Consider the following 123,450-nt stretch of genomic DNA (forward strand, 5'->3'; position numbering starts at 1 on the left):
ATCAAAATAAAAAGCTTCTGCACAGCAAAAGAAACCATCAACACAACAAGAAAGCCCACTGCATGGGAGAATATATTTGGTAATATTATATCCGATAAGGGTTTAATCTCCAACATTTATAGGGAACTCATATAACTTAACAAAAGGAAGACAAACAATCCAATCAAAAAATGGGCAAAGGACCTTTTCAAAAGAGGACATACAGAAGGCCAAGAGACATATGAAACATGCTCCAAGTCACTAATCATCCAAGAGATGCAAATCAAAATGACAATGAGGTACCATCATATACCTCTCAGAACGGCTATCATCAACAAATCAACAATTGACAAGTGCTGGCAAGGATGTAGATTAAAAGGAACCCTTGTGCACTGCTGGTGGGAATGCAGACTGGTACAGCCACTATGGAAAACAGTATGGAGTTTCCTAAAAAAAATAAAAATAGAATTCCCATTTGACCCAGTAATCCCACTTCTAGGCATATAACCCAAGAACTCAGAAACACCAATCAGAAAGGATATATGCACTCCTTTGTTCATAGCTGCACAATTTACCATAGCTAAGATTTGGAAACAGTCTAAGTGCCCATCAGCAGATTAGTAGATTAAAAACTGTAGTACATCTACACCATGGAATACTATGCTGCTGTAAAAAAGAAATAACTCTTACCATTCACAACAGCATGGATAGACCTGGAGAGATTTATGCTAAATGAAATAAGCCAGTTGGAGAAAGAGAACTATCACATGATCTCACTCCTTTGTGGAATATAAAGAGCAAAAATAGATTCAGAGACACAGAAGCACGGAACAGACTGTCAAACCTCAGACGGAAGACAGGGGAGGGTAGGAGGAATGATAAGAGATCAACCAAAGGACTTACATGCATGCATATAAGCAAAGCTAATGGACACAGACAGTAGAGGGATAAGAGCATGTGCTGGGGGGTGGGAGTGGGGGTAATGGGGGGAAAAGGATACTTATGTAATACTTTGAATAAAGAATTTTAATTTTAAAAAAAAATCACCCAATGATATTCTGAAGATCTGTGCATTGCACTGTATATAAATTTTACCTGAGTTAAAAAAATACAAAACTAGCTCTAATCGGTTTGGCACAGTAGATAGAGCGTCAGCCTGCAGACTGAGAGGTCCCAGGTTCAATTCCTGTCAAGGGCATGTACCTTGGTTGCGGGCACATCCCCAGTGGGAGGTGTGCAGGAGGCAACTGATTGGATGTTTCTCTCTTATAGATGTTTCTAACTCTCTTTCCCTCTCCCTTCCTCTCTGTAAAAAACATCAATAAAACATTTTTTTTTTAAATACAAAACTAAAAAAAGATATACTCTAGCGCCACCCCATTCCTACTGCATCAGAATCTCCAGTGGTAGAATCTGAAAGCGTTCCCACCTTCTTCTGACACACAGCCAGGTTGGGGAACCTTTGGCTCCTAAAAGAGCTTTAGCTGACTCTCTCTTAGTTTACCAGATTTAAGAAAATTCTAAGGCTGCTACTAGAATGAAAGATTATTGCTTATTGAACACTCATTCTGTTCTCAACTTCTTTCAATGACCCAGCAAAGCAGGTACTATTTTCTCCACTTGACATATTTTTTTTGAAAACTGAGAGTAGGACACTTGCCCTAGTCAGACAGTTGGGAAGTAGCAAACGTCCTTAGCACAAGTCTTCTATACTACAAATATCTCATTCTTTCCACCATGCATTTCTTTCTTTCTTTCATTTCTTCCTCCCTTCCTCCCTTCCTCCCTTCCTCCCTTCCTCCCTTCCTCCCTTCCTCCCTTCTTCCCTTCCTCCCTTCCTTCCTTCCTTCCTTCCTTGAAACAATCACAAACAAGGAAGGATTGCCTGTCTTCTGGAAGCCTGGCCCGGGGAGCCAAGCCCTCTGCTGGGCGTGTTGCCACACCACCTCCTGAGAAGGAGGAGGAGGAGTGATGGGTGAGGGAGATGAGGTCCGTGAGGCAGCATTTTCCTCTGCTTCGTAGAGGTGGGGAGGAAATGGGATCCCAGGCCTCTTTTGATTTTAATTATTCAGGTGGCTTGGGGAAAGGCAGGAAGTTTACGGTTACATAAGCATAACTAAAGGAAGCCTCTGTTGCTTACTTTGGGAACTTTCCAGAAGCTAACACCAATAGCAAATCATGTTAAAAATGGGTTAAAATCATTATCGGATTATGAATAATTCACAAGGCACCCCCTGTTACCCATTACATTTTGCTCTACATAATTGCTTCCTGGAAATCTGCTCCCAGTGCAGAGAATTGGGACTGTGCATGAAACGGAATATTTCTGCCCTTGACAAGGAAATTCAAACAAAACTGTGAATTAGTTTCAGTCCATTGCTGCCTGTCCCCTTTGAGTAGATAAGATTGGTCCTTTGCTCCAGAAAAATAACTGAGCAAGCAAAAAAGTGCCCAGTTCCTGGAAAAGGGAGGTCAGCCCAGTTCCTGTCCAAGCCAGGCAGTGTCCATTCTCCAAATGCTGTGGAGGGCTCAGGGCTGCAGGAGGGATGCCCGTGGGAGAATCAGAGTCAAAATGTACTCTGCATGGTACAATATAAAGATGGGAATGACCCGACAAGGAGAGTAATCTTTCTTAAAAAAAAAATTCAGATGTGATCTAACTGGTTTGGCTCAGTGGATAGAGCGTTGGCCTTCGGACTCAAGGGCCGCAGGTTTGATTCCCATCAAGGGCATGTACCTTGGTTGTGGGCACGTCCTCAGTAGGGGGTGTGCAGGAGGCAGCTGATCAATGTTTCTAATTCTCTACCCCTCTCCCTTCTTTTCTGTAAAAAATCAATAAAATATATTTTTTAAAAATTCAGATGTAATCCACATCCCAAAACTTCATCCCTCTTTATGTATATAAGTCACTTTCCCCCATTAATCTACTTCTGCTTGCCTTTAATGGGTATTTCACATAAACAGAATCATGCAATTCATTGCCTTTTGTGACTGGCACTTAGCATCATATTTTCAAAGTTCATCCATGTTGTAGCATGTATGAGAATTGCACTCCTTTCTTTTTTTCTTTTTCTTTTTTTTACTGATTATGGTTGCACTCCTTTCTATGGTTGAATAATATTCCATTGCATGGATACACCGTATTTTGCTGACTCATCCATCAGTTAATGGAAATAGGGTTGCTGCCCCTTTTTTGCTAGGATCAATAATACCGCTATTGCCAAAACCGGTTTGGCTCAGCGGTAGAGCGTTGGTCTGTGGACTGAAAGGTCCCAGGTTCGATTCCGGTCAGAAGCATGTACGTTGGTTGCGGGCACATCCCCAGTAGGGGGTGTGCAAGAGGCAGCTGGTCGATGTTTCTCTCTCATCGACGTTTCTAGCTCTCTCTCTCCCTTCCTCTCTGTAAAAAATCAATAAAATATATATATATTTAAAAATAATAATAATACCGCTATCAACATGTGTGTGTGGGTTCTGTGTGGACATATGTCTTCAGTTCTCTAAGGTACATACCTAGGAGTGGAATTGCCGGGTCAAAAGGCATCTGTTCAACTTTCTGAGGAAGTGTCACATTGCTGTCCACAGTGGCTGCACCATCTCACACTCCCACCAGCAACGCACCAAGGTTCTTTCCTTTCCTAGCAATATCTCCTTTCCCTAGCAATACCCTGGCTTTATCTCCTCAAAATGTATCTGTTCTCTGTACTATTCACAGCTAATCTGGTTTCCTGTGTCATCCCTCTGGATAACACATTCACAATTTAAGAAGAGCTTCCTGGAGTTACCCTAATGCATTATTCAGGACCCTTTCAAATTCAAACTGTCTGAAGAAAAAGAGGATTTACTTATGTAGCTGAGAAGATAGTGGGATGGTTTACAGATCTAAGGGGGAGATTATAGGAACCAAGGCTTCAAGGTGAATCTCTTGTCCTCTCACCACCCCCACCTTCCCGAATCTCCCTCTTGTTTCCTGTTTCTTGACTGCCCTCTCTCCACAACACTCTATCCATCTCTCATCTCTGTAGCCCCTGCTGGGCCTCATTTAACATCAGGTTCTTTCCAATATGGCTACCAGCAGCTCAGACTGACATGCTCCCAACTTTGTGGTTTAGGTCTAGGGTCAGGTCCCAGCATCAGGTACGTCATGTCCATCCCTGGATCAATCATGTGTCCAGGAAAATGAAGTTCAATGGTTGACCCACACTGGCTCCCACAGAAGAAGGTGATGGATGTACAAGGCCAGGGGGTGGGAGGGACATGCTAGGCAACGGAACATAATCTTATTCAAAGGGGAAGTTCTAGCCCAGCCAGTGTGACTCAGTGGCTGAGTATCAACCTATGAACCAGGTCATGGTTCAATTCCCGGTCAGGGCACATGTCTGGGCTGTGGGCTCGATCTCTAGTGGAGTATGTGCAGGAGGCCGCCAAGCAATGATTCTCTCTCACCATTGATGTTTCTACCTTTCTCCCTTCTTCTCTGAAATCAATAAAAATATATATTTTTTAAAAACACACAAAGGGGAAGCTCTAGGTTTGAGATTTCCATCATCAAGGCAGACACATAGAAGGATACAGTGGGGCAAGAGGGACCTGAAAAAGACCCCATAGCTTACTCCGTGTCTGGAGCCAGCCCTGCTCTGGACAGTTTCCTGGGGTAACAGAAGATACCAAGTACCTGCAAAACCAACAGGCACGTTACACACTGGAAGGCAACACACATCACTGCAGCATAGGTGGAGGCTGGGCAGACCCAGGGCCTGGCCTGAGGACTGCCTCCTCAGTCATTTTACTGTGTGCAGTTTTAATTTTTTTAAGTGAGTGGAACTGAATCTTTTTCAGAAAATGGAGAAACAACTTCAGTAATTGAAAGCATTTTCTATTTTACATTCAGTGGCTTCTAAAATTTGAGAAGGACTTTCAAAACTTCTCAAACAAGGTTAAACAAGCAGCTATTAATGAAATATGGTAGCAGCCATACTTGGGTAAAAACTGCTGTTCGAATTTTAACCCTGCTATTATAGGGAAGTTATCTCAGCTTCCAGGTGGAGACCTGGAGGCGAAGGCAATTTTCCTGTGCCTGGAACCATAAATACAGGATATTGATTCCCACTGACTCAGTAGCTTTAGGGGTAGAAACTGGAGATAACCTTTAGAGATTAACTGCTGAGTTCTGCTTCTGTATTATCAGCTATTGCAAGATCAGGCCACATTCCAATGTTCCCAGCCTTTAGAATTTAGAACAAAGGAAAATTCCTATGGTTTGAACCTTTAAAAGGACTGCCTACACCTGGAACAGTGCAGTTGTGTGGACTCCACCTGTGTGTGATGCTCTTGCAGCCGTACTGGCCAGTTTTTCAATAAATCTTTGCCTGCTTTTTTAAATCAATAATCAGCCTCCAGTGGTCTTATTTTGAACCCAGGGTTCGACTCCACAACAATTAGAACCTACACGTTAAAAAGAAGAAAATGAGCTGAATCCTCAGATGTCAGAGCAGAAGGAGCACATGGGACCACCTGGTCCCCTCACTCATTTTACAGAAGGAGTCACTGAGGCCCAGAGGTTGCAGGGCTTGTCTGGTCATGGAGATAAGAGCAGGGCTGGACCAGGCAAGTGTGGTTCAGTGGTTGAGCATCAACCCAGGAACATAGAGGTCACTGGTTCTATTCCCCATCAAGGCACATTCCCAAGTTGTGGGCTTGATCCATGATGGAGGCCTGCAGGAGGCAGCTGATTAATGTTCTCTCCCAATGATGTTTTTATCTGTCTCTCGTCCTTTTCCTTCCTCTCTGAAATCAATTGAAAAAAAAAATTTTTTTAAAGAGGCAGGCTGGCACTAAATCCAGATCGCCCAGCCCATGCCCTTTCTTCTTGACCAGGCTTCCTGTCTGCACAAACTTGGATTTAAAAAATACAGATCCAGATGCATAGTAAGGGCACAGAAGGAGGTGCCATGCAGATGCAAACACTCCCGTTTTGACTCACTCCTCGGGCACTGCAGGCACTCTGTGCCTCGGGGAGGATTCTTGCTGAAATCAGCACTGTTTGGGCCATAACAAGCTGTGAGTCACACACTGCACAGGAAGCATCTTAATGAGGTTTCCGAGCGAGAGAATTCTTAAGGGGGCGGAACAGAAAAAGGTGCAGACATTTTTGGAACTGAAATAAAGAGCTGAAATCAACAGATTCGATCTGAGTATTGACAATGTGTAATGTTCCATGGGCAGTACAAAGACATTTCAGACACAATCTTCTTCTCGTCCATTTACAATCCAGTTACCCAGGGGAGGACACATACTCCTGGAATGTGCTTAAGAGCCCATTTTTATGTTATATTTTTTGCATTCATTTGGAAGAGCATTTGACACGAGTTTAGTTCTCATCTGTCTTATAAATTGTAACTATTTATCTCTAGCCTTCAGCCTTTTAAAAAATAAATATTTTTGTATTGATTTCAGTGATAAAGGGAGAGGGAGAGGTAGAAACATCAATGAGAGAGAATCGTTGATTGGCTTCTTCCTGCATGCCCCCGCACTGGGGATTGAGTCTACAACCTGGGCATGCATCCTTGACTGGAATCGAACCTGGCACCCTTTAGTCCATAGGCTGACACTCTATCTACTGAGCCAAGCTGACAAAATATTAAACTGTGGATTCAAGGACCAGATCTATGACATTCCGAAAGCTCAACAGCAACAGCCAGGGGCGATGCTCGCCAGAGACTTCACCGTCTGCCACGCACGGAGGGATGGGCCAGAGGAGTGAGACGCGAGTATGAGAAAGTTCGGCTCTGGCTCTAGCAGAGTGTTGACCACTGATGCTGGCCAGAGGCATTGATGTGCAGCAGGTTTCTTTAGTCATCAACCATGACCTTCCCACCAACAGCGAAAACTATATCCACAGAATCGGTCAGCATGGACGTGTTGGCTGCAAGGTTTTGGCTGTAAAACGGTGACAGAAGAAGACAAGAGGACTCTTTGAGACATCGAGACCTTCTATAACACCTCCATTGAGGAGATGCTCCTCAGTGTTGCTTACCTCATCTGAGAGGGGCTGGCCTGCCTCCCCACTCCAGCCAGGGCTCAGTCGCTGGGGGACTGAGGAGGAGCAGGAGGGAGTAGGGAAGGGAGCCAAAGGGATGGACATCTTGTCATTTTATTTCTTTTGTCGTTTCTTTTGATTAAATGTCACTTTTTGGGGCAAAGAAGGAACAGTGAACATTTTAGATACCCTTTTCGTTGGAGTAGGCTCTTGCCCCTGGCGCCACCTCTTCTCTTAAAATCACGAATCTACTTCCCTGACTTAGTAAACTCCCAAACGCCACAGGCTCTCCCTGCTCCAGCCAACGTCCTCCGAAAATTATCCCAGAGGCCATAATGACAATCAACCTCACTTACCAGACCAGATCTGGAGGGAGGATCCCTGAGTTAGGTGGCACAGGAGATGGTACCCAAGTGTGGGAGCAGCAGGGAGAAAAATAGTAGGTATTTTTACATTGCTTTGTATAGGATTTATTAATTCAGGAAACAAACTCAAAAGTCTGAATAAAATTACGTGGAAACTGAAAAGAAAAAAAAAAAGATGAACAGCTGGCCCCATATCTATTCTACTTCAATTCAATCTGAATTTTCTTCTAATACCTTTGTACACTCAAATATTAAACCTTATGGAATTTATGTTGGTGTACGATGTGAAGTAGGGATCTAAGTTTCTGTTGTTATTTTTTTCCAAATGGTTAATCAGTTATCACAATAACTTAATGACTAATAGTCTTCTTCATTCTCTATAATGTTTTATAGAGGTGCAGAGTGGGAAAACGTAAGCTGGGTTGTTGTTTTAAAATATGTGTAAAATCCATGACACTTCCCTTTAAAAGGTGGGATCTAATTCCTCTCCCCTTGAGTGTTGACTGGACTTATTAAGTGAATACCCAAGAGTAAGGAGACTGATTAAATGATGGCATATCCATAAAATGGAACATTATTTAGCTTTGAAAAAAGTATGCTGTCAATGAGTACTCACAGATATGGAAAGATGGTCATGCTAAATTATTTAGAAAAAATTGCCGAAACTGGTTTGGCTCAGCGGATAGACTGTCAGCCTGTGGACTGAAAGGTCCCAGGTTTTATTCCAGTGAAAGGGCATGTACTGTGGTTGCAGCCACATCTCCAGCGGGGGATGTTCAGGAGGCACATCGATGCTTCTCTCTCATCGATGTTTCTAACTTTACCCCTCTCTCTTCCTCTCTGTAAAAAATCAATTAAAAAAATTATATATATATATATATATATATATATATATATATATATATATATATATTTTTTTTTTTTTTTTTTTATTTTTATTTTTTTTTTTAAAGAAAGCCGAAACTGGCTTGGCTCAGTGGACAGAGCGTTGGCCTACGGACTGAAAGGTCCCGGGTTGGATACCGGTCAAGGGCATGTACTTGGTTGTGGGCACATCCCCAGTAGGGGGTGTGCAAGAGGCAGCTGATCGATGATTCTCTCTCTTCGATATTTCTAACTCTCTCTATCCCTCTCTTCCTCTCTGTAAAAAATCAATAAAATATATATTTTTTTAAAAGAAAGAAAAAATTTATTGTAGTATTATACCATTAGACACTGATAAATGGATGGATAGATATACACATATATCAAACACTAACAGTAGTTGACTTGAGGTTATGGGTATTTTTTTTGTCTTCATTTTGTCTATGTGTATGTTCTACACACCAGCTAGATGGGTGTCTGTTGCTTTGTAAAGAGAAAAAAATGGTAAGAATTATGGCTGGAATAAAAAAGACTACGATATGTGAGCATATGGAGCCACCGGGACCTCATCTACGGCAGAAAGGACGTAAATGGTTCCAACTGCTTCGGAAAACCTGGGGGGCAGTATTACCAAAGCAAAACATACTCTGCCCCATGGCCCAGGGTCTTGGCATATGCCCAGTTCCTTTCCTGAGTGTACACCAATAGGAACGAGTGTGTACATGTCCATACACCTGGTCCAAAGGTCGACGCTCAGCCACTGAGCAATGCCGGCTGGGCTCTCGAGGCACTTTTTATTTTTATTTATTTATTTTTTAAAAATATATTTTACTGATTTTTTTTACAGAGAGCAAGGGAGAGAGATAGAGAGTTAGAACATCGATGAGAGAGAAACATCGATCAGCTGATGAGGCACTTTTTTAACCAGACTTCCTTCCTCCCCTTGAAGCCTAGTAGCTTCCATCTTGTATAAAAAACCGCTGTGTGAAATTCTCCGCTATTGTTAGATAATCCTTTGTCCTTTAAACTGTTGTTGTAAACTCTGTCAGTTTAAGACAGTCTCTTATTCTACAAAATGACTTTGTTTTTAGTTCCAATAATAGAAAAAGATAAACTTAACTGTTGGACCTTGCAAGCTAGCCACCCAATGTAATAGGTTAATATGGACTAATACTGATAATAACTCCCACATCCTTATGCCATGTACTAACTCATTATGTATTCAAGGTTACAACTGTCTGCAAGAATAACTCACACAGAGCCCTTTGCAATATCTGCAAGCAAAGAAGCTTGAAAAGTATAAATATGGGAAACTTCCTGAATGTGAGGCTCAGAGATTTAGAAAAGACACCTCCCTCTGAGCAATAAACAACACCTAATTAATTGGCTCATTAAAGCGTCTTGTATCTCATTCGATGATTTACTATACAACACCCTGACAGTGACTCCAGCCCTGCCCCTCACTCCTTCCCATCATATTAGAATAAGACTACAGCTCTTCACCAGGAAATGCCAAATGCAGGTCCCTGGGCACTATCTCCAGAGATATGGCCTCAGAAGGCCTGGGGTGGGGGCCGGGAATCTTCGTTTTGACCCAGCTGCCCAGGATGACAGTGATGCAATGGCTGGAGCCCACACTCTGCGCCCTTCTGGCTGCCCTCAGAGACTCCCTTGGGCTCTCCCCAAATTCCTCCCCAACCTCCTCCCTAAATTCCTGAGATTATGAACAGAAAAGGGGGGGGGGGGGGGGAAGAGACTTATTTACCCCATGACAACATGATTTTTCCTTTCCCAAGTGCTAAGAGATGCTTCTATTTTTTTTAGGTGCTTGTCTTTGTGTGTTTGTTTGCCACACTAAGCATGTGGGAGAAGTCTGGCAGATGGTATTCGGGGAGAGATGGGGAACCTTTTAAAGTCACTGGGAAAATGAACATCCCTGAGCAATGAAGTTAAAAGAGAACTGGAAGCTAAAGTTACAGAGAGAATAGGATTTGGTTTACATACTTTTCAAGAACACTTCCTTTTATAACTGCAGTAATAATGACTCATGAGACTCATGAGCTAGGCCCTGTCTGAGTGCTTTCTTCCTTAATTCATTAAAATTATATTTACACATGAACAAGTACATAAATAAACAAGTACAAAAATATAATCAGAGGCCGCATCTAGAGATGGCAGATCAGTCAAGCGGTGCAGCCTTGTGGTTTAGCACAGGAGCTGTAGACAGCCTCAAGTTCAGGTCTGGCTCTGTCATTCATCAACTGTGTGACCTGAGCAAGAAACATCCCTGGCTGGGCCTCAGTTTTCTCGTTTGTCAAATAAGGAAGCATGTAGCTCATGGAGCTGTTCTGTGGATTAAATGAGATGATACATACAGAGTTCTTAGCACAGTCCTACATATAGTAAAACTGCTAACGAGTGTTTTCAATGGTTGTTATTTTTACTGTCAGAGGAGAGTGTGAGTCCTCTGTCCTGAGTGGGGTGAGTTAGTTCTATAGCCACTTCTGACTTCACACGTCCCTACAAAGATCCAAAGAAATCAGGGGTGCGTTTGGGTTGGGGGCAGGCTGCTGCCAGGCCAGCATAATCACTGAGGTGTCATCCAGAGCTGGGAGCAACCTGCCTCCGCATTCATGCTGGTTGACTCTGGCACAGAAAATATGTCCTAGAAACTGCAAAGATCTATCAAATAGGTATGAGGTAGCTTTAAGAATTAAGTGAGGTCATAGACAAACAGTACCTGGCTCATGGCCAGTATTCAATCATTATTAGGCATCATTATTATCTATAATTTTATATTTGCTGTATTGTCTCTAAAAATATGGCTTTATCTATAATAATAAAAGTGTAATATGCTAATTAGACTGGACAGCCAAACAACCTTCTGGACTTCTTCCAGGTGAAGCTATGGCAGCGGGGGATGAGGCAGAGGTGGTTAAGGGAGATCAGGCAGGCAGGTGAGTGGTTAGGGGTGATCAGGCAGGCAGGCCAGTGGTTAGGAGCCAGCATTCCCAGATTTCGAGAGGGATGTCCAACTGCCAGTTTAGGCCTGATCCCGAGTTGCAGTATTGGGCCTAAACCGGCAGTCAGACATCCCGAGAGAAGTCCCGGATTGTGAGAGGGTACAGGCCAGGCTGAGGGAATGAATTTCATGCACTGGGCCTCTAGTTAATAATAATTAGCATTAATTGAGCACCGCTCCAAGAGCCATCTCTAGGGTCTGGCTGCCCAATACTTTCACCTTTTCCTAATGACAGCAGTCTTCTTTCCTTTGAGGAACTTCAGCCCTCCATTTTACAACCTGGCAGTGCTGCCAATCACAGACTTCTAACCCAGCCCCTGAGAGTCCCCGTTAAAGCCTAATTAGCCAGAGGCTCCCCTGGCCAAGTTTGTAGTCTGGAGTCCGATCTTGACTTGATACAGCGAGGTGAGGCATTCCAGAGGACTCATGGAAGGAAAGCAGCTCTTTTGTAAATTTTGTGTTCCAGCTCAAGAATTCTGAGTGGGGCCCTAACCAGTTTGGCTTGGTGGACAGAGGGTCGGCCTGCAGACTGAAAGGTCCCAGGTTCAATTCCCATCAAGGGCATGTACCTTGGTTGTGGGCACATCCCCAGTAGGGAGTGTGCAGGAGGCAACTGATTGATGTTTCTTTCTCATCGATGTTTCTAACTCTCTACCCCTCTCCCTTCCTCTCTGTAAAAAAACAATAAAATATATATTTTTAAAAAATTCTGAGTGGGGGTCTCAGTGAAACAGCAATCACTTCTGGTCTGGCTGCTCTTTTGGAGTGGGGATTGAGAAAAACAGATTAACTACAGGTGGAGTGTCGCCATGAGGTGAGGTCAGCTGAGCATCTGGTTATCCCAGTGATAGATGAGAACAGCAAAGCAGGCCTTTGCTTCTGTCCTAGATCAGAAAGCAGTGGTCACACCGAAACCGGCTTGGCTCAGTGGTAGAGCATTGGTCTGCGGACTGAAAGGTCCCGGGTTCGATTCCGGTCAAGGGCATGTATCTTGGTTGCGGGCACATCCCCAGTAGGGGGTGTGCAAGAGGCAACTGGTCGATGTTTCTCTCTCATCGACGTTTCTAGCTCTCTATCTCTCTCCCTTCTCTCTGTAAAAAATCAATATTAAAATATTAATAATATAAATATAAAAAATCAATAATATAAATATATTAAAAAAAAAAAAAGGAAAGCAGTGGTCACCCAGCCAGGGGTCCTTGTGACACTTCACAGCTGCTGCCTTGCTTTGGGAGAGCATCAGTTACGTCCTTGTTCATATGTTTCCTGTGGCTTTGCAGCTGGTTTTAACTTCCCTCTACTCCAAGCTGGCTTTTTCCTTTTGCAGTCCACGCTAACTTCTGCTTTTAGTCCCAGACTGGGTTGGGCTCTTTCAGCCCCAATGGTGACTCTGTACCAAGATACCCTTCTTCAAGACACTTGACTGTTATTTGCCAAAACGTTGTCATAATAAAATTTCCAACCTCTGAGGACCTTGGCCTAAAGGCTCCCCTCCCACCACCCCACCCTAGAGCTGTGCAGAGCCCAGCCTGTAATTATAGGCAGCACCTACCACACGTGCCCTGAGCTGGGGCAAAGGTCAGAGCAGGGACATCAAAGGCACAGTCCCAGGGGAGCCAGAGCGGAAAGGCGAAAGGCAAGGTGCTGAGATGCCTCCTGGCCTCTTTGCCCCGCCTCCCAGAGGATCCATTGATGAGCCATTTTTTCCATTCTGAGAGCTATCCCAATCTTTTCCCAGTGGAGCAAGCCACTCAACTCCTGCTGCTTGCCACCCCAGAACTCTAAGTGCCATAGCTTTCTGTAGGCCTTGTAGTGACAGCTGGACAGGAGAGGAATATGACACAGGCCCGCCTGAATGTACTCACTACTTGTGATTAAAGGGAGTGATTGGTCTCATGAAAAAAAGATTCTTCCCTTTGCAGAATAATTTGCTCCTTGGTCCTTTCTCAGCTCCTCATTCTGTAAACTCCATGATGGCTCACCCTACCCCAGCGTTTGGTTCACAATAAGCCCTCAACAGACTCACTGAATGAATGAGTGAATGAATGAATGGTATGATCACCTCCATTTCTACAGATAAGAAAACGGAGCCTCAATAACCTCGCACATGCTATCAACAGAGTTTCAAAACCAGGTCAGCCTGTATGTTCTCTCTACTACACCACAGCATGTTTCTTTCATGTGCCTTAGGAAGGAGCTCTCCTTTTCTCAGATAGGAGAAAGCCAAAGTATCAAAGAAAGATGTTAAAATATCAAATTCCAATTTGGCGGATCCTCAAACGTTAAACACAGAATTACCATATGACCCAGCAATTCCACTCCTAAGTATATACCTATTCACATACCTATTCCCTTTGCAGAATAATTTGCTCCTTGGTCCTCATTTCCTTTCCCAGTTCCTCATCTGTAAACTCCATGATAGCTCACCCTCATGCGTACATGCCTATTCAGAGCAGCATTTTGGCAATAGCCAAAAGGGGAAACAGCCCAAATGTCCACCACTGAATGAACGATAAACATACTGTGGTATATGCATGCAACGGAATGTTATTCAGCCATAAAAAGCAAAATAGTATTGATATATGTTACAATGTGAATAAACCTCAAAAACACTATACTAAGTGAAAGCAGCCAGACACAGAGGAATGCTATTGCATGATTCCATTTATATGAAACATCCAGAATAGGTAAGTCCAGAAGCAGAACACAGATTTGGTTATCAGGGTGTTACAGAAAACTGGAGAAGAACCAAGCAATACTTAAGAGAGATGGCATTACATTTATTACATGAGGGTCCAGAGGAAAATGTCTCTCAAATTCTGGGCCTAACATGGAGGAATTTTCCCTATTTATATGTTTTTACCTTCTTTGTCTCCCAAATGGGGTGTTTCCGGCCCCCTTTGCAAGTTCTTAAAGAGCCCCTATGTGCTGGGGCCTTGAGACCTCAACCAAAGGTTTGGCCTGGTGCCAGCACTGATAATTTCGCCTGGGGAAGGCTTAATGGCCTCTCTGACATGGGAGTAGTCTTATTTTCCTTATTATTTAAGCAAGCAAGCATTTACAGAAGCCAAATAGCAGGGTTAAAATTTCAAACAGCGGTTTTAATATAAGATGGATGCTTCCAAGGGTTGGAGGGAAGAGGAAGTGGAGAAACTGCTTCCTGGGTAGGGAGTTTCCTTAGGCAGTGATGAAAGTTTTGAATTAAATAGACGGCGTTACATAGCATTGTGAGTGTACTAAAGGCCCCTGAATTTTAAGATGGTTATTTTTGTCATGAGAATTCCATCTCCATTTTAAATAACAAATTCCAGGAGCTATGTGGGCACTCAGAAACACCAAATGTCCTTGACACCTCGGCCAGGCCCAGGCACACAGGAGGTCTGTAGTGAATGCTTGATGCATTTCATTGGTTTTAAGGCTCTGCTAGAGCAGCTCTCTTTTGGAGAGAATATGATCAAACGCCTAGAAGCACAGACAGCTCGGGCCCAAACCCCAGATCAGCCACAGCCATGACCTTGGGTGAGTTCCAAACCTCTGTCTAAGTTTTCTCATCAGTAAAACTGGAATAACGTATCTATCTCAGAGCAATTGTTATGCATGCAAAGCACTTGAACAGCCCCTAGGACACAATACATAGCCAGTACTTGCTGCTATAATAATGGTGATTATCTGCTACAGTGGGTTCCACCGCTCTCAGTCCCTCTATTTTCAAAGGTTTTTGTCATATTATACTATCTCTCTGCAGTACATTTTGTGTTGCAGAGATCTGTTTTGCCGGGAAAGAAGCAATTATATTCAAAGTGGACTGACTTGCAAATGAGGAGACCTCCAGCAAAGAAATTGGAAGGACACTCTGGAGGACCCTTCTTGGTTTTTATTTCTCTTAGCGGCAGAGAGACCCCGGGAACCAAACCGGATCCGGAATAACTTAGAGAGGTTCCTGTTCCCTTCTGCTGCTTGTGCAACTTAGTGTATTTCTTGTGAGTTCTGTTTCTTTGGTATTTGCTCTGTGGGATGGCACTGCTCCCCTCACAGCCCCAGGCTGTTTCCTGTACCCTGAGATGTGGGAAACATTCCGCACAGCTGGCCGGCCGGCCTCAGAGGTCCACCCTGGTGCAGAAGGGTCACCAGGCTCAGAAATCATCCTGCCCCCCACTCCCGCCGCACACATACATATCAAGCTTGTACCCCTTTTCACTGCCCAGTTCACATGTTGGATTTTTATTTATTATTATTATTTGGTTAACCCTCACTTAAGGATATTTTTCCATTGATCTTTTAAAAAATATATATATTTTTTATTGATTTCAGAGAGGAAGTGGGAAAGAGAAATAGAGACATCAATGATGAGAGAGAGTCATTGATCTGCAGCCTCCTGCATGCCCCACACTAGGGAGTAAGCCCGAAACCCATGTGCCCTTGAGCCCTTGACCGGAATCGAGCCCTGGACCCTTCAGTCCACCGGCTGATGCTTATCCACTAAGCCACACCGGTGAGAGCTCCATTGATCTTTTTAGAGAGTAGGAGAGGGAAAGACAGAGAGAAGGCTTGCAATCAAGGAGCAGTGGGCAGCGGCAGCTCGTCCCGGGCTAACCCCCTGACCCTGTCTCCGAGGCCCCCTTCTCTCGGACTTCTTAGTGAGCCGAAGCAGCCCAGCCTCGGCTCATTTCCCTGCCTGGTCCCTCTAGTTGTTGTTTCTTCTATTCTAGGCCCTTCTTTGTTCACTGTCCCCAGCTTCAATAAATGTTCTCTAAACATCACCTGGACTTGCCATGTGAAATCTTTCCTGCATGAAGTCAAGAAGGCACACACTACCAGCCAGCCTAGGCAGACCCGCTCAGGGCAGGGTCCTCATTCCAGTAACAGTTCCACTGGGTGAATGAACTTGTGATTCTTCAAAGTAGTCAGTCAATTTTAGATCTAACACAAGGGGATGGGAGGATGGGTGTGGGTAATAGTTTAAATCCAGGCATGGAGTGGGAGGAGTGTGAAGGGGGCAGGAGGTCAGGGTGGTGGAGAGCATTTCAGGGTTAGAGAATGGGCTGTAAGGAGAGTAAGAGGAAATAAAGTTAATCATGGCTAGCCATGAATGCCAAGCTCTGCTAACATTTCACTGACCTCAGGTGGCTGTTGTGATACACACAACAGCCACCTGAGGTCAGTTTTCTTTAATTCCCTCTAAATTCCAAGTTCCACCAGATAAGAAAATGAGAGCTGGAGGAGTTGAGTCATTTGCTTGAGTCACTCACCGGGAAGTGGAGATTGGCTAGACCAGCATTCTCCAGGCCAGGTCTGTTTTGTCCCCGTGCTGACTGCACAGATTCCAGACTTCCCTACAGAAAGGAGCATGCCCTGTTAAGTTACATGGAGTCACCCTTTCTGGAAAGACTGACGGCAGCTGCTGCATTCCAGCCCATGTTACCTGATGTGCTTGAAGACTAGAGCTGGAACCTCACTGTGAACATCTGCAATCCTCATGCTGAGATGAGATTTCTGACTGAATTAAAAACGAGCTATTCCAAGGCCTGGCCGGGTAGTGCAGTTGGTTAGAGCATCAGCCCTATATGCAAAGGTTCAATCCCTGGTGAGGGCATATACTAGTACAAGAATGTATGCCAGGCGAAACCGGTTTGGCTCAGTGGTAGAGCGTTGGTCTACGGACTGAAAGGTCCCAAGTTTGATTCCGGTCAGGGGCATGTACGTTGGTTGCGGGCATATCCCCGGTAGGGAGTGTGCAAGAGGCAGCTGGTCAGTGTTTCTCTCTCATCGACGTTTCTAGCTCTCTCTCTCTCTTTCTCTCTGTAAAAAATCAATAAAAATATATATATATAAAAAAAAGAATGTGTAAGAATCAACCAATGAAAGCATAAATAAATAAAACAACAAATTAATGTTTCTCTCCCTCCCAGCCTTCCTTCCTCTCTCTCTCTAAACACACACACACCCTAACCAGTTTGGCTCAGTGGCTAGAGCTTCAGCCTGTGGACTGAAGGGTTCCAGGTTTGATTCTGGTCAAGGGCATGTACCTTGGTTGTGGGCATTCCCAGTAGGAGGCAGCTGATCAATGTTTCTAACTCTATCCTTCTCCCTTACTCTCTGTAAAAATTCAATAAAATATATTAAAAAATAAAGCACACACACACAACTATAGGAACAGTGACACCAAAGAACAATCCCTCCAACTGTAAGAGGCCCCACAGCCCTGTCTCTTCGTGTCTCACCAGGTTAACCGCCTCAGAGAAGCTAGTCTGCAGAGCAGCGGGGCCCAGGGGTTACACAGAGCAGTCACAGGAACTGGAGAATGTGGCCACCTAGCTGGTTGTGGGTGGCACGGGTATATTCCCATTTCTGTAAAATATAATGTAAGTATATTCAAGGAAAAATAGTTTGGACCGGTGGGGAGTCCAGGGACCCACCTTTTTCTCTACTATGCGTACCCCCAAATGTATTCAAAATGTATACAAAAATGTATAGCTCGATGGATGTTTTTTTTTTGTATTTAACCCACTGGAATTAATAATTACTCAAAGTGTGTATATATTTTGGGGAAACACCCTGTAGTTATATCTAGGTAAGCCACACACACACACACACACACACACACACACATACACACACACAAAAACCTACAAAAAAGCAAAAAAACCACACAAAAAACCTGAAGGCAGAGCCAGGCCCAACCTCAGGAAAGGCTAAGGAAGGAGGATTCCTCCCCTAACCTCTTTGGGCGGGCGTAGCCCGGGGCGTGAACAGCATTCCCGGGAGGGACACCTGGCCTCCAGGCCGCCCCGCGCCGCTCAGACGCCGCTCGGAGGCCGCCTCCCCGCGCCCAGGCCGCCCGGGAAGAGGGGGTGCGGGGCCCCGGGCCCGGAGTCCGCCCCGCGGAGCGCGCTGGGCTGCGGCGCCGCGTGACTGGCCACGTGACGCGCCGGGAGCTGCGGGCCGCGGGAGGGGTAAGTGGGGAGCGGGCTCCCGGACCTCCGCGGCCGGGCGGGGGCGGCCGGGCTCCCGCGGCTGTCCGGTCCTCCCGCACCCCGAGCCGGGACCCCGGCGACCGGCTCGCTCTCCCTCCTCGGCGGGGCCGGAGGGCAGTGGGATCGCCTTGGGGTGGGGGCGGGGGACACTCCTGAACCCCCCGAGGGCCGGAGCGGCCACTTCCGCCTGGGCCTTCCCCCTCTGGGCGCAGTGCGGGGGAGCAGATGCCTCCTGGAACGATCGCCTCCCCGTGTGCTTTGGCGGACGCTGGAGACCCACAGGCGGGCCGGCGGGTGGGACAGAACACCTCTCTCCAGCAGAGTCCATCCCCCCACCACCTGCCCTGCGACCCCAGAGGAGCCGTTGGGCCCCGCAGTTAATGAGGAGCCTGTGGGCGGAGAGTACCCAGGGGCGTGGGGGGATGGAGGGATGGGTCGAGCTGCAAGACGTTGAGTACTGTGGTTACATGCATTCTCTTATTGAGCATTCACCGTGGTGAAATTGGTACTTACGTTCCCATTTTCACATAAGAGAAAACAGGCTCAGAGAATTGGGGTCCTTAGGCCGAGGCCCTGGTAAAGGAAGTAATGAGATTAGAACTCAGCGGCGCCATCTGGTGGGTGACGGCGGCACTGGGCCCAGCTGTCAGTTCTGTGAACTGAAAGTGCCTTCCTCTTCCTGGCTCAGATACCAGGGGGACCAGGTGTTGCTGTGTGAGAGGAGCTTCTCCTCTAAACCAAACACCTGCATCCCTTTCTCCCCGCCCCCTTATAATTGAGTCCTTTCCTCGCCCGCCGTTGCAGAACAAGATGAAGCTCATCATCCTGGATCACTATTCTCAGGCCAGTGAGTGGGCCGCCAAATACATCAGGAACCGCATCATCCAGTTCAACCCAGGACCAGACAAGTACTTCACCTTGGGGCTCCCCACCGGTGCGTTATGTGATGGAGTGGGGGCCGTGGGTTGCTCAGTGGGAGGAGAGTAGGTATTAGGGGATTTTAGGGAGCCAGGACTCTGAGGGACCATTGCTGAGTGAACAACTCCCCTGCCTCCTGGACACACAAAATAGAGGACCCAGCTTCCTTTGTGGGTGGTTGGGTTGCTGCCAGCTCCCGAAGACTCCTGGAGCAGGAAGAACTTGATTTTTGGCTACATCCTACGTCAGCCCTGTCAGCCATGGGTTCCTTCGAAGGATTAAGTCCCAGTGCCTTAAGGCATACGTTTTATGTAATGAGTGAATTTCTTTTCTGGGCATCTGGAGTACTATCTAGTCCCACCATCCAGTCCGTTTCTTTGGGAAAAATCAGAATGTTGCCTTTATAGGGAGATATTTTGATCCCAGCTCCTCCAAGCAAATATCCTGATTCTTTCAGAAGCTGTCCTCTTGCCTTTTTTAATGTGTTTTATGATTCGTTCTTTAATAAGACTCAACCCGGGAGTTTGCTGCTCCTCAAAGAAGTCTTCTCTGAGCCCTCAGGCTGGCCTGTGCTTACCCCGGTCACAGCTGCAATTACTGCTTCTGGTCCCCAATCTGAGTAGCTCTCTCAGGGTGGCTGCTGTATCTCTCGCTTCTCTGCATCCCCTTCAGGAACCTCTGTGCCTCACACAGAGTAGTTGCTCAGAGAATGTCATGTTAGTAATTAAGTCTGATGTTCACTGAAGTACTAATCGCAGTCATTTCAGTCATCATCGTGCTGCACGCTGGGGATTTAGCAATGGACAAAACAGACACAGCTCTGCCCCTCTGGGGCTTACAGCCTAGTGGGGAAGTAAGCAGTAAACAAGCATGACATGCAGCATTTGGAGAAGACTTCAGATCTGACTTGTATGAAGCAGCCCTGATTCATTCCCAGGTGCCCACTAGGCTTCCAGGGGAGGAGGGGCTGAAGGGCGTTCACGGCTGTGCCCTCTCTTGCAGGGAGCACCCCACTTGGCTGCTACAAGAAGCTAATCGAGTACTATAAGAATGGAGACCTGTCCTTCAAGTATGTGAAGACCTTCAACATGGACGAGTATGTGGGTGAGTCTTTCCCTTCCGGTCCTTATCTGATTCCAGGAGAGTCCGAACTCCTCCCCCTCAGAGTGCCAGGAAACCACTGACATCTGGTGGTAGCCTCCATTACTGATACCTGTCTCTTCCAGGCCTTGGTTTACTCAGCTGTAAAATGGGGCCAATAAAACTGACCTCACCGGTTGTAAGCATTAAATGATATCACACATGTGGAAGCCTCTTATTTAGAACCAGCACTTAGTAAATATTCTAGTATTTTCTCCTTTGCCTCCTCCCCAACTCCATGCCCTTTCTTTTTAGAACAAATGATTGGAAATGGGACCCGGCTGGGGGGGTCCCCGTCTCTGTCTGGACTTTCTCTCCAGTGTTCATCCTCTAGCTCCGCTTGCTGCCAGGTTCACGGGAGGGGAGATGAGCCTGGTGTCTTTTCCACCACTGAATAGCTACACCACCGTGGTCTCTGTTACCTTCCATGTCTGACCATCCCCCCTATAATTTTGTAATGGTTTCACTTTAAATACTTCAAAATTGTAGCAAAATACACATAACATAAAATGAACCATCTTACCATTTTTGTGTGCTTTCAGTAGTGTTAAGCACAGTCTTATTATTGTACAACCAATCTCCACAACTCTTCATCTTGCAAAACTGAAACTATACCCATTAAACACCAGCTCCCCATTTCCCACTCCTGCAGCCCCTGGCAATCACCATTTTACTTCCTATGAATTTGTCTACGCTAGGTACCTCATAGAACGAATCACACAATATTTTGACTTTTTATGACTGGCTTATTTCATTTAACATCGTGTTGTTGAGGTTCTTCATGTTGTGGCTTATGTCAGAATTTCCTTCCTTTTTAAGGCTGTGAACATTCTTGATGTTTAACTTTAAGCATTAAATATTCACTTTAAGCATGCTTTTTCTTCTTGACTGAAAACAACCTTTTGGGAAGCCCTGACATAATTCTCTCTAACCACCTGGTATTCAAGTTGGGGTTCAGGCTGAGCCGGGTATAATAACGAGTTGAGCGGTGGGGTTTGGAGGCACAGGGTGAGGGGCGTGCATGCTTCCTTTCCTAGATAGGCCTATTTTTACCCCAAGGTACCTAAGCCACCTCCAGAAACCAAGACTAACTCTGGCCTCCCAACTAAGCGTTAATTCTCCTGTGAAAAGGAGATCAAAATGAGGAGATTCCTCAGGCCTCTGGGATGTAGCTGAGCTACTTTGGCCCAATCCTGTAGTCATAGGTGGTGGTGGGTACAGTTAGGGACATCAGTTCAGCTTATCCGGAGGGAGTGAGGGTCGGAAGGCTGGTGCCCAGGGTTCTGAGGCTGGCATTTCCTGGAGAGCATCTTCTGGGGGTCTGGGGATATCCTGGCCTCCTCCCGGGAGGAAGGCTCTGGCTCCACCTGGGCATGACTGAGTGTGGCCACGCCCCCACAGGTCTTCCTCGAGAGCACCCAGAGAGTTACCACTCCTTTATGTGGAACAACTTCTTCAAGCACATTGACATCCACCCGGCAAACACCCACATCCTGGATGGGAACGTGGCTGACCTGCAGGCCGAGTGTGACGCCTTCGAGGAGAAGATCCAGGCTGCAGGCGGGATTGAGCTGTTCGTTGGAGGTGAGCCGGACAGTGCGCAGGTGTCTAGGCCAGACCCAGGGTGGTTAGACGCATGCTGCCTCAGACAGCAGCTTCTCTGAGCTGGTGACAGCAGGAGCCACTCGTTACTCTGAGGACACAGGGAAGGCAGAGCGGCTGGTTCTGATGCTCAGCAGCTGTGACATTGGATAGCTCCTCTTTCTGCACTTTAGTGCCTTGTCTGTAGATTGAGGGTTCGAATTTGGGCTCTGAGATTTTGTTTCCCAATCTTAAAGTTTTATAGCTCAGTCATGGGACTTATCTAAACAGGTAAAATCACATGTAGTCCCAGAAGACTCCTCACTCAGCTCCTACACGCTGTAAATGGCCAAGTGAACTCCAGAGAAGTTTTGTGATTTGCCCAAGGTTAGCTGGCCAGAGTGGTGGAGACAAGGCAGGCACACCTAGGGTGTCCCCGTCTCAGATTTGTGCCTCTGTTCTTACCCTGGGCTGCCCTCTTACATTTCCATGTGTTGCCAGTTCTGGAGTCACCCACAGGAGTGTGAAGTTGGACTGCCTTTCACTGCTTTGGATTTAACTTTATTCAAGACTAGAGGCCCAGTGCACAACATTCGTGCACTTGGGGAAGAGGGGCCCTCAGCCCGGCCTGCACCCTCTCCCAGTCCAGGAGCCCTTGGGGGATGTCCAACTGACAGATTAGGGGAGTGGGCCCAAGCCAGCCGTGGGACATCCTTAGCACTGCCTTGGAGGCGGGAGAGGCTCCTGCCACCATAGCTTCACTCACCAGCCAGCCAGCCAGCCAGCCGTGAGCCCAGCTCAGGGCTTCTGGCTGGACAGTGCTCCCCCTGTGGGAGTGCACTGACCACCAGGAGGCAGCTCCTGCATTGAGTGTTTGCCCCTGGTGGTCAGTGCACGTCATAGTGACCGGTCATTCCGCTGTTTGGTTGATTTGCAATTAGCCTTTTATTATATAGGAAGGAGGATGGGGAGAAAGAAGCCAGGAGTGCTTATATTCTGAGATTGTATGAAGTTTCCAGGCCCTGTGTTTTATTCACTGTGACTACCCTGGTAGCAGGATCCCTGACTATTAGCAGGAGAGAGAGAAAGAGAGGATGAACTTCTAGGGAGGAGGAAGCTATTTGGAGTCACCTTTACCTAGCTTTGGAGAATGGTAGCAAGTTAATGGCTGGGTGTGCCCTAGAAAGAAAAGGGTGGGAGGTGGAGAGGGAAAGATCACATGCTTAGTGTACAGGCCCAGGAGAAGAAGAGACATGGTTTTCAAGTTTTGTAGACCCCAAAGGGGGAAGGAGAGGACTTGGAACTTGCAGTCTGAGGCCGTGGCACTGATAGGGCTGCCCTGACTCTCTCCTGGGCAGGCATCGGCCCTGACGGACACATTGCCTTCAATGAGCCGGGCTCCAGTCTGGTATCCAGGACCCGGGTGAAGACACTGGCCATGGACACCATCTTGGCCAATGCCAGGTTCTTTGATGGAGATCTCGCCAAGGTGCCCACCATGGCCCTGACAGTGGGTGTGGGCACTGTCATGGATGCCAGAGAGGTAAGGGTGCAAGGGGTCCACTGGGGATTGGACTGGTCTTTTTTGTTAAAGAAATTTAACTCTACAGGTACCACCTAAATATATTTGTATTAAAAATGAAGATATTATGAGGATAAAATCCCAACTGACCCTGTCGGTGTTCCTCCTTCCTCTTTGGGAAGGAACCATTATTCAGTGTGAGGACTGCCTAGGAGACCGCAGGCTCCCTGGCCTGGGCATATAACCCTTCCGAGCTGCTCAGGCAGGAGCCCAGCAGTGCTGGTGTCTGAGTGAGTCTGCACCTGCCCAGGTATCAAGATGGACCTCTGCTTCCCTGCAGATGGGGCCACTGTTTGAAGGGAGCTCCTATAGCTCCAGGGTGTTGGTAGTTTAGTGTAGCCCTGAGTGGGAAATATAAGTGTCCTAAACTGAATTTAGTACTTTTTTTCCTAGGAAGTTGGGTAACATTTGAATTTTTTGTGTGGCCCTGCTCTCACAGGCCTTTCTCTGTAGAAAAGGCACTGAGCTGTCCTGAGGCTCTTGTTCTTTCACTTTAAAAGGACACACTGCTTTAAGCAAACTTGTATGAAAATCCTTTTACTGAGCAAATTAGGAATTTGTTCCTTGCTGAAAAGATTATCTTAATGGCTAACTCCTGGAGACTGGGTTTACAAAAGTCCTGTGGATTCCAGCATTTATTGGGAATAACAATTTCTCTCCTATGCTTAGTGTGGTTATCATGTGGAGCCGCACAGGAAGCAAGAGTTGATTTCAGTTCTAGGACAGAATTTGGGAGCGCCTGTATTCTTGTTGACAATTGTGGAACTCTGCCTCTACCTCCTTAGAATTTTGGGAGCATTTTTTCTTCCTGGGTTGTATTTAGTGGGAAGCAGCTAGACATTTTAACTTTAAGCTTCTTTGCCTAGGTCTGTAAACACACATCTAAGTCTCAGGTGAACGCTTGTGAAAGTGCAATGGCGCCAGGTTTCTGTTGGGCACTTCACGTCGGCACCCAGGGTCACTCTGCTGTTCTTGGCCTTGTGGCTTGCAAACCGCCCTGTGTCAGTGAATGCTAATCTGAGAAAGAGCCTGGACTGGATATCAGGAAATTCTCTCTTCTAAAATTAGATCTGGAATTCTGAACAAAGAGCCATATTTTCTGTGCTCTCTTTTACCTCACCTTTTAAGGAATAGTAGCTCTGGCTGGTGTGGCTTAGTTGGTTGAGCATTATCCTCTGTACCAAAAGGTTGCTGGTTCTATTCCTGGTCAGGGTACATGCCCACGATTTGGGTTCAGTCCCGGGGGAGACAACTGATCAATGTTTCTCTCTCATATCCATATTTCTCTCTCCCCCTTCCTTTCTCTCTAAAATCAAAAACACATTTAAAAAGTAAAAAGAAAGGGAACAGTAAACCCTGTTCACAATTCCATGGTGCAAGTGAATTACAAAGGAAATCTATAGAGCTGAGTTCTTTATGATCACTGTCTACTACTTGCTTTCTTGGTATTTCAACTGTTGATTCTTGGCCTTTGTTTCATTTAAACAAAAAGCATTACCCAAGTCACATTAGTCGGTCTAATACTCAGAACTGAAAGTGACTAGATTAAGTGGCAGCCTTGTTGGGATGACTCTCAGCACTGCTTCCAAGGCTCCCTGAGGGATTGGGACTCACCTTTTTGTGATGTGAAAACTCACTCACCTAGGACCTCCTAGAACCAGTGTCACAACTGTTGGGGTAAGAGTGGGCCTTTGTAGGGCACATCTGTTCACAGGGCACTTGCAGCCACCATCAAAGGGGCCAGGAGGCACTATGGAGTGTCAAGAACATGCACTTAGGGTCAGAAATGACCTGGGGCAAGTCACTTAACCTTGGCCCATTTCCTTATAGGACAAGGAGTAACGATGCTCCCTGCTCAGGCAACTTGTGTGATAGCATAGGGAGAGCCTGGAGCTGCAAGGTTAAGACTTACGATGGTATATACAATAGAACGGTATTCCTTATAGCTGTTTGGGATGGCCACACTAGAGTTCAAGTGCCTGGACTTCCGGTTCCGCTGCTCCTCCTCTGTCATGGGCTTGTTCTCTGATCCCCAGGTGATGATCCTCATCACAGGTGCTCACAAGGCGTTTGCTCTGTACAAAGCCATTGAGGAGGGAGTGAACCACATGTGGACCGTGTCTGCCTTCCAGCAGCACCCCCGCACTGTGTTTGTGTGCGACGAGGATGCCACCCTGGAGCTGAAAGTGAAGACCGTGAAGTATTTCAAAGGTGAGGGAGGGGCAGGCTTGGGAGTAGGTGGCCAAGTTCAGGATATGCCAGGAGTGGGGAGTGGACCTAGCTCTCATGCTCTGGACATTTTAACCAACTCTGATTTTAATAAACATCAAAAGCTGTCTCAGAATACACAGTCATTTCTCTCTCACACCTGAGGGTCCATTTCTGGAGACTGGCTTGCTCAGAGGAGGAGGAGAGCATGAAAAGTTGTCCAGGCTGTGTGAAGATCTCTGCGGGACTGTGGAGCCTCAGCCTGTCTGTCTTCCCTGCTCTCACAGGCCTTTCCCTGTAGAAAAGGCACCGAGCTGTCCCGAGGCTCTTGTTCTTTCACTTTAAAAGGACACATTGCTTTAAGCAAACTTGTATGAAAATCCTTTTACTGAGCAAATTAGGAATTTGTTCCTTGCTGAAAAGATTATCTTAATGGCTAACTCCTGGAGACTGGGTTTACAAAAGTCCAGTGGATTCCAGCATTTATTGGGAATAACAATTTCTCTCCTATGCTTAGTGTGGTTATCATGTGGAGCCGCACAGGAAGCATGAGTTGATTTCAGTTCTAGGACAGAATTTGGGAGCGCCTGTATTCTTGTTGACAGTTGTGGAACTCTGCCTCTACCTCCATTAACTGCTTTGTTTTTTAATTTTTTTTTGTAGGTTTAATGCTTGTTCATAACAAGTTGGTGGACCCCTTGTACAGTATCAAAGAGAAAGAGACAGAGAAAAGCCAGTCTTCTAAGAAACCATACAGTGATTGATCTGTGCTAATCCTAGTGCCAAGTACCTCACTGGGACAGGCAGGAATTTCTGGAAATTCTCTTAAGGACAAAATTGTTTTTTTTATCCAGTACAATTACTCTGGATAAATGGGTGAACTTAACTGCACTTGGCTTTGCAGTGTGGAGCCTATTTTCAGAGGTTAGCTATGGGAGAAATGATTTGTCTGTAACTTATCAATCAGAAAAAAAATCACTCCATGTTTTGATGTCTGCTCTACACAGATTAGGGGGTTTCGGCTTTGTGTTCTGCCTGACCCTGTTCACATGTACAGCACACTCCTGTTGGGAATCTCTCTCACGTGCAGGTTCTCGGCTTACTGTATTGGACAAACCCTTTTTGGAGGCTTCAAGCCCCTCTTGAGCAGGCCTGCCCCTTATTTGAGAATCACTGCCCCAGGTGAAGGACAAACTCTGTGTCTAAGGTCAGCATAAGGAGGCAGTCCTCTGGCCAGTAACAAGTGCCATGGAAAGAAAACTGCCCCTTTCTTTCCTGTTTCTCTCTCTCTCAGTTGGCCTTTCCATGAACCCTGAGGACTCCTTGGGGGAGGACTTTGGAGGGAAGAGAAGGCTTTGCTGATGAGCTCGGAGCCTTGAGAGCTCAGCAACGTCAAACTCCTCTCCCTCAGGGTCCCTTCCGCACCTGAGGAAGGCGAGAGGCATGAACCCTTTCCCACCAGAGCCTGTGTTTTGTTCCAAGGCCTCCCTGTGGCACCCCTTTTACATACTCGTTAATAAGCAGGTCCATAGGCCTCCCTGTGGCACCCCTTTTACATACTCATTAATAAGCAGGTCCATAGGCCTCCCTGTGGCACCCCTTTTACATACTCAATAAGCAGGTCCATTGGGGCAACAGACGCTGGCACAGTTCCAATGTGTTTAGCCAAGGTGCTAGGGGCTGGGCAAGCAGCTCAGTGATGAGTTTAGTCACAATGGGAGTGACCTGCTCTCCTGCTTCCTGAGGAACTGAGTGCCAAGACTATACAAATGCTTCTAAGGTTGCCTTTCCCCACCTAAACTGCCCCTCACCTCTCGGGTTCATGTTGCGTGCTCTGATGTTTCTAGAACATCAGGAAATGGAACCCTTTTGTCCCTTTATCCTTTACCCCTGCTCACAAGGCGAATATTGCTCTGTCTTCCTTTTACCCTCTTAATCCTCCACCCCCTACCTTTGTGCCTGTTTCAAGCTGCTGCCGCCTCTGTTTCTCATGAAGATCTTTCAGAACCAGCTCAAGCCTCTAAGTGCTGTTTGGTTCCAGCATTTTAGCTTTTCATGTGTGATTGTGCTGTCATTCTATGTTAAGCTGACAGAGTCATTCTATGTTAAGCTGACAGATCAATAGGCTTTACAATGTGATATTTTCTATTAAATCCAATGTTTTCAAATTTGTCATTTATGGACTTCCATCCTCCCATCCCCCCAAAGGTTAGATGATCTGGGCTCATATATATTTTGGAAATAGCTGATGAACAAAGCTTTACACTCACTCTCACAGCCTCTCTGCAGGAAGTCACAATCAGCAACTGTACATCTTTTTCACTTACTGGCGGAAAAGAAAGTATGTCATCAAAGTGGGGTGAAAAGCCTGTGTGAAAAATGGTAGGAATGAAAAGTTGAGCAGTAAATGGTTCATATTCTAACTGTACTTAGGACCGAAACAAGGATATAGCTATTAATAAGGCAGATCTGTGACCAGGAGGGATATAAAAATAAAAGCTGCATGGTATGGAAAGTAGGTTTACTTTTTTGTTTTTAAAGTTAAAAATCAATATAATGGCATATCTGAGGTCAATATAATTGAAGTACAAGTATCAGTTATACTGGCATATAGTTTACGTGCTGGGTGGAATTAATTTTTAAGAAGGTGTTATAGAAAAAATATATTAGAATTAAGTGAAAAAGGATTTAGTGATGACAGCCAAACTGGTGATGTATGTGTGAACCAGGACCTTAAAAAGATCTGTCTTGCCAGATAGGCACGGCTCAGTGGTTGAGCAGTGACCTATGAACCAGGAGATCACAGTTCGATTCCCAGTCAGGGCACATGCCCAGATTACAGGTTAGAATCCCCATTGGGGAGTGTACAGGAGGCAGCAAATCAATGATTCCCTCATTATTGATGTTTCTCTCTCCCTTCCTCTCTGAAATCAAAAAAACAAAGGTCCTTTAAAAAAAAAAAAGGCAGTAGCCCCGCCAGGATGGCTCAGTGGTGAGCATGGACCTATGAACCAAGATTTGGGTCGGGGAACATGCCCAGGTTGCAGGCAGCTGATTGTTTCTCATATGTGTTTCTATCTTTCCATCTCTCTCCTTTACCCTCTGTAAAATGAGTAACAACATATTTAAATAAATAAAAAATGAGGCAGTATTGAGAGGTCAAAGCAACCTGTTAAATGGGCCTTCCAATGGCCAAGTGTGACAGTTTGATCAATGAATATTTAATATAGCTAAGAAGAAAAAGTCGAGCCAAACCGGTTTGGCTCAATGGATAGAGCGTCGGCTTGCAGATTGAAAGGTCCCAGGTTCGATTATAGTCAAGGGCATGTACCTTGGTTGAGGGCACATCCCCAGTAGGGGGTGTGCAAGAGGCAGCTGATCAATGATTCTTTCTCATCAATGTTTCTAACTATCCTTCTCTCTTCCTCTCTGTAAAAAATCAATAAAATATATTTAAGAAGAAAAAAAAAAAGTCGAGTATGAAACCCCAAGTCTGTTAGTCAAAAAGGAAAAAGATTAAATATATATGGAAAGCTATATTTCAGGAAGAGTGGATAGAATGTGTTTCAAATGGCAGCATGTTGACACAAATGTGTCACCTCTTCTGTTAAATTTGTTGATTTACAAGTAGAAATGGATATAAGAGCCTAGCCCACTATTCCCCTCCAGAATGGCTTCCCCCCTTACTTCCTCAGATCTCTGCTCAAATGTCATTTATCAGAGAGAACCTTCCTTGGCCCTCCAACATAAATAGCAATCCCAGTTCCCTCTCCCCTACTGCTCTATTTCTCAGAACCTCTGCCACCTGGCATGATTCTGTTTCCCACTAAGCAGTTTCATGAAAGCAGACTCTAAATACTGCTCTGTCCTGTCCCTATCAGTGCCCTGATTTCTAGAAAACACCCATTATTTGTTGTAAGCCTGACAGTTACCCCCAAGAGTAGTTATCATATACAATAACCAGGGGAAATAACAGCATATTATTTGATAATGGATTAGCAAACTGGTCTATTGAAGATACAAATTTGATGCCTTTTTCCTGGGAATCAAACCCTTACTATGACGAGATGCATCAGTTTCCAAGGAGAAGTGACAGAATCCTGAGCATCCTCTGTCTCAGAGAAATACGGGAATCCTTGGAATTGTGCAAGACTAGACTGGGTGCTGAAAGCTGAAAATCATAAAACTTTTGTTAAAAATGTCACCAAAGCCATTTTTCTGACTCAAAACCCTCAGCCTGGGATGCTAGCTGACATTTTTATTGAGCCCAAAGTTCAAGGAAGTGATTATTTGGATACTCTTTCCAGAGGGTCCCACAATGTCACAATTTCTCCATCCTCCTCAGGAGCTGCAGTTATAACATACTCACTGTTATAAGCTATTTTCTTTAGTGGCTGCAGACAAGTACTACTATCAAGAATGCTACCGTCCTGTATAACAAATGGATGTCAACTGGTTCAAATACAGTTTTAAGTGGCCTTACAGTATTTGGTAATACTTCTGTTCTTGCCTTGCTGCTATTATTAGACATAGGCCCGGTGCATGAAATTCATTCAGGGGGAGGGGGTCCCTTCAACCTGGCCTGCACCCTCTCACAGTCTGGGATCCCTCTCGCGGTCTGGGATCCCTTGCTCCTTACTGCCCGCCTGCTCCCTCCTCCTCACTGCTTGGCTAGCTACTCCTTAGCACTACCGCCACCGCCACTGTACTCACCAGTTGTGAGCCCAGCTTCTGGCTGAGCAGCACTCTCCCTGAGGGAGCACACTGACCATCAGGGGGCAGTTCCTGCATTGAGCGTCTGCCCCCTGATGGTCAGTGCACATAATAGCAAACCAGTTGTTCCTCTGTTCAATCAATTTGCATATTAGGGTTTTATTATCTAGGATGTCATTCTACTCATCAATGTGTATAGCAGACTATAATGAAACACAAAGAGGAAAATTAAAATATCAGACATAAAATGCTACTAGTCTTAACCATTTACTGAATTTTTATAACATGGCAACTGCTGCCACCTGCTGGTGATACTTATGGCAAAATTACTACTTAGTGGGATTTCCAAAATTCCTGCCAAAATTTTTAAATTTCCTTCCAAAGCAGGTAGCCACATGAATGGCTTTATGATTATCATATCTGATTAACTCTAATTCTTTTAACAATAACAAAAATGTAAGTATATTAATGTCTAATCTAAATAGAACCCTCTATAACTAAAAAATGACCTTGCTGCTAATGCTATAGGTCTGGGAATGTGGCCACCAAGTCTTTATCATTCTTCACAACAGGAAGGGATGTGTATTTAAAGTATATTTATTTTAAGTTAAAAACATTACTTAAAAAATAAGTGGGACAAGATGCATCTCAACTGACAAAGGCAGGCTCTTAAATTTGTTCAATCACAAGCTTAAAATGTCACAAAACCTCTATTTTGACTTAAAAAGTCATTTAGTAACTTATTTTCATTTATCAGTTCTACATCCAAACCTTTTACATAAAATCAAGAGATGTGGCTTCTTCAAACTAGTTTTGGGCAGGATGAACTGACAGTCTGCAAAGGGACCCTCTGCTCTCTTACTGTCACCAAAAGGACTCACGAGGTTCATGTCAATTTATGGTAAATCTCTGTCCACTTGTAAAAATGGCCTTCATGAAATTAAGTTATGTACACTACTCTGTTCATGTACTTTCCTGATATACCAATCTTTAACAAGGTAATTATTTCTAGGACATTCAGGGGGTTACCCCAATTTTCATTACACTCAGAGACAAAAGTACTCTACCCAAAACTTCACCATCTTAAAGATAGCTCATAACTCATGCCTCAAAAATAAAAGTTTACAAACTTTGGCAACAGAACACTTATCAGCAACTCTGTTCTAATTATAAGACAATTTTAAATTATTTTTATTTTTAAGATTAAGCATCCTCATTGACAATCCAGAAATAGTCACTGCTGACTCTTTGGCTACACACACATAAAATGGTTAAAAATGATTCCCCAATTTTCAGTGACAAGGTAGGAAAAAAGAACATTTTCATAGCTGCAGCTGAATTCTGCCCTTTTCCAAAAAAATCTTATTTTGCGACCAAACCACTCATCAAACCAAAAAGGAAAGACAATTTTTCAAAAAGCCAACAAAACCCTGAAACAGGGACCTAGGCAAGCCAAAATTATCCTCCAAAACAGTGCTGTTGCAAAAAATAGGTGGGAAACCAAAATCCCAAAGCACATTAGAGAAGACCTATAAAAAGAATTTAGAAAGTTAGGACTGACTACAGTAGTGTGGAGTTCAGAAAGCACATAATTGGAAGCTCAACTTGTTCCGCTTGGGAATGAATATATTAGGCTTTCTCTTATTCCAGTAATAGAAATAAAAATAGGAGCTGATAAGAGTTGATATTAAAATTGTCCTTACCAACAGAAGGCTGGGTGAAGGTAAAAGAGAATGTAGAATGACAGGTGGCAAAGACAAGTTGTTTTGAATCTAGGCTCTACAGCTCAGGAAAGCTGAACAGCACTGAAATTCCTCTGAGCCAGTGGCATTAAATAACAGTCTTAGCTCAAGATCAGTGAACAATATATCACCTGGTATATCTGTGATCCACACTGTTTGTGGTATTAAAGAATATTTTTTAAATTATAAATTTCTATTCTTAAAAGCAGTATCAGGTGACCCACATTATTTGTGGTATTATAGAATATTTTTTAAATTATAAATTTCTATTCAGAAAAGCAGTATCAGGTGACCCACATTATTTGTGGTATTATAGAATATTTTTTTAAATTATAAATTTCTATTCTGAAAAGCAGTAGACCAAAATGACACTGGGCCATCCAATCAGCTATAAAGGGCTCCCTCCAAAAAGAACTTAGCAAAAATTTAGGTTGGAAGGAATGTAACATGGAGTAAGATCAGGCTCTTGGTTCAATTTTAATAAGGCTTCTAACCACCCCAGCCGTAAGGAGACCCCCACAGTTTAAAGGGATGCTTCTCAGAGATAAAAAAGGTCTATAAGTTGAACTGTTGATCCCTTCTCCTTACCTAAAGCTTGGGGAAGAAAATAAATATTTAAATTTTTAACTATTCAGAGTTTTGGGAATACAGTAATATTTAATATGCCTTAGTTTTCATTTTATGAACCTTTGGCTTGTAATTCTCTCAATTATGTTACACTGAAAAATGTATGACTGTGCCTTAGTCAGTAGTGCCACATGAAAATGTAAACCTCGTTCTCCTCATCTTCCTCATCTTCTACGTTAGAAGAATGAATGAATGGTAACCCTAAATATCCTGCAAAGTTACTTTGTATTCTCAGCAAAATATAGGGCAAACCATTTCACTTCTGCGTCTGGAGCAGTAGGAATGAACTAGTCTTCTTCAATCTCATCTTCCCAAATATCTTCATCAACATCCACAGCATAGAACAACCTGGAAGTTTATATAATAAAGTACAATGTTAAAAGCTTGGAAGAAACTATAATTTATCTCCTTGTCTCAAAAATACTTTTTGTACTCTTCAGATAACATCTTTATTTTTTCCTCTTTCATCTTCCACTGAGGACTAAAATATGGGTCCCTCTGAACAGCTGCCTTAAAGCTTATCAGAATAGCTTTTTTAGGATCCAGACAAACTCTCTAGGGCCAAGGATAAAAATTGGAAGATGGGTATCACAAAACTGATACTCAATGCACAAAATATGTGGAATAAGCCACGATTAGGGAATCAAGCAATCTACAAGTTGAACTCTTTTGAGACACTATAACTATTACATGCTAATCACTCCATTCTCTCTATCTTCATGGCCCATGCATTCTCCATTTTCAGTATGTTTTATAGTTACCAACTTGACTTCCTACCCTGATGTTACCTCTCCCTCTTCCTCTCTGAAATAAAAAAATATATATTTTTAAAAAAAAGAGACTTAAGAGACAGAACCAAATAAAATGACTGAATCTGTTTCAATAAAAACAACTTTAAAAGGTATTTTTAGGAATAACTGGAAGGTTTTTAATAAGTTTATTAGCTGATAATACGCCACTGTCATTAATTTATTTGAGACTTTTAGTTTATTTTTTTGAGAGAGAGGAAGGGAGAGGGAGAGAAACATTGATGTGAGAATGAAACTTCCATGCTCCATAATGGGGATCAAGCCTACAACCTGAGCATGTGCCCCAACTGGAAATTGAACCAGCAATCTTTCAGTGCAGGGGATGCCACCCAACCAACTGAGCCACACCATCCAGGTCTCATTAATTTTTTTAAAGTATTGTTACGCAGAAAAATTTTCTTAGGCCATACACATAGAAGCATTTAGAGATGAAGCATCATATCTCCAACTTAGGGTCAAGTACTTCAGCAACATCGTTGGAGAAGAAACATTAGAAAATTTTAATTGAAAAACAAAAGAAAACAGGTCCAGCCAGTGCAGTCCAGTGGTTGAGCATCAATCCAAGAACCAAAAGTTCAATTCCCAGTCAGGGCACATACCATGTTTCTAGCTCCATCCCCAGAAGGGGTATACAGGAGGCAGCCAATAGATGTTTCACTCTCACATCTAAATTTCTCTCTCCCTTCCTCTCTCTAAAAACCAATAAAAACATATTTTTAAAGAAGAATATGGCAAAACACTATCAATTATTAATTTTGGTGGATGTTATCCAACTATTCAGTCTTATTCTTTCAACTTTTCTATTCAAAAATTTTCATTATAAAAAGTTGAGGACAAAAAAAGAAAAAAATTCCCAGGAAGCATATTTTCATCATAAACCTCATTTTTAAGAAAACAATATAAAAATTCATATATGTGAAAAGTGTGTAAGAGAATTCTTTAATAAGCAAAGAACTAAGTCAAACACTGGATCTGTGGTCTGCAAATCAAGGGCCAGAAACTGCTGCTGAGCCTAGGGAATTGTGTGAGTACATACCGGTTAAAACACAGGGAAGCAGGATCAGTGAAATGTTTATAAGGGTTTGCTCTAGAGAGAGAACCCATGCAAATCCAACAGAAATATTGCATACAACCAGTACATGTCATCTTGTTACATCCATCTAATTTCTGGTGGGAAAGACAGAAAGGGAAAAATATCAAGGCTGTAAAAGCAAAAGAGAAATGCACATGCCAAAAAAGATTCAGTAAAACCTTCTCCTAGTCCCTTTCCTTATACAGAGCTGAATACTATGGTAGCTAACACATTGATAGCTAGTTAATGCCAACTCTTTTGCATTACAAGTGAAAAAAGAAATATTTAGCAGGCTTTCCTACAATTAGATACTTAAGCAAGTTTTCTTCTGAAAAACTCGATACAAACCAAATGTTATTGTACAGGGAAAATGTAGTTAGATTAATTAAAATGTTTGGATTTAATATATATGCTTTTCAACTTTTTACATAAATCTAAAAAAAAAATTGGTATCAAGTCATCCACTTTATCATAGGGCTGAGACATCAGTAGTAGTTAAATGGTTAAATAGAATGTCAGTTTCCTTAATGGAGTATTAGGGAATGACCACCAGGTTCAGTTATGATAGACAGCAGTACCCCTTATCTGCAGTTTTGTTACCCATGCTCAATCCATGAAAGAAACAATTCATATGTTTTACATTGTACACCATTCTGAGTAGAGATGAAAACTTGTGCCATCTCAACCAGGGCGTGAATCTTTCCTTCCCATTAGCCTGTTTCCATGTCGCAGCATTCATATTCAAGTAATCATAGCCTAACACTATGTCACAATCCTGTATTATACACCTCATTTTGCATCACTGCACATCATCTCAAGAGTGAACACAGTACAGTAATATATTTTGATAGAAAAATATCACATTCACATAACTTTTATTATAGTATATTATAATCATTCCATTTTATTAGTTGTTGTTAATCTCTTACTGTGCCTAATTTATAAATTAAACTTCAACATTGGTATGTATGTATGTTTTGGAAAAATACATAGTTCATATAGGGTTTAGTATCATCCTCAGGCATCTATTGGAGTCTTGAGTCATATCCCCAACAGATATGAGAGGATTACTGTAATGGATTGAAACAGTAGAATCAAATACAAAGATACATTTCTATTTTAAAACATATTAAGATTTTTGTCAAGAAGCAATAGCTTTATATATACTTTGGCTCAGACTCATGGGAAAATGTCCCCATTTCTTGAGCATATACTTGTTAAATAGGTGTGTTCAATTCTAGGATAAAAAGTTCTGAGAAGAAGTCAGGCTTGATTTTTAAAAAATCACACAGATGAGTTAAGAGATGACTGTGGCTCTAGTATGGCCTCCTCATAACCCATTCAATTTTTAGGGGGAGGAAATAGTGTGAGAACAATTATCACTGTATAAAAGCACTTTGAAAAGGGACATCGACATACATTTAAAATCAATGACAATATTAAGTAGTGAATTTACAATTTCTAAGTAAGAGGGTTTAATAAATACAAAAATGTGTTTTCTTCGTCAGTCATAAGATAAATGGGCTTCCTTAGACGATCTAACACGCCTGAAAGTCTGTTTACCTCTATGGGAGTTCCACAGTTTGGGCAGTTCTTTGAGTTCTTTTCTAGCCACTCTTTACTTTCCATTTCTTCCAGTGCCTTCTGAATCACCCTCTTACCATACCTCTGTTCCAGAAATCTTTTACTGTCCTCATCTGCTTGCAGGTACTCATTTTGTAAGTCTATTAATTTTTCTAGAAAGTGAAATGGAAAATTAACTTTTATATAACTTTGCAATGCTGATTAAAAACTATTAAAAAGGCTATAACTTTTGACTTCTCAATAATGCTACCTCTGGGACTTTATCATAAGGATATAATCCATAAGGATATAATGCCATTTATGACATAACTAGTAGCCTTGCACATGAATCCGTGCACCAATAGCTCTCTGTGGGGCCTGGCCGCTCTGTGCCCTCTGCCCAGAGGCTCTCCAAGGCCCACAGGCCTATCCGAGGCCAGGCGTGAAATGTTTGCCTCGCTGCCACAGAGACAAAGCAAGCATTCTGCCAGGCCGCTCATGCTGCCTGCTCTCAGTGGCCACCTCCAAGGGACTGGGGGACTCTGGTGGGGCTGAGAGGACTGGGTGCCGCCATCTTGTGGCTTTGGGTGCCGCATTTTGTGATGGAGTGATGGTTAATTTGCATATTAGCTAGGATATTGTTATTAAAGACTATAGTTAGGATGGCTACAGCTCAATTAAAATACTCGTTACAGAATCCAGAAAAAAAAGGGTATTTAGGTTATGACTAAGTAAAGTTAGACATGCACAAATAACAAGGAACAAAAAGGAATCCAACTGGAAAAGTTGGATTTGCTAAAGGTGGTAAATAATAGGTTATCTTTTTCCTTTGATTTTGACTTACTAATGTTGATATGTTTTACAACTAGTACAGTTAAAGATTGACTTACCTAAAAAACGCAAAAGTTGAAAAAGATAGATTTTCCACTAACTCAACATCATTCACCATCTATATATATATATATAAAAGTCTAAGCGACAAGCTGACTGGCCTACAGGCTGGTAGCTATGACCACCAGGAGGCAGACACTCAATGCAGGAGCTATTGAGCAACAGAAACTCTGCAGAGTGTCTCTCGCACCCTGGGAACCTTCGGGGGATGTCAGACGGCTGGACAAGGGACTCACCAGTGCATAAATCTGTGCACCTGGCCTCTAATTTGATAATATCAAGGTTTACCAAATAAAAAAAAGCACTTTTGGCTTAAGGGCAAAGACTTTAATATTAAAAAATGTCAGTGAATAAAATTTACCACCCACAGCTACTAAAAAGTTCCTCCTGACACCTTTCCCCTTGATACTCTTCAATCTGATCTCTAATCACTTAAATGAATAAGCAGCCATTCTCAAAGCCTTTACTTATACATCAAAGGCTTTTGTTCATAATCCTATTATCTTAATTTTTCAACAGGATCAAGTAAAGACTCTCAAAAATGTTTGTTATTTTGTGTTCCTAGGCTTATTAAGGACAAAAGTTATTGCTCTAATGTTCTCAAAATAATAAAGATGCTAGTATAATATTTCATATATTTTATATGGTAAAATCTAGTGTCTATAAATATATATAGTAGAATCAGATGCCAAATTTTACTGAAGCCCCTACGTCTAACTTCAATTCTTTCCTCAAATGCTGTGAAAATGCACTTCTGCCTCTCAATGCTAAGGTTACAGAAATTTAAGAAATGGCTTATAATTATGCTGTGGTGAGTTCTTCAACCCATCTACTGGCCCACTACAAGACTCTGTTCTGGCAGAACCTACTCATTCTCCTCAGGGTACTTTCTTGGAGTTAATAACACTAACAGTGCCAACTAGTAACTACAATAATAACGGCATTAATAGTTACCACTCTGCCCTAGCTGGTTTGGCTCAGTTGACACTACGTCATCCTATGGACTGAAGGATATTGGGTTGAATTCCAGTCAAGGGCACCAAAAATAAACAAACAAACAAAAATAGTTACCACTTCGTCTTTTACATGTACTGGTCCACTGTTCTCAAATTATCTATGTTGAAGGACTAGTTTTTCTTCCCTACTCTGTCAAGGACCAATACTTTTATTTTTTTTAAATGTATTTTATTGATTTTCAGATAGGAAGGGAGAGGGAAAGAGATAGAAACATCAATGATGAGAGAGAACCACTGATCAATTGCCTCCTGCAAGCCCAGGGCATGTGCCCTGACTGGTAATCAAACCATGACTTCCTGGTTCATATGTCGATGCTCAGCCACTAAGTCACACCAGTTGAACAAGGACCAATACTTTTGAAAAATACAATAAAATGAATTTCTTCCTTACAACAACCGTATGAAGTACCTATTATCATCATCCCTGTTAGTTTGAGAAAGACTAAGTCAGCAGAGTCCATTTAAATCTATGTCAAGGACCTGCCTTCTCAATCCTTTTCTAGATCAGAAATGGCACACAGATTCCACATCGGGTGTCTACTTCAATAGAGGATGGCTTTCTGAAGTGCTGTGTTCAGGAAGATTCTGAGGCCTCCCTGAGCTCAATGAGAAAGCACTTGATGACTGATCAGACATATGTGCCATGGAAATAAGAGTGACAGCTATGCATCTGCCAGCCAGAACAGACAGAATTTCACATTCACAGATAAAAATGACCTTGCCATTCCTTCCCTGGACTGTTGTCCCTGATATCTCATGACTTGTTTCCTTAATTCCTCCAAGTCTTTACTCAAACCACTTGGCCAGTGAGGCTTCCCCTGACTTTCCAAAGTAAAATCACCAGCTCCTTTCCCTTCAGAACATTTCATATCCTATCTCTGTTTTATTTTTTTTCCTCATTAGCACTTTCTATCATCTGATATTTTTATATATGTTGTTTGCCTGTCTTCTCCATTAAAATGTTAAGTTTCATGAAGGCATTTCATCACTAATATATCCAACGAAGCTAGGGCAGCATCTAACACAAAAGTTTCTGTTTAATAAAAACTTCCGAATTGAAAGCTGAAGTGATAAGTTTTGGGGTGTTTTTTTTTTTTTGGTGGGGGGATAGGGGATGAGAGAACTGAGTTCACAGTTACAACTTACCTGCAGTGAGCTTACATGGAGAGACGCCATGGTAGGTCAATCTGCATAAGGTACAGAAGGCAAAATTGCAGCTGGAGCAGATGCCCATGGTACAGCCAGGCTCCTGCATCACAGGCAATTGGCAGCATGGACGGGGGCAGTACACCACATCTGCCATCAGGTCCAAGGTAGACTGGAGAAGAAGCCGATCATAACGGGCAAATAACTCTGCTTCTACTAGCTCTTTGACCTGGAGTAAAATATTTTAAAACAAAGGTTTGTCAATTTCCCAACCAGTTCTGTCCCTGAGGATATACTTGGGCTGCTGGGCAATCAGATGCACATAAATTAAACCCCTCTACCTCACTTCAAGATCAAAACCACCCCAGCTGCTGTGTCTCAGTGGCTGAATGTTGACCAATGAACCAGGGGTCATGGTTTGATCTCCGGTCAGGGCACATACAAGAATCAACCAATGAATGCATGAATAATTGGACCAACAAATTGATATTCTCTCTCTCTCCCCCTTCCTCTCTCTAAAAATACCTTAAAACAAAACAAAACAAAACAAAACAACTAAGCAAACTGTACACTTTAAATAGGTACATTTATGCCTTCATAGATTTGATTTTTTAAAATCACACCAAGCAGGCTGTCCTTAGGTTACAGTCTGTAAATGATTCAATTAGCCATTCCAACAGATATCCCCTTCAGATCCCAACCTCACACAAAGACAGGCAGTAATTCTCCAAGGTCAATGGCATTCTAGTAAATATATAAAGTAAGTCACCAGAATTACTTTACAGCTTTTCAACATTCATCCCTGCTGAGGACTGCCCATTTTGAGGCCAACAAAGAAAGCATTTATGTATGCTTAAATGGTAAAGACCATAGCATTCTTTTTTTTTATTCTCACCCGAGGAGTGAGGATATTTTTTCCATTGATTTTTAGAGATGGTAGAAGGGAGGAGGGTAGGGAAGAAAGAGAGAGGAGAGAGAAAAAAACATTGATGTGAGAGACACACATCAATTGGTTGCCTCCCATGTGTGCCCCAACCAGGGGTAAGGATTGAGTCTGCAACCCAGGCACATGTGTGCAGGCTGACGCTCCAATTACTGGGTAATGTCGGCCAGGGCAAGGCCACAGCATTCTTTTTTTTTTTTTTAACTCCTTCCTTTTACTTAAAAATATATATATTTGTATTGATTTCACAGAGGAATGGGAGGGAGAGATACAAACATCAATGATGAGAGAACATCACTGAATCGCTGCCTCCTGCACGTCCCATATTAGGAATCGAGCCTACAACCTGGGCATGTGCCCTTACTATAAATCAAATCCTGACTTCCTGGTTCATAGATCAACACTCAACCTCTGAGCGACACAGGCTAGGCAAGACCATAGTATTACTGATGGATATAGTGAATCAACTCGTGGGCAGGCTTCAAGACCTCAGAATGCCCTGATGAGCCCTAGCAAAAGAGTTCCTGAGAGGATGTCTCCCTTTGTCAAATAAAATTAGGACGCAACTGTTGGTAAAGTTACCTGACCAGGAGTAGCCACTGAAGGGCACTTGGGTTCTGGGCAGTTGAGGCATTGAACTTGGCCATCTTTGATCTGGATCTCAAAGTAGTCCTTCAGACAGGCTTTGCAGTACACATGCCTGCACTCCAAGAAGTGCATGCATTCACTACCCAGCTTCTCACAGAAACAGATATTGCACAGGAACAATTTACTATTGAAGCACTTTATCTGCTGAGCTTGATCAAAGTCCAAGATTTCCTGGATCAGATTGGACAATGACTCCACATCCTGCACGGCTCTCTCATCCACAGCTTCCTCTTGGTCTAGAGCGGATCCAGCGGCTCCTCTACAATCTAGCTCTGTGTTGCCAGAGGCTTGAGCCGTCCTTCTCTGCAATTTTTTCTGAGAACCGATCTTGAGTTCGAAAGGAGAGACAATATTCAGGTACCCCAGGGTCTCTTCCTTAAGAAACTGCATCCAGGCAAACAGGACCACGTTGCCACGGTGCTCTTCCCACAGGTTGTCTAGGTGCTTGCAGAGAGCAGACAGCTGGGAGAAAACACATGGGGAGGCAGGCGAGTTTAGAAAGATCCTGATGCTTTCAACCCCTGTTCTCCCCTGAAACTTTAAGTTAGGCTCTCACACTTCCTAAAGTGATTTTTTCCCCCACAGCTGTGATAAAGTGTGCTATCAAACAGCACCAATATTCTTATCAGATCACTTCTTAAGTTATTCAGCAACGTGTGCCATAGTAGAAGACAAAGTCAGAAGCTAGAGGAAGTACCATGAAAACAAGAGAGATGGTATGACTGCACAACATGTGGAACTAGGTTGACATATGCTCCGCTGCATGGAGGACTCTCTCTGTTCTTTAACTGTCCTTTGTGTTAATATTGCTATATACCTCATGTAGGAGAAAGGGATCCAGTTCTAAAGTTAACTGTTTCTATTCCTGTCGAGCCTTAGCCCTGTAGATGCCCTACAATAACAGTTAGAAAGAGAACTGTTTAAAGGTTTAAAATTAATTCTTCCAAGTCCCTTCAAAAAGTCAACTCATGAAAAGATCAGTCACAGGATCCAACCTCAGAGTCCTTGTTACTCAGATTTACAAGCTGGTTTTAACCAAGCAATCTGGGCTTATACCAGAACCTGGTTAATGGAGGCAGACATACTGATGAGGAACCTGGACAGGATTACAAGCCTGCAATGTGGTCTGGCTGCCATAGGGAAAATTCACACTTTCTAAAGGTAAGCAACCAAAGTTTAAACTATTTCAACTTCTCTACCGTAGAAGCAGTGTTTTATTTAAATGACAAATATAAAAGGACTCTCTACTAGAAATGTGAAATATCTGTAAGCAGAACTCAGGAATTACAAGCAGTTTTTCTTTTTAGGCAAACATAAAAATTAAAAAAATTAAGTCTTCCAGATGCTAATCAATTTTGTAAATTTAAATAACAAGTGAACAAGGACTACATTTTCTGTTCCTTGCTGCTCACTCAACCCTTCACAGGCATGAACTTAAACCACTAGTGGTTTTCCACATGTACATGAATATGCTTATAAGATCAGCCACACTTTTTAGAAACCTGTTGAAGGTTGTGAAATGGAGTAAACACTAACACTAAAAGGAAAGCTTTGAGTTCTGTTTGAGCCAAATCCAATGAAGAAGCCATTCTCCTCCATCCTCTTTTCTTCTCCAGCCCCTTCTCCAAAGAGGCGTCGGGGATATACATAAATGTGAGAAAGGAGAGATAGAAGAGGAAAAGGAAAAAGAGAGATTGTGCATGTACATATATTGGGGGAGGAAAAATGGAAAATTCAAGAAAACTAAGCCTACTTCCCTTCTATTTACCAACCCCAATTCAGTGAAAAACAGGTCCATGTGTCAACTTCACTAAAAACAGGTGACATTCATAATGCCAAGGAATCAGGGCCCTGCAACAAACAAGAACTGAACCAAGAAGGAGTATAAGAGACGAGTTAAATGTCAATTGTATACACAAAATTTTTATTTGATAGAAAATCCTACTGTAATTTTAGCTTTATATATAAAATAATGAACAACTGTCCTCTCCCACACCCTCCAAGCTAGAATTAAGTAGATTCTATTTGACTGAATCTGAAACTAAAGCCACACACCTTTAATCTGTCCTCGTGTGATACGTACGTGCGTGTGTGTGTGTGTGTGTGTGTGTGCACACGCGTGGATATAAAGTATCAGGAGTTCTCTTGAGAAATGGGACTATAAATATCTAAATAATTTAGTCAACTATCAGTGATCTAAATGTTAAATAGCCTTTAATATAGGGAAGTGGGCAAATAATTAACTGTCTAGCATGTATTGCCTCTGGCACAGCTATTAGAATGTAAGGTAATACTCCTTTTTATTCTATGTGTATTATCTTTTTTAAATTTAATTTTGTTTTTAAACCTCAATTTTAAGCTCAATTTTATAAAAGCACTCTTATCTAAAGATTAGACTATTGGGGCAAGGAGAAGAGAGGGACTGAAAAATACATGATCAAAAAGGAAAGACTGACAAGCTGCTCCTTAAGGTCAATAACTCTGACAGTTTTTGTCTTAATATACATCAACCTATCAATCTTCATCATGACTTCTAGAAAAGTAGCTGCTATTGATCCATTATCTACCCCAGAACACTATATTAGCTTCAAGTCATGTTTATGTCTCAATCATGAGTTAAAGTTACTAGAAAAGGTTATATAATCGGGAGGAAATTACTGTTCTTAATATAAGGTCTCAAGCCTTCATTAGCTATCTACAGGAATCACATTCATTTCTATTTGTGTGTAATCATATGGATGTGAGAGACCAGTCAACAATTATTTGTTCCTATTATTCAGAACTTTAAAAATAAAAGCACTTATATGTTTATTTAAGAAATGTGTTTATTCTAACTATATTAGATCAATTTTAGTCCTCCTAATTACATTTAAATCTTTCTTCTAAGGAATGAATAAGAAATTAAGAAAAAGGAGTAATTCCAACATCAAAGGAAAATTAGGAGAACTTATAGTTTCATCATAATTCAGAGTAAATGAGAAAATAGCAAAAAAAGAAAAGAAACAATATACTTGATTAGAAATTACTCCTATTGCAATGCATAATGATTAATAATTTTAATTACTGCCATTCCTTTCTAAAGCACCAAACATTTCCAACCCATTAACATTAGGATTCATGAAGGCAAGGGGAAAAAATTACAAAATCAAAACCATCTGTTCTCCATGCATTGAAGTCAAGATCAAGGTAGTCTTCAATTAAAGATGATTTTTTAAGTTTCTAAAAATGGATAAGAGAAATTAAGTTCCGGGTCTAACCTGAGTTGGTGACAGCCATTTGCCACTAAGTGTGAATGAAGGTGGGGAGGAGGATGGATAATCTGGTGGCAGTTCAAAGTTCAGCACAAGTGGAGGCAGAAAGCAAATGGTGTATTCAAAGCCACTATTCTGGAGACACTCATTTGAATTGCCTGAACCAAAAACAAAGAGTAGAAAGGATCAGTTGGTCAATACTTGAGTGTCCATTGTTGTTGAGCAGAGCTCAAGAAAGACTTAATGCTTTTGTTGAGGGGATAAAAACCCTCCCCCAAAGCCCTTTCTATTTCCTAATTTTAACTTCTTAGCCACCACCTTTAAAAAAGAAAATCTTGTAAGCCCTTGAAAAACCATGGAAGTTATAATGAAGATACACAACTTATTCTTGTATATACTTTTGAGTACAATTCCTAACAGTAAAGAGCAAGTAATGCACAATGTTTCCTTTTGTTATTGTTTTACAGTAGATGATTACAAACACAATCTAGAGAAAAGCATGTTTATTCCTATCAAAGAGCCATGACCTACTTAGACCAGCAAATATCAACTACCCATGAATCATAGTTGGGACAATTTGTTCCAACATAGTGATCTCAGGCTTGAGGACAAGATACAGCACACAACACTCACAAGCAAAGTTTCATTTTACATTATCACACTTTCTTTTCTCAATGCCTTTATAATAGAAATATTTGAGAAAACGTGCATCAAAGTCTCCTGTAAATGTTTGTATCAAATAAAGCAGTTTTATTTGTTTTGTTTTGTTTCTGAGGCAAATAGTAATAGCACATGTTGCATGTTTATAGTAGTTTAAATGAGTGATTGCCAACTGGTGGTCTGTGAGGTCCGAAAGGTTGGTGACCACTGGTTTAAGGAAACCTTTGGAGCAGCAGTTGCCAACTGGTGGTCCGCAGACCACTGATGGTCCATGAGGTCTGAAAGGTTGGCGACCTCTGATTTAAATGATTCTGGAAACCAAATAGCATTAACCACCACCAGTGTACTTTAAAGCTTCCAAGTTTTTTCACATACATTACTTAATTTCCTCTTTTATTAACTCTACTGAATGGCCCATGAGTCGTGGCTGATAAACTGCTAGTTAGAAGATTAGGATACATGGAATATGCAGGCTAATATCCTAAATTCAATGGTCAGAAGGTGGAATCAAACTGAAAACTGTTTACCTCCCAGTTAAATTTTCACTTAAAACAGAAACATGCACTGAATCTGTAATAATATCATTTATCACTGATGCTTAAAAACATAAGGTGATAAGTAATTTAGGTTTCAAACTCAGATACAGCAACAGACTGACAGTTGTCAGAGTGGAGAGAGGGAGGGGGCCTGGTTGAAAAAGATGAAGGGATTAAGCAGTAAAATTGAGTTACAGAAGAGTCACAGAGATGTAGATTACAACATAGGGAATATAGTTAATAACAGCAATAACTATGTATGGGACCAACTGGGTACTGAAAGCACTGGGGGAACCACTCTGTGAAGTACATGGTAGTCTAACCACTTGGCTGTACATCTGAAACTAACATAAAATGATACTCAATGCAGACTGTACTTGAAAAATAAATCATTTAGGTTTCACTAAGAAATTGAGAATAATCTTTATTTTAAAAAATCAGTTTAAGAGAATATTGTTAACTAACCGCTCACAAATATCTTGAAATTCTGTGGCAAGTCCAAATAGATCCTCGTTTCTCCACCTTGGACAGACTCTGCTTTTCTAAATTCATCTCCATCATAAATACTCGCCAGGGCCAGCAATTCATCCTCCTGAGCTTCTCGGTCTTCTGCCGACATTTAATTTTCTGAGGAGCTAAAGACAATTATTCAAATCAGTTAAGAATAGGAAAGGCTGAGTTTAGAAAAGTCTAGTAGCACACAAACACTCATACACAAAAAACTTCCTCAGAAAGAAGTGCAAAGGATTAGTCAATATTCTCACTATCCTGCTAAACTAAAAAATGAAAGGCATGTCTAATCTAGTAGTTTTGCAATAGTAACAGCTTTTTTTCAAGAAGAATGACAGAGGCGCTTCTAACTGCTGACTTTATCAGTTAGTATGACTAATTTAGGGGGAAAAGCATAATGTAAAAAATATTTTAAGGACAAATCCCAAATTAGTTTGGCTTGTCCACTAAACCTAGCAACATGCCCTGCCCACAAAAGAAGTCACAGTATATTTGATATACTTTTAAAAAAGAAATTAATTTTTTATATCCAGGTTTTCTCAACCTCAGCACTATTGACTTCGGAATAAGTAATTCTATGTTGCAGGATGCTGTCCTCTGTGTAGGATGTGTAACAGTAGCTCTGGCTTCAATTCGATAGATAACAATAGCATGCCTTTCCCTCAAGAGTTGTAACAATAAAAAAAAAAAGAGTTGTAACAATCAAAAATATCTGGACACCTTAACCGGTTTGGCTGAGTGGATAATGCGTTGTTGGCCTAAGGACTGAAGGGTCCAGTCAATGGCATATGCCCAGATTGTGGGCCACTTCCCAGGAGGGGGCATACAGGAGGCAGATGATCAATGATTCTCATCATTGATGTTAAAAAACAAAACAAAAATATCTGTACATAGTCAAATGTTCCAAAGGGGCAAAATTACTCCGTTTAGAACACCGTGTTCTAGAAATGTTATAGGCACAGATGCTAAATAAGAGATTTAGGTAACTAAGGAAGCTGCAAAGTAACATTAAATTTAGGAAATAATACCAAATTTTGTCAAATCAAGTTTAAGATTTATCATTATTTTAGGTGACACAAATATGCTACAATTAAAGTGCGAATCAATGCTTTTAAATCACAGTGACTAAAATATACACAATTTCAGAGAACTTAAATGTAAAAAAAAATATGAATGAGAATCTATGGAAATAGTTTAATCAAAACAACAACAAAAATTTACCATCCTGTCAATTAAAATATTGGGACTAAAAATGCACTTACAAATATTCTCCCCCTTAACAAAAATTTTTTTTATTGAAATGTACAAAACTAAGTTAGGACATGGCTTTTCACATTATAAAAGGTGACACTACAAAATTTATACAAATTCATTTAAAACAATGACACTTTCAAAAAATAATTTTGTTCCAACATATGAAAATGGTTCTGCTTATGCTGCATCCCTATCTAAGACAATGACAAGTTCCATTTGAGGTCAGTTAGTACCTGTTAATAATAACAACAAAAGAATATGAACACTGCAGTCTATTTCAGTTCAGAGTCTGGAATTCATGCAAATATCCCATTTATTCTCCAGACGATGGAGATGAGACTGCTGAAGTTGGATAAGAGACCAAGAAGTGGAACTCATACTAGATATACTATAGAAATCCTGCCATCTACAGAAAAAAAAGAAAAAAACACACAAAAATGGTATTAGCACCCTCTCCAAATTTAAATTCTGAATTTCCATTATTGCCACTTAAATCAAACACAGTCAATCCTAATCTGCATACTCCTCTCCCAGAACAGCCTGAGTCACATGGTTAAAGGGGCATTTACATGTATCCAGCTGAGAGAGGTCTTATCTGACATTTTCAGGCCTGGGAGGAGCTGAGAAGGACCGTCAAGGTAATGAGGCAAGTCTTATCTTATTGACTTCAGCCTTGGGAGGAGCTGAGAAAGACCGGTCAAGGTCATGAGAGGAGAGTGTATCACAAAACCTTTACAAACATCTACAGTGTTTGTTTCTCCAGCATCCACCACGAGACCCACTGAGTTAGCCCGCTTGTTGTTGCAAGGGATGGCAATGTCCACACAGCACAGGGGAGAAGCTATGTAACACAGAGCAATGGTGGCAGGTTAACATAAGACGCCTTTGTGAGGGGCTGGTGGTCACCCCTGGGATCAGAAGTCTTGGCTCCAATGGCTGCTTGGATGTGGTTAGGGAAGGTTCCAGCAGTGAAGTGCCCAGAAATAGGAGTGGGTCCAAGGGCAGCTGCAAACTTCAGCAGAGCTCATGGACCGGCGTTCCTGGATGATATGACACGGACATCATATCAGTTTTCAATGGTGACAATGGCACCAGCTGCCAGCAAAAGCTTCTCCCAGGTTCTCTTCAGATTTATGATGCAAATGCCATCACTTTTCCTTTAGTAGATGCACTGTTCCATTTAAAAGTCAAGATTGGTGCCACCTCAGTGGGTTCCTGCTGCAAGGAGTTTGAGGACATCCTCCTCCTTCATTTGCAGGACGTCAAGGGCTTTGGCCATTGTGGAAGTTTCCCTTTAAGCTGCGTGGGAACCAAGAGCAATGCTGTATGGGCCCCCTAAGGGTAGCAAGGAAAGGCTACATTCATGCTAAATGCTTTAGACCCCTAGCTGGTTTAGCTCAGTGGAGAGAGCTAAACCAGACTGGGGACTGAAGTGTCCGGGGGTCGATTCCAGTCAGGGGCACATGCCCAGGTTGTGGCCTCGATCCCCAGCTGGGGGCGTGCAGGAGGCAGCCGATCAATGATTCTCTCTCATTATTGATGTTTCTATCTCTCTCTCTTCCTCTCTGAAATCAATAAAAATATGTTAAAAAATAAAATAAAATAAACAAATAAAAAAATAAATGCTTTAGAGCCTGGCTTCTGAGCTGGAAGTGAGGGTAATGGGCCCATAGATGAGTTATGGAGAATCCTATGAACATCCCAAAATTATATGCAAAAGTATGATATGAAACCATAATTTTTAAAACAGATTCTCAGATGTATGACTCTCAAATAAGCTATACATGAAATTCAGAATCAATTTACATTTACTGAGCACCTACTATGTACTGTATTAAAGTCCTTTCAAATGACGCTATTTAATTTTAAACAATTTTACCAGATGTAGTAGTAATTAAGCTGAACATAATTAAGCTGTTTGTTCCTATTTCAATACTTACAAATGGGGTGAGAGATGAATTTATAGTTTCTGGTTTTAGGTTAGTTTGCTCCATAATGTCTGCACATTAGAGCCACCTGAGCAATTACACCAGGAATCAGTGATCTTATGTGCAGCCAGGATTGAGATCTACTCCACGCAGTCTCCCATCAACTGTTCCTCATCATCTACCCCACCACACCCCAGCTTCTGCAGCTGCCATGGGGGCCCCAGTTCTTTAATTCAGGTTGCTGACCTACATTCCCTTCCGATTCTATCCACTTAGCCTTCCAGACCCACCTCCAAAGCCTCTAGTCTATGTAGAAATTTCTAGTTAGGTGTCATGCCTGTCTAGAAATCCAGCAAACTTTTTAAATACAACTTTCCTGCGATACTATCTGGGGGGCTGAAGCCCACCTTGCGTTTCAATCGTTTGCACTTTCTCACCTACCAGACAGTACACGTTCCTTAAGAGTGAGAATCAAGTCTTTTGCGTGTATGTATTGTTCTCAGCATCTGGCAGTGCCTTGCATTAGACACTGGAAAAAATGAGAAGTGAATTGGAGTGAGATGCAGTGGGCTGACATGGGGGAGCCAGAATCACACAGCTCAGTAACAGCTCTGCCACATCCCACTAGAAGCAGGGACTTGGAAGTAGACAAAGGGGAGGAAATGGGGACGAACACTTTGCTTGAGGTGATGGACCCACGATGCAGTGTGCAGATGACGTTTTACTGAGCTGGACACTTGAAACCTGTATGGTTTTGTAAACCAATGTCACCCCTAATAAATTCAATTAAAAATATTATGTCAATAACTCAAAAACAACAATAACAACCCAAACCAGCAACAACAGTTAGAACCTGGTGAGCTCTTACCGTGGGTAAGCCCTTCAAATGCATTAACTCCCGTTAGCGTCCCACAAGCCAGGAAGCAAGTCCTATCACTAGCTCCATTACACAGAGGGGGGAAAATGGCATTTTAAGTCCTTTTCCGGCCCAAGGCCATACAGCCAATAACCTAACTACATCTGGGTTCACCCCACCTCGTTTCTTCACCTGTCACACGGGACCCAGAGTAAATCCTGGCGCAATCAGACAGGATCTCATTCCAGCGTAACATTAGTTTTGGCAAACTGGAAACCGCTACCCCGGGGAGGGGAGCCCCTCCTCCGCGGCTCCCCTGCGGCCCGGGAAGATCTGCTCCCTCTCCCGGGCCACACCCTGGGGATCCAGAGCAGGAGTCCCCCCGGCTCCGGAACCCGAACCCGCACGCCGCCGCCGGGGTCCCCGTCGCTCAGCGACCGGCGTGCCGAGTCGTAGTCCGTGCGACTCACCTACACCCGGGAGCAGGCCCGAGCCTCGCTGTCCGCCCCAGCGCCGGGCACGGGGCGCGGTGCGGCCGCGGGAGGTCCCGGAGAAGCCGGGACCGGACCCTTCGGTCTCTCGGCGCCCTGGGGCGGGGCGCGGTCTCAGCCGGGCCGGACTGGGGGCGCCCCGTCCGGTGTCTGGGGGGCTGGAGCCCGCTGAGCTGCCCCGGCCCGGCCGCCCTTCTCGGGTCTCGCGTGCCCCGAGCGCTGCCTCCAGCGTCCCTTCCGGCGAGCCTACCGTGCTGGGCCCGAAGGTTCCGCCCTCCGCCCTAGCCCGAGGCCCCTCCAAGTCTCTGGCCCGACCGGTCCGGAGACGCCCGGCTCCACCTGCGCACCGCCTCTTCCGCCTCAGGAGCTGTCAGCTGAGCCAGGTGGATCCGGCTGCGGCGGCCCGGCGCGAGGACCGCTTCTGCGCAGCCGCAGCGGCCGCCCGGTCCCCCCTCGGCCGCCCCCCGCAGGCGGAAGGCTGCGCTGCAGGCGGGACCACCCTCCCTGCTACCACACTGCCCAGAAACACTTACTATGCGTGCGAAGAAGTTGATACAAATGCAGATCTGAGACCCGGTGCCCAGCGGGCTCCTTTCAGCAGTGCTGGGGTAGGGCCCAGGAATTAGAATTTTTACCAACCCCAGAGGGGATCGCGAGGCAGCGGTGTACATGAGGCACACACACCATAAGGATCCTAGACTTGCTCCTCCGGAGAGACTTAAGCAAGCCTCCTCGCCCTTCTCTGATCCCAAATACCTTCTTAGAAATGCTGCCTATCTTTCTGGCACCTCCACGTTGAAAGTATTCACTCACTGTTCATTTTGTAACAACAATAACATAGGAGACAGGCTTCTGTGTAGAATGATTTCTGCAGCATAGTCAACTTTTAGAAAAGAAACAGCCTGTGGGTTACTGAATTTCTCCAGGGCAAACAGGATGGGGGTGGAGGAGGAATGGAAAGGGTATGAACAAAAAAACTGTGCCCTTGATTAATAGCACATTTTCCAGGAAGATCCGCCTAGGCCAGTGGTCAGCAAACTGCAGCTCGCGAACCACATGAGGCTCTTTGGCCCCTTGAGTGTGGCTCTTCCAACAAATACCACGTGCGATTGAAACTTTGTGGCCCATTTGCAGAAGTCGGTTTTCGGCTCTCAAAAGAAATTTCAATCGTTGTACTGTTGATATTTGACTCCGTTGACCAATGAATTTGCTGACCACTGGCCTAGACAAAAGGAGGTGGAGACAATTCGAAAAGACCTCAGTTCATTTTTTAAATAACCCAATTGGAGAGCCGAAAACTGATTTCTGCGCATGGGCCACAAAGTTTCAATTCCACTGTAAGAGCGCACCGCATGTGGTATTTTGTGGAAGAGCCACACTCCTGGGGTTAAAGAGCCGCACGTGGCTCTTGAGCAGCGGTCAGCTAGGTGACGTATGGGGAGAGACTGTTAATTCCTTAGTATTCAGCCAATGAGAAGGGACTCTCCCACCATAGAGTTAAATTACCTGTGATCACTGCTCTGTGTGTGTCTGCCTGCCCACAGACACCGGCTCCCCAGAACTTAGTGACAGTCTGGTTTGCCATGCTTTATGTCTTCAAGGCCAGTTATTTGAATTCGGACAGGTGAGAATGTCTCACAATAACTACTGAGCAATTAAGATGCTTTAAGCACTGTGCTAAGTGTTTTATGAACATTGTCTTCACTATAACCTTACGACTTAGGTACTATTTGTTATTCCCACTTTATAAATGAGGAAACTGAAATTTAGGTTCAAAAATTTACCAAGGGGCACATGATTATTCAGACACTGAGCAGGAATTAAAATCACATTTCCCCTACCTCATGCCATATATAAAAATTAACTCAAAAAGGATCAAAGACCTATAGGTGAGAGTTAAACTAAGTATAAAACTCTTAGAAGGAAATGTAGGAGTAAATCTTCATGAACTTGGATTAGGCAATAATTTATTAGACATAACACCAAAGCACATGCAACAAAAGAAAAGTAACTTGGATTCACCAAAATTAAAACTTTTATGCAAAAAACAAACAAACAAACAAAAAAACCAAGCCCCGCTATCAACAAAGTAAAAAGACACTTCACAGAATAATTACAAACCAAATATCTGATAAAGGTCTAATATCCAGAATACATAAAGAACCTGTACCACTCAACAATAAGAAGACAAATCCATTTAAAAATGGGCAAAGGATATGAGTAGCAATTTCTCCAAAGAGGATATACAAATGGTCAGTATGTACATGAAAAGATGCTTAACATCATTAATCACCGGGGAAATACAAATCAAAACCACAAAGAGAAATGACTTCCCATTCATTAGACTGGCTATAATACAAAGACAGGTAAAAAAAAGTTTTGCTGAGTATGTGGAGCAATTAGAACACTCATCACTGCTGGTGGGAATGTAAGAATTTTGTAAGTTGCTTTGGAAAATAGTCTGACAGTTCCCCAAAAAGTTAAGTATAAGATACAATAAGACCTCCTCCTAAATATACTCAAGAGAATTTAAAACATATGTTCCCACAAAAACCTGTACACAAATATATAATTTTATAATGATGTGTTATGGCCATTTGAATACTAGAGGCCTGGTGCGCAAATTCATGCATGGGTGGGATCTCTCAGCCTGGCTGGCGATCAGGGCCAAGTGGGGCCCGCCTTGGGGAGGAATCATTGGAGATTGGCCAGCTGCAGGAGGTTGGCTGTGGGAGTGCACTGATCACCAGGGATCAGATCCTGCATTGAGCATCTGCACCCTGGCAGTCAGTGTGCATCATAGCAACCAGCTGTTCTGGTCAATTGGTCATAATGTTTGCTTAGGCTTTAATATATGTAGATAGTGTACACAAATAACAGCAGTATTCACAAAAGCCAAAAGGTAGAAACAACTCAAATGTCAATCAATGGATAAGTGAGTAAACAAAATGTAGTATATCTATATGATGGAATATTACTCAGCTGTAAAAAATAACTAAGTAGTGATACATGCTACTGAATGAACCTTGAAAACATTATGCAAAGTGAAAGAAGTCAGACACTAAAGATCACATAGTGTATGATTCCATTACATATATGAAAAGTTCAGAATAGACAAGTCCTTACAGACAGAAAGTAGATTTGTGGCTGCCAGGTGCTAAGGCAGGAGGGCTTGAGAAGTGACTGTAAATGGAGATGAGGTTCTTTTTGAGGGTGAAAATATTGTGGAATTTGATAGTGATGATGGTTGCACAACTTTGTGAATGTACTAGAAACCACTAGATTGTGTCCTTTTAAAGGGTGAATTTTATGTGAATTATATCTCATTAATTTAGGTACTAAGCACATTTAAGTGGGATGCTGAGATGTTGGTTTTTACTTCTGGGACCAGCTCTTGGTCTAATGATGTGTTATGGCCATCTTGAATTCTTAACAATTTTCAAAAGAGGCTCTACATTTTAATTTTGCACTGTGCTTCAGAGATTCGAGATGATGGAGTTGAAGGCTAGGAGAGGATGGGGTGTGTGACCTTGGCCAGAGGTCAAGACCCAAGGCATTGAGTAGAGAAGCAAGAGGCAGTCACAGACTATGTCTGATACTGCAGGTACTATGTTGGGGTCAGCAGGCCTCCATCGATGCCTGCACTTGTTCTCATCCATTGTGTTCAGAGACTTTGCTGAGCTTCTTCCACCTGCCCACTGGGGACAGCCTCCTTTTCAACGGCCATCACTCACAAGCACCCCTGAAACAAGCCCTGACATGGAGAGGGGCACCAGTGTGGAAGGGAAAGCCCTGCCCCAACTCTGGGAGAGCAATGGAATGGGGAGCCCACCCCAGTACAGAAGTGTCACCGACTTCCTGCTAGTGTCCTGTCGTTGTGTATCTGCTCACCCTCTAGATCTTAAAAGTTTCACTATTATCACATGAGAATCTGGGGGGAAAAAAATTGTTTTTTCTTAAAATAAAAAAAGCTACTACACTAAAAGAACAATTATAAATGACTATCAAAGTGCTAACTCATGTCCCAGGTTCTGCTCTAAATACTGCGCATTGTCTAAGCTAAACTTTCCAGTAGCCCTAGCAGGGGTCCTCAAACTTTTTAAAGTGGGGGCCAGATCACGGTCCCTCAGAGAGCTGGAGGGCCAGACTATATGAACTACTAATTCCTACTGTAACACCTCGGCTGCGCTCACTGCCCAAAAAACCTGGCGGGCCGGATCAGACTCCTCTTCGGGCCGCATGTGGCCCGGGGGCCGTAGTTTGAAGACCCCTGCATAGCGTAGTTACTGTCATCAACATCCCTATTTTAAAGCTAAGGAAACTGATCACAGAGAAATGAAGTGACTTGCCACTGGCACACAGATGGTGAATTACAGAGCCAAGCTTTGAACTGGGCAATTGGAGTCTAGAGCCCACATCATTAACCCCGAGGCTATGCTTAAATCAAGTTAATACTTTGCTCAAGGAGAGTGGTCAGTGAGGTTTATAAAGAGAAATAACGAGATCACCTCCTGACCAGCTTCCTGGTCAGTGCAGCTCCAACAGTACTTCAGGTCATCCCAGGGTTATATAAAACAGACTCCTAAAAAGGCTTGAGGTGGCTGACAGGATGAAATGTTCTCTGTGCTCCTGAAGCAAGTAAAATTTGATTTACAGTAATAGGCACAGAATGATCATGTTTATACTTGCAACCTGGCATTTTATTATTATTCCCCTGAATAACAGTGGAAAGAGTTTTGTAACCCCAAGGTAACACGGCTCTGAAAGAAGGAAAGAGGAGTGAGATTTAGCAGCAGCTGCCATCATAAATCAGTGTGTGGTTGCTTCTCTCGGAGCTCCAGGCTCAACTCCTGGCTGTCATAAACTAATAAAGGGAAGCCCCAGGAGAATTAATGTAATGACAGGAAGACTCATTTTCCTTCCTGCAAGACTTACCTTTCTAAAGCAAGGTGAGAATTAGGTAGGCTAGATTCTGTGAAGAAAGAAAACCAGACCAATGGTTTGGAGGAGGGAAAATGTGGGTCAACTTCAGCTACTTCCCTTGCCAAAAGCAATAGAAAAAATTGGCCTTATAAATGCTGAATTCCACCAAATAAATGAGAGGCTGAATGACAGAATAAATTAATGAGTGAGTGTGATCCAGGCTTCCTCCAGGGTGGTTATTACAGTCTGAGAACAGTTCGATCCTGGATCACCCAGAAATGCTGAAAACATAACAAGGCCAATCAACACAGTCTCTGAATATTCATGCACAGATGATGCTCCCAGTCAATATGTTTGATCTTTATGTTTATTCATTGATGTTCAAATTCACTGAGCAAACCAAAATTCTGAAACAAAACAAAACAAAAAGCAAGCCACACACAGAAAAACAGAAAGAAGCTTGTATTGAGACCTTATTATTTCTAGATAGGAGTGTCAGATAAAAATACTTATATGAAAAAAATTCATTGTTTATCTGGTCCCAATTTATTTGTTTATTTGTTTGTTTACTATTGATTTCCAAGAGAGAAAGGGAGAGGGAAACAGAGATAGAAACTTCAATGATAATATTCAATGTCAACTATAATTGAAAAATAAAAATTTTTTAAATTAAAAAATAAAATCAAAGAATGCAAGACAAAAAAGAAAAGAAACATCACTGATGATAAAAACATTGATTGGCTGCCTCCTGCATGCCTTCTACTGGGCATTGATCTTGCAACCTGGGCATATGTCCTGACTGGGAATGGAACCATGACCTCCTGTTTCATGGACCAATGCTCAACCATTGAGCCACACTGGCCTGACTATCTGAATCAATTTTACCTAGGCACCATGTATTTTTATTTGTTAAATCCGGCAACCCATTTCTGGGCCAATAATCCTATACAGAAGAGAGGGCTGAGGACAGTATCTGTGGACCATGCCCACACATGGGAGTCAGAAGTAAGGAAACACAAAGGAGGAGTCAGAGAAACAAACAGAATCTAGAGGAAGAACTAGGGGTGCACAGAGCTTCTGCTGAGCAGTGGCCCAGGCCCAGGGGAGTGATGGGGACCGGGAGTGGGGTAGGAGGGGAGGAGATGCTCAATAAGAGAGGCCTAATGGCTATAGAGTTTGGTCCTTACAAACTTGCTGGTGCTTCTCAGTTCTAAATCAGTGGTTCTCCATGAGGTTGGGGTGGAGATGGGTGTGTGTTGGAATGACCTACTGCATATCAGACTTGAAATCTACATGCTGGAATTAGCCCACTTCCCCTCTGCAGGCGGGGGGGGGGGGGGGGGGGGGGTGTGTGGAGAGATATATGAGTAACACTTATCAACTCAGACTGTATGTGGTCGAGTTTGGGGGCTGTGTTGTGGTTACTAAAGCACAAAATAAATTATGTATCTTTTATTGCAAACCATAAAGGAGACCCCTAATTTATAACAATTCAGTTTAAAGTCCTTATCTTTAATCCTTGCTGTTCTCTAGTGGACCCTCCTCAATGATTTCCTTCAGCATTCCCCTTCTTCATTTACTTTTCCTTTCGTTAAATAGATCAATTAGACCTCTATTTCCAACAGGAAGGTCCAACTTCAATGATTTCCTTCAGCATTCCCCTTTTTCATCTACTTTTCCTTTCGTTAGGTAGATCAATTAGACCTCTATTTCCAACAGAAAGATCCAACTTCCCCCACCCTGTCCCAAATCATCTGCAAAATGAAGCCTTTTTGAAGAGGGGGGAATGGAGCTGACAATTATAAAATTCTCTTTGGCAGGCTGGGAAAGGAAAAAGTATGCATTTTCTTGCAGTGTCCCTGGTATTTCGAAAAACTTTCCAAATTATTCTAGTATCTGGCTCCCTTTGTGTTTTAACCTGGGCAGAAAGCCTTTTTATTTCTTGAAAAGTCCTATTTCTTGACAAATTTCTCCCTGCAAATTGCATTTCTTCTTCCTGCACTGGACCCAGAGAGAGATGTGTGAGAGTGGACATCTGTCATCTGTGCCTACAAAGACCACAAAGTGTCATGCCACCAGTGGGTGACCCTGAACATCTACCTGAATCTCCTGTAAAGATTTCTGGCTAGACTGCTCTAACTTCAACAAGATCTCGTTAAAAAAATTAATTAATTAATTAATTAATTAATTAAAAAAAAAAAAGAGGCAGACCTTACAAGGTCCAGTCACCTTCCCAACTGGAACGAGCCTGAGGATGAAACTCCCAGCGTCATCAAAGCTGCCTTGGTGGTTGTGATGATGGCAGCCGCTGAGCAGATTCACAAGGAGCCCAGGATGGGCAGCCAGCCCAGCAGGACATGAATGGTGTGGGACATGAGCTGAGACCTTCCCGCTGACCTGTGTATCCCCAAAGGGGCAGAGTCCCACTCTACTGGTCTGGCTCCTCAAGGTTTCTTAGGACTCCAAGTGTTTTAAAAAGATCCTCTGACCCTTGCCCTTCCCTCTTCACCTTCCAACCCCTCTCTATGATGAACTTGCGTGAACAACCTCAAGTCTGGTGGTGAGCAAGGCCTCCAAGGAACAACCCCAATTTACCCCTTTAAACAGAATTCAGGTTGTGCTTAGTTGTTTTAAACCTAATTTCAAAACTCAGAGTAATGACCACAGGCCTCCAGGCAACCAGCCCTGACCAACTCTAGTGACAGCTCCATTCACGCCCTGCCATGTGGCTGCCAATGGTCAGCTGACCCTAGTAGCCAGAAAGGAGAGAAAATTACCAAAGGGGACCTCATTCCCAGAGGAAATTGCCTTTAAAAAGGCTGGGGCCTGTTTGCTGCTTTAGATTCTTAAAGGGTTGTCTTAACTTCATGCCCCAATGTTAATAAAACAAACAAAAACAATAAGACTACCTGTGAATTCCAAATTCAAACTTTTTGTGACCTGAGGGTCCATTTTTTACACCCATGGTTTCAGTCAAGGCAACACGCACACATACGCACACACAGAGCACATATATAATAATATCAAGAACATAATGTTAAGCCAGGACCGGTTTGGCTCAGTGGATAGAGCATCAGCCTGCGGACTGAAAGGTCCCAGGTTCGATTCCGGTCAAGGGCATGTACCTTGGTTGCGGGCACATCCCCGGTAGGGGTTGTGCAGGAGGCAGCTGGTCGGTGTTTCTCTGTCAGTGACGTTTCTAACTCTCTATCCCTCTCAATTCCTCTCTGTAATAAAATATAAATAAATAAAAAAGAACATAATGTTAACACCTAAAAACTGAGTCATTCATTCCTCTTGTAGGCATTGGGTCACATTAGGTTTCCCACTGAGACAATGATTGTCGTCTTGTGTGTTGTATGCAGCACAGGTCTGGAGTTGTGGGTATTTGTGAACACTAAGCACCCACTTTTCTGCCTCTGTGCCTTTTTTCTCTGCCTTTGGCCACCAGATGGCATTCTGGAAACATTCTCAGCACCACAGTTTCTGCACCAAGGCTTCCCTGCTTTTTACTCCCAACAGGCCTTTCTCCCTCCCTCTTCTCTATTCCCTTCCAATCCATTTTTCGGAGTGCAGCTGGAGGGGCTTCCTGCAGGGCATATTTATGTGATCCCAGGCAACTTACCTAACCCTCTCCACTCAGGTTCTTCATCCCAATGGCATGGCTGTGAGGGTGGCATGAGACGATGTCAGCCACTGAAACACAGGGAGCCCTGGGAAGTGACTTTCCACGTGAAGGGAAAAAAGCGAGACCGGGTTTTATGCATCTGAGGCATAAAACCTGGTTTACACACACACACCGTCTCCTGTATCGAGAGCTTTCTCTGTACCAGGCACTGTGCCAAGGCTGTATGTGCACATCTCATTAAATCCTTACCACAAACTCATGAGATGGGTCACAGCCATACCTACAGAGAAGGAAACTGAGGCCCAGAGAGGTTAAGTGACTTGTGAATGCCTCCAAGTGAGAGAGTGCTCTGTATGTCTCCAGAGCCATGCTGTAGGAAAGGCCCCTTGCTGTGACCGACAAGGTTCAGTAAGATGGTTGGAAAATCTCCAGAAGTGGATATGGGTGAAGGAGAGAGAGTGGGAAAGCAACGGAAGAAGGGAAGGGAGGGAGTGGAGGTGGGGCTTAACCTAGGGAGGTCCCTTAGCGACCCTTTTCCTAATGACCACAGGCTCCAGGCCAAAGGCCCTGATTGGAGTCACTTGTGTTACATCTCTGGTCTCAAGGACTCAGCTGCCAACATCCATCTAGGGAAAGCTGGCCCTTAAGCCCCACTACTTCAAATGCTTTATAAGCCTCTGGACTTAACCTCAAGGTAGGGTGTAAGCACGGGAAGGCTGGAAACAGCAAACTGAGAAGCAACAAGCCACCTCAAAGGTCACTCAAACAAACTGCCCACTCACTTCCTTCCTGAGTCTTGCCTCTGAGAGGAGAATGGGAAGGAGGGCACACCTTAGTCCTGAGGGGGTAGCAAGGGAGTTATCATTCAGGGGTCTCTGCCATAAACAGCAGTGGGAGAGAATCGGAGGGAGGGAAATGGGGAGGAAGGTATGGGAGAGGGAAAAAGTCTAAAACCTCCAAGACACAGCAGCTGGAGGCTAGGGGATTCCCCAAACGGGGGCTCAGACTGGACCAGATGCAGAGAACAATGGGCTTCTAGGCTGGGAAACAGGAAGGGAAGGGGGTAGCAGGCCACATGGTCAGGCCAGGGAGATCCTGGTACTTCAGGAGCCAAGGCCATGAGCACTCCTATGGGTCCCTATGGGCAGGGACTGCCCCAAGGCCAGTGCCAGAGTCAGCCACAGGTGGGAGGAGCAGATCATAACACTCTCCACCAACAATAACCTCATTACCTGTGCATTCCCGCCAAGCCGAGGCCCTGCATGCATTATTTCATTTCATCCTCACAATTTCCTGCTGCAGGGCTACTCTTCTTATTCCCATTCACACTCTTAAAAGAGAGTGGCGGAAACCCAGACGGGCCCAGTGCCTTGTTCCACATGACCCAGCCGGTAAGCTGCAGAGTCAGAATTTGAACCCAAGGCAGTTTGACTCTAATGGCCACGCTCATAATCACAGCTGTTTCTCATGGGACAGAAATGGGTGATCAGGACAGAGTCAAGATTAAAGATAGATGGATGTAGGAAAAAGATAAGCATGGGAAAGAGATGATTGGGAGATGCTAGGCACAAAGAGGCAAGGAAGGGAAGAGACAGGGGTCATAATGCTGCCCAGGAGGGGCCTCAGGCCCTGGGCGGCAGGCAGGGGCTCCGCTTCCCTCAGCGGTCACCTCACTGCAGGGACAGCACCTTCCCATCCGGCTGGTCCCGGGAGTCCCTGCCGCCTCCTCCTCAGCAGCAAGCCACCGGGCTTCACAGGAAGCGTGCTCTCTTTCTCTAATTGGCACTGAAACTCACAGCCCTCCCTTTTCCTGTAGGTGGGGTTTCCATAGGAAAAAGCTGCTTCTCTGTTTCCCCAGCAGAGCAACTATTTGGAAGCCAGATCCCCACATCCTGCTCTACTGGGTCAAGTCCCTCTTGGCCCAGCTCTTGCCCATCGTTGGCTCTACTGGACCAACGGGTACCGCTGGCAACCTTACTTCATCTCATCAGTGCAGTAACCTCCAGGATCTCTTCAGATGAGAATGGCCTTGCCTGGGAATCCTGCTCGCTCTATCATCATGTAATTATGGGACACGGCTGTGTCAGGAGAACGGGGCTCATCAGGCCCCCCACCCCAGAAATGCTGGAGGACTTCCCAGCCTTTGAAGAACTCTAGCAGCTTCTGAATCTGACCCACTCTGGCGGTAAGCATGATGCAACTTTTGCGACTTTTGCTGGGGCTTTTGGGGCCAGGTGGCTGCTTGTTCCTGTCAGGGGCTGGTCAGGAGGTGGCCACTCTCACTGTGAAATACCAAGTGTCAGAGGAAGTGCCGTCTGGCACGGTGATAGGGAAGCTGTCCCGGGACCTGGGCTGGGAGGAGAGGCGTGGGCAGGCGGGCACTGCGTTCCAGGTTTTGCAGCTGCCTCAGGAGCTCCCCATCCAGGTGGACTCTGAAGACGGCCTGCTCCGCACAGTGAGGCGGCTGGACCGAGAGCAGCTTTGCCGGCAGCGTGATCCCTGCCTGGTTGCCTTTGACGTGTTTGCTACGGGGGATTTGGCTCTGATCCATGTGGAGATCCTGGTGCTGGATATCAATGATCACCAGCCACAGTTTCCCAAGGGCAAGCAAGAGCTGGAAATCTCTGAGAGTGCCTCTCTGAGCACCCGGATCCCCCTGGACAGAGCTTTGGACCCAGACACGGGCCCCAACACCCTGCACTCCTACTCCCTGTCACCCAGTGAGCACTTTGCCCTGGATGTCATCGTGGGGCCCGATGAGACCAAACACGCGGAACTCGTGGTGGTGAAGGAGCTGGACCGGGAGATCCACTCGTTTTTTGATCTGGTGTTAACTGCCTATGACAGTGGGAACCCCCCCAAGTCAGGCACCAGCTTGATCAAAGTCAACGTCCTGGACTCCAATGACAACAGCCCTGTGTTTGCTGAGAGCTCCCTGGCACTAGAAATCCACGAAGATGCTGCCCCTGGTACTCTCCTCATAAACCTGACTGCCACAGACCCTGACCAAGGCCCCAATGGGGAGGTAGAGTTCTTCTTCAGTAAGCATGCGCCTCCAGAGGTGCTGGACACCTTCAGCATCGATGCCAAAACCGGCCAGGTGACTCTGCGTCAACCCCTAGACTATGAGAAGAATCCTGCCTATGAGGTGGATGTCCAGGCCAGGGACCTGGGTCCCAATCCCATCCCAGCCCATTGCAAAGTCCTCATCAAGGTTCTGGATGTCAATGACAATGCCCCAAGCATCCACATCACGTGGGCCTCCCAGCCATTGCTAGTGTCAGAAGCTCTTCCCAAGGACAGTTTCATCGCTCTCATCATGGCGAACGACTTGGACTCAGGAAACAATGGTCTGGTCCATTGTTGGCTGAGCCAAGAGCTGGGCCACTTCAGGCTGAAAAGGACCAATGGCAACACGTACATGCTGCTAACCAACGCCACGCTGGACAGAGAGCAGTGGCCCGAATACAGCCTCACTCTGTTGGCCCAAGACCAAGGACCCCAGCCCTTATCTGCCGAGAAACAGCTCAGCATTCAGATCAGTGATGTCAATGACAATGCACCTGTGTTTGAGATGAGCAGGTATGAGGTCTCCACTAGGGAAAACAACCTACCCTCTCTTCACCTCATTACCATCAAAGCTCATGATGCAGACTTGGGCATTAATGGACAAATCTCATATCGCATCCAGGACTCCCCAGTTTCTCACCTGGTAGCCATCGATTCAGGCACAGGAGAGGTCATTGCTCAGAGGTCGCTGGACTATGAACAGATGGCTGGCTTCGAGTTCCATGTGATCGCAGAGGACAGGGGACGGCCTCCACTCTCCTCCAGCATCTCTGTGTGGGTCAGCCTCCTGGATGCCAATGATAATGCCCCAGAGGTGATTCATCCCCTACTTAGTGATGGAAAAGCCAGCCTCTCAGTGCTTGTAAACGCCTCCACAGGCCACCTCCTGGTGCCCATTGATACTCCCAATGCCTTGGGTCCAGCGGGCGCTGATATAGCACCGCTGGACACACACGGCTCCCAGCCATTCCTTTTGGCGACCATTGTGGCGAGAGATGCAGACTCGGGGGCAAATGGAGAGGTCTTCTACAGCATTCGGAGTGGGAATGAAGCCCGCCTCTTTGTCCTCAGCCCCCACCTGGGGCAGCTGTTCATCAACGTCACCAACGCCAGCAGCCTCCTTGGGAGGGAGTGGGAGCTGGAGATAGTGGTAGCAGACTGTGGCAGCCCTCCCTTGCAGACCCAAGCCCTGCTGAGGATCTTGTTCGTCACCAGTGTGGACCACCTGAAGGACTCGGCCCGTGATCCTGGGGCCCTGAGCACATCTGTGCTGATGGTGATTTGCCTGGTCGTCCTGCTGGGCATCTTTGGGTTGATTTCGGCTCTGATCATGTCCATATGCCGGACAGAGAAGAGGGACAACAGGGCCTACAACTGTAGGGAGGCTGAGTCCAGCTACCGCAACCAGCCCAAGAGACCCCAGAAACACATCCAGAAGGCAGACATCCACCTCGTGCCTGTGCTCAGAGGCCAGGTGGACGAGCCTGGTGAAGTGGGGCAGCCCCCCAAGGATGTGAGCAAGGAAGCCATGATGGAAGCAGGCTGGGACCCCCGCCTGCAGGCCCCCTTTCACCTCACACCCACCCTGTACAGGACCCTTCGTAACCAAGGCAACCAGGGAGGCTTGGTTGAGAGCCCAGAGGTGCTGCAGGACACAGTCAACCTCCTCTTCAACCATCCCAGGCAGAGGAACGCTTCCCGGGAGAACCTGAGCCTTCCGGAGCCCCAGCCTGCACTGGGCCAGCCCCGCTCCAGGCCCCTGAAGGTGCCAGGCAGCCCCGCAGGGAGGCCTCCTGGAGACCAGGGCAGCGAGGAAGCCCTGTTGAACTCATCAGCCTCCTCCGCAACCCTGAGGCGGCGGAATCTCAATGGCAAAGTGACCCCTGAGAAGGAGTCAGGCCCCCGTCAGATCCTGCGGAGCCTGGTCCGGCTGTCCGTGGCCGCCTTCGCGGAGCGGAACCCTATAGAGGAGCTCACTGTGGATTCGCCTCCTGTTCAGGTACGGCTCTCTCTCTGGTCACCCCTGGATCACTACTAACAGCATCAGACCCCACCACTACCCTCACAACCCTCCTAGTCATTCCTTAGGCTTACTGGGCACTTTATGATGTATTGAGTGCAGTGGTTCAGGGCATAGCTCTGGGGTCTAAAGAATTTAGCTGTGAGATTCTAGACAAATTACTTCCTGTCTCTGAGCCTTAGTTTTCTTATCTGCAAAATAGGAATGACTGTAAGAGCATCTACTTCAGAGTTGTCCTGAGGATTTAATCAGTTAATTGCTATGCAGCACTTGCTCAGGAAGCCTGGCACAAGTAGACACACAGCAAAGTAGGGATCAAGAATAAAAACTTTGGAGCAAGGCTGCCTGGGTTCAAGTCCTGGCTCCATCTCTTTCTAGCTGTGAACACAGGGAAGTTACTCGGCTTCTCTGTTGAAGATGTCCATGTTAATAGCATCCATATCCTGTTTGCTTAAAGATAAAATGAGGACACTCTAGTATCCGGCACAGAGATAGCACTCAGCAAATGATTGCAATGACATCTGCAAAGCTCTTTCCATCTCTGCCCAGGCAACCTCCCTGTGAGGCAGGCTGGCATGGGCATCATGGCTCCCAGGTGCTGCATATCACTTGTTTGAGACCCCAGAGCTTGCTGGCTGTGTCTGCAGGATGGGAGAGTGAATGCAACCTTGGAATGTGGGAGTTAGGCAGATCTGGGCTCAAATTTCAGAATAGCCACATAGGAACTGGGCAGCACTCAGCCTTTAACATCTGAGCCTCATTTTCCTCATCTATAAAGTGGGGACTGTGATGCCAAACTTACCCCGTGTCCACCTCCCAGGGGTCTGAGGACTAAGTGAGATGATAAATGGTAAAGTGTGTAGAGACCTGGGACTTATTAGACACAAATGGGAAGCGTTTTCAGAGATGGTGCCTGATATCATACTCATATCTGCTCCTCTGCACCCCAGACAGTTTTCCCTGTGCCAGGCCACTTATCAAAGCACTTCTGTTTGGCCAGGCCATCCTCTGAGGCTTCCTGTGCAGCAAGGACACAGCTTCCTTCTCTCCCTCCCCCCTGCCCCCGCCCCTGCTTGCCCCCTTCAGGAAGCCACCTGGAGAGGGCCCAGCTGCTTTCTCAGGAGTCCTGCCCTGAGCTCTATGTAGCCCCAGAGGTTACCCAAAGCCAGCCATCCACCCATCCATTCACCAAATCCTTATTGAATGAGCTTTTTGTGCTAAAACTGGTTGATAGTCAATAGAGGCAGCAGAGAGCAGGCACTGTGGTTGGCTCCACTGGGGTGATGGAAAGAAGGGTGCCTATCTGGGACCAACTTGAGGATAAGAGGCAGCTTGCCTAACGCTGCCTTTCCAGCAGCACAGTGGCATAATGGAGTCAGATCCAAGTTCAAAGTCCAGACTATCACTAATTGCTGGGTGGCCCCTTGTAAGTCTCAGGTTTCACACCTGCAAAATGGGTGTTATCTCTTCCCTTGGGTTATTGTAAGAATTAAATGAGATTATATGTAACTTGACAGTTATTAAGTGCTTATCATAAGATCTATTAAGAAGTGATTTATATACTTTTCCACATTTATTCCTATAACCACAACCATTGTATGACCTGGATCTCTTGATTATTTCCTTTTTTACTGCTAAGGACACTGAGGCTCAGAATGCTCACAGGTGGGAACCTGAGTCCACTAACTCCAGAGTCCATGCTCTTAACTGTGAAGTGACCTCAATGCCAGTGCTCAGCTCAGGGTATGGCACTTGGGGAGTGTCCCTGACATACAGGCTATCATTCCAGGGGAAAGGGTGGCACACACCTTAGGAGGTTGGATCTGCCCTGAGGCAGGCAACGGGAAGCTGACCCTCCTAAGTCACGTGGAAACCCCAGACCTGGCCACCTTCCCTTCCAACTCTCCTCTAGAGTGACACTTTCTGTCTGGAACTGCTCAGGGAGGAATGGGGGTGGGCTCAGGAGGCAGAGGCCGTGTTTCTAGGAGGAACAACTCAAACTCCTTGCATTCATGGAGCATTTTATTTATTTATTTATTTATATTTATTTAAATATATTTTATTGATTTTTTTACAGAGAGGAAGAGAGAGGGATAGAGAGTTAGAAACATCGATGAGAGAGAAACTTCGAAGAGAGAGAAACATCGACCAGCTGCCTCCTGTACACCCCCTAATTGGGGATGTGCCCACAACCAAAGTACATGCCCTTGACCAAAATTGAACCTGGGACCTTTCAGGCCGCAGGCCAATGCTCTATCCACTGAGCCAAACTGGTTTTGGCTCATGGAGCATTTTAAACTTTCAAGCCATCTAATTAATCCTGGCAACCCATGAACAATCTGGGTGGTTATTTCTAGCTCCACCTTAGAGCTGGAAGGTCTGAGGAGGTCTAAAAACCTACTTGACATGACACAAGCTAGAAATGACCTTGAACTGGGACTCAGCCTGCCAAGACTTGGTCTGTTGCCTTCTCCCTTGTGAGGCCCTTCAGGGTCTGGCCCTGGCATCCTTCTGCCCCACTCTCCAACCATCTTTCAGCGTTCAGTGCCTTCTGTCTGGAATGCCCTTCACCCTTGGCCCAGAACCTCACCCTATCTCCATTTGCCAAACTCCTATGGAGCCTTCAGGTCTCAGCAGAGGTGCCTAGCATGTAGTATGAACTCAAGAAACATTTGTAGAAATAAGTATTCAAACTCCTCCCATTTCACCCTACAACTTATTTGCTCTAAGATGGGTGAGGGGCCTTCCTCTGCTCCCACAGACCCCATCCTTTCTCAACCCAACGCAACCCCCTGTGGTAACTGCTGTGCCCTGTCTTCCCTGACAGACGATGAGCTCCCTCAGGGCAGGCATTGGCACAAACAAGCTTACTAAATACCTGTTGAATGATTGAGAGCATGAATCAATGAATGATTAAATGGCACCATTTTGCTTTCTCTACAACAGTCTTATATCTGGCCTACAAAAATTGGCTGAGTGCTTGAATACTGCTGAAGGGAGGAAATAACTGTTTAAGATAATCCTGATCAAAGTAATCATGAATTTATGGTCAGGAAATGCCTTTTTCACCCCTAGCCCTGCAGATTCCAACAGGAGCAGGTCACTTGGGGAGGTGGGAGGGGACTAGCCCAGACGGTCCCTATTCTTTCCCTCAGGCACCCAGGTCCTGGGGTGACAAAGGCAAAATAGGGAACCTGCCCGTACAGGTCCCCGCCTCTCTCACTGTTCACCACCCACCATCCCCCATCTGATCACACAATCATCTGAAACTGGAGGAAAGACTATAAAAAGAAAGCGCCAGCATTGAGGGAAACATCCGGCGAGGAAGTGTGCTGGGTCGGAATTGTGTGGAGTCAACAGATTTTTCCTGTCTTGTAGCAAATCTCCCAGCTGCTGTCCTTGCTGCATCAAGGCCAATTCCAGCCCAAACCAAACCACCGGGGAAATAAGTACTCAGCCAAGCCCTGCGGAGGCAGGTAAGCACACGTAGCCCCCACAAGCTTCCTCAGCCCCCCTCACCCCGCAGCCTCTGTGATCTTAACCAAGGGTGATCACATCCAGGACCTACTCCTCTGGGACACCGTCCACCCCCCTGCCCCAGGCCACTTGGTCCTGGAGCCACTGTATTTATAGTATTTACAGGACAGGGTCACTAGGGAAATGACTTCATCCTGAGGCTCTGGTTATCTGTCCTCTGATTGCAGAGGTGCTGGGCTATGGACTTTCAATCTGTAACTTTCAGCTTTCTTTCTCTTGACCCTTAAACATAATATGAAGGCCCCTGGCTAAGGACATGGATGTGTTCCTTTAGGCTGTCCTAGAATTAGAGAGACCTCAAGAGGACATCTAATCTAACTCCTTGTTACAGATGGTGAAATTGAGGCTCTAACTAGTTGGATTCAACCCAGTTATGTAAACTTGAGCGAGTCAAATAAATCTCCAAGGCCTAGTTTCTCATCTTTAAACTGAAGGTCACCACACTTCCTTGTAGTGATGGGGTAAGGATTTAATGATCAAATGTATTCTAAGCCCACAGCCCAGTGCTGGGCACATAGTAGGTCAACAAGCAATGATTAAGTCCTTTCCTCTTAAAGTGACTTTGTGCAAGGTCATATAGCCAGTTAGCCAGTGAGTGGCAAAGCTGGGACCAGTTCTCAAGGTCATATAGCCAGTGAGTGACACCTGACTCCTGGTTCAGTGCTCTTGCTGGGACAACTTGTAGTTCTTTTTTCTTTTTTTTCTTTTGTGAAAGGTAGTGAAAGGTAGTGTAGGGAAGCGGTGAGTACTCCAGAGTCACAGCAGCCTAAGTTTGAATTCTCACTTTATCACTTAATCCATGGGGAGCTTGTGCAAGCTGCATCATCTTCACAAGTCTTGGTTTTCTCATTTGCAAACTGAGAGTGATAACAAGAGTACCCCTTACAGATGTGAAAGGTTTAATGAAAAGGTGCATAAACCCTGCAAAGCTTAAGGCATGACTCAGAGTAATTTCTCAGTAACATGAGTTGTTGTCATTGTTACTAGCAAACTTGCTACCTCCCCGCTGATCTCTCCATGCAGTAGAAATAGCCACTGGAAAAAAGAGGAAAGAAGAGAAAGGATCCCTCCCTCCCCCAGCCTTAAAGCCCCTCAGGGAGCCTTCCACCTGCTGGATGATGAGGGGCCAGGCCTGTCCCCCCCATGCCAGGAAGTCTGAGGAACTGGCCTCCCGCAGGTGATAAGAAGGGTCTATGGAGGAGAAGCATGGGAGGAGGCAGTAGGAGGGTGAAATGGGATAGTAAATTCTGAATAGCTTTTGGATGCCTTGCTTTAACTGCATCCTCTCTGGACATGCTCTTCTGGTCTACAATTTGGCCTCAAATAGGGAGGGAGGAACATTCAATCACTCAATCCATAAAGTATTAAGTACCTACTATGCACTGGGCCCTGCTCTGAGCACAGATAAAAATCCCTGCCCGCATTGGAGCTCATACTTTGATGGAAGGATAAATGGGTGAATGGATGGGTAAGTGGATGGTGGATACATGGATGGATGGATGGATGGATGGTAGATGACTGCATTGATTCAACTGAAGTCACTAAACTCCTACTCTGTGCCAGGCAATGTGAAGGAATGGGAGGGACAATAGTGAGTAATCACATCTACATCGTCATAACCACTTGTGTTTACTGAATGCTTACAATGACCAGGCACGGTGTTAAGCTCTTCACATAAAACCTTTCATTTTATAACATCTCACCATGCCCCATGAAGTGGACGTTACAGACTCAGAGTAGGCAGGAGGGATGGGATCAAGTAACTCAGGTCTATCTGACTCTGAAGACTGGATGGACTATGTGTATCCAGGTCCCGATGTGGATGAATGAATGCTGGCATGAATAGAAGAATGTGCACGAGCTAGAATGAATGAGCCTAGGTTTGAACTTTCTCACTTGTGGGCTGGTTGGTTTCCTTTGCAGGAGTGTAATCCCAGACACAGATGGCCCAGGTGCTAGGGCTGGTGGCCAGGCAGAACCAGACCAGGAAGAAGGACCCTTGGACCTTGAAGAGGACCTCTGTGTGAAGCAGCTTCTAGAAGAAGAGCTGTCAAGCCTGCTGGATCCCCACAAAGGTAGGGACTCCCCAGGGGACCCAACCCTCCTTCTACCCCACACACAGTCTGCTTACATGCTCAGGCTTCAGAGTTCTGCTCCAATCCACTGCAGGGAAACACAGCCATTCTGCTTCTGGGGAGGAACATCAGCAACATTTTACTTCTCCTGGAGCTTCAGAAGGCCTTCGTGTGTTTAAAGATCAGATTCTGCTCTGATTATTTATTTTACAAATCATCATAAGAATAGTGAACGATTGCCAAGTTCTTGGTGTGCCAGGTACAGGAAACACCTTACACACATTATCTCATTTAAGCTTCCAACCAGTCCCTGGAGGTAGGTATGATGAGCTCGTTTAGAGATAATACTCTGATGAGCAAACTGAGGCTGAGAGAGGTCACAGCTTGCCCAGTCACCTGGCTCATTAGCGTTTGAAGGGGAGTCAACCTGGGTCTGCCTTCCACTAAGAGACCTCCCCTTACCTCCTAAACCACTTCTTAAAAATTTCTTTGGTGTGTTTAAATATCCTTTTACCTTGAGACTGAATCACCTCTTGAATGTGCTAACATTTCTTACTGAAACAAAAAAAAAAAAATTTTCCCCTGGAGAAACAATTAGTTTTGAAAATAGATACAGAAGGTGAATTTCAATTAAAGAGTCTGCTAGCTGCCCCCTCTGCTGTGGACAGCTGTCAGCCTCCGTTAGGTTAACACCTACAGATCCAACTGTCCCTAAGCTGCGGTTTTGTTTCTGTAGTAACAGTCTGCTTCTCATCTGGACATCCCCTGTGTGCTCCCTCCGGCAGCAAACATGCTGAAGGCATGAAGGCACTTCCTTTTCCTTGGTTAACAAAAATAAGGCTAACATTTCTTGAGTGCTTTCTATGTGCTAGACCTTGTATTAAGTGCCTCATGAGAAACTCTTACGAGATACGGACTATTCATTATCCCCAGTTCATAAAGGAAAAATCTGAGGGGCAGGGAGGGATGTTAAATAATGTTCCCAAGGTTGTGCAGCCAATGGTTATGAATACCAGTGTGGCTCTAAATTAAAATTAAGTAAAATGAAATCTAATTAAAATTAAGTACATGTAAAATGAAAAATTCAGTTCCTCAGTCATACCAGCCACATTTCAAGTGCTCAACAGCCACATATGGTTGGTTAATGGATATTGCTTTGGACAGCACATATGTAGAAAGTTTTATAGGACTGTATTGTCTGTAGAACTGTGAAGTCCAGTATAGCAGCCACTAGCCACATGTGAAAATGTCTAGTCTGAACTGAGATGGGATATAAATATAAAATGCACTCCAGCCCTGGCCAATTTGGCTCAGTGGATGGAGCACCGACCTGTGGACTCAGGAGTCCCGTGTTCAATTCCGACCAGGGGCACATGTCCGGGTTGTGGGCTCAATCCCCAGTGGGGGGCGTGCAGGAGGCAGCCAATTGATGATTCTCTCTCATCACTAATGTCTCTCTCTCTCTCTCTCCCTCTCCCTTCCTCTCTGAAATCAATAAAGAAATAAATTTAAAAAGAAAATGCACTCCAGATTTTGAACACTCAGTGTAAAAGATAATTTATAACATCCCAATATTATTAAAAATATTGATAGTGAAAAAAATATTGTTGATATGATAAAATGATAGTAATTATAAAATATTTTATGAATTTCACTTTTTCTTTTTACTTTTTAAAATGTGGCAAATAGAAAAATTTAAATAACCTCTGTAGCTCATAGTCGATCCCTATTGGGCAGCTTGGGACTGGAACCTGTGGGCTGTTCCCACGTGGTCCGGCTTCCCCACAGCACAGAGGGCAAGCACAGGACGGATGAAGAGGGCAGCGCTACATAAAAAAGCCCGAGCTACTCATCTGAATGCTCACAGCAACCTAACATGATGAGTACTGCCATTTCACCACTTTACAAGAGAAAGAGGCTCAGAAACATTAAGCAATTTCCCCAAGGTCCCACTGTTCATAAGCAGCAAAGCAGGGAAATCAAACCCAGGTCGGCCCAGCACCCACCTGCCACAGAGTGAATTCACCATCGCTTTTCAGCCAATCGCATCCACCCCAGTGATTTTTCTCATTCCAAGCTTCATTCCTTCGGAAGCTCTCTGACTCTGGTACAAGGAAAGGCCTAATTCTGTAACACCAACCTTATTACTCCAGAGTCTCATGGAACTAAGGTTTACATTTCCCAAAAGCTCAGGGTTAATATTTGTTCATTCAATCATTCAATGAATGTTCTCTAAGTCCCAGGCGTGGGCTGGACCAGTTGGGAAGTGGCCTGACCCTGTCTCACAGGCTGCACGGTCCCACGCTCACATGGTGAGATGGAGAGTCATTTATATCAATATAAAAAACAATTAGCTGTATTTTGAAATAACTTTTCCAAATTACACAAGCAATATTTAGTTAATGTAGAAAAATGTAGATAAAGAGAAAATAAATCACTTCTGCCCAGGGTAATTTCAGTTAACACTTGGACAAATCTCCTTTCGGGCTTTTATGCTATGCACAGATTTATTACTTTTAAGTTTTTTTCTTTAATGGGGTAACTGGTTAATAAAATTATATAGGTTTTAGGTGTACAATTCTATAACATGTCATCTGTATATTGCATTGTGTGTTCACAACCCCAAGTCAAGTCTCCCTTCCATCACCATTTATCCCCCCTTTATCCTCTCTTACCTCTCTCACCCCTTTCCCTCTGCTAGTCACCATACTGTTGGCTATGCCTATGAGTTGCTAGTTTTCTTAATCCCTTCACCTTTTCCAACCCCACTCCTCTGAAAACTGCCAGTCTGTTCTCTGTCTCCACTTTTTTTGTTAGTTTATTTTGTTCATTTGATTCCACATATAAGTTAAATCATATGGTACTTGTCTTTTTCTGATTGGCTTATTTCACTTAGCATAATACTCTCCAGGTCCATGCATACTGTCACAAATGGACAAGATTTCATTTGAATTGAGTAGTATTCCTTTTTATAAATGTAACATTGCTTTTTTATCCACTCATGTATTGATGGGCACTTGGGTCACTTCCAAATCTTGGCTATTGAAAATAACATTTCAATGAACAAAGCAGTGCATATATTTGTTTGAATTATTGTTTTGAGTTTCTTTAGATATATTCACAGAAGTGGTCATAAGGCAGTTCTATTTTTAATTTTTTAAGGTAATGCCCCATACTGCTTTCCAAAGTGACTGCTCCAATTTGCATTCCACCAACAGTATGCACAAATTTTAAAGCAGCTCACTTTAGGCAAACACTAAATACATGTTAAAGTGGATGTTGTGCCTCTTTTTTTTTTTTTCTTTTTTTTTTTTTCAAGACACAGTTTCTTTAAGTATATTTCTCAAAGACATTCTCTCCTCTGCTTGGCCGGTACCATCAGGCCTGGGACTAGTTTTTGAGACAGGAAAAGAAGTGTGAATGTCGCACTGGGTTCCAGGAGGCAGTGTTTCCTGGGGCAGCCCTTAGAGAGCCAGTCCCTCCCAGTCTGCCTCTCAGCAGAAGCCACGACGGCCCCCGGAGCATCCGGGGGAGGAAGGGCAGCTCGTCAGAGAGGACAGCGGGTCAGCCCCAGGGCGCTTCAGAGTCATCAGACCCAGGGTCAAATCTGGATTTAGTTGCCTGGAACATATGTGATTTAACTTAGAACTTTATAGTTTTCTCATCTATAAAATGGGATAATACTCTGGACTTCAAAGGTTGCACGGAGGTTAAATGAGATAATGATGTAAACTGCTTGGCACAGAAGTACTTAGTAAGTGGTCACTCTTGTGCATACAAACAGAAGGCAGCTCCAAGGCAGAAACTCCAGCCTTGGCTAAGAAAAGAGATTTTCCCTCATTCAAGGTGCGCCTGGCTGTAAGGAGTGGGTGAAAAGCACCTAGACTGTAACACCCCACCCCCCGAAGACATCGTTTAAAAACAGGTCAGTTCTAATTGTAGGCCTTCCTCCTGCCTCCTCCTCTCTCAGCTCATGAGCAATGTCAGTCAGCGGCCTTCCTGCCCAGTGAGCTTCCCTGTCAGGGCCTCTTCCTTCCTGCCCCCTTCTGGCTACCTCATCCATCCTCTGCCATTTCCCTTCTCTCCTTTGTTCAGTGCCCTTGCCCTGCCCCCACCCCGCCCTCACCCGCTCTGCCCTTCCGTGGGCTCGGCTCTCACTATGTCCTCTCCTCCCCCCGCAGGCCTGGCCCTGGACCGACTAAGTGCCCCAGACCCGGCCTGGATGGCCAGGCTCTCTTTGCCCCTTGCCACCAACTACCGTGACAACGTGTGCTCCCCGGACACTGCGGCCTCGGAGGAGCCGAGGACCTTCCAGACATTCGGCAAGGGGTCGGGGCCGGAGCTGAGCCCGACAGGCACGCGGCTGGCCAGCACCTTCCTCTCGGAGATGAGCTCGCTGCTGGAGATGCTGCTGGAGCCGCGGGCCAGCGTGCCCGTGGAGGCTGCCTCCGAGGTGCTGCGGCGGCTGTCGGTCTGCGGGAGGACCCTCAGTCTGGACCTGGCCACCAGCGGGGCCTCAGGCACGGACGTCCAGGGGGACCCAGGTGGAAAGAAGGGGACCAAAGGCAGGACCAGGACCAGCAGCAGCAGCAGCAGCAGCAGCAGCATCAGGGGCCTGTGGATGCAGGAACCAGGGGCCCTGGGAGATGTTAGGGAGTCCCGGCCCTGAGGGCCCTCGGACCTGCTCTGGTTTCTAATATTGTTGAACTCACTGAGCAGAAGTGGCTCGAGAGCCTTAGGGTGACTGACGTTGCCCCACAGAGGGGATGGGGGCCCAAGGACTAACAGTTGGCTGACCAAAGCAAACCCCTGGTTAGGAGCTAGCTCTGCCTCTGAATTTCCTGGAGGATGGAGACAGTGAGTGGCTGAGATAAGTGTTTGCTGGCAAAACACAGGTAGAGCACAGAGGGCTGGTCCTCCGGCAGAACAGATGCCACATAGTGTCTGTCACGAGCAGGAAAGCATAGCCTTGTTGCAGACTGGAGAGTGGGGGGCTGGGTCCTGGGGTGCCAGGCAAAGCTCTCTGACCTTCTAATAAAGGAAAAGCAGTGGCTTGTTCTCCTGTTTAAACCCCTCAGGAGGGACGAATAACGGAGTGAGAGTTCTTTGTCCAGTCCCTCTCAAGAAGGCCAGGCTGGAACAGGGCACATTGGTGCACGGTGTTAGGTACGCAACGAAGGACATGTGTACTCTTGACCCCACTCCTCTAGTGCTGCATTATCAAATAACCCGCTTCTCGGCTGGAAAATTAGGGCTGATAAAAAGCGTGACTATTTCTAGAGCATTTACATGAGCCAGGCACCAGGCTGACAATAGAATTTAATTAATAATCTCTCGACAACCCTGACAGGGAGGTGTCTTATCCCCATCTCACAGACAAGGATATGAGCTGTGGAGAGGCTGAGTGTCTTGCCCGAGATCAAGCAGAGAGCACAGGCAGTGCTAGGACTCGGAACCACGTCTGTCCAACACCAAAACCCATGCCCTTGACCTTGACACTAGACTGCCAGCCAAGGAAAGGAACGGAAAAGTCCCCAGAGGTGAGGGCTTGCCTGAGCTCCCCTCCAGAAACATGGCTGAGGAGTATTTCAAACATGGCTGCACAGGCCCGCGCGTCAAGCCCAGAGCGAAGGGGACTGATCGGACCTGACGCAGGCCTAGGCCTCTGCAGAATCTTGTCCTTTCCCAGCCCTTCAGGTACAGACATCATCTTCCCAGAAACCACTGCTCGCAGGGAAATCTTTGTCACAGCAGGTTTGGGGCCTGTGAATTCAGGTGCGGGAGGAGAGTGTGTGAACCAGCCCCATGAAATCGACAGTGACAGCAGCAAACCTTCCAGGGGAGGAGGGAGTGAAGAAACAGCAAATACCTTCCCAAGACTCAGCCTCATCATTCTCTTGGAAATTTCCAAGCTATCATTCAGCTAGCTGCTCCATAGTGTGGTGATTTCCTGGACACTGAAGGCAAAAATTCCTCTGTTTCCCCTTTTGGAGCTCAGTGCTCATGTCTACTGTCCACATAGATGGGTCCTTCATACTCCTAACTAGGGCTAATGAAAGCCAAGCAAACTTAGAATGCAGTGTGGCATCATTATTCCGCTGTCCTATTTTACAGATGAGGAAACTGAGCCCCAGAGCTAAGTGTTTCAGGAGCAGGGTCTCTGGGTCTCTGATCACCTCAACCAAGAGGAGTGATCTCCTTACAGTCTGACCAGCCAGGTGCCCAGCACAAAGCAACATATGATGGATACCCACTGAATGAATGGAAGAATGAAATAAAAATGCTTCAGAGTTTCCTTTTATCTATATTGGAGCTCCTAGGACAAAAAAAAAAAAAGTTCCCTATGTAAAAGCAAGCCTGAAAACCATAGCACTAGACAGGCTGACCTCCCATTTGCTAATGGGTTTTCAGTACAGAGCTGATGTTAGGAGGGTGGACAGAAGAGATGGGGGAGCAGGTGACCTGAGGAACCTTGAAGCATGGTTGGCAACCAGAGCATTGGATATACTGGATTACTGCCTCCTTCCTGTCAAGATCTTAAAATCTCTAGACCTTGGACCACCCCCCAACCCCCCTGAATACTGGGCAAAACTTGGTGTATAGGCATTTTCCACTGTAAGTAGAAGACAAAGTTCTCATCAGATTCTCAAAGGAACCAGTGACCTATAAAAGGTTATGCGGGCACTGCTCTAAGTCACGATCTAAACCTCCACAGACATGAGTAATTTTGGTATAAGGAGTCTGAACATTTTATAGCAAGGAAATGGCAGGACAGAAAAGGCTGACTGGCCCAAAGACACGTGGCCGGACTGCGGCAGGGCTCAGGTTTAGAATGACGTTCGTTCCTATATATCAAGGGTTCTTAACCTGGGACCGTGGGTGGGCTTCAGGGTCTATGAATGTGCTGAATCGCTCACAAGATTGGGAAGTGCACTTTGCTATGGGAGGGGTCAGTGCTCCCATCAGATTTTCAGAGGGTCCGGGAGCTAAGTAAGGTTAAGGACCACAGCAGTCCTCTAGTTGGTCCTCGGTTTGCCTTCCCTGCAAAGCCTGGAGAACTCCTGGGCAGAGCTATTCTGAGGCACCAACCTTTGCTCAGGGTGGAGGGGAAGGCACTGAGGGTTGTACTCTCCCCTGCACCATGTGACCCCCTCCTAGCACGCTTATACCAGACACAATATACGTGGGATAGAACCGAGTGGGCTGAACAGGAAGGTCACAGAAACTTCTTGACGTCAGCCGAGATGTCAAAGCTGCGACTTTGGACATGCTCAGAACAGTTTCCCCAAGTTGGACTCTGTCCTCTGGGAGACTGAGGGAGCAGGCGAGCCAGCGAGCACTCAGTTAAATGTCATCTTAATTTGGAAAGCGCAGAGGGAATTTTTTTTTTTTTTTTTTTATCAGCAATCAGACGGTCTGCAGCACCAGGAGTAGAATGCAGTGCTCATTCTGAGCCTGGGCCAGCTCAGAGATTGACAGAGCCCTCTCTGCCTGTCACCCTGACTTCAGGTTGGCAGCTCAATGACCCTACCTCTTCTGGCGGAAATGAGTGATATGGCAACCACCATCCTTGGGATGCTGGAGAGAACCACAACCCAAAAAGAAGACAGGAGTGGAGAGGCTCAGCTGGGCACGGAAAGTGTACCTAGAAAATAGGTCAGCATTCTCAGCCCTACTAAGTATTGGGTACGAGGTAGTGGATGGGGCAAGGAGGGAGGCATGATCAGAAACACAAGTCAATAAACATTTTGAATCTGTTGGGAAATTACTATGCATCAAAAGTAGTACTGGGGGGGGGGGGCTTATATAGAATCAATCCCTTCAACAAATATATTTAAAGCATCTGCTAGGTGTAGGGTAGGTTTGATGTTGGGTGGAGAAGGGGCAATGCATAGAATCACTCATTCACTGAATAAATGTTTACTGAGCATTGTATTAACGCAAAGACATAAGGAGCCAAACAGCCTTATTCCCACTGTAGCGTCAGGGCTCTCTGAAAACAGTACCTCCGGATAAGGAAACTGAGGCAGCAGAGCCTCCCAGAAAGGCTCGTTGCTGAGGGCACCAGGCCCTGAGCCTCAGGTCACCCAGCATCCTGACCCAGGTTGGCCCTGCTGGCAGAGGCCACCTCCCTGTCCTCCCCCTACATTTCCTTTCAGGCCCTGACAATGAGTCATTAGTAACGGAATTTTAATGGCAAAAGCACACAGTTCTGGGTCTGCTGAGGAAGACCATCCCCTGGGGCTGTGTGGAGACCGCAGTGACTGAACAGCCAAGGATTCCTGGTCCCTTGAAAACATTTCTCTCATGACTTCCCCATCCTTCCCTCTCTACAACAAGAGCTTAAAAATATCCCACCTCCACGCTTGGCACCTCAAATGGAACCGGTACTTAATTTGTAATGACTGAGGGGGAAGGAGGCCCGCATCTGGCCATCACCACACAACACCCAGTGTCCCTGGACAGTCTGAACTGCCCCTGGGCCCAGGCGCGGCCCGGAGGCAGCAGTAGTCGGAGAACCCGAAAGGATAGCAGGAAGGGAAGAGGCTGGCCCCACGCGAGGACCAGCAGTGACTCCCTCAGAGCTGCCCCTCGGGGGCTCACGGCGATCTGCAGGGCGCCGCTCTGTGCTCAGCTCCACGAGGGAAGCACCGGGTTAACCACGCTCTGTGCTGCAGGACTTCTTGGAACCCTGAGTTCGCTGATGTGCTTTGTGAATCTATAAAAAGGGGGCGTGTAGTGCAGCGCTTCCCAAACTTATTTGACCACAGAAACCTTTTTTATTTTTATTTTGCAGAGATTACTGCACTTCACAGCTTGAAACCCAGAGCTTTAACCAATGAGTGAATGGACCCTACCTACACAGGCCGGGCTAAGTGCTGAGGGTACTGGAATAAAAGGAAGACAAGGCCGCTGCCCCGCGGGAGGGCAGCCCTGGAAAGGCAGCAGGGGCGGGGAGGCAGGGGAGCTGGAGGAAGCTTAGGCTCCAGCAATGACAGGAAAGGGACAGCACTAGAGGCCGGGGAAAGGGTGAGCAGCAGGCAGGGCAATGTGGACCCTCCCCTCAACTCTTCCCACCTTTGAACCGGCCGAGCAGGTGGTCTTTCCCATCTGAACAATCACTAGGGGTTTTGGTCGTTAGTCCCTCCCACACCCGCCTCTCAACCACGTCTATGCTATTGAACTTGGGCTCACATCCAAAAACTAGGGCACAGCTATTCACAAATTCAGTAATTGAAGTCATTAGCGTTGACTCAGAAATCATTTTTTCTAAGTCTCTCTCTTGGAGAAGCTTTTAAGACCCTTTAAATTGTTTAATGGAAACTTTAGAGACGAGAATGGAGCCTAGGCTGTCAGCTCCCCGTGCCCGTCTCCCTGGCTCTCCCCAATACACTCAAGGGCAGAGTGATGAGATAATCCCATATCTGCTTTATTAAGCTCCATGCGCTTCTGGCACACCCTGCACAAACAAAGACCACTCAAAATCCACACTCTCCCGCTCCAAGAGTCCAGGTACTCGATCTCCATTCACTCCCTTACATCCTCAGGATGATAAAAACACTTCCACGTAAAATCCCAGTGTGAGCAGCACAGAGCGCCTTGGACCAGGAGCCAGGAGGTCTGGCACCCCTCCTGGCCTGGTGACTCATGAACCCACGTAAACACATGTGCCTCCTCAGGTCCTGTCCACAGTGCAATGCCCATAGCAGCCCTGCGGAGTAGGAGGGCAGACACCATTGCTCTTGGTCTACAGCAGAGGGACAAGGCGGTGAGTCAAGCTACTCACTGCTTCAAGGTGACGGGGCCATGCACAGTGGCGTGGCTAGAACCTGGGTCTCACACACTCTCCTCCTCCTTGCTGTGCTAGGGCAGGTTCTTAAGGTTCTTTGGGAAGGTGGGTGGATGACTGGCCTCTTCTTTGGGACTCAAGCTGTGGTATCTCTCTGGAGAACCCACAGGCTCCATCTTCAGGGCTGAAGTGAGAAGGTCTGAAAAAAAGTTAAACAGATACAGCAGGCAGTTAGGCAAGAAATTCCCAGCCAGACATTCATGAAACCGCTGGAGAGGAACAAAAGTGAACTGGAACAAAAGCGAACTGATTCAGTGATCCCCGTGGCTTAGCTGTTCACGGAACCACCTCAGGACTTTTTCCACCTCTCTGGATCTGTGTTCCCTTCTATGCAATGTCACAACGCTTTCCTTGAACTGGATTCACTGTTCTTCATGTCTGTGAAACTACAATATAATATGCTAGTCACATTGTTACATGATATATTAAATATACGCTACTAAAATAAAAACCATCAATATGAATACCACCTAGAATCCTCTTGTGAACCACCAGAGGCACACGTATCAGATGCTGGCAAAAAATGATGTAGTCTTGCCCTGGCCGGCGTGGTTTGATGGTTAGAGCACAAGGCGGCACTTGCGTGCGTGTGGCAACTAATCAATGTGTCTTTGTGACATCGATGTTTTTCTTTCTCCCCCCACCCCCTTCCACTCTCTCTAAAAATCAATGGAAAACATATCCTCACCCCTCTTGTGAAGATTAATTAAAAAAAAAAAAAATATATATATATATATATATATATATATATAGTCTAAGCTTGAGGAAACTATGGGGAGGGAGAAGGTAACTGATTTGCTCAAAGACAAAGGCTGAGGTGAGGACCTGGGTCTCTGGAGCATTCAGTACCACTTTTTTATAGGTCACTGAATGAATCATTTGTGTGCACAGATCAGAAATGCCTGTGATTTACCCACTGCTCATCTGTGAGGCTACCTGGGGGGAAAGGATCTTTAGAGATGAGGGAACAGGTTTGGATAATAATTTGGATAATAGTTTATTAGCCATGCACTTGAAATTGCTGGAGAACCTGGCTCCCACCTGAATTTCCACCCTGGAGAGGCACATGACCCCTATTTTTATTGTCATCCAACTTCCTCCCTGCCCTCCCCCCTGCACCAGTGAGAGGTACAGCGACGGCTTGGTCTCACCTTAGCCAAAACCCAGTCTGACGAGACTCCTTTCCAAGGAGTGTGGGGGCACAGCCATGGTGGGGGCCTGGGGGCTGGCTCTGAGATGGCCACTTCTACAGAGGAGGCCGAGGTTCCCTGTGCTCCAGGCATGTGGGAGGTGCGAGGCTCCTGCCAGCAGGGTGTTCAGGCTGCAGAGGGCGGGGCTGGAGAAGGACTTCAACCCTGTGACTGCCAGGTCCTTGGGCCCCAAGCCTGTGAGGAGAGGTGAGAGTAACTTACTCATGCTGTATTCTGGGACTCCTATTTTAGAGCAAGGAATTATTTATTCATTTATTTATTTAATTTTTTAAATTTTATTGATTATGGTATTGGAATACTTTTCTTAAAAAACAACAACTCACAAAACTTTTATTGATTTCAGAGAGGAAGGGAGGGAGAGGGAGAGGGAGGAGGAGAGGGAGAGGAAGAGGGAGGAGAGAGAGAGAGAGAGAGAAATATCAATGATCAGAATCATTGATCGGCTGCCTCCTGCACACCCGCTGGGGATGGAGCCCACAACCCAGGCATGCGCCAGTGACTGGAACTGAGCCTGGGACCCTTCAGTCTGCAGGTGGATGCTCTATCCACTGAGCCAAACCGGCTAGGGCAAGTAAGGAATTCTTAAAGACTTGGTTCTCCCTGGCACTGTTAACCCAGCCCGAGTGACTCCTGGGTGAGCAGGGCTCTCGGAGTCCTCACAGGGTAATGCAGGGCATCAAGGCAGCCTCAGGATGTCGTCTCTCCTAGAAAATCACCAGGGCAGCTGCCATTTATTTAATACCTACTGTGTGCCAGCCTTGCTAGGCCCTTTATGGTCATCTCATTTAACCCTTACAACTACCGGGTGGGTCAAGTACTACTAGTACCCTCATAGTCAAAGGTGAAGAAGCTGAGGCTTGCTGAGACCAGTTTGGCTCAGTGGATAGAGTGTCAGTCTGTGGACTCAAGGGTCCCGGGTTCAATTCCGGTCAAGGGCATGTACCTTGGTTGCGGGCACATCCCCGGAAGGGGGTGTGTAGGAGGCGGCTGATGAATGTTTCTCTCTCATCGATGTTTCTGACTCTCTATCCCTCTCCCTTCCTCTCTATAAAAAATTAATAAAATATATTAAAAAAAAAAAAAAAAAGAAGCTGAGGCTCGAGGACATGGAGCCCAAGTTCAGTGACAGCATAGGGGTCAAAACAGGTTTGTCTGACTCAAAAAGCTGTGCTCTTACCTATCCACTGGGGCAGGAAATAGCAAGGAGATCAACAGCTATTGCCACCCTTTCCTCTGACGGGGAGGGGCCCTGTGGGCTCTGACCTGCACCTGCACCTGCTGCCTCCATGGACAAGAGGGTCTGCAGCCTCTCCCGGGCGGGCTCATTCCCCGCAGCCGCTGACTGCTGGTAACATCGCACAGCCTGTCCCAGACTCCTCTGCACGCCAAGGCCCTTCTCATAGCAAATCCCCAAGTGGTACCTGCTCTGTGAGTCCTACAAGAGAAAACCGACAGACCACAGATACACACTGCTTGCTTTCATCCATGAAATAAATGCTCTGTGAAACAAACTCTAGGCCATGCTGCCTGGGTGCTAATGCCCCCAGTTCAAAGACACCAGACATCCCCCAGCAACAGCTCTGGGCCTTCATTTCACGTGTCTTCTGGGTCCCCTGGATTACAACACGTGTAACGTCGCACCTGTATGTACAACTTACAACATGCTTTCACACATGTTATCTTAGTCAGATTTTGATCCTCACGACAACCCTGTGAACTAGGAGGCTGGCAGGCATTACTGTCCCAATTTTAAGAAATGAGGGAACAGGTTTGGATAATAAATGACCAGCTCAGTAGTCTACTGGTTAATATGTAACACCTGGCTCTGCAGGGGGGAAGGAGGGGAAGCACCCTGTACTGACGCATTCGCAATTTTCATGGTGCCAATACTCCAACCATCATTGATTTTTACATATAACAGCTCTCACAGGCTGGTTTGAGCCAGCTCCAGCACACCCTGGGACTTTCGCAGGTCACACATAAATCAACAAGAGTTTGAAGCTGGCCCAATTCTCCTATCAAAAAGTCCTCTAAACAGAATAGAACTCAGTACCAGTTCCAAAGTCCTTTCCTTTATCAGAGTGGGTCCCCAACATGCCTGGATATTGAGATCTCATACCCCATTGTTGGCAGCAAGCCAAAGGTATTTCACAGCTCTCTGCTCGTCCAAGTATGGTTCCTTGGTGAAAAGCACCCCGAGGAAAGCTTGGGCCTGTGGTCAAGAAGGAAGGAAAACCTATTTTGGTTGCTGCCAGGCTCCACCCACCCCAGGTGCCCAGGAGAGACCCCACCCATAGCTCCCACCTCTCTCAAGCCTGAGTCTGCAGCCTGCTTCAGCATGGACACTGCCCTCTGCCGCTCAGGGGCCCACGAGGAGGCTGAGCCTTGTAGCAGGCACCTGGCATAGCGGTACTGAGCCAGGCTGTGGCCCTGGCTGGCAGCCAGCTGGTAACAAAGCACCGCCTGGGGCAAAGGAAAAACACCATCACTGCAAGTAGCTTTTTCTTTGATTGAAAATTCTAAATGTTATTTTAATTAAATAATACATCATGATTACGGATTAGTCAGAAAATGCAGATAAGCCAAAAAAAAATTTAAATACAGATGAAACGAAGAATAGAAACATACAATCACAAGAAATCCTCCCTCCTAAGGATCATTCTGTTAACGCTTCAGTGTACAGCTTTGCAAATCTCTTCATATACATGCTTATATGTGTACACACATATACTACATATATTTACACACATAATATGTGTGTATAGGGAGGGAGCTAGAGAATGACATTCACTATTTTGTGACCTATTTTTTCATATAACAATACACCATGAATGTCTTTCTCAGCCAATAAATATAGATCTAGCACATTATTTTTAAGGTCCACAGAGATGTTATTAACCAGTTCTCCACTGAGGAAACTTCAGGTTGCTTCCCTTTTCTTTGCTATCATATACAATTTTAAGAAATTCACTCTTGCATATAACATCTTTCTGTACTTATCTTGCTGTTTTAGAATTAATTAACCCACTCACCAAAGTAAGACCCTAGGCCCTGAGGGTGTGGCTGCAAAGAAGAAAGACCACGGCCTGACCTACCTGAGTTTGGAGTCTAACTTCCTAGAAGTCAGAGCTTTTAAAAAACGTTTCCCGCACAGGTGGGAGAGCCTGGACTTTCCCCGCCCTGCCCACTGCTCCTTCCTGGAGGTCACTCTGGGCCTGTGGCGCAGGGGGTGGGTCTGGGGAGAGGAGGTTGGTACCTTGCCAAGGTCCTTGGAGGTGCCTCTGCCATACTCATGACACAAGCCCTCGTTGTACTGTGCTTTGCTGTAGCCACGCTCTGCTGCTTTCTGAAAGTAGGAAAAGGCGGCCGTGTGGTTCCCATTCCTCACGTTCTCTGTCCCTGTAAGAAAGCACAGGGTGTAATCACTCACTGCTTCCCCTGGGAGCTTCCCCACAGCCTCGGCCAGGTACCCACAAGCTCCTTCCTTTCTTTTTGGTGCTGGGCATTTGCATATATTTCCCTTCTCCAAATATTTCACTGGTTTGCCATACACCTCAGTGGGTTCTGCCCTCCTCTACACTATTCTCCTCTTGGCAATAGGATGCAGAGTTCCCTTTGGGACTAGCCCTCCCCCCAGTGCTGTCCATCATCGTGTCTCCTCTCTTCCCAACCAATGAGAATCTCCCTCAGAAATCTGATTCTTCATCTCTTTGTGACCAGAGAGAAAGAGCTTTTGCAGTTCGTTCTGAGGACAGCACTTTGAAGTCACTGTAGGTACTGGCCCCTGGGTCTACGGCTTCCCTGGCTCCTGTCCGTTCTGAGGCTCAGCAGGTCAGCAGGTCTCAACAGACTCCTGCTGTGTTTAAGTTAGCCAGAGCGAGTTTAGGCTGTTTGTAACCAACAAGCTCACACAGCTGATACTGCTAATGTTGCTTTATGAGGACACTGTGAGAGATTAATATAAAAGAGCAAAGACCTGAACTCAGGTGTGTCCAAAGCCCAGGTTCTTTTATCCTCCAAATAAAAAGGAAAACAGGAGAGGGGCTGGGCACAACCCATCTCAAGTCCAAGCCTTTGCTCAACTGTTTCTCCTGCCTGGAATATCTTTTTCTGCCTCCACCATCTGGCCTTCGCATCCTGTTTCTGCTCTAGAACCTGCAGACCACACTCAGGCTTGAAACACTTCTTTGGCACTTACTTAATATACAAGCCTTTTTCTCTGAACTAAACTGTTTCAAGAATATAAGCCCTGTCTCCTCAATTAGACTAAAATCCTGGAGGCAGATGCAGAAAAAGAATGCAAAAGAAATAACTTTGCACAGGGTGAAAGCTCTATACAAATGCAAAATATGATTATGGCTTATGCTCCTTTTGTGTTCTGTCACAGCGCTTAGCACTTGCTGAATAAATGAATATATGAATGAAGGAATGGGCAAGAAAATTCTCAGAAGAGACTGTCTGCCCATCAAAATCACAAAAAGCTAATGAGGCAGAAGCCAGGCTGCATTCAGCCGGCAGTGAACTGAAGTCGCCTCCCTGCTGCCTGGAAACTCTCCCACCAGGACTGAGTCCTCTTGTCCTTGAGAAGGCTCAGAGGACAAAGGACCCCACCCTGTCCCCATTCCCCTCACTGGCTCTACCAACATACCCTGATCCATCTTCCTTTCTCAGTCTCCTCTGCCTGTAACCTAGACTAAGCCATCATCGCATTTTGCTTAGTCATCAGCAACAGTTCAACTCAGTCTCCTGCTCCCTCTCTGGCATCCCCACATCTGTCTACATAACTGCCAGAGAGATCTTCAAAAAGTAAATCAGATCATGTGACTGCCCCTCTTCCTGCTCCAGTGTAAAACCCTCTAATGGCTTCCTGTCTTAGCAAATCCACACTGTACCATGTCTCAGAAAAGCTTACTTGATCCAGCCCCTGCTTGCTTCTCTTGACTTCATTCTCCCCATGATCTCTAAGCTCTAGACGAGTGGTTCTTAAGCTTTCTAATGCCGTGACCCTTTAATACAGTTCTTCATGTTGTGATGACCCCCAACCATAAAATTATTTTCACTGTACTTCATAACTATAATCTTGCTACTGTTATGGATCATAATATAAATATCTGTGTTTTCTGATAGTCATAGGCTCTACAGCAGCGATTCTCAACCTGACCCACAGGCAATGGGGAGAATGAAGTCAAGAGAAGCAAGTAGGGGCCAGATCAAGTGAGCTTTTTCTGAGCCATTGTACAGTGTGGGTTTGCTAAGATAGGAAACCATGACCCACAGGTTGAGAAACGCTAGCAGAGTTGCCTAAGACCATCAGAAAACACAGATATTTACATTATGATTCATAACAGTAGCAAAATTACAGTTATGAAGTAGCAACGAAAATAATTTTATGGTTGGGGGTCACTACAACATGAGAAACCGTATTAAAGGTTTGTGGCATTAGAAAGGTTGAGAACCACTGCTCTAGACACACTTACCTTTCTTTTGTTCCTCCAAAAGCAAAATCAGTCCTGCCTCAGGACCTTTGCACTTGTTGTTGCTTCTACTTGAAAAGCTGTTTCTCCAGATGGAAACAAGACTGGCTTGTTTTTGTTTATCAGGTCTCAGCTCAAGGATCTTCCCATCAGTAAGGCCTTCTACTGTAAATCAAACATTTCTTGCCCAAATCCCCCTGTTTAATTTTGGCCATAACATTTATCACTATCTGAATTCTCTTTAACTGTTTGCCAATGTATTGTCTTTCTCTCCTTCAACTCACGTTAATTCCAGGAGAGTAAAGATTTTGATTGTCAAACACTAAATCCCCAACACCTAAAACAAGGCTGAGGAAGGTCAACGCTCCATAAATTTGTTCTGAGAGAATCCCAGCCTCACACTCACCTGCCTACTAGACTCCAACAGATGCTGCTTGGGAGTCTGGGTCTCCATATTAGAAGGCCTGAAACTTAAGCCAAGTCACTGTGGAAACCAGGACACATGGTGAAGGGGCCTCTGCAGTCTCCAGATGTGGGTAAGAAGTTCTTATTCATGCACCTGAGGGCCTGCTCCAAACTCAGGAGCCTGTTCTTGCCTACATGTGGCAGAGCATGCAAGGTGTTCTCCAAAATTTACTTCCTGCTTCTTAATAGTAGGCATATGGTCATTCAGCTGAAGACCACATTTCCCACGCTGCTCTGTGATGAGGGTGGCCATAAGCCTACATTCTGGGCATTGATTTGTGCAACTTCTCAGTCATGTTCTTAAAGGGAAGGAGTGGCCCTTTTGATTTCCCATCTATAGGGGTGTCGAACTCAATCAGAGAAGGGGCCAAAATCTAAAATCCAGCCTAAATCGCGGGCCGAATGGTTTACTGAACAGTCATAAACTGTCATTGTGATGGAAACGCAGCGGAGTGCAGTGATGACAGCGCGGTGCGGGCCACATTGCAAGGCCTGGCGGGACAGATTTGGCCCGCGGGCCTTGTGTTTGACACATGTGGCTAGAATATGGCAGGATTTAGAATAGCCAACTAAGACCTCAAGATAGGAGCCAGTTTGAAGAATGGCAAACACGTCTGAATGAGAATGGGTCCCTGTTACCACAGTGCTCCCAGGCCAGATTTGGTTTACCTGGGGGAAAAGAAACTGTCTCTGGTTTAAACCAATCCCTACTGTGCTCTATTTGACCTTCTCCATACCCTTTCCATTTTCCCATCTGCCTGCCTTGAGGGAGGGTCCACCTAGTTACCTAGAAAGTTGAAAGCGATGGAAACAGTGAGCTGGAAGAGTTGCTGAATGGAAGTCACAGCCTCCTCGAGGGAAAGTGTTTTTGATTTATCTTGTTCCTGGGAAGAAATACAAAGAGACTCGTCACTTGGGGGGAGGGGGTGTTACTGGGATTGCCACCTGCCCAGGGCAATGTTAGAAAGATCCAGGTGGCCAAATCTGGACAATACCTGCTTTTCACCAGTGAGCTGAGGCTGGGCTGGTTTTGCCTGGGAGCTGAAGCTGCTGCTGGCATGCAGGAAGCCGACATCACTGGGATCTGCACGGGAAAAGGCCAACAACCAGCCAGGGCAAAGAAGAAAGTAATTTCTCCTTTTCTCCCACTTTCCCAGTCTCCCAGCCCCTCCAGCCAGCACCACTGCCAGGAGCCACAATAACCATGAGCTACCTCAGCAAGCCTGGGGCCTCACAGGAATGAAAAGTCCCTTACAACAAGAAATGTTCACCAGTCCAACTTCCCACCCTGCCACTGCCTTCTGCTGATTCTAGGAGGTAGGGACATACATACCTTCCTCAGGGGGCTCCCGAAGATCAGCTGCTCTCAAGGATCTGTGTGAGGAGGGGCTCTCGGGCTGAGTGGAGGGCTCTTCCTGGCCCAGCCTGGGTTCCCTGAGGCCAGTGTGCCTGGGAGCTGGGCTGTCAGGGCTGGGGAGAATGTGCCTCCGCAACGCTGGAAGAGCCGGCGACAGCAGTCACATCAGGAGGGGATCAGTACAGAGAGCTCGGGGAAATTTGGGGGAACCAAAGGAAGAACCTGGAGACTCCTGTGACACCTCCTTCACAGACCTCCTCCTCCATTTCCCTTGCTGGCTTCCACTGCATGGATTTAGAGGGACCCACATTTACGCTGACCTCCTGCCTGATGCATAAGTCACTCTTCTGCTTTAATCTTCCAGTGGCAAGGAGGCATCTACTCTATTTGTTCACTGCTGAAGCCCCAGCACCCAACACTGCGTTTGAGGATAATACCGATAATGATGGTATCATAACAATAAGGGCAAGAATTTAAACTAATACTTACTGAGCACTTCCTGTGTGTCAGGCACATATGTCCTTATATTAATTCATTTGGTCCTCCCAAGAAACTTATTATTTCCTCCTTTTACAGATGAAGAAACTGAGGCATAGGAAAATTTAAAATGACTCGTCTAGGGAACCAAGACTAGTATACAGCAGCTATGGGGCTTGAACCCCAATAGTCTGACTCCAAAGCCTTAACCAATTGGCTTTATTACCTCTATACCCTGGTACATAATAGCTACTCAATAAAGATACATTTATTAAGAAATGATTGAGCAGAGAATGAGCTAACTGGCTCAGAGATAGACAGGAAGCCACACCCAGGATCTACAGTACACGGCACCCCAGTGGGGCTCCCTCCATGGGAGGACATTGGAGGGTAGGTGTGGCCCACGACCTGGGTGGATGGAACTTCCTCACATTCTCCTTCCTCTGACTTCAGATAGGAAAGGCAAGGAGCTGCTGATGGCTCTTTTCCTGAGGTGTGTCCAGAGATGCTTCCTGGCCCAGCGAAACGCCCAGCCCAGCCCTCCTGTCCCCCGGACTGAGAACTCACAGGAGCACGGATGCCACAGGGGAGATGAGAGGAAACAGTCCAGGGGACTGCGCCAAGAGCCGTGCTCCGCTCGCCACGGTCCTGCTGGCAGCGATGCCTGGAAGTGGATCTGCCTTGCCAGCTGCAGGGCCAGCACAGCCAGAGTGCCCTGGGAAAGACAGCCCATTAGGGACACAGCTGTCACCAGTCAGTCCGTACAGTCCTAGCCTGCAGCTCAAACATCACTTCCAGAAGCCTTTCCTGACTCCTGGTGAGGGCAGCTCCTCCACTCCATCCTCTCTCAGCACCCAACTTCCCCTCTGAAACCCTGATCATACTGGTGCCTAAGCAATCATCTCTACAATTATTCCACTAAGGTCTGACTCTCCTGCTAGTTTTAAAGCACCATGAGGGCAGCAGGAATCATGTCTGTTTTCCTCACCAGTGGAGCCTGACACCTCGTAGGGTGCTAAGATATACATGCTGAGTAAATGCCAGTTACTGAGTAAATAGTCTAACCAGGCAAAAAGACAATGTGGCAAGTTGGGGCTCTGTACAAATGCAGGAACAGGTCAGCGTTCCCACCAGGCTCACTCTCCTTCTCTAACCTGGCACAACTCTTCCCTTCCCTTCGCCCTGACCAAGCCTCCCCATCACACACATCTTCACAGGTGCGGGCTTGGTAAAAGTGTCTCATCTTCAACGGGTCTGCAGAAAACCTCAGCAAGCTCCTACCCAGTGCTGCTTGGTTTTCCCTCCCCCTTCCTATATATTGAAAAGGACACCCGAATACTCATTATGCAACAGGAACTGGGTACAATGACAAGACAGACACAGTCTGCTCCAGCGGAGTTTATCATATTCATTGATAGAGAAAGACAAAAACCTAAATACACAACAAAGGAAGAACTACAAGTTATGCTAAAGGAAACAAATCAGCCAAAACCGGTTTGGCTCGGAGGATAGAACGTCGGCCTGTGGACTGAAAGGTCCCAGGTTCGATTCCGGTCAAGGGCATTTACCCTGGCCGAAACCGGTTTGGCTCAATGGATAGAGCGTTGGCTTGGGGACTGAAGGGTCCTGGGTTCGGTTACGGTCAAGGGCATGTACTTTGGTTGCGGGCATATTCCCAGTAGGGGGTGTGCAAGAGGCAACTGATCGATGACTCTCTCTCATCGATGTTTCTAGCTCTCTATCCTTCTCCCTTCCTCTCTGTACAAAATCAATAAAATATATTTTAAAAAAAAAGGGGGGGGGCATTTACCCTGGTTGGATGCAGGCACATTCCTGGTAGGGGTGTGGAAGAGGCAGCTGATTGATGATTCTCTCTCATCGATGTTTCTAACTCTCTATCCCTCTCTCTTCCTCTCTGTAAAAAAATCAATAAAATATATATATAATTTTTTTTAAAAAAAGGAAACAAATCAGGGTTTACAGAGTGTAAGAGGGAGGCCTGACAAGGTAAGTAATCAGGGAAACACTCTCTATTGAGGTGACGTGTGAGCTGAGGCCAGAAAGAAGAGAAGGTGCTGGCATTGTCAATAACAGGGCTATGTACCCAGGCTCTGAGGACAGCTTGTGCTCAGGCCCTTTCACACGGGCAGCAGTGACAGAGCAGAGGGATGGCATCAGGACACCTGGGATCCAGGTCCAGTTTCCAAAAGATTCTCTGGGGGATTACCCTAGGGCTTGGATCTTTGGCAAAAATGGGAAACTGCTTGCCCTGGCCGGTGTGGCTCCCCTGGTTGAGCGTCCTATGCACAAAAAGGTTGCCAGTTTGATTCCCAGTCTGTGTGTGTACCAGAGGCAACCAATCGATGTTGCTCTCACATTGATGTTTCTCTTTCTTCCTCTCACTTTCTCTCTCTCAAAAAAAACAAAAAAACCAATAAAATATATTTTGTTTTAAAGGGAAAATGTTCCACTCTCCAAAGTGTGTTATGCCTCTAGTCCACAGCTTCCCAGACAGAAGTGCCCCTGTCATGGGAGACACTCCAGGCTCAGCTCTGCTGATGACACCCACTTACAGATGAGACAACTGAGGCTCAGAGAGATGAAGTCATTTGCCCAAAATATACAGCATAGAAGTGATAGGGATGAGATGTGACAGACACAAAGAATGATGTGTGTGCCAACTTCATTCAAAATACCTTATAAGAACAACCTGGAAGGCAAAGATTCTGCCCTACTAGATTGAGAATCTGACTTTATAGATCAAGTTCAACAAATATTTATTCAGCAGCTGTTATGGGCCAGGATCTGTACTAGATGCTTTTACAAGCCATACTAGGTGCAGGTACCAAGCTATGGAGCATGGTAGATAAGAGTAAGAACTCCAGAGTAAAATCTGGCTCCTCTACTTAATAGTTGTGTGACCTTAAGCATGTTACCTGACGTTTCAGAGCCTAAGGTTCCTCACCTATAAAATGGAGATATCTCCCTTGCAAAACTTTTGTAAGGATTAAACAAGATAAGGCACATATAATACTTTACATTAATAAATAAAATATTAGCTGTTTAGCATTATTTATTGTAAGCTCCATGAAGGCAAAAATCTTATCTGTCTTGTTCTCCACTATTTCTCTAGTGCCTACCAAAAATGCCTGGCTCAGAGGACTTAAACAACAATTTACTGAATAAAAGGAGGAATAAATACATGGAGGGCAGGGGATGGGAAGCATGGCTCTACTAAGTGTACCAGTTAATAATGCAGATTTTTTTCCCAATAGATGGAGATACACATATGTTGATATATATGTAATTTTATATGTATGTTATTTTGTTGTATTAACAGCAAGCTTCAAAACTTCATATGTCAAATTTGCTAAAGGTGTTAACATCAGATATTTTTACACTTAAAAATGTCAAATTTTGTGCAAAAAAAAAAAAAAAAAGAGCATTTGCGGGAAGTTTTAATTCATTACTTTATTTTGAAGAAGTTATCGTATCTTATGGTGATACAATATCGTGAAATGACCAGAATGTGCCAAAAGACACGGCAAAGTAATTTTGCTTTATGATAATGCACCATCACACACTTCAAAGCCAGTTAAAGACACGTTAAAAGATCTTGCCTGGGCCCTGTTTTGGCTCAGTGGATAAAGCGTCAGCCTGCGAACTGAAAGGTTCAATTCTGGTCAAGGGAATGTACCTTGGTTTCAGGCACATCCCCAGTGGGGGGTGTGCAGGAGGCAACTGATCGATGTTTCTCTCTCATCAATGTTTCTAGCTCTCTATCCCTCTCCCTTCCTCTCTATTAAAAAAAAAAGTCAATAAAATATATTAAAAAATAAAGAAAGCAAGATCTTGCCTGGGAAGTATTAACCCACCCACTGTATTTATCAGACCTTGCTCCTTCAGATTACTACCTGTACTGATCGATGGCACACGCACTTTGAATATCACTCCAAAACATACAAAGAAGTGGAAAATTAGGTCTCTGAATGGTTTGCCTCAAAACAAGAAAAGTTCTATTGGGATGATATCCACAAATTACCTGAAAGATGGAGGAAGTGTGTAGCTAGTGATGGACATTACTTTGAATAAAGCACTTTTGATGTTTCTCTTGAAATTATGTTTTCTTTTATTACAAAATTTGCCATTATTAACCGGGACACCTAGTATATCCCTAAATATGCTCCAATGTCACAAAATTACTCAAAATTTGAGTGTGGACACAATGATGCCCTAGCTCTTGTTTCTAGACTATACGTCCATGCAGGATCATTCCCACCCACACTGAAAGTTAAGGACAGGACTGAGGAAGCCTTACCCACGATACCGCATCCCACAAGGTGTTTGGGGAGACACGGCTAGACATCCACTGGAAGGCATCCTTCCATCCATGGGACCGTGGGCCCCTGCTTGTGCCTGGACCTGGGCCATGGGGGTCTGACCTAGATGATGTAATGGAGGCCATTAAGTTCTGTCCCAGGTAAGAGGGAGAGGGGGGCCAGGAGAGGAAACAGGTGAGGGGATGGCAGTATCTCACCTGTCAAAGCTTGGCACTGAGACCAGTAGATTTGAGGAGGTAGCTTGAGACCCATCTGGGCTGGTGGGCTTGGGGGTCACCCCTCGGAAGCCAGGTCCAAGCAGACGGGGAAGAGCTGTGCAGAGCAACAAAAATCAGTCACCTCCATATAAACAGACTTGAGGCAACGGCAGGCCCACCAATCTTCCCTTTGATACTTGGAACCCCAACCCAGGAACCCAGGGATCTCTGGCATCTGACTCTGCAAAAGTTCTTAAAGGATACATGTGGGAATTTTTTGCCTAATACAGATTCTAGGGTGCCACCCCAGAAGCAATAAGCCAGATTGTTACGGTGGGGCATCTATATTTTGATGCTCCTGGCGATTCTGATGCCCTCCTAGGGTTGACAACCACGGTTCTAAAAATGACCAGGCATTCATACACAAATTGAACTCTAGCTCCAAGTTTGGAGTAGTTTCTAAATCTTGCCTCTTCTCATTGGCTCTGCCTACTCCACTGGCCTCTACACCTTTTATTGACTCCACCCACCATCGTTATTTGGCTCCTCCCCCTTGAGCAGCCACACCCATCTCCTTGGCTCTAAGCTCCACCCTCTTCCCCATCAGCTCTATCAACACCTCAAATTTCAACCCCCATCTCTTCGCTGGGGGTGTGCAGGAAGCAGCTGATCGATGTTTCTCTTTCATCAATGTTTTTAACTCTCTATCCCTCTCTCTTCCTCTCCATAAAAAAAAAAAAAAGTCAATACAATATATTTTTTTTAAAAAGAAAGCTCTTGCTAGGGAAGCCCCGCCCCTCCAGCCCCGCCTTCCCCCGCTCTAGTCCGGTTCTCTGCAGCTTCGGCTCGGCCCTCCCTCCTGCCCCTCCTCCAATTCCGGGTCTCCGCTGCCGCGGGACGCGCAGCTTCCACGCCCCTCACTTCTGCTTCGGAGTCCCGGGAGGCGCCACATGTCGTCGCCAACACCAGAGGCTCGCGGCCCAAAAAAGCGAGGCCAAACCGCGGGACAGCGGCTACCACGGCCGCTGCAGCGCCCTCCGGGCGGCGGAACCCGAGGAAGCTCCCAGCCAGCCAATGAGAAAGGGGCCTCGCCGGAAGGACGGTGCTCGGCAAGCGGAAGTGGGGTGTGGGCGGGCTTTGGGTAGCGGGAGGTGAAGTGCGGCAAGGGCGCAGCACGTGGGCTGTGCTGGCACGAGCCCGGGGAGCATGCGGAGGCGGGGTGCTCGCCGCTGGCCGAGCTGAGCCGCCCGAGAAGCGGGACTAGAGCGGCTTCAGTGGCGGCGCAAGAACATCTTGCAGACGCCCTAAAGATGCGAAAGGGGAATAGCCTTCCTCAGGCCATGATGCTGGAAGGGGTGGGAGTGAAGAGGACCATTGGGCGGAGGAGTGGGAAGCCCGCAGTCCATGCTTCCCGTCCAAGGCCCTTAGCCTGGAGAGGTGGGCCCGGCCGATGGCCGTAGGCAATGAAGTCCTGCACAAGCAGGCTCTGATTCCGGGGTTCCAGCGCCTGCTCGGCTTTTGTTTTCACCTTGTAGCCTCTGGCCAACCCCCTCCACTGTCTGGGCACCAGCCTTTGTAATAGAGGGTCAGAAATAGTGATCTGGTTCTAACTGGTTTAACAGGAACAACTTGAATTGCTGTTTTTAAAATACCCAAGAGAGCCCTAGCGGTTTGGCTTAGCGGATAGAGCATGGGTCTGGACTAAAGGGTCCGGGGTTTGATTCTGGTCAAAGGCACAAGCCCAGGTTGCGGGCTCCATCCCCAGTAGGGGGCGTGCAAGAGGCAGCCAATCCATGATTCTCATCATTGATGTTTCTATCTCTTCTCTCCCTTCCTCTCTGAAATCAATAAGAATATATTTTTTATGATGAACAACATAGACTGATGAACAAGAACAGACCCAGAGACAAGGAGGCATGGATCAGACTCGGACCTCAGAGGGAGTGTAGAGGAGGGTGGGGATAAAGGGGATGATCAACCAAAGGATTTGTGCGCAAGCTTATGAGCCTAACCTGTGGTCAGGGACAACAGGGGGGTGGAGGTATATGTGGGGAGAGGTGGGGGATGGGAATGGGGGGAATAAGGACAAATATGTGATACTTTAATAAAGAAAATTTTTAAAATTAAAGATTATAGAATGAAATATTTTAAATAAAAAATATATTAAAAAAACAACCTGAGAACCCACTGCCCCGCTACACCTGTTGTTAATCAGAGCCCTCATCTTCAGACCCAGCCAATGCCAATGATGGGAAAAGCATGGTTCTCTTCTACTGCACTTTAATCCATTAAAATAAAGGAGCTCACATTCAAATATAAGGTGTGTTGATTTCCTCCTCCTTTTCCCCAAGTACCTGACTTCTAGGCAGGTGAAAGTCTCCACTTGGGGTAAAAATACTGGGGGGTACCTACTTTTAGACACAGGCAATTAATATATCCAGTCATATATATTCATATGTTCAATTTTTGAGCCATATGTCAGCCACCATCTTAGAATGAGAAGACAGGGTAAAGAGCATTTGTGGTCTCCAGGAATACCCTGTTTCCCTGAAAATCAGACAGTGTCTTATATTAATTTTTTCTCCCAATTTTCAGGGGATGTCTTATCTTTCCATGAGCTAGGTCTTATTTTCGGAGGATGTCTTATTTTCGGGGAAACACGGTACATGTTCTGTTGTTTTAAGTGTGGCCTCTGGAGTTCCACAAATGGTTTGAATTCCAGCTTTCTTACCTCCTCCCTATGTGTTCTTAGGGAGTTTACTTAACCACTTTAAGCCTCAGGTTCTTCATGTATAAAATAGGAAAAATGCTATCTTCATGCAATTGTGAGGCTTAAGTAAAATAGTACATTTAAAGTGTTTAGCATAGTTCCTGGCGCACAGTAAGAGCCTAGTAAGTGTAAGTGGCTCTTAATTGTACTGGGAGAGGTGAGTAGGCAAAATAAATAGATATTTTTCCAGTAGAAGCATGAGCCCTGGGTTATGGGATACCAGGGAAAGATTCTGAAAAGTAGTTGCATTTGAGCTGGGCCTTGAACTATAAGAGTTTGCCAGCCAATCAATGATTCTCATCTTTGATATTCCTATCTCTCCCACTACCTTCCTCTCTGAAATGAATAAAAGTATGTTTTTTTAAAAAAGAGTTTGCCAGGTGGAAAAAGGCATTGCAAACAGAAGAAACAATAAATAGACTCAGACATGTGAATATTAGGGAACTATTCAGAAATATCCTTGCTTTGGGACTTGGGGCAACCACTTTTCATAGACGTGTGTTGCCGCCTCAAAATAAAATATGCACACTGGTTCGGCTCTGTTCTCCTGGGACTTCCACATTCTTCTTCCTTTCAGCCTGTCTGGTAGTTTATTTTATTCCTGAAGGTTCAGCCACATCTAGCGCTTCAGTGACAATTCCCCAACTATTGGAGCCCTCACTGCTCTCCGCTTTTCCCAATTTCTCTAGCACTTAATTTCTTACCACACAATTTAGCAGTAATTATATGTTGTCCTGTAATTTAATTACCTCATTTGTGTAAGTCTAGTCTCCAGTTCTCTCCCTCAGGGCAGGGATGGCATTTTCTCATGTTGTGTCCCACATTGGGCTTGACATAAACTGTCCACAGAAGATGTTCAAGCAATGCCTGATGACTTGACTGGACACCTTGCACTGCTATGATTACAGACACAGAACACCAGCCCCCAACCATGGGATTTATTGATTCTAGCGTAAATGTATTCACTCCACATATACTATCATTGAGGCTCCTCCGTGTCTGAAGCTAGTTGACATTTTTTGAAGATAAGGTGTCTGTTCCCATATATAAGACTAGAGGCCCGATACACGGAATTTGTGCAAGAGTAGGTCTTCCTTCCCCCAGCTGCAGCACCGGCTTCCCTCTGGCACCCGGGACCTGGGCTTCCCTCTAGCCACTGGCACCCAGGACCCTGGCTTCCCTTCCCTGGCTTCGTCTGGAAGGTTGTCCGGTCTAATTATCATATTATGCTTTTATTATAGATGGCTCGATGACATCTCGTGTCCCTGGTAGTCTGAGAACACTAACAGACCACCTGTGTGAGGGTAGGTGCCTAGAGCAGATGGTGTCCTCGCTGACACACCCAATCACCTGTGGAGTGTGGCCCAGAGGATCACCATCAAGGACGGTAGCTTTGTCCCCTGGCCTTTAGCTTTGCTTGAACTTCAGGCCAACCCGTCAGCCATTCTCTTCTCCCAAGATTGCTCTCTGTTGGCTTGTGGCCCAAGTCAATTTAACTCAATCCCTCTACAAAGGTAAGTGAATGTACTACTGAGATGTCCACTTAACTATCTTTTAATCCCGGTGAGGGTTCTAGACATTTGTTTTGGCAGACATTCTTAATTTGCACTAATCCAATATCTGAGAGCTGATTCTGTGCTGGAGAGTATCCTGAGAGTACAACAATTTTTAAAAAATGAGTGTAGTCCCTGCCCTCACAGAGAAAATAGTCTAGCAGGACAAGCAAACTCAGTAGACAATTAACATACAGAATGGTGTTTTAGTGATTGCAGCATCACAAACTCCAAAATTTTGTGGCTTTAAACAGTCATTACTTCTCACAGTTCTGTGAATTGACTGGGCTCAGCTGTCAATTTTGCTGGTCTCTCTTGGGGTCTGTCAGGAGACTGCTGTTAGGTGGCAGCTGAGGCTGGAGTCATATGAAGGCTCGCCTGGGACATTGGAAAGGCTGAGCCTCTTTGCCATGTTCCACGTGGCTTCTCCAGCTGGTTAGCTGGGCTTCCAAAAACAGTGGCTCAAAACTTCCTAAAAGGACAAAAGTGGAAGCTGCCAGGCTCCCTAAGGCTTAGGCCTGGAACCTGCACAGCTTCACTTCGGCACTCTGTAGGCTAAAACAAATCACAGGATCCGCCCACAGTCAGTGTGGGAGGGCAAGACACAGGGGCTTGAATAGTGGTTAAGAGCTCTTTGGAGATTAGCACGTGCTTTAGTGGGAAAAGTGCGGGCTGCTAAGGAAACACCTAGGAGAGGCTCATACCCTCGGTATGGAAATCCAAGGGAGACTTCCTGAGGGCAGCAACATCTAAACTGATGAGCCTAAAGGTGAGGACTGGAAGCGAGCCAGGTGAAGAAGGGGAAGGGAAAACATAGTTCTGGCTGGGCAAGTGCCCAGGAGGCAAAGAGTACAATTTTAGGTCAGTGTGGTTGTTGAAGGAGTGGTAAGGATATAGGATAGTGATAGCCCTTTTAGTGCAGAGGGGTAAATGGGGCCAGGTCATAAAGTCTTATAAACCTCCTAGATGTCTGGACTCTATCCTGAGGGTATGGCACAGCGAGGAAGGGAGCATGATTAGGCTGGAGGGATCCTAAAAAGGCTATTGGCTGCTGAGTGGGGGATGGGTTGAAGGGATTAAGCCCTTATTTTCCCCATGTCCCTTCTAGCCAGTGACCTTATCTTTATCACTGAGAAGCCTGAGTCATCCCCTCAGCATCATAAAAAAAATGCAAGCTCCTTTGTACAAGTTTGTTTTCTCATTTTAAAATGATCATGTCATAGAAAGCCTGTTATCCAGGAGGACCTGGACATGAGGTTGGTCAAGTGGTCAAACAATTCATACCTAAGTGTGAAGTGAATTAAGGGGACCAGGGAGCATGCCAAGCTCAGTGGATTTACCCCTCACTTAAGTAATGGTTAAGAGAACACCTACTCTAATAAAAAAGTCAAACAGCACTACAAGGCTTATAACAAAATAAAGCAGACCCCTGCCTATTAGAGATCAGCTCTCTACTTTCTAGTCCTGCTCTCTAGAAGCAAACATTTTCAACGCTTTGAGGTTTTAGGAAGCAGCACAGGTTAGAATTGGAATGTCTGGCATCCAACACAGCCCTCCCACTTACAGCTGGGTAATTAGTCAAGTGAATTATATCTTTTACCTCTGTTTCCTCATCTGAAAGATGGGAATGCGAATTGTACCCTCTGCATGAGTAACATAAATTACCTGGCACGTGGTCAGTATATGGTGATAATGAAGAAGGCTCTAACTTGAGAGCAGCTGTGAGGACAGCTGTGGACTTTTAATTGCACACTATGCAAATAAGTGGAAGGCATGAATATGAGTTAGAGGAAATGACAAGCACAGAGACTCATTTGCGGAGGTCTGATTCCTTTTGTTCTGAGGCCAAACTCCCGTTTGCTCTCAGTCCCATTCCCTTCCTGTCTCTTCCAGAACCTTGTCTCTTTATCTTGTCTGATTATCCTAATCCTCATGCCAAAGCATACATCTCTATGCTAGTTTTTTTCTTTCTATGAAATATCCACAGGCCTTTCCTATCTTGGGGTGGGGGTTCCTTTATTTTACCACCCTGCCTTTTTCAGCCACCATCCTCCCTCTCTCGCTTTCTTTCTGAATTGCCACATTTTTTCAGTAACACACAAATTCTCTCCCCTTCCTTCAAAACTTCTTTGCTTTCAGCTTTGTCTCCCAGCTCCCATCACTGTTTTTCTGGCACAGCTGTCACTAGGCTCATCGGGGCCACCTCATTGGCCAGTGGCCTTTGCTCAGTCAGCGTCCAGAGCACCTGACTCAGTCGACCATCTTTTTTTTTTTTTTTTTAATATATATATTTAATTGATTTTTTACAGAGAGGAAGAGAGAGGGATGGAGAGTTAGAAACATCGACGAGAGAGAATCATCCATCAGCTGCCTCTTGCATATCCCCTACTGGGGATGTGCCCGCAACCAAGGTACATGCTCTTGACTGGAATTGAACCTGGGACCTTTCAGTCCGCAGGCTGACTCTCTATCCACTGAGCCAAACTGGTTTTGGCACATTCAGTTGACCATCTACTCTTTAAATCTCACATGCAAACCATCTTGTCCTTCCTTATTTCTGTCAATTGTACTATTTCCCCAAGCTACTCAGGAAAGGAACTTTGAACTCAGGGTTGGCTCAGTTCTCCCCCACATTAGTTTTGGCTCTCATTGGCAATATTAGAAACACATTGACACTAGTTCTTTAGAAAAGTTGTATCACGCCGAAACCGGTTTGGCTCAATGGATAGAGCGTCGGCTTGGGGACTGAGAGATCCCGGGTTCGATTCTGGTCAAGGGCATGTACCTTGGTTGCGGGCATATCCCCGGTAGGGGGTGTGCAAGAGGCAGCTGATCGATGACTCTCTCTCATCCATGTTTCTAGCTCTCTATCTCTCTCCCTTCCTCTCTGTACAAAATCAATAAATATATATTTAAAAAAAAAAAAGAAAAGAAAAGAAAAGAAAAATTGTATCAGGACACAGAGGAGTAGGGGGACTCCTACTCCTGGTGGGCGGAGTTATGACATTACTGGCATCTGCCACAGAGACATCCCCAAGACACTGAACCACCAATCAGCGCATGCTGAACTGCCCTGGAGCCCACCCCTTCCTGTTTCGCCCTGGGTCCAATCCTTTCCTGTTCCTCCCCTCAAAAGGCTCACCTGACCTTCCACGTGCTGCTCTCTCCATCTCCATCTGTGGAGGCAAACCGGCTGGGTCCTTTCTCTTCTCCCCACTCCTTCAATTCTGATTTCTCTACATCCGTAATGAGTCGCGCTTATTATCGATACTTGAGAATAAACTTTACTTTAATATGTCTTGGTAGTCAGTTTCCTGTGCCTCAAATCTTACAGGGACATTAATGGACCCCAAAGGCAAGATGCAGCTGGAACCCAGGAAAGATCAGTACTGTAGACTCAGGAGCCAGTGAGATGAGTCCTCCCTCTCTCGCTTTCTTTCTGAATTTCTTGAGATCTGCACAGACATCCCGAAGGTGTCAGACACTCCCACTCCCAGCTAGTCACCACATCCTAAAATAATGGCATTTTTTCATCAGGCCCTTGAATCTGTCCTCTCTCTGGCTTCTTGTATGGTGTCTCCCACGTCTACCCCTTGATTGTTCTGTTTCTGTCGTGAAACTGAGGGTTCTTATGACTTTAATTTAGTTTTAAATCCAAGCTTTAGAAATCATCTCTCTCTATATATATATATTCCTCAGAGACCTAGCCTTTCCCCTGGATAATCAGCAACCCCCGAGGCAGCAGAAGACAGTAGGCCTGAATAATGGTCATGGGGTTGGGACTCCTGGCAGGCTAAAGATGACATCTTGACCTAAGTTAGGTCTCAGTTCCTGAGTCCTAAGGTGGAGTGGCTCCCATGAAACCAGAACAGGCCTCGGGGCTGACCTCTAGGCCTGAAGAAATGATTCATTACCCTTAGCTTGCCTCCAACAAATTAACTCCCAGCAAGACACTGAACTCCTAACCCACCGTGTCTTGTGATTTTGCCCTATACAACCTGTAACCTACACACCATCAGGAGTTCGGGCTTTTGAGCATTAGCTTCCTGCTCTCCTGGGTGGTGTTGCTCATCAATAAAATAGCCAATATTTCTCCACTGCAGTCCTCCAGTGTTTGGCTCTGTCTAGTAGTGGACAAGCTCTTTCTGTTCTGTAATAATTGCTTCTTCTGCCTCCTGACCCTGAGTATCAGCATTGCCCACGTTTCAGTTCTTTGTTGGTTGGTCTTTTCTTGAATTGCCTTCTGTGTCGTTGACCCATAATGAGAGTAGAGTGGTTAAGAGCTTGGATTTCACAGTCCTAATGGCCTGAGCTTGAATCTCCCACCACTTTCTAGTTGTGTGAACTTGGGGAAAGTACTAGAATTTTTTTCAGCCTCAATTTCTCATCGTTAAATGGGGATAATTTTGGTTCCTTCCTGACATGATTGATGTGAGGATTCACTGAGCAAACACATGGAAAGAGCTTAGTTAGCACAGTGCTTGGCACACAGATAGGACTCAATAATTGGTCACAATGATTAGCCTTGCCCTTGTTCTCTTACCTGAGTTCCAGTCTTACATCACTACTCTGACCTTAGATCTACCTGTCAGAATTCTTCGGGTACTGCTGGAAGTGCAGCTTTCTGAGAGCCGGAGGGTGGGATGACCTGAAAAGGAGGGGTGGTCTGGAATCCTTGAAGGAACCCCCATCTAACCAGTCATCCCTGTGCAAAGAAGACTCAGAACAGTCCCCGGTAAGCCTCCAAATCTTTCTGCTAGCTGAGTCCTGGAATCTCGAAGAGCAGGCTGGGCTGCCTTTAAGAGAACAAATGAACCTTAAAAAAAAAAAAAAAAAAAAGCCCCAGGGTGGACAGAGGAGATGTAGCAGGATCAGTGGAGCTTTGAGGTGGGAGTAAAAAGTGAGAGCACCGCCCTCAGGGCGCTGAGCCGGGCTTAAGCACAGGCCTCCCTCCAGCGCTGGGGATTTGGCAGCACAGAAGCCAGAGGCGCTCCTGTTTTTAGCTGAGAGGTAGCAGGTCTCTGCTGCCCAATGAACATTCCTCATTAAGCTCATGGGGGGGAACAGCTTTCACCTGCCCCTCAGCCCTGGGCTTCTCCCCCTCTCTCTGCTCCTGGGTGGCAGCATTCCTACCGGCAGGGATGTGGGGAGGGGCAATCCCATTCTCACAGGTTCAGAAAGAGGGTTGTGGGCTGGGATGTGAACCCAACCTTAACAAAAGGGAGGGTCGCCCGCCTCACAGCCATTCGCTAGGAGGCAGAATGGTCCGGGAGTTAAGAACCCTGACTCTGAAGCAGAATGCGCCTGCGTTCGAATGTCACTTCTGCCGTTACTGTCTTTGTAATTCTTGGCACATTTTTAACTTCTTTTTTTCTTTCAGAGAGAGCATGGGAGAGAGAGAGAGAGATAGAAACATCAATGACAAGAATCATTGATCAGCTGCCTCCTGCACACCCCCTACTGGGGATCGAGCCTACAATCTGGGCATGTACTCTGATGGGGAATCAAACCATAATCTCCACTCAAACACTGAGCCACTTGGGCTGGGCTGTTGAACCTCTTTATGCCTCTTCTGTACAATAGGGATGACACCAGGCCTATCTAATAGTGGTGAGTTTTAGTATAATGCAGGTGAAGTATGGCGCTTAGTCCACCCATACCACCTAGAGCCAAGGGCCCTGTCCTTGCAGGAACAGCCATCCCATTCCCTCCACACACACCCTGGCTGCTGTCTACACCCCATCTGTGTTGTCTTCTGTTTATATGCCTGTCTCTGCCCTTGGACTATGAACTCCATGATGTCAGAGATAGAATTGTATGGCTCTGTGTCCTCGGCACCCAACACAGGACCTGGCACCTAGATGAGCTTAATAAATGCATGTTTACCATTGGAAGGAACTGGTGAAACAATGGAGAAGACTCAAGATTCCCTCTGGTCTCAGGATCCCACCATCCACTCTGGGTCACTTACCACAAATAGGGGGCCTATGCCAGACACTGTCCTGGGGCCTGGGGATACCACAGTATATGTGGTAAGGTGGGCTCCTGGCCTCATGGAGTGGACTGTCCAGGGGGCGGTGGACGTTAAACACATCACATTTATACATTTTAACTAGGAGCACTGCCAGCAAGGAGAAGCCCAGCCTGCTATGAAAAAATAGAATAGAGTATGTTTGGAGGAGGGCAGAATCAGGGAGAGTTTTCTAGATGATGTGACAAATAAACTGAGGCCCAAAGAAAGTGCAGGCTGGGTTGAAGTGGAGGGTGGGCAAGAGCCTTCCAGGCAGAGAAAACAGCACATGCAAAGGTCCTGAGGCAGAAGGGATCTGGGCTGCTGGGTGGAAGACAAGGTTAATGCTGCTGGAGCCCAGTGGAGGGGGTCTATGCAGAACCTTGCGGGCTGTGATAGTTTGAGCTTTGATCGTAATGACAATAACTAACATTTATGCAATGTTATGTACGTGTGTACTGTGCTAAGTACTTTCCATGTGTGTTATCATTTACTTTTCACTACTCCCCTAGGAAGCTGGTGCTATTCCCACTGTACAAATACTGAAAACCTGGCTGGGAACCTCATTTGTTCAAGGTCAAATGGTTGGCAGTGGCAGAGTTGGGTTTGAATCCAGGCATCGGATCCAAAGCCTGCCTAATTAACAATCCTTGGGTGGCCCAGACTCAGGGCGTAGTGCGGTCTTTGATCTGAGCTGCAGGTTCCTCACGGCCTAGGTTCCTCTTTCACCCCCTGTCCCAGATCTTTCTAACCGGAATTGGGGGAACTCACGCAGAGGTTCGATCTGGCCAGATGAGGGGGAGGGGCAGCTGCAGGCGCTGCAGCTACGGAAGGAATCGCTCCCACCCGCCCCCCGCCCATGTTAACGACTGGGGTGCGGGAGCCTCTGAGCCACCGAGCGACCGCAGTGCGGTGGGCGCTGGGTGTGCGGGCTCACCCAGCCGCGGCAGCTGTGGGAGCTGGAGGTAACGGCCCCAGAGAGCCTGCGGGGCGGAGAGGGGGGCTCCCCTCGGCTCCCGGCAGGGGGCTCTCTCCCCCCGCTGTCCCCTGGCAGAGCGCAGCAGCCCCGCCGCCGGGATCACGTTCCCTCCAGCGTTCATTTCTGATTAAAAATGACTATTTTTTATTTAAATGGGCTTAATTCTTTATTTCTTTCTGTCCTCTCTCAGGGCCAGAAAGAGGCAGAAAGCGATACCGAGATTCCATTCCAAACGAGCAGCCAAGGGGAGCTGCGGCAGCTCCCAGATGTTGATGTTTTGTTTTTCGACACAAATCTTTTGCACTCATATGGGAGTTTTCATTGATTCATGTTCCCATCTGCCGAATTTCCTTTTATTTATTTAATATGGCTTTTTGGGGAAATCTTGCTCTGAAGCTCTGGAGGAGCATAAACTGTGCAACCGCCGCACACCCTCCTCCCCCTCCCACCTCGCCGCTGCGGGGAGGGAGCCAGTGGCGCTGCAGAGGAGGCTGCTCCCAGTTTCCCAGTCCCTGCAAGGGGGAGGGGAGTGGCGGCGGCAGGCGCTGAACACCCCTGCTGGGGGCCAGCCCGAGGCTGCGAACCCGAGAAAGAAACAGCAGGAGTCTAGTCACATTGAGTCTGTTCCTTTTTCCTCCTGCCCACTCACACTGCGCATTTCCTTCGCACTAAAGCACACCCTTGGCTTGACAGAGCAGGGACCAGGGAACACCTAACACCTAACATGTTAGACTGAGGATCTCCTCTTCTCCGAACTCATCCCACGCGCCCCACCCCACTAGTGAATCATAATAACCAAGAGCTCCCACCGCAGAGTCAAACGGCCTTCGTTTGAAGCCTGACTGTACTTCCTCTGGTGCATTCTTGAGCAAGCTCGGAGCCTCAGGTTCCTCCTCTGTAAAATGGAGATAATTACTGTTTCTCAGATGCAGGTACATTTCACCCATGAGGAAACTGAGACTGAGTGGTTCCCAGATTTGCCCAACTAAGAGGAAGGACACACTCCTAGGTCTCTCTGATCCTTATCCTATCTCAAGCCCTGCCCCTTGCCCCCTGCCGGTCCAGGTTTCCCAGGATATGCCCTCTGCTGGCAGAAAGAAGGGGCTGCCCTCTTTTCCACGAGGCAGAAGAAAAGACTAGAAGTTAGTAGTTCAGAATGGCTGACCAAAATCCACTGAACTTTGGAACATAGGCTTAGGTTATGTCATCTCCTCTGGTCTCCTACGCCATCCTTGCAGGCCTCCCTGACGGGTGCAAAGTACTCACCCCCTCCCAGGGCAGCCCCTTCTCTCTGAGGCTACCTCTGGCTATTTTTTTTTAAATTAAATTATCTTTGTAGATATACCATTGCCCTCCCCCTTCTATACAAGCCCTCCCTCCCCAGAGTTTTGTGTCCATTGGTTGTACTTATATGCATGTATACAAGTCCTTCGGTTGATCTCTTATCTCCCCCAGATCTCCCTAACCTCCCTGCTGTAATTTGAGTCTGCTTGTTGCTTTACTGTCTCTATATCTATCTTTTGGTACTTCAGTTTATAATGTTCTTTATCATCCATAAATAAGTGAGGTCATGTGGTGTTTCTCTTTCATTGACTGGCTTATTTCACTCAGCATTACCTCTGGCTATTAAGAGACCCATGGAATGGGACCATTTGAATGTAAGAAACCATGATTTCCACAGGCCAAGCCCCTTAAGACCTATCGTGGCTAATGCCCAAGGCTGTCTCTTTAGTCCTGAGTAGACTGGGAGGAGATCCCATCAAACATATATCGAATGCACATTCCTTTCTTATATAGATCCCATCCAGCCCAAGCTGTACTGTGTGGGACTCTCCTTGCAGAGCAGGGTAGGGCTGCATATCCCGGACTCTGGTTTGGTTCTAGGTTCACCCTGTAGGTGCACATGCCCTTCACCCTATATCCAGGTGCACTGTTTTCTGGAACTTCCATGCATGGTAAGCGATATGATGTCTCAGTGTGTCCTCAGTGCCTTATAGGAACTAAGCCCTCAAAACATTATTTTAGTGAAGATAATCAGGTGGTATGGGAGGACACTTCTGCTCACTTTGCCTGACAACCACCTCGAATGAAACCAGTGCCTTCTTGAACTAAAGTCTATTCATTAGCTACATAAGTTATCCCTGGGATTGCCATGAGAGAAAAAAAAGGGGGAAATTATTTGAAACAAGCCCTGGAATAAAAGAAGGGGAGAGGCAATACATGGTAGTGAGATGGATAATTATCCTCCAAAATCCTTCCTCAGCTTCTTCTATGGTAGCAGAATTGAGCTGGGATGGCAGGTGACTAAGAAATGATGTGCAACACTTCAAGGCCAGGTTCATAGAACCTTACGCATATATAAACCCTGACACATGCTTCCCCCTTTTCACCAGCTCGATCTCAACCATGCCAGCAATCTGGCCATGACCAATGTGCCCCATGACAAGGCCCTAGAGTAACCTTGATTTCTTAACGACTGTGTGGAACAGAGCAGCCTGCTGATCTGAAACACTCTCTTCAGACCATTATGAGACAGAACTAGACATTCACATTTTTTTTAAGCTACTGAGTTATGACTGGCTTTCTAGTTAAAGCAGTTGAGTATACTCAAATTAAAACAGAGCAGAGGTAGTGAGAGCCTGGGCTTCAGCCCAGCCAGCGTGGCTCAGTGGTTGAGTGTGGAGCCATGAATCAGGAGGCCAGGGTTGTGTGTTCAGTCCCCAATGTGGGATGTACAGGAGGCAGCCGGTCAATGATTCTCTCTCATCATTGATATTTCTATCTCTCTCTATCTCTCCCTTCCTCTCTGAAATCAATAAAAAATATGTATATTTTAAAAAGAGCCTGAGCTTCAAAGTCATGTTGACTTGGTGTACACTCTAGCTCCCCCTCTTAGAGCTGGTGGCCTTGGGGTACTTATCCTCAATTTCCTCATTAGTAAAATGAGAGGGATAAATTCAACACTATGATGACCACTTTGAAAAGCAATCTTTGGGATTGTCCATTAAAGCTGAAAATACTCATGGTCTTTAATGCAGCAATTCCTTTACAAATTGTACACACTAGAGAATTATGGTTGTGTACACCAGAACTCATGCACAAGAATGTTGGGATGTCCAAAAAGGGAGACAGCCCCAATACCCATCTATAATGGAAATGTATATGTGGTATTTCAGCCAACGGAATGTACATCAATGAACATCAATTAAATTCAGACACATAAAACAACATAAATGAATTCCACAAGGATTCATGCTAAAAAAGAAACCCCTCAAAAGAATATATGTTGTAGTATTCCATTCATATATAGTTAAAATAGATAATAAAACCTATATAATTTAGGAATCTGTACATTGTTAATATAGACTAATAAAAGAGTAAGATGCAAATTGGCCATACTGCTACAATACCCACCAGCCAATCAGGAGTGCATATACAAATTAACCCAATAAAGATGGTGGGTTTATTTGCATATGCAGGTGCTGAGCGGCCAGGAGGCAGGTGTTCCACACTGCCCCAGTGGCTCCCTCTGGTCTCTGGGCAGAAAGAAGGCAGTGCTGGCAGCCAGAGTAAGGAAGGCCCATTCTTGCACAAATCTTCATGCATTGGGCCTCTCGTAAAACTATAAAGAAAAGCAAGGGAATATTTATCACAGATATATGTAATAATAATACGTAATATATTAATTTTATAGCGACAAGTATGTGTTTTAGACATTTTCTGTATATCTGTTACATTTCACAACTAAGTTTATAAAATCACTTACCTATACAGATCTTATAACATAGAAACCCACACCTGAAAGCTATATGTTCATGTTGATCGATGTCACCCCAATAAATTTAATTAAAAAAACATCATTTATCTGGAAGTGTTGTGTGAGAACTGAATGAGTTAATGCAAGTTAAGCACTAAAGCTCCATTGCCTGGTGTATAGTACATGCTGAATGGAAGTGACTTGTTTAATGTCGAGGGAAAGATTTAGAGCCTTGGAGAAGGCCACAGGATAAAATTAAGAAAAGGCTCTATTTTTTCCTTCGAAATACATTGGCTTCCTACTTTTACGCTATCCTGTGTGAAAGTGTAAATGTGGAGGAAGGGGGTTGATTTAGGGATAATTGACTGTCATAAGCTTAGTATAGAGTTGGAAAACGTCACTTTCCCCCTCATAGAAGACACAGAGGGGAGGGGCACTCTACGGGCCCTGGATGAGAAGGGTAAGAGCAGTGAGAAGAAAATTACGTCTGTGCCGGCCCCATCTGGGAGGTCCAGGCATGAGGCTCCAGCCATCCTCAGGATGTCTCTCCACACCCTCTGGGCTATGTCACGCTTCCTGCAGTGTGGATGAGGCCTTAGAAGTCAGCATAGGTGACAGTGGGATGGCCCAGGCCCAGCGCAGGGACAGTGAGGGAAGTCATTCTGCTGACTCTGTGCTCTAAGGCACTGTAGAAACAGCCAAGATTAAGAGCAGTCACCCAGCCAAATGGTGCTGGGATACACTAGGCAGCCAGGAGAACCTGGCCAGAGTTTTTTAGCCAAGAGATGCCGACAGTGGTGTGCACCTCTGGATGCCATGTCTGAGGGTCTCAGAACTCAGACTGTTGTGCCCAGGCTTGACCATGAGCTTCCTAGATGTGCCTCCCTAAGGAAAGCCCAGTTTGGGATCCTGGGGAAGCTTCCTTTCCCAACCAGTGTGCTGATTTCCACCCTGGGGGCCAACACACTTCGCCATGGGGTGGAAGTCATGGAGAGAAGGGAAGCTAAACCTTGGACCTGCCATCTGGACTATGGGATCTTGGACTAGAGATTCCTTAGGATTTCCCCTTCTTACTCTGACCCCATTTGATTAATCCAGTTCAGTAATTCCACCCTCCCCATATCTGCTGAGGACATGTAATGTCCAGGTGCATTTCTAAATGCTGGGGATAGCCCGGCTGGTGTGGCTCAGTGGTTGAGTGTTGACCAAGGAACCAAAAGGTCACTGGTTCAGTCGCTGGTTCGATTCTGGTCAGGGCACATGCCCAGGTTGTGGGCTGGATCCCTAGTGGGGGCCATGCAGGAGGCAATCAATCAATGACTTCCTCTCTCATTGATGTTTCTATTTCTCTATCCCTCTCCCTTTCTTTCTCTCTCTCTCTAAAAATCAATTTTAAAATATTTTTTAAAATAATAATAAAATAAATGCTGGGGATATTATGATGAATCAAGAAAGCAACCTGGGACCTGCTCTCAAGGAGTTTGCAGTCTAGGGGAAAAGAAGTACAGGATAAATAATTTCAGTGATGAGATATGTTACAAAAGGAGAGGCTCAGAAATCTATGGGAGAGGATCGACAAGAGGTTTAACACAGTTTAACGATGTTTCTCAACATATGGTCCCTGGACCACCTGCATCAAAGGCATCTGGGCCTCATACCAGATGTGCTGAGTCAAAGGTTCTGATGGTGGGGCCTGCTATTTTTTTAAAAAATTGAAGTAAAATTTACATAACATATAATTAGCTATTTAAAAGTGTGGACTTCAATAGCATTTAGGATATTTGCAATGTTGTGCAATTGTCACTTCTATGTAGTTCCAAAACATTTTCTTTTTTTTTTTTAAATATATTTTTTATTGATTTTTTACAGAGAGGAAGAGAGAGGGATAGAGAGTTAGAAACATCGATGAGAGAGAATCATCGACCAGCTGCCTCTTGCACACTTCCTACTGGGGTTGTGCCTGCAACCAATGTACATGCCCTTGACTGGAATCGAACCCAGGACCTTTCAGTCCACAGGCCGATGCTCTATCCACTGAGCCAAACCGGTTTTGGCAAGTTCCAAAACATTTTCATCGCCTCAAAAAGAAAACACATACCCAACAAGCAGTCACTCCCTCCTACCCCATCTCTTGGCAACCACTAACCTGCCTTCTGTCTCTCTGGATTTACCCATCCTGGACATTTCATATGAATGGAATCATTATATGATCTTTTGTGTTTGCCTTCTTTTACTTAACATAATGTTTTTGAGGTTCGTTCATATATGTTGTAGCATATATCAATATGTCATTTCTCCTTATGGATGAGTAATATTCCATTCTATGTATGTATCACATTTTATTTACCTATTCATCCATCAATAGAGATTTGGGTTGTTTCCACCTTTTGGCCTTTGCTAATATTGCTACTATGAATATTCATGCACAAGTATTTGTTTGAGTACTTGTTCTCAATTCTCTTGGGTATATACCTAGGCATAGAATTGCTGAGTCATAAGGTAATTTTGTTTAACTTTTTAAGGAGCTATTAAACTGTTTCCTACAGTGGCTGCACCATTTTATTTTACATGCTGATTAGGAATGTGCAAGGGCTCCAATGCTGCCACATTTTTGCCAACACTTGTTATTTTTCTTTTTAAAAAATTTACCATAGCCGAAACCGGTTTGGCTCAATGGATAGAGCGTCGGCTTGGGGACTGAAGGGTCCCAGGTTCGATTCCGGGCAAGGGCATGTACCTTGGTTGCGGGCATATCCCCAGTAGGGGGTGTGCAAGAGGCAGCTGATCGATGACTCTCTCATCGATGTTTCTAACTATCTCCCTTCCTCTCTGTACAAAATCAATAAAATATATTAAAAAAAGAAAATTAAAAAAAAATTTACCATAGCCATTCTAGTGGGTGTAAAGCGGTATCTCATGGTGGTTCTGATTTGATTTTCCTAATGACTAATGATGTTGGGCATCTTTTCATGTACTTATTGGCTATTTCCATCTCTTTTTTGGAGAAATGTCTATCCAAGTTCTTTGCCTATTTTTCAATGAGGTTATTTATTTATTTTTTTTGTCATTGAGTTGCAAGAGTTTTTGTGTTTTTTTTTTAATATTCTGGATATCAGAACCTTTTTGGATATGCAACTTGCAAAGGAAGAAAGAAAGAAAGAAAGAAAGAAAGAAAGAAAGAAAGACAGACAAAGTTGTTTTTTTAAAATATATTTTATTGATTTTTTAAAATATATTTTATTGATTTTTTAAAATATATTTTATTGATTTTTTACAGAGAGGAAGGGAGAGAGATAAGAGAGCTAGAAACATCGACCAGCTGCCTCTTGCATACCCCCTACTGGGGATGTGCCCGCAACCAATGTACATGCCCGTGACCGGAATCAAACCTGGGACCTTTCAGTCCGCAGACCGACGCTCTACCACTGAGCCTAACTGGTTTCAGCTTTTTATTTATTTATTTATTTATTTTTTACTTTCTTGATGATCCTTTGATATGCAAGTTTTTAATTTTGGTGAAGTCCAATTTATTCATTTTTTCTTTGTTTCTTGTGCTTTTGGTGTCATATTTAAGAAACCATTGTGAAACCCATGGTCATGAAGATTTACCCTTATTTTTTTTCTAAGAGATTTATAGTTTTATCTCTTACATTTAGATCTTTGATCCACATTGAGTTAATATTTGTATACAGTGTGAGGCAGGGATTCAACTTTCTTCTTCCCCTTCTCCTTCCCCTTTCACTCTACTTTCCCTTCACCCCCCTCTCATTCTCCTTCTTCTTCAGCATGTGGATACTCAGTTGTTCCATTATTTGTCGAAGAGTATTCTGTTCCCATTGAATGGTCTTAGCACCCCCGTTGAATATCAACTGACCATAAATATATGAGTTTATTGCTTTCAATTCTATTCCATTGATCTATATGCCTATCTTTATGCTTGTATCATATACTATTTTGATTACTGTAGATTTGGAATAAGTTTCAAAATCAGAAAATTCAAGTCCACAAACTTTGTCATTCTTTTTCAAGATTGTTTTGGCTAGTCAGAGTCCCTTGTAAATCCATATCAATTTTTAGGATCAGTTTTTTCATTTTTGCACTTTCAAAGTCTGAAGTTAGGGCCCGGAAATCTTCTGTTTAAAAACAAACAAACAGAAGTACAGCCTTATCTGGTTTGGCTCAGTAGATAGAGCATCAAGCTGTGAACTGAAAGGTCCCAGGTTCAATTCTGGTCAAGGGCTCATGCCCAGATTATGGACTTGATCTCCAGTTGAGGACTTACAGGAGGCCGCCAATCCATGATTCTCTCTCATCTTGGATGTTTCTATCTCTCTCTCCCTCTTCCTTCCTCTCTGAAATCAATAAAAATATATTTAAAAAAACAAACAAAAACAAAACAGAAGTACATGTAACATAAAATTTATCATCTTAACCATTTTAACTGTACAGTTCAATGGTGTGAAGTATATTTACATTGTTTTACAACCAATATTCAGAATTTTTTATCTTGCAAAGCTGAAACACTATGCCCATGAAACAACTCCCTATTTTCTCTGGAGCCCACCATGCTACTTTCAGTCTGTATGACTTTGACTGCTCTAGATACTTCATTTGAACTATGGTGTTGTATTTTATTGATTTTTCAGAGACAGGAACAGAGAGAGATACAGAGTAGAGAGTTAGAAACATCGATGAGAGAGAGTCATTGATCAGCTGCCTCTTGCACACCTCCTACTGAGGATGTGCCTGCAACCAAGGTACATGCCCTTGACCGGAATCGAACCCGGGACCTTTCAGTCCGCAGGCCGACGCTCTATCCACTGAGCCAAACCGGTTTCGGCTGAACTATGGTGTTGGATGAGAGCTCTACAGATCGCCTGGACTGACAGAAAGACGAACAAGTGGGTCCCAGAGCAAATTAAGCCTGAAATATTGCCAAAGGCAAAAATGACAAAAACTGAAGTTATCCTACTTCAGACACATTCCAAGAAGGCAGGATTCTCTGGAATCCTGTACTGCTGGGGAAAAATAGAAGGCAGCAGGAAGAAGAAGATCAAATATGAGATGGATTGGTTCCATGAGTCTTCAGGACCTGAGCAGGGCAGTTGAGGACAGAACATTATGGACATCACCCATTCATAGGATCACCAGGAGTTAGAGTCAGCTCAATGGCATGTAACATATACAGATAACCCATATACTTATGGTTTTTTTTTGTGACTTGCTTATTTCACTTAGCATAATATCCTCAAGATTCATCCATGTTGTAGCACCTTCTGTATTCTTGCCAACACTTGTTATTTTCTGGTGTTTTGTTTTTTTAATCCTCACCTGAGGATATTTTTTTCCATTGATTTTTAGAGAGAGTAAAGGGAGGGGGAGAGACACACAGAGAGAAACATTGATGTGAGAGAGACACATAGATTGGTTGCCTCCCACACAAGCCCTGACTAGGGCCAGAGATCATCTGCAACAAAGGTACATGCCCTCAACTAGAATCAAACCCGGAGCCCTTCAGTCTGAGGGCTGATGCTTTATCCACTGAGCCAAACTGGCTAGGGCTCTGTTTTTTTTGTGTGTGTGTGTTTTTAAATAGTGTGAGCTGATATCTCACTGTGATTTTGATTTGCATAGGAATCTACTTTTGTTTTTAAATAAACTTTTATTTTGGAACAATTTTTAGATTTGCAGAAAAGTTACAAAGATAGTATAGAAAGTTCCTGTATAACTCTCATTCATTTTCAGTTTCTCCTAATGTTATCATCTTATATTGCCATGGTACTTTATCAAAACACACACTCACACACACACATAGTGACTCTTACATGTAAAGTTTGAGAGACACTGATTTAGGAGTCAGGAAAGTCCTTCTTGAGAAATACATTTCAACGTTACTTGAATGATAGGTGTAAGTGAATATAGGGAAAAGGATGTGATCCAGACAAAAGGAGCAAATTGTGCCAAATCCCTGAAGTTATATAAAACTTGGAGCATTTGAGGGTAATAAAAATGGCTATAATAATAATTTATTGATACCATATGCCAAGCATTGATAAGCACTTTAGCACATTATTTAATTTTTATAATAATTCTATAAAATCAGAAACGTTATCATCTCCAGTTTATAGATGAGGTAACTGAAAATTTCAAATAACTTGCCCAACATCACTCAACTATAAAATGGCAAAATCAAGACTTGAACTCAGATCTTTCTTTTCCAATTCCTTTTCTCCTACCAGGCTCTAGTCAAGTTTAACCATCTGCTTGTAGCAAGGAGCAAACATAAAACAAGTATCTGCCTTGAACTCCTCCTTGTCTAAGTTTTCCCACTCACTTTCTCAGGCTACTCATTCTTCAGGGCTCAGAGAGGTCTTCTCATCCCAAAGCTGTTCCTTACCGTAATGCCTTCTCATTGAATTGATGGTTGCATAAATACATGAATAGAAATAAGTTGCATTAACAACATTTGTAATTATATACTTATTTTTGTGTTTATTTGTTTAATCTCTCTCTCTCTCTCTCTCTCTCTCTCTCTCTCTATATATATATATATATATATATATATATATATATATATATATAGCCAACCCATCTAGGTAAGGATCAAGACTGTTTAGTTCACCTAGTACCAGTAGGTACTTACTGAGCATTTATTGAATACATGAAGATAAAAACTCAATAAACAGTTTTGTTTTTAATTCTAAAAAAATATATTTTTAAATTTATTTCAGAGAGGAAGGGAGAGGGAGAGAGAGACAGAAACATCAATGATGAGAGAAAATCATTGATCGGCTGCCTCCTGTATGCCTGACACTGGAGATTGAGCCAGCAACCCGGGCATGTGCCCAGACCAAGAATTGAGACAGAAGAAAATCAAATGGATTGTTAGATGTCATTTAAGACATTTGGATTCCCTCTCTCTAATAAATAAAAAAACAAACTCAGTTTCATGCCTCCAACTGTCAAACCCTGTAGAAAGAGTCAGTGGTTTTTATTCCTCAGAAATAGATACAAAAGAGAAATTGGTCCTACTTAAGAAACATATCCTTCACTGTTGGGAAGTTCAAATCCTGAGATGGGGGTGGGAAGTCTCTATTCAAGAATATCATCAAGAAGAAAATAGAACACTACCCTAACAGCCTCAGATAATCAACTGCAAGGTGGGAAGGGAAAAAGTGACCTCCCCAGCCCTTTACTCACTCTGGGAGTTTGCTTTTCAGCAAAGCACCAGAGAGCCAGCAGAGCGGCCATGTTGCAGGTGAAGCATAATTGCTCCTTGTGTCCCCTGGCTCCCCCAGAGTTAAATTAGCTTTATGTCAATACCTCACTGGCAGTTGGGATGAATTATTGAAGCTCATTCACTGAAATGGACCCAGGTTTCACTTGCTTTGTGGAATGAAGTAGAATATGAGCATATTATTTCTGTTTGCCTTGTTTCAGTCAGTACATTTTCAATCTGTTGTTAATATGAAGGGACTCAACCCTGACCAGCAGGTAACACCAACCTCTGCTTCTCATGAGATCAGAAGGCATAGTGGGAGGGGAAGAGCACACAAACAGGTGTGCTGGCCCCGAACGCACAGGGCTGGCTCTTCGTTATCACAATTTCCACCATAGTCCCCAAACAGCAATTCATATACCCATAAGCACATGCAGCCAATATCCACACACATATATATCCTTGCATACATTCAAAGATTCAATAAAGGTACACTCACTAAGGGCCCAGGAAGAAAAATATGGAGATGCCAATATATTAAATAATAATTTTGTAAAAAACTATGCGGCTTTTAAAGCGTCTCCTCTTCCCTTTCCTTCAATACAATGCTTCCCTAGCAGACCTGGCTAGTTTGTCCCCCAACACTTGGCAGACTTAGATGATCTGGAATCTCTAAGGTCAAAGGTCAGAAACTCAACTGCTGGGGGCTCCTATGTGTATATGAGGGGACAGTTTTCCTTCTCTGCTCTCCCCCATGAGATGGTGTATCTGTGGATTTAAGATATATTTCTACAGCTTGGCTCTGATGTCAAAATTATTCATTATAGCTCTGCATTTATCCATACACACGTGCACTGATATTCACAGTCACAAATTTGCATTAGGCTCTCAGTTTCTCTCTCTCTCTCTCTCTCTCTTTCTCTCTCTCTCTCTCTCTCTCTCTCTCTCACACACACACACACACACACACACACACACACACACAGGCCTCCGGGCCACATGGTTGGTTTGGATGCTGCTGAGAAGGCCTCCTGACCCTATCAGTTGGGTCACATATCTTTCGAAAATCCCACCATTAAATATTTATCTCTTTGGGAGTCCCTAGTCAAGAATCAAATACCTCTGGTCAAGGCAACACACCATAAAGTTATCATCTAACATTTTGGCATAAATTCACTCTACCCAGGGCTCTTTCCCCTCCTGGCTGACTGACTCTTACTTATTTTTCAGGTCTGATCTGGTCTTCTCTGCCCCTCCCTCTTCCTCCAGATTAATAACGGAGATTGAGTTACTCCATTAATCACTATTATTACTCTGTTATTTTTCTTATATGCATCTAAGTGATTATTCGTGTGATTTTTTAAAATCTATTTTTATTGATTTCAGAAAGGAAGGGAAAGGGAGAGAGAGATAGAAACATCAATGATGAGCCAAAACTGGTTTGGCTCAGTGGGTAGAGCATTGGCCTGTGGACTGAAAGGTCCCAGGTTTGATTCTGGTCAAGGGCATGTACCTTGGTTGCAGGCACATCCCCAGCAGGAGGTGTGCAGGAGGCAGCTGATGGATGATTCTCTCTCATCGATGTTCTAACTCTCTATCCCTCTCTCTTTCTCTCTGTAAAAAAAATCAATAAAATATATTAAAAAAAGAAAAGAAAAGAAACATCAATGATGAGAGAGAATCATCAATCAGCTGCCTCCTACACGCCCCTACTCTGGGGATTGAGCCCACAACCAGGGCATGTGCCCTGATTGGGAACTGAACCATGACCTCCTGGTTATAGGTCAATGCTCATCCCCTGAGCCACGCCAGTTGGGCTATTTCCATGATTTAAATGTATAGGTTGTGGTTCTTGTAGACCGAGCACGGCAGTTGGTTAAGGGCTGCTTTACTCTCAGCTCTTCACTGTACCTCCAGTGCATAGCACAGTGCCTGGTACATAACAGATATTCAATAACATTTAAATGAGTGGAGGGTTTGGGGAAAGGAGCAAAGAAGGAGGGAAAGGGGCACAAGAAGTCAGAGCAGATGGTCCCAAACTGCTTTTATTTGGGCCTCTGAATATCACCAGTCTCTCCCTTCCTCACCTGTCAGAGAGGCATCATGTCCCTCTTCCTGGGCAATATCAATGGAACCGGAGGGACAGTACAAGGACTTAAGGGAACAGGGACTTCTTATCTGGAGAAAACAGGTTTGAGGAACATCCTGGCCTGGTCTGGCTCCCCACTTTTCCACAATGTGACTAAGAGCTCATATTTCTGGAGCAAGCCTCGCATGAAGAACCCCCTCTTCTAGATATTTCCTGGTAAGATGGAAGATGTTTGTTGCTGAGAATATATGGTATCAATAACAATATCAAAAATACTATCAGCTATAAGGTTACTATATGCCAGATGCTGGGATAAACATTTTACACATATTTATATATATTGTACTTGTATCAATTAATTATCAATCATCTTATGAGGTAAGTACACATTATTCCCATTTTACAGATGGGGAATGAGCTCAAAGACATTGGCCCAAGCTCACACAACTAGAAAGCAACTGAGCCAGGACAGGACTCTTGAGGCCACACTTTTACCCACTGGCATATACTACCTTCCATTTTAAGCCCATGAGGAGATGCCAGCCAACCCCTATCCCTAGGCTTTCCTACTCACTCAGCAGATAGAAACTGATATCATGTGTGGACTGGGGATTCATTTGGGTCTTGGAAGCTACCACTATTTCCTTGTCCTGGAAGCACCTGGACTGGGCTCTTGATTCCTAGTCAGAGAAGAGGAGAGATGCCAACACATTTGGAATCACAGGAAGAAGCAGATACAAGCAGCTGGCAGGTGCCAGTTCCTCAATGTTCCCAACAAAGCACTCCTGGGCTCAGGCTCTCCTGCTTGAGAGATGGGCCTGCATTAATCTTTCCTCTACACTTCTCTGCTCCCCGGGGTGATCTTGAGGGCTCATCACTGGTCTTGAGGCAGGTGGCAGGTGAGCCACATAGAGCCACAAAAAACACACAAAACCAGTCAGTGTGAGGAAGGACCTGCCACTGAGCATGGGCCCTCTAGTTAGGGACTGCACTCAGGGCCCCAATTGTCTACAGCCGCTTCCAGGAAGTGAGCACTGTCTTGGACATTGGATCATGGTCTCTTATTTGCTTCTCTCTCCCAAGTGCACTGACTGTAGCTTTGTCCCTCCAGTGACCAGCAGAGCCTGAACTCTATAGCTCCAAATAAGACCTGGAACCACTTTAAGACTTCTAAGGTCCCAGACCTCATGTGGATGAAATTTGGGCTGCTACAGATGCTTTCTGGTTCATCCTTTCCACAGGCATTGATTCTGGTGTTACCCCCTTTAGTCTGTGAACTCCTAGAGGGCAGGGTATAAATTAGTGTTGAATGTGGCCATAGCATATGTTCTCCATTCCTACTTTCTTCTACTATGTTGCAGACCTCGAATGCTGGAATACATTTCCCTGACTCCCTTGTAATTAAGTGCACTTGTGTGACTAGAAGGCAGAAAGGAGGCAGAGGCCTTCTTTCTGCTATTTTTGGCTTTCTGCTGGCAAACAGGATCCTGAAGTCATGAGGTTCTCCTGTGAGAGCCACTCCAGCTTCTTGGTCTCTTCTTTCTAATTTCTAGAAGGCAAATCTCTGGCAATGAGCTCTTTAATTCCGTGATTCTTTTTGAGTCCCGTCTTTCTGATCATGGTCTAAGTATTACTTCTCTTAGTAGTACTAGTTCTCTAGGTACAGTTTCTTGCAGTATCTAAAGAGCTAATTCCACAAGTATTTTAATGTTTTTGTAAACACTTAATTCCCTGTATTAAATTCCCTCCAGTTTAAAATACCTACAGTAGTTTCTATTTTTTGCACTGAACCAAACTCTCAAAGAGTTATGAAATGATTTCTTCCAGGAACTGGTAAACAACAAGATAATATAAGCATAGCCCATGGACACAGACAACAGTGTGATGTGAGAGGTAGGGGGGAGAGGGTTGGAGGGGAGTGGGTAAAGATGGGAGGGAAGGGGGGACATCTGTAGTAGTGTCAACAATAAATTAAAAATAAATAAATAAATTATTGTAGTATAAAAATAAATTTAAAAAGCAAGACTGGCACAGAGTAGGAAGCTAGTGAACAGAGACAAATTATCAGAAACCAGCTTCTCTTACTGACAATCAGCAGGCTTCCCCATTCAGGAATAACAAAGATAGAGGCAGGGGCAGGTAAGCAAATAAACAGACGTCTATTTCAAGGGTTGTATGAGTAAGACATAGGAGATAGATAGGCAAATAAACACACAGTGCAAATGTGGGGGTTCAGAATTGGCTATAGATCCACCATGGAATGTGAATTAATGTGTGTGACCCTTAGACAGACAGATTCTCTCTCTCTCTCTCTTTCTCTTTCTCTCTCTCTCTCTCTCTCTCTCTCTCACACACACACACACACACACACACACACACACACACTAGTTTGAAAATCCAAGCCCTTTATTTACTATGATGGCCACAAATGGGATGAAGAGTGATATAAAAGGTAAAGGATGCATGTGTGTTAGGAGGATAAGAATCAAGGTGGAGTGATAAGACTGCAGTGAAAGAAGAAAGAATGGAGTGGGAATAATGAAAAAAGAACTGGAAGTAGTTGGGAGGGTATGATGGAGTGAACTTAAATCAAAAGGAAGGAAGGAGGTGAATGAAGGGCAGATAAGCAAGAAAACCAATCTCTTCACTCCTGGAAAACTTAATCTCTAATACACAGTTTCTGGAAAATAGTAGGTATTACATATACATTTACTGAGCTAAAGAACAAAGGAAGGATGGGAAGCAGGATCGGACAGGATGGAGTATGTGTGCACTAATAACTACTAATATTTGTCAAGTTTTACCATGAGCCAGGCACTCTGCTGAGCACTTTACATGCATTATCACTTTAAATCCACGTAAGCACTCTATGAGGCATTGCATTGACTCATTTAATAGATGAAGAAATTGAGTCTCAGGTAGCTTAAGTACTTACCCAAAGTCACACAGGTAGTAAGTGGCAGAGTTGGGATTTGAATTCTGACTTGTCAGACTTCAAAACCAGTGTTTCTCACCACTATCTTATATGTGTTCCCTGCTGAGTTAAGGGTAGGTTCATATTCCACCCTCCTACCCCCATACACAGAAAGTTTAGAGGGAACCCCAGGGACACGGTCCCACGCCTGGCCTATCAGAGAGAAGACTAGCAGAGGAGGGATGGGAGCAGGCGGCTGGGACCGGGCCAGGCCCCCTGTCTGGGGAGGGACCATGTTAAAGCCTCATCTTCAACAACACAAAGAAAAACAATTTGAAACTTAATCATCTCCCAGAATTATGATCCCTCCCCACAGCAGGGAGCGCATTAGCAGAGCCGGGAAATGATAATTCAGCAGCCAGCCCCCAGCCCAGCAGGGAGGGAAAGAGAGGAGGATGGAGGGGAGAGGGAGGAAAATAGAAACAGAGGCAAACAGGGAGAGCTGGGGGAGGGGAGAGGCAAGAGCCTGACCTCTCAGGGTTCTTCCTTCGGCGGCTGAATTTGAAACAGAATCCCAAGGGAGTGTGGCCTGGAGGCATTTCACCCTTCAATTCTGTGGAGACAGGGCAAGGGTCAGGGTGCTCCTTGGGTTAGTTCTCAGCGTCCATGTCTCCCGTGCGTGGAGCTGCACTCATGCCCACGCAGGCCAGGTGTGATTTGTGCCTTAGCCGAGGGGAAGGAAAGCCTCCGAGGCCCCAAGGCTGGCCCTGAGCACCGGTCGGAGTGCACCCAGGCGAAATCCGTCAGGACCGGAGGTGCTGGACAGCTCCCAGCCCCAGAATAGCTTGGCTGGAGTTAGCAGGAGGGGTGGGGCCAGGCTTCCCCCCCCCCCGCCCCCCCGCCCGCGCCCCGCAGTCCCCACCCTCAGGAGACGCGCGAAGGCTACTGGGAGCTAGTGAGGGAAAGGTCTCAGGGTCGTGAAGGGGTCCCGGTGGAGATCTGGTGCGGACCTGGTCACTGGAGCCCTGGGGGCAACTTCTCCAGACGCATTCCTTCCTTCTGAGGCGAGACCTTCCCCCCCCCGCTGCCCCCCCCACCCCCCGCCAAGGACAATGGCGCCTTCAGCCCCCAGAGATGAATGGAGCCTTTGAGAGCCGCACGCCACGGGGTCAGCGGCGGCCACGGGGTCCGGGGCTGCCCAGACTCCAGAGCACGCTGGAGGAAGGAAGGCATTCTATGGTCCCTGTCTTAGACACTGGCGGCTGGCTCCCGGGAAAGATCCATCCCAGATAAGGCAGTTCATGGTTAAAAATAAAATGATTGGGGGTTGGGGGAGAAACCCCGCCTTCCTGTAACCAGGAGAGAAAGCGGTTGTGTGGCTCCTCCTCAGGAGGACGGAATCTAGGCAACTTCCACTACCTCTTCTTTCCCCTTCCCAAATCAAGGCCCCACCTTCTCTCTGAATGGAGCAGTTCCCTCTTCTCTCGGTGCCCACATTCCTTCTTCTGGGGCTGCCCTGAGGTCTGGTCTCTCCTCCCTGCTCCTCTCTCCCCTCCTCTTCCCGCAGTGCACAGACTACCCGGTTTCTATAGAAACAGGCCCAGGGAGGCTCTGCCTGGAGGCCAAGGCCAGCACTGCTCTTGAGGGGGATAGAGGAGAGGAATGAAAAGTGAGGAGCAGAAGCTGAGCTCTAGAAGGGGGAGGAAACCTGTTGAGAGTGAGACTTTCACTGTGGATGGGGGAGGAGGGCATCAGGAAGGGGGGCATGAGAGGTAATTGTGTGATGTGATGGAGGCAGACTTGAAGGCTCCTTCTTGCTCCTCCAGTTCTAGGAGCTCCAGACATCTGGACAAGCTCCCTCAGAGGGAAATGAGTGGGCAAATAAGTAAGGAAGACAAGTGGTACCAAGAGCTCTGCCTCTTTCTGCTCACACGAGGCTCCATCATTTCATCCTTCCTGGGGTAAATGCCCGCTTGAAGGGAACCACTCTCCACACCCCCCAGGAAACTGGAAGGCCCTAGGAAATTAGAGGGGAAATTGACGTGGGTGTGAGTGTACAGAGCTGTTCAGGAATGTCTCCAGGCAACTGGGGCTGGAGGTGGCCAGAAGCCTAGGAGTGCCACACACTTCTTCGGCATCCCTCCCTAGTACCTCCACTGAGGAGCTGGGAGCGGTCCTAGAGGTTGCAGCTGCCTCCCTTCTGTCCATCAGTCAGGATTTGACTATGGAAATAAAAAAGCAGAGGTGGAAATCTTGGAGTCCTGGGAGAATGCGTTTGGGCTGGCGGGGAGGGGCTTGGAAAGGAGCCTCCCAGGTTATCAGAAGGTTCGTCAAAGCTTCCCTGGGAAGACGGGATAGTGGAAGGCATCCGTTGGGAACCTGGGATTTCCTGGACCTGAGCCATCGGCTCTCCCTTGACTATAGTCCCCAGCACAGCCGTTTTGGTGTTTGCTTATTTTGGTTATTTTTTGATCAGATATTTTGGCACTGTGCACACTGCCTCCTGTTGCCATGGCAGCCATGACAGGGGCTGAGATACCGTGAGAAAAATACCAAAATTAATGAGTGAGCGAAAGTGCAGCTGAGAGAAAAACAAGGTTAAAAAAAGAGTTAAAACAGTAATGAAAACAGGCTTCCCAGCTCCACAGCAGAGCAGCTGCTGAAGCCTCCCCAGAGTGGCAGCCCCCGCTCAGCCTTGGGCTCCTGGCATCTCCCAGACCTCTCAAGGCAGAATTCACTTGCCTTCTCCCACCCAGTCAGCCACAGACCCAGCAACAGCCTCTTGGAACTGTCCCAAGCACAACAGCAGATCAATTTCCACAGCAGATCAGCTCCCATCTCAGGTAGCATCCTGCCTCCCAGAACAGCATCCCAGGGAACAGCTTCTCATCTCCTAGGCAACGCAGTCCGGGCTTCAGCCCCCACACAACAGTGGTCCAGCTATATGATCAGGAAATGGCCTCCTCCCAGCTACACTCCCAGCTTCAGAGCAATGGCTGCAGGCATAATAGCATCCCAGCTAGATTCCTGCTTACAGTAACAGCCCAGCCACAAGCCTGGGCAATAGCATCTTAGCTATAGCCAATCACTGCATGCTGTCATCACAGCTATAGCCTCAGGACCAATAGCATCCCAGCTACAGTCTGATACACAACAGTGGCTTGTTCTTATCCCAGGTAACAGCCTTCCTCCCGAGTACAGGCTCCTA

General features: G+C 45.3%; 4 protein-coding genes across 24 annotated transcripts; 2 read left to right on the forward strand and 2 right to left on the reverse strand.

Moving 5' to 3' along the window:
• The first annotated feature begins 16,665 nt into the window (after positions 1–16,665).
• GNPDA1 (glucosamine-6-phosphate deaminase 1) lies at positions 16,666–28,131 on the forward strand. Of its 8 annotated transcripts, none has more exons than XM_036423344.2 (8): positions 16,666–16,814; positions 19,048–19,177; positions 20,164–20,265; positions 21,703–21,885; positions 23,241–23,425; positions 25,501–25,675; positions 26,336–27,196; positions 27,291–28,131. In XM_036423344.2, the coding sequence occupies exons 2-7, from the start codon at positions 19,054–19,056 to the stop codon at positions 26,434–26,436; spliced, it is 870 nt and encodes a 289-aa protein (XP_036279237.1). In that variant the 5' UTR covers positions 16,666–16,814; positions 19,048–19,053; the 3' UTR covers positions 26,437–27,196; positions 27,291–28,131. The 8 variants fall into 8 exon arrangements, with proteins under 8 accessions (XP_036279237.1, XP_045432671.1, XP_045432668.1 ...); XM_045576715.1 differs by lacking the exon at positions 16,666–16,814 and adding an exon at positions 18,116–18,222; XM_045576712.1 differs by lacking the exon at positions 16,666–16,814 and adding an exon at positions 18,343–18,537 and having other exon boundaries at positions 26,336–27,246.
• RNF14 (ring finger protein 14) lies at positions 23,494–50,448 on the reverse strand. Of its 11 annotated transcripts, XR_006740708.1 has the most exons (12): positions 50,308–50,443; positions 49,423–49,725; positions 47,287–47,459; positions 45,755–45,924; positions 44,100–44,251; positions 40,777–41,304; positions 39,252–39,480; positions 36,199–36,371; positions 34,600–34,730; positions 33,007–33,102; positions 27,939–27,998; positions 23,494–25,644 (listed from the first exon to the last, which is right to left on the reverse strand). XR_006740708.1 is itself a non-coding variant. In XM_045576708.1 (11 exons), the coding sequence occupies exons 4-10, from the start codon at positions 45,906–45,908 to the stop codon at positions 33,042–33,044; spliced, it is 1,428 nt and encodes a 475-aa protein (XP_045432664.1). In that variant the 5' UTR covers positions 45,909–45,924; positions 47,287–47,459; positions 49,423–49,725; positions 50,308–50,443; the 3' UTR covers positions 27,248–27,998; positions 33,007–33,041. The 11 variants fall into 11 exon arrangements, 10 of the variants coding, with proteins under 10 accessions (XP_045432664.1, XP_045432662.1, XP_045432660.1 ...); XM_045576708.1 differs by lacking the exon at positions 23,494–25,644 and having other exon boundaries at positions 27,248–27,998; XM_045576706.1 differs by lacking the exons at positions 23,494–25,644; positions 27,939–27,998 and having other exon boundaries at positions 31,553–33,102; positions 49,423–49,510; positions 50,308–50,444.
• Positions 50,449–60,714: 10,266 nt separating this feature from the next.
• Positions 60,715–74,634, forward strand: PCDH12 (protocadherin 12). The gene is made up of 4 exons (XM_036423887.2): positions 60,715–63,947; positions 67,347–67,444; positions 69,429–69,580; positions 73,762–74,634. The coding sequence occupies exons 1-4, from the start codon at positions 61,071–61,073 to the stop codon at positions 74,247–74,249; spliced, it is 3,615 nt and encodes a 1,204-aa protein (XP_036279780.1). The 5' UTR covers positions 60,715–61,070; the 3' UTR covers positions 74,250–74,634.
• A 4,352-nt stretch (positions 74,635–78,986) lies between these two features.
• On the reverse strand, positions 78,987–94,039 carry DELE1 (DAP3 binding cell death enhancer 1). Of its 4 annotated transcripts, none has more exons than XM_036423890.2 (13): positions 93,873–94,039; positions 92,952–93,066; positions 92,733–92,856; positions 88,982–89,129; positions 87,914–88,075; positions 87,576–87,664; positions 87,368–87,464; positions 83,898–84,040; positions 82,946–83,104; positions 82,761–82,853; positions 81,917–82,076; positions 80,582–80,815; positions 79,425–79,569 (listed from the first exon to the last, which is right to left on the reverse strand). In XM_036423890.2, the coding sequence occupies exons 1-12, from the start codon at positions 93,901–93,903 to the stop codon at positions 80,583–80,585; spliced, it is 1,554 nt and encodes a 517-aa protein (XP_036279783.1). In that variant the 5' UTR covers positions 93,904–94,039; the 3' UTR covers positions 79,425–79,569; position 80,582. The 4 variants fall into 4 exon arrangements, with proteins under 4 accessions (XP_045432289.1, XP_036279783.1, XP_036279781.1 ...); XM_036423888.2 differs by having other exon boundaries at positions 81,905–82,076; XM_036423889.2 differs by having other exon boundaries at positions 81,911–82,076; positions 93,873–94,038.
• Positions 94,040–123,450: the final 29,411 nt, after the last annotated feature.

This window comes from Pipistrellus kuhlii, unplaced genomic scaffold (genome assembly GCF_014108245.1).
Source record: "Pipistrellus kuhlii isolate mPipKuh1 unplaced genomic scaffold, mPipKuh1.p scaffold_m20_p_8, whole genome shotgun sequence".
Classification (NCBI taxonomy): domain Eukaryota; kingdom Metazoa; phylum Chordata; class Mammalia; order Chiroptera; family Vespertilionidae; genus Pipistrellus; species Pipistrellus kuhlii.

What these genes read in the sequence shown, in the direction of transcription:
- DELE1 (XM_036423888.2), bottom strand. Translation starts at nt 93,903, where the DNA reads ATGTGGCGCCTCCCGGGACTCCGAAGCAGAA. An exon ending in CAGACTCAGGCTTGAGAGAG is followed by an intron (nt 82,854 to 82,945) that starts GTGGGAGCTATG and finishes TCTTGACCACAG; the next exon opens with GCCCAAGCTTTCCTCGGGGT. An exon ending in GGCTTGCTGCCAACAATGGG is followed by an intron (nt 82,077 to 82,760) that starts GTATGAGATCTC and finishes TTTCTCTTGTAG; the next exon opens with GACTCACAGAGCAGGTACCA.
- PCDH12 (XM_036423887.2), top strand. Translation starts at nt 61,071, where the DNA reads ATGATGCAACTTTTGCGACTTTTGCTGGGGCTTTTGGGGCCAGGTGGC. An exon ending in TGGATTCGCCTCCTGTTCAG is followed by an intron (nt 63,948 to 67,346) that starts GTACGGCTCTCT and finishes CCTGTCTTGTAG; the next exon opens with CAAATCTCCCAGCTGCTGTC. An exon ending in CCTGCTGGATCCCCACAAAG is followed by an intron (nt 69,581 to 73,761) that starts GTAGGGACTCCC and finishes CTCCCCCCGCAG; the next exon opens with GCCTGGCCCTGGACCGACTA.
- RNF14 (XM_045576708.1), bottom strand. Translation starts at nt 45,908, where the DNA reads ATGTCGGCAGAAGACCGAGAAGCTCAGGAGGATGAATTGCTGGCCCTG. An exon ending in TCCATGTAAGCTCACTGCAG is followed by an intron (nt 36,372 to 39,251) that starts GTAAGTTGTAAC and finishes TTCACTTTCTAG; the next exon opens with AAAAATTAATAGACTTACAA. An exon ending in ACTGTGGAACTCCCATAGAG is followed by an intron (nt 34,731 to 36,198) that starts GTAAACAGACTT and finishes CTTTCCCACCAG; the next exon opens with AAATTAGATGGATGTAACAA.
- GNPDA1 (XM_045576711.1), top strand. Translation starts at nt 18,469, where the DNA reads ATGCCTCCTGGAACGATCGCCTCCCCGTGTGCTTTGGCGGACGCTGGA. An exon ending in ACCCACAGGCGGGCCGGCGG is followed by an intron (nt 18,538 to 19,047) that starts GTGGGACAGAAC and finishes CCGCCGTTGCAG; the next exon opens with AACAAGATGAAGCTCATCAT. An exon ending in CAACATGGACGAGTATGTGG is followed by an intron (nt 20,266 to 21,702) that starts GTGAGTCTTTCC and finishes ACGCCCCCACAG; the next exon opens with GTCTTCCTCGAGAGCACCCA.